This window comes from Hirundo rustica, chromosome 13 (genome assembly GCF_015227805.2).
Source record: "Hirundo rustica isolate bHirRus1 chromosome 13, bHirRus1.pri.v3, whole genome shotgun sequence".
Lineage (NCBI taxonomy): Eukaryota > Metazoa > Chordata > Aves > Passeriformes > Hirundinidae > Hirundo > Hirundo rustica.
The window spans coordinates 7,355,024-7,499,202 of record NC_053462.1 but is presented as its reverse complement, the minus strand read 5'-3'; the positions used below and the strand labels follow the sequence as shown (position 1 = coordinate 7,499,202).

General features: G+C 40.1%; 6 protein-coding genes across 18 annotated transcripts; 1 reads left to right on the top strand and 5 right to left on the bottom strand.

Annotated features, from left to right (window-relative positions):
• Positions 1 to 44,638: 44,638 nt before the first annotated feature.
• RSL24D1 (ribosomal L24 domain containing 1) lies at positions 44,639 to 51,435 on the bottom strand. Its single transcript, XM_040077579.1, has 6 exons — positions 51,317 to 51,435; positions 49,382 to 49,495; positions 47,711 to 47,783; positions 46,934 to 46,997; positions 46,378 to 46,463; positions 44,639 to 45,051 (listed from the first exon to the last, which is right to left on the bottom strand). The coding sequence occupies exons 1-6, from the start codon at positions 51,395 to 51,397 to the stop codon at positions 44,978 to 44,980; spliced, it is 492 nt and encodes a 163-aa protein (XP_039933513.1). The 5' UTR covers positions 51,398 to 51,435; the 3' UTR covers positions 44,639 to 44,977.
• A 3,256-nt stretch (positions 51,436 to 54,691) lies between these two features.
• RAB27A (RAB27A, member RAS oncogene family) lies at positions 54,692 to 85,460 on the bottom strand. 3 transcript variants are annotated; one of them, XM_040077592.2, is made up of 7 exons: positions 85,325 to 85,460; positions 74,857 to 74,974; positions 62,450 to 62,622; positions 60,796 to 60,881; positions 60,060 to 60,163; positions 59,245 to 59,368; positions 54,692 to 57,081 (listed from the first exon to the last, which is right to left on the bottom strand). In XM_040077592.2, the coding sequence occupies exons 3-7, from the start codon at positions 62,600 to 62,602 to the stop codon at positions 56,883 to 56,885; spliced, it is 666 nt and encodes a 221-aa protein (XP_039933526.1). In that variant the 5' UTR covers positions 62,603 to 62,622; positions 74,857 to 74,974; positions 85,325 to 85,460; the 3' UTR covers positions 54,692 to 56,882. The 3 variants fall into 3 exon arrangements, with proteins under 3 accessions (XP_039933526.1, XP_039933528.1, XP_039933530.1); XM_040077594.1 differs by lacking the exon at positions 74,857 to 74,974; XM_040077596.1 differs by lacking the exons at positions 74,857 to 74,974; positions 85,325 to 85,460 and adding an exon at positions 66,610 to 66,707.
• A 2,212-nt stretch (positions 85,461 to 87,672) lies between these two features.
• Positions 87,673 to 96,394, top strand: PIGB (phosphatidylinositol glycan anchor biosynthesis class B). Its single transcript, XM_040077391.1, has 12 exons — positions 87,673 to 87,778; positions 87,859 to 87,991; positions 88,193 to 88,310; positions 88,954 to 89,058; positions 89,204 to 89,334; positions 89,930 to 90,070; positions 90,478 to 90,529; positions 90,916 to 91,127; positions 92,345 to 92,409; positions 94,195 to 94,405; positions 95,152 to 95,332; positions 95,907 to 96,394. Exons 1-12 carry the CDS (start codon positions 87,697 to 87,699, stop codon positions 96,036 to 96,038), a joined length of 1,563 nt encoding a protein of 520 aa, XP_039933325.1. The 5' UTR covers positions 87,673 to 87,696; the 3' UTR covers positions 96,039 to 96,394.
• Positions 93,951 to 117,305, bottom strand: CCPG1 (cell cycle progression 1). Of its 7 annotated transcripts, none has more exons than XM_040077387.2 (12): positions 117,213 to 117,305; positions 112,896 to 112,967; positions 108,914 to 109,028; positions 108,351 to 108,433; positions 107,942 to 108,149; positions 106,838 to 106,933; positions 103,796 to 104,038; positions 103,385 to 103,396; positions 100,663 to 100,784; positions 98,307 to 99,715; positions 97,040 to 97,125; positions 95,658 to 95,775 (listed from the first exon to the last, which is right to left on the bottom strand). In XM_040077387.2, exons 2-12 carry the CDS (start codon positions 112,953 to 112,955, stop codon positions 95,738 to 95,740), a joined length of 2,472 nt encoding a protein of 823 aa, XP_039933321.1. In that variant the 5' UTR covers positions 112,956 to 112,967; positions 117,213 to 117,305; the 3' UTR covers positions 95,658 to 95,737. The 7 variants fall into 7 exon arrangements, with proteins under 7 accessions (XP_039933318.1, XP_058278381.1, XP_039933319.1 ...); XM_040077388.1 differs by lacking the exon at positions 95,658 to 95,775 and adding an exon at positions 96,125 to 96,261; XM_040077384.2 differs by having other exon boundaries at positions 93,951 to 97,125.
• A 1,164-nt stretch (positions 117,306 to 118,469) lies between these two features.
• Positions 118,470 to 128,519, bottom strand: DNAAF4 (dynein axonemal assembly factor 4). 5 transcript variants are annotated; one of them, XM_040077281.2, is made up of 9 exons: positions 128,471 to 128,519; positions 126,068 to 126,215; positions 125,584 to 125,717; positions 124,321 to 124,561; positions 123,436 to 123,578; positions 122,737 to 122,846; positions 121,858 to 122,011; positions 120,733 to 120,838; positions 118,470 to 119,670 (listed from the first exon to the last, which is right to left on the bottom strand). In XM_040077281.2, exons 1-9 carry the CDS (start codon positions 128,486 to 128,488, stop codon positions 119,561 to 119,563), a joined length of 1,164 nt encoding a protein of 387 aa, XP_039933215.1. In that variant the 5' UTR covers positions 128,489 to 128,519; the 3' UTR covers positions 118,470 to 119,560. The 5 variants fall into 5 exon arrangements, with proteins under 5 accessions (XP_039933215.1, XP_039933212.2, XP_039933213.1 ...); XM_040077278.2 differs by lacking the exon at positions 128,471 to 128,519 and adding an exon at positions 127,076 to 127,120; XM_040077279.2 differs by lacking the exon at positions 128,471 to 128,519 and adding an exon at positions 126,783 to 126,917.
• Positions 128,520 to 134,949: 6,430 nt separating this feature from the next.
• PYGO1 (pygopus family PHD finger 1) lies at positions 134,950 to 143,227 on the bottom strand. The gene is made up of 3 exons (XM_040077815.2): positions 143,096 to 143,227; positions 138,557 to 138,642; positions 134,950 to 136,812 (listed from the first exon to the last, which is right to left on the bottom strand). The coding sequence occupies exons 1-3, from the start codon at positions 143,142 to 143,144 to the stop codon at positions 135,691 to 135,693; spliced, it is 1,257 nt and encodes a 418-aa protein (XP_039933749.1). The 5' UTR covers positions 143,145 to 143,227; the 3' UTR covers positions 134,950 to 135,690.
• Between the last annotated feature and the right edge of the window lie 952 nt (positions 143,228 to 144,179).

Below are 144,179 nucleotides of genomic sequence, written 5' to 3'. Positions count from 1 at the left end.
TAGCTCATTCACCTTGAAATGTCACTTTGAATCTATTGCAGTCTGATGCTTTGGCTGATGACCAGATGCTTGTTGCCAGCTCTATCCACTGTTTGCATCTTAGTTTTCACCTTTTAACTTCACTTCTTCCTCTGCAACAATGACCTCAAACAACGTTTTTCTGTGACATCTAGCGCGGAAATAATATTGGGATTTCTTGCAACTTTCTCCCTGGTATAAACGTGTTCCATAGCCCTCTGAATTTGGTGCTTTTAGACAGCAACATCAAGTGAAGAACACTGCAGGCAAAATCATAACATCGCAGACACCTCCTTCTGCTAACTGCAGGCAAAAGGGAAAGAGCTCATAAACAATGCCTGCCTGCTAAGCCAGACTTATTGTGGAAAGCTTTTTATTCCCACTGCAGAAAGATGAGCAATTCTGGCATTCTCTCGAGAATATTAACAACTAAAGAGCAACACCAAGAATGTCAAAACAGCTGACTTAAACAATTTTTGCAAAACAAGTCCCCTCTCTCCACAGTTCCTTGAGCTGGTAGAAAGTGCAAAGAAGTTTTCACATTTTTGACAACTAAAGTTGCTACAAAGTAAAATACATGGAACATTACTCAACATTTCTCTAAAGGCTGCCAGATGGAAAGGCATAGAGCTGTTATCTTCCATGGACTTTCTAGGAGCTTCCATCTTTTTTATGAGATTTGTGGGGGAGGGCATTCCCAGGAAGGAGCACCTGGGAGAACTCATTACCTCAGCTGCTCTGACATGCTGCTCGTGGTACTGTGTGTCCTGCTCTCCCTGCCAGCTCCACAAGCTGAAGACTGTACCATCCACCCCATGCCTCCACAAGCACTTCAGAATTTTTCATATTCCAAGACAGTCTCATTCAAGGACTTTGTTGCCAGAAGATTTCTTCTGAAGTTTTACACAGATGATGAGCTTCCTCCTGAAACTCTCTTATAAGGTACAGTCTGCCTCAATCACAATTTTGTGTTTTGTCTCTGACATTGTATTCTGACATATAAATCAGAGAAGAAAAAAAAAAGAAAAAAGAAAGAAAAAAAAAAGAAAAAAAAAAAAAAAAGGACAGCATTTCTGTGGCATTAACCAGCAGTACTGGAAGAATGATGGGTAACTTAAAGAACATTACTATAGTCTTGTTAATTTGATTTATAAAGGTAATTGCTACTAATCAATTATACAGTGAATTAGATACTTCTACAACCAGGCTCAGTGAAGGCCCCTTTATTATCTTTGGCATTTGCAGCAAATGGCACCAGCACTACGTGTTCCTCCTTCCCTTCAGTATAATGTTAAATTCTCTTGGCTTTCATAAAACAAAAGCTATCATGTCAGCACCTCTGTGAACCTGTGAACAGCAAAGTGACTGAGCTTGCAGTGCCAGGAGTCAAGAGCAAACCTTCACAAAGACAGTGCAGGCACAGCTCACATCAGCCACGCAGCTGTTCACTGGGTGTCTCCCTTGGTTACGGATGGTTTATTTCAGAAAACTGTCAATGGAGATAACCCAGATAACCCTACCTCACGTGTAAAGAGGAAGGGTATCTAAAAAAAACCCCAACATAATACTCTTATCTAAGTATGAAACTGCAGTAATTGTACCCATCTTGGCATTATTCAGAACACAAAAGAATCAAAGGTTCACTAAACTAAAATTGACTCTGATTTCATTCTTTCATACAGAATAGCACTATTGTTAGCTATGTTAAACATCATAATTCAATACATTAATTATTAATTTAATAAATTCAGATTAGCAGTCTCAGAGCAGATAAAGGTCAGTAATTTAGCAACTAAATCTGAGCAAAAATTAAGCAAAGAAATAAAATGCCACTGCCACGGTACAGACAAAAGCTCTGTGTCAGTGAAGTGAGCTGCGCTCCCCGGGCTGTGGCAGGCACTGCACTCTGCAAACGTCATTATGTAACGATGCAGCTCCTCACCTGCCGGGCAGAAATCCACAGAGGGAACCTCGGGGGAAAAGTCCGTCATGATGAATATACGCAATCATTAATTACATCTTTCTTCTGTTGCGTATTTCTAGACCTTTGGAACATGGCCACTGTTTCTGAATAGTCTGCAGTACACCACAGCATATAGAAGTGTCAGAGGTTGAAACTATTGCTCTCAGAAAATAGGGCTGTTTATATTACTTTCATTTTCTTTTCGAATATTTATAACTATGCCACTAGTGCACTGTAGTGTGGATGAATGGTCTGTATTTCATATTGATCTTAGGAAACTCAGCACAGGCTTTCTTTAATCTATAATTAAAAATTAAAACCTTTAAGGGAGCTATTCATCTGACAGTCAGTTTCTTTCTTGCTGCCCTCTGCCAGTAATTAAGTTCTGCTAGCACTTTCAATTTTTTAAGGACTTGGTTTATTACAATTTTCTCCATATTTGTTGCCACAAAACACCAGAGGCTGATGTGACACCAATACTTCCATTTAAAAAGAAACCCCACAGAGTAATATGAAAAATGCATTTGAAATACTTGTATTACCAAGCTGTATTCTGTAAAAAACTGTACTGCATATCCCCCTTCATTACACTGTACCTATTACAAGTAACAGCTACAGTCTGCAGAATTAAGGATGTAGATTTCGCCACTCAGAATTCTATTCTGTTTGTTTAGAACTGCCTAGTTTTACCTTGGAAATTCAATCCACCTGATGGATAATCAGAAAGGACTGATGCTACAAAACACCACCAGATTGTCACTTAGCAGTCAGAGACACGCGCTGATCAAGACTCAATACATTTTGTGCAAGAGCATTCCTTGTGTGCTGCCCCAATGGGATGAGTGCTGATACCTGTACTAAGCACAACACTTGTGCCCAAAGAGCCCCGAGCACTTCTCTAGGGCTGAGCACCATTTCCTCTTCCCACATGGGCCAAGCACTCCCATGACTAGCCTGAGACCCAATTCTAAAGAAACAAACGTTTCTGTAGACTTTCACCAAACCTTTTCACATTAGACCAGCTAACATGTAGAAATGCCATCAGCAAAACACCTCAGTAAAGTCAGTCAAGCAGGGTATTGAACTCCCTTGCTGCCTAAAAGATATTTGACTTTCATCCTGCTTGTCAAATCAGAAATCATTAGTTTACAATAGAGAAATCTGGCACTTGGCACTTTCCTTATTAGAATGGAGGCTTAGGAGGAAAACATGATAAGAAGAGCTCTGCAGCAGCACGCCCCTGTGATTAGGAGAGAGGCATGTGGTGCTTGACACTGTGGATCTTGCTGGAAGGGAAAACTACAAAGCAGCTACCAGCCTTCCCTAAGCAATTGTAACCACAGGACTTTAAAAACTAGTAGTAAAGATAGGATCCGAATAACCTCCTGCTGGGTTACACAGTTACTCCAAAAGGTTCTCAATCACTAGACTGAAAGATGCTATAGGAGAAACAAAAATTATTTTAGTTAAACAGCCAGGATCATAGCTAAAAGCAAGTAAATAACTAAACCACTGCACTGCTGCATTTCAGGGAGCAGTTAGAATTTTAGCCCCTTTTTTTTTTTTTTTTTTTTTTTTTTTTTTTTTTTTTTTTTTTTTTTTGGTCAGTACAGATAAAGAAACATTAAAGAGTTTAGATTTTAACCAGATTCAGAGTGTCAGACCCTGGAGCTAAAATGTTCAATGTCATCAACATTCTTCCCATTTTTATAACAATTATTCTAATGCAAAGCAAAGCTAAAGGCTCTACACTAGAGTAAAATAAAGTAGGTATTTAGAAAAAGTAACTGATATCCTTTTTATGCCATACTAAGAGGTTAAATATATCTGCATGTACAACATAATTAGTCAAAAACAATTCTGATATTAAGGAGATAAGTATATCTTTGGCATTAATCAGAATAGCATAGAAGAGAATGTGTATTATCCAGGCGGAAAGGCTGCAAGTTTAGAACGTTGGTGCATAGAGGTAAAATTGAAATATATGGCGAATCTGATGTCAGCCTAATTCCCAACAGTTACTTGGCTTATCAGTTCCAATTTAAAAACACAGAGCTGTGGAAATAACTATTTTGAAAGACATTTGAATTTCTTATGAAATAGAATGAGAAGAGGAAAACAAAGGAGCCGAGTAATCTAAGCAAAAACCCAAATCCTGTGACATTGACAATGCCCAGAGGATCATAGCTATGGCTCAAAAGAAGTAGCATATTTTCTGCAGAGTGTCTTTCTGTTTCAATTCATATTCTTGCATATTTATGGAGCCTAAGAAGGAAGTGAGGAATCTACTTTGTAGGAGGGGAAACAGGATGCTGGGCCTGCTTGTTTTACCCAGGATAGGAGGATTACGGGAGGATTTCTGTAATCTGACAGTCTGTGCTCACTGACTCTCTCAGCTACAATGGTTAGACATATTTAACCTTCAAAACAGAAAACTACATATGCCAAAGTTCTGTTTCAGTGACTTTTTCTATCTGAGATCTCTTGCATTGTGCTGTTACCTATTTTTCTGAGCTGAAACAATACATTACCCTAGATCCTCGTCCAGCATATGCCAGAAAAACAAAATCAGAATGGTATTAGATATTTTGGCTGTTTGGACATTTCACCAAAGGCAGCTTTTCTTCCGTTTTCTTCCTTTCTTTTTCAAGAGTGAATTTCTAAATTGCTGGACATATTAGGATATGTATTCTTCTCCTCTGACTGCGATATATTACAAGACCTGACTTGGCCGGTATCTCAGGGCAGAACTGCTTCACCACTTCAAAAGCCACCAAAGGTTTCCAATTTCCAAAGCCAGATTTCATTAAAATGAAACATATGGAAAACTAGACTGAGGTAACCTTTTAAGGCATGAAGGTGTAGACCTGCTGGAACGGACAGACCAAAATGAAATGACCTGCTTGCCCGACTGCCCTGCTGGAGCACAGCCTGCTGTCCCCACTGCCCTGCTCACCCTCAGCACGAGGCCACAAGGGAGCTGGCAGGTCGCCTTCCCACCTCCACCCAGCCAAAGCCCTCTCTCCGTGCTGGCACCCAGGAGAAACATGACCGACCCTCTGGAGCTCTCCCAGCGGAGCCCAGGGAATAGGCTGGAGCTGCATGGCCACATGAAAATATGTGACACTGAAAAAGAAAGGATGCAACCCCCATTTCTGTACAGAGCAATCAACACAAGTTGTATAAAAGGCATTGTTGCATGAAGGTGGTACAGTACTCAGCTTCAATTGTAACAAGCATCGTTCTACTATGCCATTTTACATTTTATTTACTTATGAAAAATGCGTGTTTCCATAAGCAAAAATACTTTCATGGCACTGCCCTTAATGCTGCTTTGTTTCACTGAACCTGACCAAACAGTTCTCATGGAAAAAGTACAAAGAAGCAGCCTGTGTAATTCTGAGAATGTCTGTGATGACCTTGTCAGAGGGGGGAAAATAAATCTCTGTGGCTATATTTTTCTTCTGGAGAACTTCTGCATTCTGCTGTTTCAATGCCACTTTGTATGACTCAATGATTCTTGATCCCAAAACAACACAAAATTTCGCAATTTTATTTTCTTTTCCTTCCTTGTTTTCTATTAGCTGTTACTCTGAAGATATTGGATTTTTTTCTTTGATCCATCAGAAGAAAATCAATCTTTCTGCAGAAAAACAAGCAGAGAATTGTCTACTGACAATCACTGTTCATCTGACTTTTCCTATTATTTGAAAGACTGAAAATGCCTCATTCTACTCTAACAGTATTTGTACTAACCCCAAGCAGTCTCCAAGGTTTTCCATTTTACTATTTAATCTAGAAAATTCCCTTTTCTATTAGTTCAGGATCTGTAGCAGTCACACCATATGTTAAAGCAAATACTGCAGATTTCCTGCTCGGTGATTAAGACATGACTAAGTTATAAATCAAACCCTCAGGTGGACCAGAGCAGAAAATTTGTATTAGGGAAAAAGCTTTTAAAAACTATAAATATCAGAGCTGCCTCTGGTGTCCAGACTCATCCATTTGGGTATTCCCAGAGCAGCCCCTGCCCCAGGAGCTGGCTGCGAGCGTGTGGCACAGGGGATCTGTGCACGGGCAGCCGGCGCCGGGTCGCTGGCGCTCACCGTGACTGCTGGCCCCGGTGGATGAGCAGCTCCCGTGGGCGAGGCGAGGGCTGCACAGCCCTGGGCGCTCTCCGCCGCACAAACGGTTGAGAAACGTGCAGAGGAGGCTCTCCTATGGCATCCCAGCCTCCTCCTGCTCTGCTGGAAGTTTTCAAATCTTATTTCCTACCTGTCGGTTTCATGCTATTTGTTAGAAGGCGTTGCCAAATACGTTGGGAAAAAAAAATAGAAATATATTTTTGTCCGGTTAATAACACACATTTTAATTAGAAAAACTTGCATAATGGTCTAAGGTGAAGTACATCATGACACAGAAAATAATTTTCATGGGAAAATTTGCAGAAACCAATATATATTCAATAAGCTTCCCCACATAAACACACAGCGATTTTATTAAATTAAGGAGGGAGAGACAAAATCAACAAAAAGTATATTAAGATTGATTATATTCAACCATCATGGTATATATTGTTCTTTTTTCCCCTAAGGTCAAACATAAAAGCTGATTTTAAATTTCTGTTCATCTGCCTATATTAAAAGTGATCATCAGAAAATCTTGATCTCCCTCAAATACAGTCCCCTTTGGTAGTGTCTATGAAGAGCAGAAGGAAAGACATTATAACTGACGTGTCAACAATACTGTAAATGGCTTTTCATACTTCAGAGAAGACAAGGGTGTAATCAAAATTCCATGCTTAAAAAGCAAAGCAAAGGAAGCAAGACAGCTGCTCTAACTAGATCTGTCAAAAATAAATATACAAATGCAGAAATAAATAGATAAAATTTTTCTGAGAAAAATTTTTCTGAGGGTATAAGTCCCTCCACTTGAGGGGCAAGAGGTGGCTTCATTAATGGGTCAGTGCCACAGGGAGGAACAACAGATACTATTCCTCTCAAGCATCTGCAAAACAAAAACCAAGATGGGTGTTTTTAGGGACTTTTCAATGTACAAACGGCAGAAATCTCACAGGGTACTGCTAGACTGCAGGTTTGGGGGTTTTTGTTTGTTTTTTTTTTTTTAATTCCTTAAAATCTACTCACACAGTTCAGGCATTTTCAGAGCGAATTTAGAAAATACGAGCTCAACTAGTCTGTTTTTAGTCTAGTCTAGCAAAGAACTGAGTGGCACTGTTGTAGGTTTTATAGTCAGGAAATGCTGTGACTGCCTCAATCTTCTGGAGCGGATTGCCAGGGCCTCAGCAGAGGGTACCAGGTGCCCTTTGCTGAGAAGTTCACGTCAGACCCCATGGTGCTGCCCCACTGAAGGAACCTCTCCTTGCCCTGCAGCCCAATCCAGGAAGCAGGGAAAGTGAGGTGACAAATCCAACCTGGCAGGGAAGGTGCTTGCTGTTCAAAAGTGGTGCCATTCCTCAACAGACAGAGACAAAAATTTTCCATCCAAAAATGCCAACCCAGCAAACATTTTCAAGGGCGAGTCAGTTTAGTCAACTAATGACCGAACCTTCCTGGCTCCCAGCCCTCTTGCCTGCCTCCCATCTGTCCCAGCTCTTGGTGGCATTTCCTGGTTTCCTGCAGTGAGACTGGCAGCCAGGATGTGCCACCCTGAGCAGAGATTTCCAGGGCACCATCCCTGCTCAGGGGACAGACATCTCTCATTATTATTGTTGCTGTCACTCTTTCAATAAAAACACACTTTCAGAAGAGTCAATGAAGAGCCTGCTGAGCATCCAGGTGCCTTCAGTAACACTTTTGTTTCCCATCACATTAAATCCCAGAGTTCCAATATAAGCATCAAGGGAAGGGCTCCTCTCAAAAGCACCATTCATTTCCTCACCAGACATGTCAGAAGACATATTTGTGGCCTAATTAGATGCTGTCAGGACTTCATCACTAATGTCTAAAGCTACCAGACAAAATTAGAAGTGCTGATGCTTTGTACAAAGATTTCTAATATTTTTCTCTCATGGAAAAGAGTTCTTTTTCCAGTAAGATGAGAGGAAGAAAGACAAAGGATAGAAGAGGAAGGAAAGGAGAGGTTTTAATTCAGAGAAAGAAATTGCAGATTCCCCCCCGATAAATAAACATGTTTTATTGTTGTCACAAGACTTAATAGATGGTTTACTGCACTTACAATGTGTATGTTAACTTCAGTATACTTGATGTCAGTTTTGACTAGCTATAGGGAATTGAGGGCACACGGTGTCTCCTAAAGAGCAAGGAATGGGGCTGCAAGGCAACCAGAAAAGAACAGACGGGATGGCTGTGGCAGTGTAAAGAACTCCTAAATCACTTTCAGACATGCTGGATGATTGAAGAGTATCTTAAATGTGTAACAGAAAATATTTCTACATGAACTTACTATTAGATCCAGAATTTACCAGTGAATCCAGTAATGCTGGATTGACAGTGAGTCTCTATTTCCCTGTGTTCACTGTTACTCTGTACCTCACAGGAACAGATATTTGCTTTCCTCAGGTCTCCAGGCTCACTAGATGCACTTCTGCACTGATGAGATACCATGACAGCTGATATTTTGGCACCCTACACATCTTGCAAAAACCAAAATTGCAGAAGATTTAAATACCTCCCTACAAAATGGAAGCCTTAATAATTTAATACCTGTTAAATTCCGGCAGGAAAAACCTTTGGAAATCTATGCTTTTTTGTTCTAGAAAAATGTTTCTGGGAAGGAAGCTCTATAGTTCTAGGACAATTTCTTGTTTAGAGCAGGGCTAACAGTAATGCTTTTCTTTTTTTCAGAGATACCAACTTGCATTAAATCAAACTGCCACATATAACAAGGATAAAGTCCTAAAAATGTCAGAAACTTGGTGGGAAATCAAACAAAACCCACTCCAAGATCAGTTATTCCAGCATGAACATCCATATTTTCATGCAAATGAAATTATCCCAGTCTGCATAACTTGCCCTTTGAATACTAAGTTTGTTCCCCCACCCACACAGCTATGGGTAGTTGCTTTCCCAAGAAAGATTTTTGCAGGAAAGGAGGGTCTTATATTAGCAATCCTCCTGAAAAAAAACCTTCCATTTTATTAACTGTTCATTTTCCAGTATGTAGATAATTAGGGAGATTAAAGCATGCTTTCATACCCATCCTAATTGGATAACTAAATTAACTGAGCCACTTACTCATTTCTGAAGATGCTAATGTTTATAGCACTTCAGTGATTGCAGAAAATGGCAATAGTGCAACTATTTATTTGCCTTGCTGCAGGCTTTCCGTGGCTTTGGAATATTGATTTATGCTGAAAGGACTTTTTCCATTGTAAGAACTGCAAACCCCTTGAGAGCTGCCAGGCTGTGTTCTGTGAATGAGGTGCTGACAGCCTCTCCAAGATCCAACCAAGATCTCTAGGAGCAAGAGCAGAGCCCACATGATTTAATCAAGAACAGTACTGTTATAATAATGCAATACAAACATTAATTTTAGTGATTAATAGAGCACCTATGCTGTCATCTTAGCTCTCATGAAAGAGCCATCAATTACCCAATAGCTGTTTCATGAAAATAACCCCTGGCTTAATTGCAAATACAAGTTAAACATTCTCTGAACCCAGCAATTTGAAGTTTTATGCCATAAATTTTCCCTTAGTTTTCATCTAATGTGAAATCAGTTTGCAAGGCTTACATTTTTCCCAATGCTCCTGTAAGTTCAGTTTCCCTATCAACTAGGACACAAATGCTACAAATCCATAAAAGGTATCAGAAGTAATAACTTGAAAGTACTGAGATCTACCAGACATCACGTGAGCAGACACCTGTTGGAGCCCTCTGGAGAAAAGGGCAGACAGGAGCTAGGGAGAAGCACAGTGATGTGGAGGGCAGGAGAAGGAGGCAAAGACCCCAGCAGAAATACAGAAAGGAGCAGGGAAGAAAGAGCTGCTCAGGGCAGAACTTCCCAGGGACTAATGGGAACTGAGCAGAGTTTGCTGGTGCCAAAATTTATGGAGTTAGACAATACAAAGCTTTAGTCTATAGACTCACCTGCAAAGACAGAAGAATTCCATATAAACTCCAACTCAGGCTCCACCTGCACTGGGATTTTCACATTTTTTGTTTTAAGCATTAAATCTTTGAGTTTAATTCTAATAAAACATTTTAGAAGGGTATGGTTTAAAGCATTCTGGGCACCTCACTTGGTAGACTCTCTAGGCATGTCCACTTCACTGCACTGTCTGCCCTGGAGCACCATCACACCTAAAAATAAATCAAGAAGTTATCTTTTTTATCATTTGAATGTGCATCCATTAGTAGAGGTAAGATGGTCAATTTTGTAAATATTTGATTTTTATTTGTTATTTGTTCCTGACGAAGTCCTTTCTTCTTGATCCTCACTTTCCCAAAACATAGCTTGTAGAGTGGCAGTTACAAACAGGTGAGAATAGTTCACAAGACAAAAAAGGAGTTCTATAGGAGCTGACAGTCAGACCAACAGGGTACATGTGAAGGAATCGGCCCTGGTGCAGTCAGCTGGTATTGATGGAAGTCAGAAAGCAAGGAAAATTACTGAAGAAGAACTCAGCGCTGCAGCAGGTCACAGAGAAGCATTTGATTTAACTTCGGCTGACCCAGAGCCACTCTGCTAATTGTTACCTGCTGAGAGCACCCACCTTCCTTCTGTGGCTGTGGTTTGGGGTAGAAAACCAGGGCTGTGTGATCGCAATCACAGCAGCTGCGCTGAGCACACAGAAATGACACCGAAATATTGACCAGGGATCTGTCACAAACACTGACTCTTCCCTAAATGAGGTTTTATATCAACTTACAATTGTCAGCACTGAATCTTTATGTTTAGACAATAATAATGTTAGGTATATAGTATTTTTTAAATTATGGCTTTCCTGAACCTTTCATTCAAAATTACCCCCCTGCCAAATGTGAGTTTCACCTTCCTTATAGCACAAATCACAGCACAGCACAGAGCATTAATACAGCCTGCACTATTTATAACTGTCAGCAGCTATATTTTACCCCTGCTGGTGACAGTCATAAGCTTGAAAAATGCTCCAGAGCATTGTTTCACAATTTAAATTTGAAGTGTTTGGGGTGGGGAAAGCTCTCTCTTGCCTGTCATTCAATTAATCCCAAACTGAAGTATATATCATCTTCTTTGATTACATTTACTTTTTTCTTCAACAGAAAAATTATTTTAAATTCCTAACTTTTTCTGTTCAAGCTTTTAAGCCCCATGAGATTGCTGGAAGTCAGATTATTTGTAACTGCAGTAATTCAGCAAAATTGCAAGGTGCAATTTGGATTGGTACTGATCATTAGAAGCTCCCTGGAGTACAAACTAAGAGTATTTTTTTTATGATGCAACACCTTTTTCAGAGTAGAAATTTCAATTTCATTGACACTCAGAACAGATACAGAACAAAGGACAGCTCACAAAAAAAAATCTGTTTTTTGAGGGAATACATAAAACTCGTAGCCTTTGTAAGTTAAAACTTCCTCTGTTTTACAAAGGGGAGATGGATGAAGAGGTACAGAAAGAGCTCAAGGTTTAAGACTACAGCATTTAACAAAATGGGAGCAAGTGCTTCACACACATCAAAACTACAGAAACGCAAAAGAAAAAGTTTTATAAATTGGTTTGAGTGTCTCTGTCTCCATTAACAGAGAAGAGCACAGCAAATACGAGGTTAATAACTGCCACTATTATAACACTACACTGCTACTAACACAAAATGAGTGCAAACTCCTTCATCACGGAGGATATCGATCCAAGCAGACCGATCCCACTTTCAGGCATGCAATGGCGAGCTGGAGAAAAGCGCCCAAGAAGAATGGAGCACTGTCCACCCTCAGCCCCACGGCCACAGCAGCAGCCCCGCTGGCGTGGCCGCCTGCCTCCCAGGCAGCATAAAGCTCGTCTGTCTGCAGCCAGGCCAGAGCTCGAGGAGATGCTGCAATTACCGCATCGCTGCCCAAATCCTCGTTCTTCGCAGAGCAAATAAATTCCAGCACCGGTCTGGGTTCTCTTCAGCCGTGACTCAGTACTTCAATCCATTACAGTAATGGTGGAATGAAGGCATTATTTAAAGAGGTGACTAAAGGTTTAGGTAGGAGAATGGAATAAAATTGAGAGAAAAAAGGCCATTAAAACTAAAATGCTTAAATAATAATTTTCTGATATTCTTTGTTGACACATGCAAATGACTAACCACTTAAAGCTAGAATATTTTCTTCCTTTAATCCCCATTTATTACGCACTGTTAATGTGTAAGTACCACTCCTAGAGGGGTTTGTTTATATACGTAGGCCAAGATATTTAATGCATTGTTGATCAGACTTTGTTTCAGTTTAGTTCCTAGAAACAACAATCATAAGGTAAATGGCTTAAAATAGTTTTATTATTTAAGATGATTTGCAATCGTCAAACTGAGGCACTTCTCTCAAAAAAATGAAAAGGAGTAATTGAAATGTCAATTATTGCATTTATAACTAAATCCATTCAATTGCCTTCATTTCAAGACACGTGACTAGAACAAAAGTCCTTAATAAAATGCTTGTATTAAAAAGGTAACTAAAACCTAAGGAAAATGAGGTAGGTTCTATTTTCCCATGGAAAATGGAGTTACAGTTCCTCCTAGTTTTGTCTCGATGGTCATATCAGCACCATCCATGCCAACATCAGCCTACACACAGATTTTTATAAAGCACATTTCCAGATCATAGAATCCATGGAGGGCCTGAAAATGAAGCTGTCATCATACCAACTTGAAACTGTCATTATACAAACTTGAAACTCTTCAATAAAATAGATTGTGAATATTTTTGTTGAATTTGCCTTAATCAAACTATATGAAAATACAGTTTGTTTCTATACTGTCCAGGTATGATTATCAAAGTATTTGGAGTAACAGAAAAAGCAAAGACTAAGAAGGAGTCAGAGTTGTGCATTTAAAAATAAAGGTTTCAAATTTGTAATTACAGCCTCAGACAAGAATAAATGAGCCATACCCCAGGGAGATAAAATAGTATTTAAAACAACATTGTAACAAGCTCAATATTTTTCCTATTCCTAGAAGAAAATATGCTCCCTGGTTAGATTCATCTGCTGAAGTGCAACCTGAGGATCCCAACAGAACACAGAAACCTGTCTTAAAGAATTTGGATTGTTCTGCATGTCTTTACATCAGTTAGCAGCAAAGTAGCTGACAGACTACTGCATACACTCCTCATTTGGTGCCACGCTATCAATATTCCCAGCAGGTTTCTGTACAGTCTGCTATTTCGAAGAGTCACTTTAGATTGTCACTAAGTGGAATTTACTATATTAAAAGCCTTTTCAGTGAAATAATAATCACTGTTTGCTGAGACCATCTCCCACATGAATCAGAAGAGACAAATATCTTCTTTAAATTGCCATGTAGTCAGCTGCACAAATAAATACACCCAAACAGACAATAACTGATTTTCACTTAAACATACAGGTAACAGAGGATGCACAGCAGCCCCATTCCTACTTCACAGGAGCACTATTTGCAGTACTACAGTTACAAATCTGTCAGTCCAGTAGACAAACCCATTTACACAGGTTTATAATTGTCTTCAGGACACAACACAACACAAAAAGTTTCAGGGGTGTTTTTAAGGTGCTTAACAAAATAAATGATGGAGAAGCGGAAATAATCTTGCTTCACAATTTCCATCTCAGATGCCGAACAGAGAGAGCACAGGAAAAGCTCGGAGTATTCTGACTTTACTGACTCCAGTATCTCAGACAAAATCAGCAATCCAGATTATCTGTGGTCATTACAGATTCTGTGGCATATTTTATTATGGCTGAGAGGTGTTCATGACAGTGACATGCCCTAGTTCTGATCAAAGAGATTATATCCTGCTCATCCAATCTTTCTGGACAGCTACATTTTGGCAGAGAACTCTTCCTTGCTGTAATCCAATCTATATTGTAGTAAGTATTGTAGACTTTTATTAATAAGCCACTGTGGAGCATTCCAGCGAGAGATGCTCATTAGCAAACTAAATTATTTTTCAATGTGATTATTTTTGGAAAGACCTATGGTAAATGGCTTTGTCCTTTCCTGCTTCTAGAGTCAGATAAAAACAGAACCTGTCTCTACCATACAAGATGACTGACTGGTGTCTGAAAAAGCACCTCAGGGAAGGGGTGGGCAGACAGAGACAGGAGTTCTCAAGTGCTGCTAGATCTGGGCCACTGGTATAGGCTATCCATATCCCTGTTTATGTGGTGTAGGAAGATTTAATTGGAAACTCCGTAAGTTTTAGAAGAAATGCCAGTACTTTCTTTTCAAGTGAGCTCTTAAAAAGTGATGCCCTTAAAACTGCATATGTATCTCACTTCACACACAGAATCTCCAGTTCAAGAGGAAGAACGTTCAAAAACAAGAGCATGCTTGAGTCTTTACTTGAGAGGATCACAATCTGTAGTGTCCAGTTAATTTAATCCTTAATGTCTGTGCTGCCTTTGTCAGCCAGTACAGCAAACCACATCTTCTATCTGATAGATATTTTTTCCCACTCCCCACTCACCCCAATATGAGGGTTGATGTACTCTCCACACTTTGCACAAGGCAAAGCCAAATACACATCACTGCCATTCAGTTCTCACAGAATAATTACTTTCAGTCAGTAGTCAGTAGGGGTTTTCAAGAAAGGGGTATTGAAAGCGCTGGGTCATCTTCTGAGTGATCTGAACAAATCTACCTTCTCCAAGTGCTTTAGTAATGCTTTGCCTTCTACAGGATGTGAATTAAATGTGGGTTTTTTGCAGAGGAAATACAAAGCTCTGCAGGTCTCAGCCACCATTCTGCAGAGCTGCTGACACCTCTCCCTTTCTTGATGACTTGCAGGAACTCAGAGACAAGGCAGGAATCAAGGAGACAGGTTCCACAGCAGGAACAAAGACAGGAATATTTTGCATTTTCTTTGCTGTCATACCTGTTACTTCTAAAGAATCAAAAGGACTTTTGGTACTGTCAGGACTTTAAGCCTTTCCCACTACTTTAGAGCTCATCCTGTTTCAATTTAATTCTACAAATCAAGATAAAGAGATAGTTAACATTTTGCATCATCAGCAAAAATTGATTTCTCTTTTTTGAAAATTTGATTTTTGTGACAATTAGCCCCTGTTCTGAGAGGTCTATCCATGTGGTACTACGGAAACCATGAAGTTCCAGGACAGGTCCCAGTGGGCATGGAATCAGAGAACCAAACTACAGACTCGGTGCTGAGTCTCCTTTTTGTTCAGTAAAAGCTTTCAGATACAGGTGGCTGCCATCTCTCTGCCATACAATGATTAACATGTTTTCTAATACAATTTCCAGGTGTCAGCTTGCAGGTCCAGCCAGAAAGCAAACTCCCCTTCAGCAGGATGTGCCAACCCGATGAACCTTAGAAGACTTGAACAGGAACTATCCTCTGCCAAATAAATTTCCTTGACAGCTGAATAATTCTCCTGGAAGAGAAGGAGAGAGAACAGGAGTCTGTTCACCTGTCTTGAGTCCCCTTGACAGAAATGCATAAAGGGCAATAGCGTTTTTGAAAGGCTGAGTTGCAGGAAGGTCTGATCACATGGCAATTATCAGCTTTTCTCCTGCACACCAGGAGGGCTTGGGGCTAAGAAGCAAAGGATGAAAGTTTGGCCACAAGCCTGAAGAGTGAAGATCCTTTGTAACCCCTTCTAAAGCAAGATCTGATCAATACTTCTTAGCTTTTCCCATTCTGCTATTGTTTTTTTCCCCTTGGGTACCACCTCTGCTCAGTTTTACAGGAAGTAAAAACTGCAACACTGCAGTGGAAGTACGAGGTGACCAGACACAGAGCCTCTGAAATATCTGTGATTATCACACAATATGACCTCAGTTAAAGAACTAGAAGAGAGATTGTTCAAAATACAAGAGAACCAGAGGACCCAAGACAAAAATCAAGGCACATTATTCTCTGTATTTGTTAGCTGAAACTTCCCAACCTGTGGAAATCTTTGTCATTGCTCACTGCTCTCTGTGAAGCATCATTTTGTAACAAGGACAGATCTTGAGGCCTGTTTTGTAAATGTTGCATGAGAAGAGACCACAAATAGATTGAGCATGCAGTAATAACCAAGACATAACTGGACACAAAATCACGAACTTCAGACTCAAATCTACACATTAGTGAAAATAGAACTAGAAAGCAAATTCTCTTATAATCATCTGCAGGGGAAAAAAAAAAAAAAAAAAAAAAAAAAAAAGCAGACTGTAGCAATTCTGGGGCACCAGTAGCTAAGGGAAACCCTTAGTCTAAACAAAGATGTCAAGAAGACTTGAAGAAATACACAGTAACTTCTGGACTGCATTTTAAAATACCTAAAGCTTAATTTAAATCTACAGCCAGCACACAGTGGAACACAACTTTTTCATCACATTTCTGTAACCATGAAAAATGCTTTGTATAAACAGAGTTGAGCAAATTTTAATCTCTGGAAGACCACAAACAGAATTTCCATTTGTGAATCCCTTTCTGCAGAAGAGCTGTATTGTACTCTCCTCCCGATAAGGGAGAGGAGCTCAGACCTGAAATCTGAGCCCCGCTTTAGATGGATGGCAGTAAATTGTGCACATTTTTTTTAGTAGTGCTTTTCAGAATGCCTGTTCTGACATATGACAGGTTTAGGATTTACCCTATTAAGTATTTCAAGAGTTTCCCGACTATGCTCACAGCTGAAATGTTCAGACAAACATGAGCAAAGGAAGGAAGTTGAGGACAACGATTGCATTGAAAACGTAGCATTATAATTCTGGATTATACCTTTTCATCTCAAAGATATAAGAGACAGAGATTGTAAATCATAGGTCCAATCTGTAACTCTGTTTATCGCTATATACATGGGGGGAAAAAAATCTGACTGTAATTTTACGAAAATGCAGAAACCTAAAAAAATCCTACGTCCTCCTCGATTCTGGAGGATGTGTCTCATGTGAGACAATACAGTGCCCTCTGCGGGTTCTCCTCTCATATTACAATCCCGGGAAGTGATGCCTTGGAGTATCGTGAAATTCCCTCTGCCAATCTTTGTAATTACACTGTAAGTGCTGTGAGATGAAAGGAAGACGTAAACTAAATAGAAATAGTCTTTTTTTCAAAGTAATGGGAATGCTGTTAATTTATCTAAAAAACTTGGAATTACAATAGATGCGCAGTTTAAAAAGTCTCCTATGAAGACAGGCTGACAGAGCTGGGGTTGTTCAACCCAGAGAAGTTCCAGGGAGACTTTAGAGCCCCTTCCAGTGCCTAAAGGGGCTCCAGAAATGCTGCAGAGGGACTCTTGATTGGAGTGTACTAATGGGATGAGGGATAACAACTTGAAACTCAAAGAAGGTAGATTCAGATATCAGTAAGAAATTCTTTGCTGTGAGGGTGGTTGGGCACTGGCACAGGTTGCCCGGAGAAGCTGAGGCTGTCCCATCCCTGGAGGTGTTCCAGGCCAGGCTGGATGGGGCTCTGAGCCACCTGGGCTGGTGAGAGGTGTCCCTGCCAATGGCAGCCAGACAGAACAGGATGATGTTTGTAGTCTCTCCCAACCCAAACCATTCTGTGATTCTGTGAAATGATTCACTGCTTAGGTAGGTGATGGAATTATACAAAAGCATAGAAAACACATAACTGCTACCTAAGCAGCTGTTCTCCAGAAGAGTCTGCTAATAGGAATTTCATTTGGTTTAATTATTAAGTCCAGCAGGAACAAGTACCATTACAAACTCGATTAGCATTTAAAAAAACAGAAAGGAGATTAAATCCCATCATACCAATTTATACAAAGCTTTTGCTTCCCTAGCACCTGGACACGTACAAGCTAAACACTTAAAACCATAACTGCTTTGGGCACAACACTTAAACACACAGCCATAAACTCAGAGGCAGGAACAGGTGAAGCATGACAAAACTTGTTCCTTGACCTACTTTTGCATGTAAGAGAGAAGAGAGAGATATAAATTATTTCAAATTAGGTTCATTTTAAAAAATTAAGTATTCATGATAAATTGCCTTAAAAATAAGTATTAAAAGTCTTAAAAATAAGTATTTTTAAGAGCTTTACTAAAGTACATTAAATTCTATTCAGGGCATGGTAACACTTACTGAACTTCAGAACTTGTATGTAATTGAGGTGTGTTGTGTTAGTACATCACAGTAAGTTTTTCCAGCAAACAGATTTATGAGTGACAGGAGTTAGTCTCTTTTTGAATGTGTAAAATCCAGACAGAAAAAAAAAAAAAAAAATCTGAGGGAGCAAGGAAAAAGATTCATGTCATTTTCCTTCCTTTGTATACAATATGGTTCAGTTGCATGAAAACCCCTTTTAAATATATCACTGTGCAAGGGGAAATGTCATAGTAATAAAAGTCAGTTTCAAGACTGCAAAAAGCATTTTTTATTGCGATAGTTTTGCCCTGTATCAGAAGTGTGGCAGATAGATACATGGATTTTATACACATGTGCATGCACGTGTAATAAACAAACATGATGGCCAGTTTGCTTTATTGTAATTCTTTCTAGGGTACTGAAAAGGAAAGTTCTGGATAAATATCCAAACCATTTCAGTAGAATTTCACAGCTCAGGAAGAGCACAGCAAACATCTGCTAGCTCATCAGATAAAACCACAACAAAACAAAGACACTCTGACAAGTCACAGAGCAAAATGGAGTTAATAACCAAAATGGCAGTACTCCAAAAGCCAACCTGGTGAATCTGTTCAGAACCTCCCAGGAAAACCAGCAGACTCTGACTTCGCGGACAAGATTAAAGGAAATACTGTCCTTATTAATATGCAGCCTTTCAACAATTTCATCATTAACAGGAGCAACATTCCATTAATATTTAAGCTGCCTAGATTTATTTTCCTACTATGCAATATCATTTCCTCCCAAGAGAAAATACTTGATTTTGCTGCCTTTACACAAAATCCTTAATGCTTCCAGCAATCCTAGGTTTCTAGCAATCCATTTTTTCTCTGTAATGTCTTTGCTAATGTGATGGGAAACACAAGCCACAAATCTTAAAGGCAGGAGACTGGACACGTGTTGTTATGGCAGCAGGTCTCATCACCAGCTGGGCGCTGCAAACTGCTCTGGGCATGGAAGTCAATGCAGGTGTCAATGACCCAAGATTCCAGGACACACCAGAAGGTTATTACTTACCCCTAGTTGGGAAGCTGCAATCTGACTATTGTATCTTAAGAAGACAATGAACCCTGCAAAACTGGGTTATGAGACCTGTAACACTGTTTTGATAGCTGTCCTCACATAGTGTCAGCTGAAGGACTAAAAAATTAAATCAGAGTGGCAACAGCACTCTGCTGAGCAAAGCCAGGGGGAAGCGGGGAGGGAGGAAGATTTGTTGAGTAAAACAAATATACTGAGGGGGAGGGGGAGGGTGGGAATAGAATCATCCTTGTCCCACTGGATAAAATTATGTCAGGAAGTGAGGAATGGGAAGCAAATCGTTCGCTCATGTGAGAGGATACACTGGTCTCGTGGTGTGTCCCTAGAGAATGGGCTGCAGCACAGAATGGCTCCTTGGCTGCAGCTCTGAGAGGATTCAGCTCCAAGAGCAAAATAAACGCAGGTTACAGTGCCATGGCTGCAGGGCAGCTGCTGAGGGGCAGCTTACACTCTGCCCTATGGTGGAAAAGTCAGAAACGTTTCACACAAAACCACCCAATATAAAATGGCACTTTCTGATCTCAGCTGTTGGTTAAGCAGGGGGTTACCCCTTACAGAAATGAAACACTGGCATACCTCAGCCTTCCCTCTGTGCCGCCACTCCTGCTTCCTGGCCTTGGAGCCTTCTGCAGGTTATTGCAGGGTAGTAGCTGTCTTCTGTGATCACAGTTTACTGCAGGGCTGACATCCTCCAGGGGCTCTTGCCCTGTGACAAGGAGTAAGGATTCAAGAATTAAACAGCTGCTCCAATGGTCAGGTTGATATTTATAGGGAAGGCAGATTTTCCTGTGTTTCTTCAAAGCAGGCTTTCATTATTTTGCTAGCACAGCATGAATTGATCCAGGTGACCTCGGGCCCCTGGCTTTCACTTCATAATTTAATGTTAAAGAAAACCCAGTATCTTACCCTCTAGCTTTCAAAATCTGGATGTAGCAATCCAGCTATACCGGAGGGAATTGTATGATTATGATCCCACAAGTGTGTGTTTATAATTAGGAGCACAGCCTGTAATTTACTGAGTGAACCGCTCAAAGTCAATTTCTCCATAGCAGCCAACAAATATTCCCAGCCAAGTCCCTTGTCACAGGAGGAATTCCAAAATGGGTGATCAGGCAGCAGCCAAAAACTTGCAATTAGTTGGGTTCCAAGTAGATAAGTTCATCAGGAATTAGCCATGTGTTAGACACAAATCCTTATGGAAACTAAATGCATACTTCCACTCTTGATAATGAGTGAAATTTCCAGTATTTTGGTGGAATTGCAAATTTTGGGTTCTTTATTTTGCATCTGTGAGGATCTCTGCATTGTTACTTGAGCACAGAGATGCACAACCCTTGTGCAGCTGCTACAGATACACCAGAGATGTGACATTCCCTGTGCCCACACTCTCCACAGCCCCGGGTGAATCCAGGTGAGCTGCAGAGCACTGGTCTGCTCTCTTTGTCTCAGCACTAACTTTGAGGAACTCCCTCTTTCCCCTTTTTCCTCCTCACAATAGACAGCTCCCAAAAACAAGGAGGACCTGAGAGAGAGGAACACAACAGCCAGTTGTTCACACAGCAGTGTCACATTTAACAGAAACTCTTTCATCACAGCAAGGGCAGTTTGCCTGAGCATCCTGACATGCCTAAAAAATAAACCAAAAAACTCTCACCTCCTTGAGAGCAAGATGAGTGCTTCATTTCCATTTTACCCACAGGTAAAGAGAAGATGACTTCCCACCAGCATCGAGCATCCAGTGCAAGGCAGCATCACCAGAAAGAGATCCCCAGTTTTGCTCTACAGTAGCTAAAAACTTGATGGGCAGAGAGACAAATGGTCCTGTCCCTAATTCAGTCTGTTCACCACTCACACCACCACAGTTCTGTTCAAAGCCTCCCTGTGTTCTATTTCTTTTTCTTGTTCAAGTTTCAAGTTTTGTGCGTTCCATCTACCTCCCCAATCCCCCCATGACTCTTAGCCCAACACACCACATGTAAGCACCCAGATGACATTGTTTTCCTCCAGAATTTAGGATGAAAAAAATGCTCCTTAGAAAAGACATATGGCCTGTTGCTATGATTCTGCAGCACCCTACAGCATTATGTATATAATAAGTCATGCCAAGGATGGGATTGCAAATTTAAGAGCAGCTTTCAGAGAAAATATAATGAGCTGATCTGTTGTTCTTTGTAGATATACCTGATTTAATTTTTTTAAGCAAAACGAAGGAGGCAGGTTAAAAAATGGTTCAGTTACAGCTGTTGTATTCTCATTGAGTTTGTAATTGTAATTGTAAATTGTAAATTGTAATTGTAAACCAATGACACACCAGCCTGTTGCTGGAAGTCTTTTGTCTAGGGCAGCATCCTCTGCCTTTACAGGCACACAGACAGAATTCAGCTGCACACCAAGCAAAACTTGTACCATAAACTAGATAAAGACTTTAATGAATATGTTAAATAGGAATGGAGAAGCCATTAAAGAAGTCATTAAATTTTGATGGTAGTGAGACCTGCATATCTAACTCATAATCAAGTTATTTTTCAGTCCAGTGTTGCTGTATCTCAATAAGCATCTCAGAGATTGAAAAGAAAAACAAATTCCTCACATTTCCACTTGGAAGTTTTGTGCAGTCACAGGTATTTTTATAAACTACAAACAAATTTTCAAGTTTTAAAAAAAAAAAAAAAAAAAAAAAAAAAGTATTGTAAATTATAAACTGGAAAATATACAAAGCACCTGGAAATAAAAGGCAATGCTACATGGATTTTTGTGGCTGATTTTAAACTATCTATTTCTTGATCCATTAACTGTCTTCTGAGCATACACATGAGGTCTTGGTGAAGTCATCAGGACTCCACTAGAGCTCAGATGTTTGTTCAAATGGCTCTGGGAAGAGTGAAGACACCAGGCTTTAAACCTCACCTAATCATAACAGCAAGGCTGCTTCAAAGGATACTCTGGAGCTTTCACAGCTATAAACATATTTTAAGTCAGGAAAAAAACTGATTTCAAACACACACACACACATAGATACACATTGCACAGAGATATTGAAAGTATAACTGACATAATTACAAATCCAAGTATATTTGAGAGATGCTTCTTGCCTAAGCAATGGTCATGTTATGACAATCCCACCTCCTTAAATAGCAGCATGGTTTACACTAAAAAGAGAGGGAAGAAGAGGATTCTTGTAGTAATTCAGCTAATAAGTGAAATCAGCACAATGCTGAAAGGAGCAAATATGACCAGATTGACTGAAGAGAGGGAGGGGCATACATGGAATGAGTAGTTACTACAAGGAAATGAAACCAAGAAGGGAAAGGAAATTATGGCATCAGAGGAGAGGGCAGTATGGACACTCATCTGCAGTTTGTTAGAAATGTGGGTAAGGAGAGGGAGAAGCAATATGCTTGAGCACAGTGAGCTTTGCTGAGCAGCCTCTCCAAGGAATATGACGGGGATGCACAGACTACACCACAGTTAGCAAAAAAGAGCAAACTAATGAGCACAAAGCCATATAGCAGCAAAGGATGTTCATTGCCTCTTACTCACTAGTGAATATGGACATTATGGAACATTAGTTTAGCTCAATATTTACAGGAATAATGACCCTAAAAAGTCTACACTACTCTAAGGCAGAGCTGGAACTCAATTCTACAATCTCCCAAGTGAGGAAAACTCCACATTGAAGTCTGGAACTTTTGAAATTTTGCTGATATGCAGATGTTCTACCTCACATGTACTTGTTGAAAGTGGATGTGGGTAGGGACAGCCATAAGCAGCTGGTCTGAAATTATTCATTTGGTAAGCTGAGTCACAGTTTCTTCTCCATATCAGAGTGCAACAGGCAGTCAGACATGCAAATACCAAAAGCAAATCACAGTAGCTCAGAAAACTGAGATGAAATAAAAGACAGCTTGCTTGTGTCTATGGCTCTAAGGAGACAGAAAACACATAACTCTGCCAGAATCCTGTCCTACCATTCTGGGCTCTCATATGCCACAATTATTCATAACACTTCTGTGCCTCAGTACTTGAAATACAGGAATCCCACAAATCCCAGCACAAAGCAACTGCTGCAGTATCCAGGCAAACCAGTGGAATCCTCCTCAGTCTATGTTTATGCTTTCCTCTGGGTCCTCTAAACACCAGATTTTAAAACCTGACATTTCAGTTGGATGCTAACGGCATCCACTGCCTGGAAAGCAAATCCAAGTGGCCTCTTGAGAAGAACCATTTCTGCAGTTATTGATGAAAATCTGTTTTGCCCTGGCACACGGTAGTATTTTGCATGTACTCTTTGTCAGTAACCATCTCTGAGCCTAAATATGACTATTATTCAGGTACTAATCTGCAGTAACCTCACCTTGATTCTATTGTTCAGTCATGAGAAAACTTCTGTATTCACTACATCATCAAAAAAATCATTACACTAACAAAAAAAAAGAAAAAATGTTGTTTCATGATTACTTGTTGGTTCCTTCTCTCTCTAGTATTTCATTCATCCAGTCTGAGTTCACAAAAACTATGCTGAATAGTTTGCAAATGAAGCGCACGAGACTAAGGCTCTTCCTGACACAGACTCAAACCACTTGCTACCAGGCTCATTTCAGAAAATTTCTTAAAGGAATTGCTCTTGAACTCCTCTCTTGCTTCTGCTAAAAGTATATTGTCCAAAAGTTTAATTCTTCTGACAGTTAGGAACTTGACTTCCAACTCAAATTTATTCATTGCCACTTCATGCCCATTACTTGTGCCAACATCTATCTTGCAAAACCTTCCCTGGAGTTTGTTCTTTAGGCACATTTCTAAGGTAACACATCCATTCCCAGGCTTTGCTTTCCTGAGCTGAAGAAATCTCCCCCAGAATACGTGTTGTCTGTTCCCTGACAAGCCCTGCAACCCCTTCTGCAGCTGTTCAGCCCAGGAGGCTGCACATATCCGCACCGAGGGTTATCCAGAGCCTGCAGCCGTGGCCCCGGGAGCCACCTGCCCTCAGGCAGGGTGAGAGGAGCAGCAGCACAGCGATGCCAGCCTGCAGGCACCGGGCAGCACACAGGCAAGTGTCCCACAGCAGGGACCCCAGAGCTCTGCACCCCCAGGGCTCCCCTCAGCAGGGCCCTGCAGGCACTCAGAGCATCCCACCCACACGAACCAGCCAGCAGCAGCAGCTGGGCACCGAGCCAGCCTGCATCCAGCAGGGCTGACACCAGGCATAAAGCTGAATCACTCACATCTGACTGGTTCCCCTAGCTCAAGCCTGCCAGAACCACAGCTTGTATCTGGTTGTGCAGGGCCAAACCAGATAACCCTGACAGTGTGACCCCCATTTACCTGCAGCTGAGCTTATGCACCCACAAATAAGAGAGGGTCAGCTCCCTGCCCCTCCTGAAACATCTCTGTATACATTCATTTTTCCTATTATTCTAGTGTAACAGTGCTTGTACCAACACTGCAATCCAATTCTGCTAGACTCTAAAAGTCTAATATGGTTATTTCAGTTATGTTATGATACTCTATGCATCACTGTCTGCCATTTGCTCTTTCACAAACACAGATGATGCATTACACAGCCTGCATGCCAGATTCTGAAATCCTTTAGGAGCTGTCCCCATGGACAATAATGCCGTAACTCATCAAGGTCTTGAAACAGTGGTGAGTACCTTTGTGTCTCCTGGCAACACCCACCTTGTGATCTGGTGTGACATTTGCTTTCTGTACCTTTCAGTCCAGGAGAAGTCACCCTCTCAGTCCCATCGTGTCCCATAAAACACAGGAGCTAAATCATTAGAGCCAAAAGGAAGAAGCTGAGAGCAGGTACATGCCACGTGTAGTTCCTGACCTTAAGTGAAGTCACAAATAAAGTCTGCTACACTCCAGGGACAGGTCAGTAAACTATCCTGATATAGGAAGGAGACAGCACTCCAGAGATGCAGGAAAAAACAGGATCAATAGGAGAAGATTGAAGAAAGGAAACAGGAGAAGTGGGACTCATTACAGACAAATAACAATGGGGGAAAATGAGGGGGAGGAAAGGAATAGAAGAGTAGGAAAAAAAAAAAACACCCCACGGGAAGCAAGGATGGTGACCATTCCCATTCTGCCTGCCACTCATCCCTATCCCAGTCTCCCTCTCCTGCTCTTTTGGGACAGCAATCAACAAAAGCCATATTGTGAAACAGGTCTAGAACAGAAACTTGCCCTCAAAACCAAGACTTCTGTAGAAAAAATAGACATGTACTTCTGAATTCACTTCAAAGAAAAAATCATCCAAGAAAAGTTTTAAAAGGGTTACTATGAAAATTGAGAATTTATTTCTTCATGCAGTGAGCAAAATGGCATCGTGACTAAAACATGACTCAGTTCCCAGTTCTGCCAATGAATCTTCTGCAGCCTTGTCACTTGCCTCTGTGCCTCAGTTCATCATCTGAATACCACAAGATTTGCAAGAATCCATCCAAGACTGAGACATTCCCACTCTAATCATGGCAGCCAGAAACAAACACACCGAGCTTTCAAACAAAAGAAGGAAAAACTCTAGGAACAGAAAAATCCAACTGCCAAGCACAAAGAAAAGAGAGATTTTTAATTTTGTTAGGGAGGAAAAACCAAGACTGTGCTGAGGAAAAGGATGAAAGAGAAGACAGAAGGCTGAACAAATCAGAAGTGCTGAGTGTTCAATCATAGTAGGGAACACTCTAAAGAGGAGTGAGAGCTGCATGCCCTGCAAATGTAGTGCACACATTTGGGAACTAGATTTTCCAGATCAGGACCCTTGGCTCTCATTGCATTGCTGGCTGAGAAGAGTTTGCTGGTTTAAGCTGAGATACCAGACGTGCAAGTTGGACTGAGATGTAATAACAAGGTGCAATAACAGAATGGTTGCCAGTGGGGTGGGGAACGTGGGAACATGGGAACCACCAGAAGTTGTTTTCGAAACAGAGGCAGCTGTTTTCACTCGCTTGAAAAACAAGTTCTTTTGAGTCCAAATTACTATCTGTTAACAGCATATATTATGGACCAATTAGCAGAGAGCAGAGACAGTGGGACATTTCCTTTCTAGTGTCAATTCCTACGGTTCCCTTTGTTCCAGTCCAGTTTACATTGGTTAACTCTTGCAAGAGACACCACCAAACATGCTGTGCTAACAGTAACACCAGGCATGTGATCCATCAAAGGGCTGGTGACAGACACACTAATGCATAAGCCACTTGCTCTAATAACTGCTGAGCACCTGAAAAATAGAGAAATATGGGGAGCATGCACCTTGTAGTAGTTTACATGAGACCCCTGCCATGGCATGGGTCTATTAGCACAGACTGCAGATACTGGAATTAAGTCTAGTGCATTTTTTCCCTTCTGTCAGGGTGTCTGTGTAGGACTAGAGTGCAAATCCTCCAGGGAGATCCAGGAATTGATTTGTGAGGTGAGATGTAAATGCTTCACTGGAGGCTTTACCTGCCTCACTTCTGTCACAAATAAGCTGTGTACAGACAAGAGGCTGTCTGTGGGCATAAAGGCCAATCTTTTCATTCTTTCCTACTGCTGGCATTTATCCCCTTGCTCAACAAGATTTGCAAATCAGAAAAGGAATTCTACTATAAAGTATCTTAACTTTAACCAAGGGGCATGCAAAACAAAACCATGTGATGAAGTATTTACTTACCTCAGCTCAGTTGTATCACTGCACAAAAGATGCGAACATTTTTCTGAATATATCACAACACTAAGCTCTGATTGCTCTGCAATCATGTTCACTTTAAAACTGTATTTTAGGTACACATGAGAATAAGACAATATGTGAATACTCCCATAGAACTGCAGTTTCCACCACTTTCAAACTCCTCTCCATGGAAATCCTCATTCTTCTCCCTTTGTATTCTTCTGCTCATGCTTTTAATGTTACTCTTCCCTTCACAAGATTATCAGCATCTTTTTCTAAGGCAAGATAAATGAGCGTGATTGCTCTGTCCTAGACAAGGTCCACCAGCAATCACACTATCTTTTTAATCAAAATCACCAGTCAACCAAAATGTGTTTCCAATGAATTGCACCTTTCTTTGATAAACCACTTTCTATTAGTTTTATCAAGGTTTTTCCTGCTGCTGATTTTGGCTGATATGTTTGTAACTGACAGCTTGACACAAGTCCTTGCCTTTTCTGAATATTAATGACACAGCCTACTCCCTAATCCTTAGAAATTAAATGCTAAAAGCTATTTTTTCCCCTCTCAGAACTCAGAGAAATGGTGTCAAAACTTTTAGACTCGACTTGCAGCTGCAGCAATATTAAAGTTAAGGAGCTTTGCTAAGCCTCACCTTAAGGCGGGCAAATCACACACCAGTATAGTCATGAGAGGATAACACTGGAGAGTTTTGGCCAGCAGGATCAAGCTCCCAAAGATTACTAACTCACATTTTCCATATTTACCATCAGGTTAGATCAATATTCACTTTGAAGATGCAGGAGAAATCACTTTTTTCTCTACTTCCTAGCCCCCTTGGCAGGCAAGATCACTCCTTACATGCGCAGAATTCCTGGGGTCAATGGAAAATTTTACAGTATGTGAAACCAGGCGACACTAGACACAAAATGTCAATATGAGTGGTATTTCTTTGTCACCCATTCCCAGTTCCCATTTATCAGAGGACTGGTTATCTCTCCTCCTGCCCTCACTGCAATACACTTTCGGCTGTGTATTGTAAACAAGCAGCCAGGGCTTTTTTTAGCTGTGTAATTAGAAGCTGTTGTTTCTTTGTTTAATTTCTCTTTCTGTAACATAGCTTCCAGTCATTACCAGACAGCAGTTGTGCTCTTACTACTGACCTTGCTGTCTAGATACCTACTCACACTTATTATCCACTCTCACTTTTCCAAATGAGGACTTTAATGAGGACAAGAATAGTCATTATCCCTACGACTGTGTCCTAAAATACTTTAAATTTAAAATTCAAATTGTAAGCAGTGAGGGAGCATGGGTTCAGAATGTTTCTTTAAAATACTTCCTTTCTGACTCTGTGAAATAATTCATTAGTAATGATATTTTTGCAGTCACTTGAATGCTGGTGTTTTATAACCTCTGACTTACCTATTGCAGAAGGTTTATTTCCTTGGATTATGTCCAAAATGGCTTTTGGCTGTTCAACAAATTTAAAAGTTGTTTAAAAAAAAAAATTAATCTTGGCTTAACACTAGAAATGTGTTCACAACTTTTTTTCAAGGGTTGTTATTCCGCTTGACTAAATATCATTACAATTATATAAAAATCTGCCTTTTTTTCCCCTGGAAAAATTCCTTAATGATAAAGATTTCAAGATCTTCTTTCTGCCACTATCATGGGGTTATAGATGACCCCAAACAAAGTTCCCTCTCCCCTTTCAGTGTTCATGACTTCCATCCCAGTTGTCCCTGCTGTGTCAGCCAGAAGAAATGCATCACTTCTCTCCATCCACCAGCACCATCCATCAATGCCCTCTCCCCACACTTGCTTTGTTTGCCTGTCCTTTAGTAAACCTTGTACTTCAGCATTTTACCTCTACTGAGCCACAGTCTCAGGCACCACGGCAGGAGGGCAGGTGAAACAGCCCCACACTGGGATGTCCTGGGAGGAGACACCAGCCCAGCAGCTACACAACACCCGATGCACAGAGGCTCTGATCTTCCAGGGAAAAACCCCTTCATTTACAATGTTCATAGTCTGGAGGAGCATGCTTAGCCAGCAATATTAATACTGGATAAATCTAGAGACGGGATTACATATTTTTCTTCAGTTTAAAATCAGATATTCCAGGCAAAGAAGCCCTTCCCATATGTTGATCTTTTATACAGAGGGGACTATAATATGTTCAAATAACCCAGTTACATTTGTTTCAGGTTTTAGCAAATACTGACAAGCACCATTTTCTGCTTTGCACACAGCGCTCCAGTACTGGCCTGGGGACCTGAAGAGATAATTGGATTTATTGTCCACCAGAGCCCACACTGAGAAGGTTATCATTCATTATGAAGACACAAATGTCTAAGCCCCAGTATCGTCTTGCACCAGCCACTGCACAAGTGAGTGAAATCTCCTGAAGAGAACTCATTTAAAACTTATTCACATTAGCAATACAGATGGAAGTACAGACAAAACTGCCAATGATACCTGGCATATTATCTGATAAAATTTGCCTCCCCATTTGTAGAACTGCACCATTTATTTTGGCTATAAGTCACAATTCATTGGAATTACCATTTCAAGACACCATTAAATTCTCCTTTCCTGCCTTTATTTCACCTATTTTTTTTTAATTCTCTCCTATTTTTTCTTCAACAGCAAAGGTTTTTGCTAGAATCAAACCAGGACATGGCAAGAATACTTATGAAAAAGTTTATTAGCCTAAACAGGTACATTTATAGATTCATTTGTTTTTGTCAAAACACTTTGTACCATTCATTCCAATTCCTAACCTGGACAGCTCTTTGCTGACTCAGAAACTTGCATTTGCAATGCTTTTGCAACTGATCCCATGCTGAAAATATACCTCTCCTGTATCAAAACCAACCAAACAAAAAGGGCCACAAAACAATCAACTTCCATAATTTTATTGAAACTTCTCCAGTAACAGCTCTTTCTCTGAGAATTAGAAAGTAAATTCCTATCTCTGTAACATTGCAAAAATACCCTCAACTCCATGCTAAACAAGTCAGTAACGAGCCAGGGATTAAAAGCACATTAAGCTTGGCTCTAACAACAAGGCTATAATCAGGCAAGATGAGAGATCTGATGACTCAGCAAATTAAAGTTCCATAAGGATTTGATTTCACTGACTATATTTACATCAACAGATGAGAAAATCTCAGAAGCCATAGCACGGATTAGTGCAGTGTAATGAGGGGAACTCAAGTCAACAACTTACTTTCTATTTCTCTTATTTTAACCAGTTAATACATTAATCAGCAAGTCAACAGCATTCTTGGCAAAAACCTGTGGGTTGAACATTTTGCATTGGGTGCACAGCAAGTCCCACAGTGCAGAAATGCAGGGCTTTGGGGCCCTTCTACACCCACAGCTGCAGCAGCTGGTTCAGTGTGTGAGAAACCAGGCTTCTCCCTCCTCCCAGGGCAGGTAGCACCACCAGCTAGGCAGAGAGCACCTGCAGCCATTCCACAGCCCAGGCAATGAAGAAATTCATTTACAGCTTTGTTTAGTACCAGGGGTGGCAGAACAGCAGAACTGAGATGAAAAGAAAACAAAAACTCAAGCTCTCTTGTCATTTCTTTCCATTATGTCAGGTAAAAGTACAAGTTCTTTAGCAAAAGAAACCCCTGATTAAAAACACTCCAGTAAGGGGAGCCAGTACTGAAATTAAAAACATTATCCAGGAGAGCTTAGGACTTGTAAAAAGCTCCAGCCTATAAATCTAATCTTTTCCTGTAATGTGCCCCAACTGAGTCATAGTCATGCTTCAAAAGGCAGAATCAGAACAACCCCTCTTCCCCAGCCCTCCACGTGTGGTGGTGGGGATGTTTCACATTCCTGCAATACACAGCCCCTGGCCGTGTCCCAGCCCTCGGGTCCTGCAGCGTCAGCAGCCTTCTCACAGGACCCAGACACAGTGTGACAGCTTGCAGGCAGCCTTGTTGCCCAGAGAAGGCATCCCCTCCCTCTTATATCCTGAATAAACTCTATGCCCTATCTGCCCACAGTAGTTCTAAGGGGACAATAAACCCTCATAGTCCATCCCCAGGCCGGCCTTTAAGCAGTCACTATCCCTGCAAGGCTCTGTTCTTCAGGGCTGTTACAGACGTTTCTAAACCCTTTTTCCTTCCAAGTACACTCATCAAGGCATGGAAACAATAAAGCAGAGCAAGTTCCAATTAAAGCTTGGGGGATTTTTAACCCAACCTAACAGCAATCCTGCTTTGAGCTGCTGGGGCTCTTCCCTCTGGGTCTCCTCAAACGAAATGGAGATCCACACGTAGAGACTGGCCAAGGGAGCACCCAGCAACCTGCTGCTGCAAAATGGTCTGAAGACTCTTCACATCTAAGAGGCAGGGGTTGTGTACACCTAATCTCTTCATCGTCAGTTCCTAAGTGGCCTATTCTGAATACAGTCAATGGAAAATACAGGAAGGAGTTACCCATATGGGCCTTCTCAGGTATCACACCAAGAAGCTACTGGTTCAGCCCACGCTGGGACTTCTGACCCACCAGGCATTCATCAGTCACAGCTTCCCCCCAGGGAGCCCACTTCCCTCTGCTCATCCCCCAAGAGCCACTCACTAGGTACCACATCAGCCTCTCCTGGCAGGACCGCAGCGCTGTTAGCAGGCTGCTTGAGAGACACAACCGCTGTCCGAGCAATCACCGCTCACTGCCCAGTCCCCCACCACTCCCATCCTGTCTGCATAATTAAAAATCTGTCACCTTCCCTGACTTGGCCAGCAACAGGCCCTCTCTCAGGATAGTGCTCAGCAGACCCAGGGCTTTACCAGATGGCAAGACAATGACGCAGTTCGGAATCTAAATGTGATGCCACAAGATCAGAGCAGTGCAGATTTGGTAACAAGCTCAATGGCAAACATTAAAACAGTGGAATCAATAAGGCATAGCTGAAAAAATAAATTAAATGTATCCTCATACACTGGGGAGCGGGTATACTTTGTTGAAGGATGATTATAACAGATTTAGTTCTCCACAATGCTGCAGTTCCTGTAGGGCTGCTCCACGTGTTTCCCATTTCCCTGCTAATCGCAAAGCAATATTAATCAGTAAATAGCTCTGCATACGACACACCACTGAGAATTAAAAGGTGCAGTAGATAGATTCATTCAAGTAGTTATGCTTCACATGCCATCAGCTGTTTCTTGTAGAAGTAATGTACCACAGCTAAAAATGAGGACTAAAACTGTCTTAAACATGCTCTGATTTTGCACCTTGCTGCTTTGCTGAAAGTGAAAGCATGCATGAAAGGATTAAGTAATTGGATCATCTATCACTATCAATATCCAGAGAAGACAGGCTGAAACAAAAGACTAGGAAAGTTCTGAGATCAAATCAGGATAACTCGAAAAGCTCTAAAAATAACTTGAAAAATTATATCAAGATTTCTTCTCTTTTTAATGACTTTTTAACTCAAAAATGCTTAAAATACCAATATATTAAAAACACTGTGTGCCTCCTTCATATCAACCTAAAGGAAATTATGCCTTTGGTTCTTGAATTTTTTGGCAACCGACCAGTGTACCACATGATGGACAAGTACCTAAACACAATGTGAGGGATTCCCATAGAAAACACAAAAAACACGTTACATGTTTCAGAATTTAAAGCATTTATCAGGTCTCCTCTCTGCCTGAAATTAGAGGCAGAGAGCACCACAGCGATTATTTCACATCTAGCTCTGGAGTTCGCTCTGCCGTCTGTCACTGTCTGAGAGTGACACAGAATCACCCCAGACCATGTAAAAGCAGTAAGAAAGTTATCACCTAGGATTTATTACCTATGCTCCCATAAAACCTTCTGGGCTATACATGAGGTAACTGAGAAAGATGGAAAATGTGGAGATACAGACAAGTGGATCACTGTGCCCTTGTCCCAAGGGAGAGCCACTTATGTCATTTGAGATCATTTTAGTTTATTCAGGAAGTGAATATGTTTCCTTGGAACAAAAGATTCCGGTCAAGAGCCATGGACTTGGATTTCACTTGAACTGATTTCATGAGGAGCTTTCAAAATGCAGGTAAGTATTGATCCTGTGTTAATCTTTCCCAAGAGGGTTTATCACAGCAGCACCTACGGACTCGGCAAGGATCGGACTCCACCATGCAAGGACACAGAGCGCAGGCTTGGCTGGACCTGCTGGGGAAACTGTGGAGGACAGTGGTGATGGATGGAGCAAAGAGCTGCAAGGCAGCAGAATGCACAAGGGAAACTTCTTATTTATTGAAAGCAGTTGCTCAAGCTCTTACACAACTTGCACAAAAGCTGTTGCAGACAAAGCCTCCCTTGAATGAGGGATGGCCTCAGATCCAGTCTGCTTCTTTCTAACCAAGGCACGACTCATTCAAGACAGACTGGATGTTACCCTTGCAAAATATTTAATCTTAAATATAGACAGAAAAATAACAGCAACAAGGAACGCCCATTACACAGAAACCCTGCAGCTAAAGGTATCAAACAGAATTCCTCTCCACTCCTTCACACAGATCCACTGGCTCCATCCAAGATTACTGCTGGTCTTCTGGGTCTGGAAATTAGTTTCTGAAAACTGATGGTATCCCTAAGGTACCTTAGGGCCATGCACTCTGAAGGATTTGGGTAAGTTACATTGTCCTTTAACTGGTCTCCCTGCCCACCTGCGCTCTGTGCTCCCAGGGCACCTGGACACCCAGACTCCCTCCTTTCCCTCCCTAGGAAAGACAACCTTCCCCAAAAGTTCCTTCTAGAGTACTGTAAACTCAGTTAAACTGCATGAGAGCAAGTAATTGAAACTGATTCCACACAACATTCCAAAATCAACCCTTAAATACAAATTGGGGTAACATCAAAAAGTCAAAAACTGAAGCGGGTGAAATAATCCCACAGAAGACTCAGACAGAACAGATTACAAGAGATTAGAGGGCTAAAAAATTGTTTAGGTCAGTTTTGACAGAACTTTTTCCAGTCCCTCATCACAAAAAAATCTAGAACAGCTGATCCTGTAACTTTCCAAGTTTATCAGGAACTGACTTTTGCTTTCTGGAGCTCTTCATCCCTACATCCACCCACACTACCCACAGAACTAATATTTGTTCTCCAAACTCTAAATCCATAAAACAATTTTATTTTCAGGGCATTATTTCCAACGTATCATAAACTTATTTTGCATTCTCTCCCCAGCAGAAGCCCAAGAATATTATAGGGAAAAAAAAATACAGAAAAAAAAAATGTCCAAGTGAATTTAAAAAAAGCAATATAATTCTTTCTTAAGTCCCAAATTCAACAACATACATATGTGTGTAACTTCAGGAAGGGAGAAGGACTTGAGTAGCTATTTCAAGTCTTCAATGAGTTGAGGTCCTACACACATAGATTTCTTCTCTTTTCCTTTCAGAGATGTGACTTTTCTGAAGTTCCACCAGCATCTTCAAGTATTCAGCAGAAAAGATTCAGATCATAAAACAAGCTGAAATAACACCAGTAAATTAAAACTTTTGATAATGTTTACCTCTGTTTAATTTTCAATGTAGAGGGAATGCCAAATCCTACTTGCTTTTCATATGCAATTAATCCTACCAAAATCCTTTGGGACTACTTCTGAAAGTAAAATGAGCAGGATTTAGCTTTTAATCCAGCATTGACAGGAGGGGAAAATATGATACAGTGTTTTATCCCCAGCAAAGAACCCTGGCACTAAATCCCCCTGAGTGAGTAGTGTGTCAGTGTGTATTCTGCAGCTAATCTGGCAACAGAGTAATTTTCTGTTTGTAATTTCTATTTTTGCCCAAATGACTATACAGAGGCAGATGGTCACACCAAAGGAGGACAGTTCTGGAAAGAAATCTCCCTCCCTGAGGAATACTTCACAAGACCAGTCTGGGGACTGCCAAAGTAAGATCTTTTGCCAGGCAGTGTGCTGAATCACAGCACACTAAACACCTTCAGGTTCTGGCTTCTCTATCACATTCTTACCTCCTAATAAATACAGCACTGAGGGGGGAAGAGCAGGAAGATATTTCTGTGACTGGATAGGGCCTTGAATGCTAATGACTGGATGTTGAGACTCATTTCAAGTTTTTATCATCCAAGGAAAGCTTTTTGACTGCATTTTCTCCATCCGTAGGAGTATGCCTTAGGTTACTGATTATCTGGGATCTCATCATCAAGTTCTCAAGGACGATATTTGTTTCTTTCAAGCTGCAATGGCTCAAGCAAATAAGGTTTCTAAAACACAGGTCATACAAATCTGATTTCAGCCAAGGGTTTTAATCTCCCTCATAATTTTCCAATGTGCTCTGACACTGATTAACAGGGCCTTCTTCCTTTAAAACAAGTGAGAAAATGAGGAGTTTTAAGAATTAATTATGAAAATACGTGAGATAGTATTGTAACCCTTATATTTTTATTTGAATGCTGAATTTTTTCTTTCCCTGAATTTTCAATATGCAAAAAATGTTTTGGATCAGCAATAAATTAATCTCAAAAACCTTCAGGGCTGTCAGAGGGATTTTTCAACAATGAGATGAAATCAAACATACCGTGACCAACAAGGTGAAGAGTTCAGTACCGTGACCAATAAGGTGAAGAGCTGACAGTTCTGATTTTGATTAACTCAAGTTTTAGAATTAAAAATGGGCTTAGAATAGTGAGTGTCTTCTTATCTGCAGACCAAGTAAGATATCACTTCTTTCAGGTGTTTATACTTGGCTGACATACATTCTTCATAAGCTTGAGGGATAAGGAAAATGTTTTCATTTACATTTTAACACACCAGATTACATTTCAGCCTACAAATCACAAAATCTGCAAGTTTGGAATCACAAAGTATCTGTGCTATATCCTCAGTGAATAGCTTGGGAACAATTCAGCTCTTTTGTCTTCTGTCTCTAGTGATGATAAATTTTCCAGTGCTAAATTTGGTGGCTTACTAGACTTACACTGCTCTGCTAGGATTTCCAAATTACATAAGCAGAGAGAGTTTCTGAAACATGGCTTCAGGGAAAAATCACAGCTACAAAGTGTTACTAGATTCAAGAACTAAAGAATTATTGACTATTTAACTTCAGCAGAAGAAGCAGAAATGAGTTAGATGTCCATCACCCTCGGCAACCACCTGGTAAAACAACAGCAAACCTCCTATTTCCATGGGAGCTGCTTTATTCCCAGTCAGGTGTTTGGGGTCCGACCAACTAAGTCAGTCATTACTGAATGGCACCGAGTCAGACTGGTATCGTACTGGCTTCTACTGGGCACACGCATGAACAATTCCCTCTGACTGCCAGAGCTACCAGAAAACTCTCATGACTGAACCTGCCCCTACAGGCCTTAGTCAGTGAGAAAAATCCATCCAAAGTAAGTGAGGGAAAGGATGAATGAAAGGAACTCATTTTGAAAGGAACTCTGTTCATTTCAGTGCTGGGAAAACAATATTAAAATGGCATTTAAAACGTTCCACAGAATTCTGACATAACATTAATTGCTGCAATAAGTCTTAACTTTCCTTTGCATGGAAAAGTTGGAAGAGACAAAGCATACTCCTCGTGATCAGGTAGCTCATTTTAGAGAGGAGTCTGAAAAGCTGAATAACTTGAGTAAAATCACCAAAGGAAAAAAAGCCAGAAATAAAACTCAGATCTGCTGACTTGTAGCTATCTACTCACCACTTAGCTATTGCATGTAATGTGTGGGCAGGGAAATGGCATATTGCATTTAGGATGTCAGAATGCACTCCTACAAAGGTAAATGATTCATAAAACTCCATACCAGCGAACACTTCTCTGCATCTACAATCAACTATGTTTAAACATTTAAGATTGTGGCACCACTCACTTCCAAGTCACAGTTCTCAAGAAGGAAGAACATTCAAGGTGATTTTCTATGCTTGCTAAGAGCAGCTGATGCCCATCTGTTGAGATCTGTTTTGACAGAATTTAATTCCTTTGCAGGTTGGTTTGGATTTTTTTTATGTGTTTATCTTTTTTATAATGCTGTCTATCTCACTTCTCTTAAAAGCACAGTCCTAATCATGATGCATTTAGGTAGTCATGCATTTGTCTGTTCACTAAAGATTTAGAAAGAGAAAACTCAGTGAATGAACCAACAGATTCTAAATCTAAATAAATGTGAACAGTGAAGGTTATTGTCTTTCTACAAAGCATGCAGGAAAAAGCTGGGGATATTGAAAAACACAGTTAGAAAAGAAACAAAGGAGAGAGTGCAGACATAAAGGACACACCCATCCATATACTGAATACTGCAGGATTTGTCATTGTTTCATCCCACAAACCAGACACAAAGAAGAGACATAAGGAGCAACAAAGATGCTCAGAGCCCTCCCTACAGAACAGGGTAAGAGATCAGGACCCTTTGGTTTAGAAAATGGGTAACTGGAGGTTCACAACACTGCAAACACTGCCAAGAGAATTAATAATTCAGCTTCCCACAATACCAGAACTACAGAAAATCCAACAGTGTCAAATCCAAATCACAAAGAAGCTCTTCCTCACAATGATCAGTTAAAGAGAAGTATTCATCACAGGATCATTGAGAAAGTGTAAAGGCGTTCAAATTTAGACTTGATACAGTCATAGAAGACTGGTTCACCAGAAATTTCCAAATAAATCCCTAAATTACCAACTGTTTGAGTTTAGGAAGATAAACCATGGAAAACCAGATGACGCTCTGTGATCCTTCTCTGAAAGGCTCTGCTATACTGGCCATCACAGGTAGTACAAGTTCAAATGGACTTCAGATACAAACCAGAATAAAAGTTCTTCTGTTTTCAGCCTAAAGGATTTGAACATTTCCAGACCTGGAATTAACAGGATTGCCATGAAAAGTGAAAAACTATTAAAGCTACTAACAGATTTTGGACAAGCAGATGAAACTCAGAATATGAAATAGATAATGAAATAGATTTAAATGACTGCCAAAACATCTACAGAGTCTGACAGAAGTAGTTTAAGGAAAGTTGGCATTTCCTTAGAAAACTGGGAGAATACCTGATCCTCATATGACTATGACCAGGTTCATGTAGATCATTACATACGATACAATAAGAAAATGAACTGAACTGTGTGCAGACCATAACAACCACTAGAAAAGCTTGTAATATAGTTAATTCATTTTTCTATTAGCACAGGAAGCAGATAAACTTGTAGCTAAAGAACTACAGGTCTTTAACCTGCTCAACCAGCTTTAGTTAGACCTAATAATGCCTCCTGTGTTCACAGCTGGATGTTTTTATGCAGAACCTGAATTCTGAGTATCTGCTGTAGAAATTCTTCAAGAGCCAGTAAAAACAATTTTCAGAAAGCCACCTCCTTCTTCTTCAAAACAAATGAATCTACAGCAGCTGTGAAAAGTGAAGAATGCTTCCTGTCATCTTTGTATCACAGCTTACTGACAGCATCAGTGACAAAATCTGGCACACAATCTCCTCCCAAGTCAATACCAGACATGGAAGTAGACATCCGTGGAGAAAAAGCACAAGTTCTTTAAGTGCAGTTTCACAGTATTCCCCAGATATCCTGGGGATAATCTATACGAGGCATCCCAAGCAATAGCAAGGCCATGCCCTAAAGAAATCTGGATTAAAGCATGCTTTGTGCATAGAACATTCTAAACGTATTCCTAGCTCAAGGTTAAATACCGTTTCTTTCTAAATATCACCCACAAATTCAGATCACACTATAATATCTGTATCTTCTATTTCAAAAGAAAGATTTTCCCCAGAGATCTGCAGAAGCTGGATACAGCTAATCAAATTAACCTTGAATGACTTTCCATCTGTGCCCAGCACAACTAACCAAACACAGGAGGCAGGAGCAGCCCGAGGGAGCAGCCTGGCTGGTTCTTTCTGACTTCCAAACCCACCAACAGTTTGTTTGGCTTGTTAGAAGTAAAAGCTGTCTGTACAGCCAGGCCTGAAGACTGCTGGGTTTAGGTCTGCCACCTGTATGTATCAAGCTAAACCTGTGTGGCCTGTACCACCCTGTCCCCAAGTTTTGTGTCAGGGAGTACAAAGAAGCTGGGAAACAGGGATTTGAAATGCAATCTGAATTTGCCCAGTGCTGGGAATGGCAGGTAATACCAGAGAAAACGGCTTGGTTATTTTCCCTGCTCACCCCAAGCAGTTCTGCAGAGTCAATTTAAGCAGCGTCAATTTCTGCAGCGAGACCGAATGAAAACACTTCCTTTTGCAGGAGCTTGTGTAAACAGAGATACTGTAACCAACCTCACCTCAACACAGGGGAGAATTTCTGGCAGCTTTTCATTTTATCAAGTAATAAGAAATTTTTCAAATTCTCCACTCAGGAATCACTTCAGTCAAGCTGATTACCAAAGTAATTCTCTTAATTTGCAAGTTTAGTGCAGAGCGGAGCCTACAGAAAACAGCTCAAATACCTGCAAACAAGATTTTTTTCTCAGTTATGCAGAGATGTCTGCCTTGATTCCCAGTGATAATTTGTGGATGCACAATATTGTTCCTTATAATTAACACATCTATTTCCTTTCAGGAGTCTGTTTCCCGCACTGGAACAATGTCACTAATAAATCTCATAGTTTGTAGGGCTAGAGCTGACATCCCTCAGTATTCAGCATATACCTTTATTGCCATACATATGTGTAAGACAAAATATTATCCAGGTACTTTTTAAAGGTGAAGAAACGGCTGTTTCAGAAACAAGTGTGACTTCATCAAGCTAAATATAATATGAAAAATCTAATGACAGAAGGAAGGGGGAGAATAACACACAAACAAACCCAAAACCAGCAAAGAATGTCTTCTAATGCAGCTACCTCCACAGAACCTTATTACTCCCTCTGTTCCTACCCAATCTCAAGTAATGTTGCTTGTTCAACATGAATAAAACAGAATAAATTTCTCTGCATACCGTCTCTTTAAATTGAGATCTAAAAATAGACAGCCAACAAGAAGGCTTAAACAATTCTATCAGTGCTTGATTTATTTCGGCTTTCTGCTCTCTCTGGTTGCGATCCAGTGCAACCCATAAATAAGTTAGGCTGGTAAAGGAGATTGAATTTTTGAGGCCAGAACAGTAATTGAGGAATTGAACAGCCTGGAGGTTGAAATACCTTCTCCTGGGATATAAGCCTTTGGACCTGTTAGCTGCCGTCTATTGCTTTTCCAGCCATGGACACCTATGACCATGTCAACTCATGGAACTGATTTACGTTTCTTTGTGTCACACACAGACAGCTCTCGTACATGTGCTGGGCTCCACTCTGCTGTTACTCTGAAGGGAGAATATCTCAGGAAAACCTCTGACTAGAAAATTCTCAAAACTATGGGAAGGCCCAATTTCCTACAAAGAAAATCTGCACCAGCTCAGCACAATCTGATTATACAGAAAGCTGTTTTTTACACTTTTTCCACACAGTATTAGCACTTGTAAAGGAAAGACTGAAAGTGAAGCCCGGAAGAAGGATTTTGCATTTATTCTTAAAAGCCAAACCAACGAGCAAAACCAAAACCCCACCATCACTTGCCATTCTTTCAGTCATTCCCTCAGGATCAAACTTTGAGCAGAAAACCTCCACAGACAACCAAAGTATGAAGCGTGGACTGCAAACCCAATCCCTGATCAAAGGCAAAAAAAAAAAAAAAATCTCCAGGCCTTACCCTGCATGAAGACATGGAAAAGGCCAGGGTGTTTTGGGGCAGCCGTGCGGGCTTTCACCTCAGCACCGCCAGCCCGGGGCTGGCCGGGAGCCGCCCATCGCGGCTCCCCCGCATCACAGCTCAGAGCAGAGACCGGCACCGCGTTCCCTCCCTCACGATCCCACAGAACTCACGCCAACGCTGGTTCTGAGGATGGCGTCACCCGGAGCGCGCCTCAAGCTCCCCGCACCACGGGCTCTGAGCGGCCAGGTCTGAACAGGTACAGCGACAGTCACACACACAGAGCAGGGTCTGAACAGGTACAGTGACTGTCACACACACAGAGCAGGGTCTGAACAGGTACAGTGACTGTCACACACACAGAGCAGGGTCTGAACAGGTACAGTGACAGTCACACACCCTGAGCGGGGTCTGAACAGGTACAGTGACAGTCACACCCTGAGCGGGATCTGAACAGGTACAGTGACTGTAACACACACAGAGCAGGGTCTGAACAGGTACAGTGACAGTCACACACCCTGAGCGGGGTCTGAACAGGTACAGTGACAGTCACACCCTGAGCGGGATCTGAACAGGTACAGTGACTGTCACACACACAGAGCAGGGTCTGAACGGGTACAGTGACTGTCACACACCCTGAGCAGGGTCTGAACAGGTACAGTGACAGTCACACACACAGAGCAGGGTCTGAACAGGTACAGTGACTGTCACACACCCTGAGCAGGGTCTGAACAGGTACAGTGACTGTCACACACACAGAGCAGCCTGGGTGTGAACAGGTACAGCGACAGTCACACACCCTGAGCAGGGTCTGAACAGGCACAGAGACAGTCACACACCCTGAGCGGGGTCTGAACAGGTACAGTGACAGTCACACACCCTGAGCAGGGTCTGAACAGGTACAGTGACTGTCACACACCCTGAGCAGCCAGGGTCTGAACAGGTCACACACCGACAGCACGGGGACGGAGACTCCAGGAAAGACATGAAGGGCACCCGGGGGGCCCCGGGGCAGGGCTGGAACCCATGCTCAGGGCCTGGGCACAGGGAACTGAGGCTGGGAGTGAGGGAGCAGCCAAAACGTGACAGCATGAGGCTGACCTCCTCCTCAAAGAAAATCCATCATTTAACTCGAAATTACTAGGAGATGGATTAAAAATAGAAAAGAGGAAATATGAGAAAAAGACAGTTACTAAATCACTATTAAAATCCACATTTCCAACTTTTGTAGTCTGAAAAAAGAATGAAAACGATACATCTGGTTTTGTTTTCTAAGAAAAGATGACAGCAACTGAAACTAAAAAGCATTTTTTAAAATTGGTTTTGAGTATCACATTTGTTCTGATCGAGCCTATCAGTTTGTTTTGAAGAAAGGCTCCTGACGGCATAAAGTACAAACACAAAATGGGAATACTTTGTTAGGTCTGGTAAATGCCAAGAAGACAGACTGTGTAATGGAAAATAGCAGTACCAGTTATTCATAAATAATTCCTCTGATTAAATATTCACACACCATCACCGTCATTTGTCTTGTAAGTCTGTTCTCATAGGCACCTTGTGCTCTGCTCCTACTAGATCTGGCACAGACAGGACCGGTGATTTGGATGTATGACACTAAAGCAGGATCTCTGCTGAATAACAATGTGCTGCTCATAAAATGCCCTCTCTCCATCCTGCTTTTGGGGAAAAATGGCAGGTCCTGCCTCCCCAGGGACTGGGCACTGCCCAGCCCCACACACAGGAGGCAGATGAGGGCTCCCCGTTTGCCTATCCCCACATTCCCCTGGCAAACCAGACTGACCTAGAGCTCTTCAAGTGCACAGAGGAATGTGTTTCCTTCCTCATATTTGGCAGTAATTATCCATGACCACCATGATACTGCTCAGTTGGACATTTTCTAAGTCTTGTAAACAAAACATAAAATCTAAAATTTTCATCTTAAGCAAGCAAAGAATAGATCTTCACCAAAATTTCTTGAATAATAACAATTTTTATCAGAAATGTGGTTGGACAGCCAGCCTCCTAAAAGAAAACCACTGTTCCTCTGCAGTTCAGCAGCTCCTCGTGAAGGTCTTTGCATGCAGTGGGTTATGCAGAGATGTTCAGAATGATCACCAGCCCCACAATTTTCAGCTGCAGCTCTTCCCCCCTCACCTTGTGCTCCAGATGACAGACAAGACAACAGGATATCACAGCAATTAAATTAAAAAAAAAAAAAAAAAAAAATCACAAGGGCACTTTCTGACCAGGTGCTGCAAGCATGTTACTCATGACAAATTCTTTAAGCTCAGCTACCTCCTACATACTACAAGGTATCCACAGCCAGCTGCAAGTCTCTGCTTCCCAGAGAAATGGCACATCTGGCAGAGGACAACTCAGGATTAACTTCCACAGCCCTTGCTTGCAATTGGACCAGCACTGAGGCACACAGGCTGAGCAACTCATACGGCTGGCAGTGCTCAGGATTTATGGTTGTAGCATACTCCTCACACGGCTCTGAGCTGCTGCACGATGACTACTTCACTTAAAAACATTCATAGGAAAGGGTTAAAAATCCTACAGATTCTTCTATAGAGCACAAAAACCAGTAATTATTCCAATTCATTTAAAGACAGGTGAACAGAACAACTACAGATATTATGTAATGCAAATCATCTAATGTTAAACTCATATGAAGTAAAATATTTTATATAAATACTAATTAACACTCTATCAGGTTCATCATCTTTGCTTTGCAGAGATTTATTTCCCTATTTTTGGAGAAACTTAAAACTCAGCACGTGCTGAACATCCCATCTTTAAAATTTAGTAAATAAAAAAAAATTGTATGTAATACGATTTTTAGATTAAGTATCCCACCGCATGGATTAAGGACATCAAATACTGCAATAGAAAAAGCCATTAAAAAAATCAGATTTCTTGAGCTGTTAATTAGTACGTTTATGTGAGGCTATACAAATTAACATGCTGTATCTCCCTCCACAAGCCCAAGCATTGTGTACATATAGGACACATACACTGTATTTATACTGTACTATTTTAATGATTTCACCCCATTGACACATTTTCTAGCCAACTCTCCATATACTTTTCAGATGGTATTTACATTACAGTTTGCAGGGGAAATACTAATACTGGACACCTAAAATGCTATCAGCCATCACCTTAACAGCAAATTTTAAATGATGGCAAAATTTTAATTTCATTAAAAAAAGGAATTCTATTTTTATTACTAGAATTCACACTAAAATGTCATTTTCTAAATATCTGAATATAACTCATAAATCAATAGATGATAAACTGAGTGCAACGCCTATCCATGTCACACACCCCCCATGACCCCTGAGTAAGTTTAAATATGATTCCTCTCTGAACTACACAACACACACGTGGATGGTAGCTGAGGTTTTCCAGTGATTGCTGCAGTACATATGCCAAGTTTGGAATAGAACTACAAATTATTATTTTTGAGGGCAACTAGCATAATGTGACAGCAAATGCTATAAATGCCTTTGAAAGCTTTCTTTGATCACGCTGTTGCAGATAAATGGTTTCAAACTGCCAGCAGTTTAGCTCAATGCTGACACACTGAGTAAGTACCACCACCACAATATGCAAAATGTTTGTGATTTAGCAGCATCTTTTCCACAAAATAATCCTGACAGTCAGGTAAAAACAGTCTCAAGTGTGATTTACTGAGCATCTCCATCTGCCTGATTAGACATTAGATTTGAATTTTGGTTAGTGAGGATGCAGGGCCAACTCCAGACTAGGTGATATCACCATCACTATTTTCCAACCAAAGTTCTGCATCAACATAAGCTTTGCCAGGTGTCAACTGCAATGGAATCCTGGGGTGGCTGACTTAAAAAGGAGATAAAACAAACACTGTATTCTTCAAATTGAAAAATTTTCCCCAGGACAAGAAAGAAAATAAGTCTGGACCAGACTGGACTGATGAAAATTAATATAACCTGATGAATAATAATATAACCATTGTAATCATTAAAATAGATTTTTATCTGCTTTCACCTCTATGAAAGAACAACAGAAAAAGTAAGAAAAGCTCAGGGCCAGCATCTTTTATTATTTAAAAATTTGCACGAATGTGGAAAAGTTATCCAGAAAAAGTATAACTTTCCAAGGAGCATGTGGTATCTCAAACAATAATGCCTCATTCTCCATCCTGTTGACGAGGTTTTCTCAAATGGCAGAATTTTAACTACTGCCCAAAGTAGTATCCATCTTATTATTTTACATTAAAAAAAAATAATTCAAATTGTAAATGACCACTATTCACCAAAATGTACTTTTCTTCAACTGTAAGCATATTTCTGAATGATGTCAGGTGAGACAGTAAGGAACTGTTAACTGCTGAAGAGATAAAAATAGCAAATAAAAGCACTTTAAGAGTCTTCTTCCATAGGCACATCCTCTTGTAGCTTCTGCACCATTTTGTCCTCCAGCTGTTTTGGTGTACCTTCAAAAAAAGAAAAAAAAACAAACAAATCAAATTCAACATGTTTCTCTAAACCCAAAAAACTCTTTTTCTTTGAACAATATATGCATCTATTCCAGGTGAAACAGCCTAAATATATTGCCTGAAGAGCTGTTTATGAGCAAATCCATCAAGCTCAAAGGTATTTACTGCTAACCTCCATCACCTCCTAAACTGTTCTGTTTTAGCAGAAAAGCTGATGCTGGTTTCATGCAAAATCTAAAATGCAGTCAAACCTGTGTTTTCATCTGCTATGACAAGCTGATACAGCTGCCAATACCTGGCAGAACCTTGCAAAGGACTACAAAAAGTTCACTACTTATTACAGATCAATGGCCTTCTCACATTAGTTTTTAAATAAAGATTTGAGCCCTCCTGAATGCTGTGTTAGACAGCAAGAATGTTAACTCTCAATAAGAGAACCAAAAAGAAAAACAAAGAAAAAGAAAAATCCAAGATTTAGTTTGATTCTGCTCTCTGCCCAGTCAGAACTGCAGGATACCAAGAAGGGAGCTGATCTACCACACAGTGCTGTGCATCATTGATTTAATACAAGGAAAGCCAAACACAGCAATAAACACTTGAGTTTATTCCTTTCAATTCAGATATTTTTGCCTTAAAAAAAAAAAAAAAAAAAAAAAAAAAAAAAAAAAAAATCCACAAACAAAAAACAGGGGGGGAACAGATTAAACCAAAGTTTAAATGTATCCTGACAAAAATCTAAGAAAAAACATATAACAGTCTTCTAAGAACTACCTAATAATGAAGAAACAAAATTACTGGTAATTTTTTATAAAACAAGAGCTAATGGAAATGTTTTTAACTTGTCCTCATTACTCTATTTTGTTAAGTTTCTTTTTCAAAGTAAATAATTTATTTAAAATGTGACTTTACTGAAAGAACAGTATTTTCATGCAAGTTCTACACAACTGACTGACAAATTCAAGCAGCAAAGTTGAACTGTATTTTGTATCATTCAGTAGTAGAGCTTGTTGAGTTCAACTAACCAGTTCAAATGGAAGACTTAGATAAATGTACTGTATAATAAACATGCAGTTCATGGAGCACCAGGTATTGAGTGCAATTTAAAACACTCAAAACAAGGAAGAGAAAGGATGAAGGCAGGACTAGATAAATAAAAAAGGTATATTTGATTCAGAACAGACACTGCTTACATTTAGTGGCAAGAACTATTCTCCATATTCAATACACAAATTAATTGCAAGACAAATGTACAGGATTACTGATGTGTAGAATAAGTCATTCATCCTAAAACTGTGTAGGCAAACCAGTAGATCAAGTTCTTACCTGCATGGGGAGCACGAAGAAGGTGGATATTCTGTTTGACTTCTTTGATGTCTTCTGCCTTCTGCAACTCTTTGCTCTTCTTTAATCTGAGAAAGGGGAAAATTAGATTTAATTACCTTCAAAGAGGGGATGTATGCTTTCATTTTAATGCATGGTATCTCTCACTAAAGGTATGTACAGGCTGTAAATAACTATGATTAAGAGGAAATAAAGGTAAAAAGTATTTGAAAAGTATTTGAAAACCAAGAAACTACTGGATACAAAACCACCAAAAAAATGCAGCACAGTACCAACTCCTATCAGAATTTTGTTTAAATTTAAGACTGTATACAAACAAGTACTGTATTACATCTTTATCCTTGAGCGTCCAAAAGCTGCATTTCCTTGGACAGCCAGTAACACAAGGTAGAGCTCACCCAGCGTATTTTACCCCATCCCTTGGATGACTGTGTATATACAAAGCAAATCACTCTTTAAAACTGGATCATCCCATTTCTGGAAAGGTTGTCTAACACACACACACGCAAGGGGTTCCCATCACACAAATAATTCTCACCTGTTCATAATAAATCTGGCTTGGCGTTTTTGCTTTATTTGTTCCACCCTCTTCATTGCATCCACTGAAATAAAGCAGAATTGTTTTAAAGGTGCTTAAATCCCTGCAGCAGAAAATCCATGCTATTTTAGTAAAGCAGGTCTTACCAATATTCCCGTAATACCTAAATACCAGAGGTAACTCTTACACTATACAGAGGAAACTGCTCCTTCTCCAAAGAGCAGGAAAAGGGAATGTTCTGTGTAGCAATTCTGATTACTTGTATTTTACAACTTATTTATACTTCCACTTTTGTGCCTACGCATAATTTCTACAGTTAGCCATAACTGCAAAAGACTCTACCTGAAAAACTATGCAAGTTACCACCCTCTCTTTTGTGGCATTCATTCACATGAATATAAGCAGTTCTCCTATTTTATGGCAATTGATTTTATGAAACAAACTGAAGTGGAATGAGTACACAGACAGAAACAACTGCACCAATGTAAAAGGCTTATACTGGGAGCCTCTTAAAAAGCCAGAAAACCACTGAAGGGTTTTGGAGACAACAATTCAAAATAAAGGACTTCTGGTCCTCATTTTCAAATCAGTTTCTGAAAAAAAATATCAAGTGAAACTCCACACCTGTTTACAACTCAAACCTCCTTCACATGCTAACAATTTGGTCATAATTTCAAACACAATCACTACAAGCTGTCAGTACTCTAAGAAGTCTTTTGAAAACACATTCATCATAAGTAAAAATTTATCTTCTGTTTTTTTCCTCTAATGACTCACCCGTCTTGTTCCACAACTCTCTCTGGTATTTCACTGGTTCGTTCCTTCGTTTTTCAAATTCAAATGAATTATCCTGTATTAAAAAAAGTCAATACAGGCTATATGCAGAAGCTTATTTAGAGCAATACATTCTTACTGTAGCAGTCACTCATATAACTGAGTATTTTATGGGATTTTCTCCCCCCTTTCAGAAGCTCAGTTCCTAGACCTGAACAATCATTAGAGAGAAATATGAGAAGAAAATCGAGTTGAGTGCTTGACCTCAAAAGTGTCAGGAGCCACAGTGATTTGTCTGAAGAGAACTATTTACCACAACATCTCCCTCTGCTATTTTCTATTTAGCAAGACAAAAGGAACAGAGAAAACCCATGTGGAATAGGAAATACAGAGTAGATTAGACAGGTGGAGGGCGAAATTGAAAACCTGTAGATTCAAAAGCATTTATTGCAGGACCAGTACGTTCTACCCAACAGCTTGTAATTTTGAAATGGTCCCAAAAAAAAAAAAAAAAAAAAAAAAAAAAAAAAAAACAACCACTATTTCATTTTAAGAATACTGAAACAGTATTTCTAATATGAAATTGTGAAATATTTCAATCGATAACTCTGGCATTTGGGACAAATGCCATCCCCCAACCATGTCCCCTCATCCCCATGTGTTGAAGACAAAAACCCAGTTTCCTGGTCTGGTTTTTTTTTGCCAGGCACACTTAACTTTGTATCAGTTTTATCTGAGGACTTCTCCCTGCCCAAAGATGGTTTTCTGTTGAGGTAAAGCTGAGTTACACAGCACTAAGTTCATATACTGCCTTTATTCTTAAAATACGTTATATATCTCAAAATTGGAACATGCTGTCACATATTTAGACAGGTACAAAGTAATTTTAAGTTCACTTACTTTCAAAAAGGTAATTCAATGCCCAGAAACAACTCAAAAGCAAGAAACACAATTACTAAAGATGCTAATTAATCATGGGTTTTCAGAGTCACATTAAAAACTAAAACTACATTCTCTCCCTTGAAAGAACCAAGGAAGGCAGGAAATCACTGTCTAAAAATGCTTACTAAATTTTTAATATTCTGTAAAAAAATAGATAACTAAGTCACAGTAATTCTTAAATTATTTAAGGACTGTCCCACCAAATGGAAATGTTTAAGACTTCTACCACTGAAGCAACTTTGTTTTGAAATTGCATTTGAGGTCTCATGCTGTTTTTCAAACATTCCTATCTATGCAAAGGTTTTTCCTACACATTGCACACCTTAAAGAGACTTTACAGATAAATATTTTAGGGGTCTACACAGAGAGAATTCCTGAGATACCTGGTAAATCAGATTATTTGTACCAAAATACAACTACCAATTGTGTATGTACAGAGAGTAGAGGATTTATTGGTGGGAAAAAATGCCTTGGACTTGGGAGCCACCACGTGTCACCAGCACAGACACCTGACACACTGGCATCAACCCTGGGGGGGAAGATCCGGGTTTTAATCAAGCTGAATGAACAGCTCACTCTCAAGAAACTCAAACATTCTCTTCCACAATCCCTCTTCTCCCCAGCTCATTTCATTAAATGACAATGCTTTAAGCCACCTAACCCAGCCTGTGTGCCACAGGAAGAGACATTTTAGTGTGCTAATGTAATGTGTGAACCAGTTCAGATTCTTACCACTGTCAGTTCTTTGCCAGCTGCTTTACGGAATGCTTTAGTCCATCTCATCTTTCTGGGATTTCGCTTCTTCTTGAAGTTTCTGTGGCATTTTGATTTGCAGAATCTAAATATCTTAAAGAAGGGGATGATAAAGAAGAAAAATCTTAGTGAAATCGTATTATTCATGCCCCACTGCAAGTGTGATATCAAACACTGAGGATACTCTAACAATACTGCTCATTCAAAATTATATTCAGCTTCCAAATAACAGTATTTTCATAGAAAATACAGCTATTAACAAAAATAATTTCAAGCATTAATACTGTTTTCTCATTATAAAGTCATTTTTACAGCTGCCAGGGTTAAGCATAAGTACTTACAATTAAGCTGATTATAAATAAAATACACCTGAGTTCTGAGAATTACCAGCTGCAAAAATAACCATAAAGCCAAACCTTTAGTATGAACAAACAATTTTCTATAGCTGCCAGCACTTTTTAGATACAGTACCATCTTGAGAACAACAAAAAATCCTCACACTTCATACTGAATGCAACACACACAAAAACATCTCTTTTCTGGGATGCAGCCTTAAATCCCAAAGATAACCCTGCAGGAGTCCTAAGCACGTTAGTTAAATCCTGGACTGAATTTAGTGAAAGCTCTTAAAGCACGTGACAAAACGTTTTAACTAGCCTTTTTCTTGTTTCCCTATTTTTCTAGCTATTCTACAGAATACTAGACTCTTCACTTAAAAACGGCCAGAATTACATCACGTTATTCATGAAGTTTTGAAAACCCTCTTTTTCGACAGCCATATACAGCCATATCCTCCTTACCATCTAATACTCAATTCTAAAAGAATTTAATAGAAAATATGAAACTTTCAATTAAGGCAATCATCTTCGAATCGGTTTTTTTTTTGTTTGGTTTTTTTGTTGTTGGTTTTTTTGGTTTTTTTTTTTTTTTAACATTCTTCTACCGCGTCATTTCTCCTTAACTCAGGCACACCTGCCACTGTATTTTGCCTTTTCACAGACTATCTGTTCACGACTAATCTTTTTAAGAACACGGCCCTGGCGGCCGCAGTGAGCACGCAGCCAGCCCCGAGCTGTGTGACTCCTGCGAGCGCCGCAGCCCGGCCGGGATCCGTTCTGACGTCTGGGCCCGGGAAGGAAGCGATTTGAGCAAGCTTCGCTTCACGCTGGGGGCTCCGACGCCCCGCAGCAACGATAAGGAGCGCGGCAGAGACCGGGAAGCGATACACAGCATTCTGTGTACAAACCTGTCAGGCCGGCGCAGGGCCGGAGCGCGGCGGCCGCGCCGTTGTGACAGCCCCAGCTGGGTGAGTCACACCGCAGCCCGCAGCCCCGCCAGCGACACGCGGGCCCTCAGCGCCCGCAACCCGCCCTGCCCAGGGCCCAACACCCACCTGCTGCCACCTGAAGCCAAAGTCTGAAAATTAAAGGGTGAGGATTCTGTGTTGCCGCAGTGTATTATTTCTTACTAAAAATGGAAAACAAATCAGCCCCAACTCTTGCCGACAGCCACAGCAGCTGCCAGATTACTGCATCGCTCTAGATCTTTACATTTAAATATCAGTAAGACACGAAGTTCGCAGAGTCACAGAATAGTCAGAGTCGGAACGGACCCACGGACAACGAGGATTACTGACTCCAGCTCTTAAGCAAATGGCCCGTACAGGGATCGAACCCACGGTGTTCTAAGCACCGTGCTCTGACCAGCTGCGCTCATCTCGGGCTCCCGCCCGCCCACACACCCGGACGGTGCGTGCGGAGCCCAGCAGCGGCCCCGGCCCGGGACAGAAGCTCCGGCCGCGAGCGCCCCGCCTGAGGCGCGGCCGGTGACACCGAGCCCCTCTGGGGCCCGCCGGCACAGACGCAGGGAGCGGCCGTGAGCACTGCGGGGAGAGCGGTGCCGGTCGGGCGGTACCTTGCAGTCGTTGCGCACGAACATGACGCCGTGTCCCGGGTAGATGGGCCCCGAGCAGAAGTAGCATTTCTCGATGCGCATGGCGGCGGCGGCGGCGGCGGCGCGGGCGGAAGCGCGGCCCAGCTGACCGGAGGCGGCGGCGCGGGGCGGGCCCCGCTCCCGGAGCGCCGCCGCGCCCCCTGCCGGCGCCGCGCGGGCAGCGGGCCCCGCTCCTGCTTATAAAGGAGAAATTGTGTTCCAAGGGCGAGAAATTAACGAATCGGTACTAACATAAGGAGAGACAGAGTATTCCAAGAAAAAGAAAGGGAGTTAGATTTTTAGTTCTACAGTTGATTTACTGTAAATTCAGGCATCGCTTTCTGTGCTGGTTTTATATCTGTAAAATCCAAAATCTAAGCAAAGATTGAAGTCCTGTCTAAAACCAATGGTTCTGCACAGCATATAGGTACCTATTACTCCTGTTCCCTCTCCTAGAGTTACCTGTTTATTGTGAAAGGACCTAAATCCTAGGCCCTGTACCTTCCAAATTGTTTGGAATTAGAGAAGGTCTCTCTATTCTTCAGTTGTAGGATGCTGTCCCAACTCCGAGTCTGGAATCCTCCTTACCACAAGTCTTTTCCCCCACAATTCCTGCTTTTCCATTTAAAAGAAATTAACTACCCGAGTATCTGATGAAAAATCCATGTGTTGAATTGCATGTGCCTCTAAAGCATTTTTTGCTTTCTGGTTTCTAGTACAGCAAAAGAAAGGCAGTCAGCTTGGTGCTGTATTAAGAAATATCAGAGGAAGAAAGAAAAATTGCTTTAGCACAGTGGAGTGACCTTATCAGTACAGAGGCTGTCTCCAATCTTTCTAAAACCAGACCTCAGCCACGTCTACTGCAGGAGAGCCGGGCTGGACAGGATGTTAATGACTCAACTGCAGGCCAGAGCGAGGGCTCTGTGGCTGTGACAGAGGATGGCAGCCCAGGCGATAAGAACAAACTGTAAAGACATGCACACAATCCAATTTTATGAGAGAAGCTACAAAGACAAGCTTACAGCTAGGGGCAAAACCAAATAGTAAACAAGTTTGCTTAGGTCCAGGGCTGTTCTCCTTTTTCAGTTTGATTTCTTTGAGTTTCCTGCCAATGCAATTTTTTTCCCCATGGGCTGTATTTATTTCACTTTTCCTGGCACAGGACAGCTTTTTCCTGTTGTGAAGTCTTTGGTGGCTTCTACAGTTTAAATACTCTGAATTACAGACTGTCACCAATACATCCAGCAGATAGATAAGACGTGAGTGCACAGCGGTAATACAAACATTTACCATTAGATTTTCACCCCCAGCTCTTTTTTTCACATCCAAGCACTAATTTGCTCTACAAGCCATTATGCTGTAGATTTGTAGTGCTTGTTCCTGACTAAAAGGCAATATAGATTGAAGGTTGCTGGTGACAGAATCCAGCTTAATTATTTAAAAAAACAATATATATACTTCTACTCCATTAATAGCTATTCACAGACAGAATTAGGTATCCAGCTGGAAAACAGCCTCACTACTGGAAGAAGAGATTTTGCAGCAAACCAAGTGGCTCATTTGTTTTTAACACATACTACAGCAAGAATTGTTTCACCAAACATCCCAACTCACTACCTTAAACTCAAAGCAAAGCTCTGCTCTGCAAGTATTTACACACTTGTACAAGTTTCCTAATAGAAGTAAAAGAACTGTCATACAGTCATTTGAAAGAATAAACAACCATCAGGCAAATGCACTTAGAGGATCAGGTTCAGAGACATATGATCATGTTAGGTGGAAGACACTTCTGGAGGTCATCTAGAGCAAAGCCTTGCTCAAAACAGAACATATTAATACCAGGCTCAAGGCCACATCCAGTTTAGTTTTTAGGGTCTTCAAGGATGGAGATTCCATAACCTTCCTGAGCCCCTGTTCCAATTTCTGACCACTTGTATGGTGACAATCATTTCCTGCTATTTATTTTTCTAGAGAATGTTTCACTCTTGCCTCTTTCCTATCCCTGTGCCCTCTGAGATGGGTCTGGCTGCACCCATTAGAGTTCAAGGTAACAGAAAGTTCTCCCTTAGATTAACGCTGAGCAAACTCTGTTCTGTCTCTTCCTACCCCTTGTGCTCCAGCCCTCTGACCTTGGTGGCATCCGCTGGATCCACTCCAGTGCGTCCATGTCTTTCTTCAGCTGAGGCATCCAGAACAGTGTGTGGAATTTCAGTCAGTCTCATAATCACTGAAGATAAGGAAAGATTGACTTTCCCAGCCTGCTGCCTTCATTTTACCAGTGCAGCCCTGGATGCAGCTGGGCTTCTCTGCCGCAGCAGCACACATCAGCATTCTGGTCAGCCTGCTTTGGAAGAGGATGCTCACCTCCCTTATCTGAAAAATGTTTTTTCAGCTAGCATTACTTCATAGGGTTATTGCAACCCAGGTGGAATACCCAGTGACACTTGACACTTGCCCTTTTTAAACTTAATGAGATTTAGTTCAGCTCATTCTCTTGCCTGTCAAGGAACCTCTGAATAGCAGCAATGTCCTCCAGCACATTATAACCTACCAGATAACAGACACTGCTCTTGATGGAAGCAGTTACTCTGAAAAAATCAGGCTCCTTACCTCTGTGGAAGCAATAAATTTGACAAAATGTTTGATTCCCTTTGCTCTGAACACGTGACACACTCAGAGGAGCGGCATTCTGAATGTCTCAGGAACACAGAACTGATGTCTCCATTTTCTTCTCTGGGTTTGGGCTCCTCCTGGCATCACCCAGCATCCACCAGGCCCTGTCTGACTGGTTTGGTCAGTGCAAGAGAGGGTCACCAAGAAGTACCTCAACCACAGCACAGACCTTGGACACATCTGAACAAAGAATCCTCACAACACACGGGGCCAGTGCCGGATACAGACTGACATTAAACCGAGACAACAGGAAAGGTTACAATTCAGTTCAACAGTGCTGGCAAAGTTCATATCAGGAATGTTTAACTATTTTATATTATAGTAAGAAATCCTGGGACAATCCATCTTAATGGAAACGCTTTCCAAAACTTTGTTTAATTACAGATCAACGTCTCCATCTGACACTGAATGGAAACAACTTTTCTTGAAATAAGGGTTCTGTATCACTAAGAATCCTTGCGGATTTTTTTTCTTAAAACCAGTACTAGTCTAGCAAGAGCAGTGTAATTTACTGTCAAGAAACATTTACCATGATTTCTCATGAGAGTTTAAAAGGGAACAAAAGTTTTGTCACACAACAATTCAAACAGATAAATCTATGGCACATTTCAAAGGCTGACATCAAAGCAATTTTATGTAGACCCTCTTTGTAAATAGTTACAAATAATAGGTATGACACAAATATGACAGTTTCAGTATTTAATATTTAATATCCAATTTAAACATAAGTATTCAAAAGGAAATATTTTTACACTATTTCAGTAGTCACTTAGCTCAATATCTGGTTGCAATAATCCTTACAGTTTTCAGGAACTGGATGGAGCTATAAGCACGAAAACTCCCATTTTAAGTTAATGCATGACAAAGTTCCACTGCAACCCTCTGAAAAGCAGAGTTACATTAAAAGAAATTCAGACACTGAAGTACATTGAAATGTATTGTGTCTTACAGTAGAGTTTCTTACTCTACTGGTCAGAAACATGATGGTAACTTCAAAAGGCACTCTGAATTAAACTACAGTAACTCCGGTCTACAAGCATTTTAGAAGTGGAGTAGAAAAAACCAAAATCATATACTCCTATAAATTTCTTTTATCTCTGTCCTAGCCCCAGAGCAGTCAAATTATATTGCACATTTAAAATATTCTGTGTAGGCTGTGATAAAAATCTAATATTTACACATTGTGTTTGTTAAAGAACAATGCATTCTTGTGTAAAATATTTTAAGAACCAAGTTTTAACACTTATTCTTGTATTAATTATTATAACCAGAAGCTATATCAAATATTTTTTTTTCCTTAGATACTATTCTAGAAACATTTTTGGTCCTTCCTTCAAAAATTTTGTTATGCTGCAATTCACATTCATAACTGGTATCAATACTTGCCTGAAATTGCAGTAGTTAGAATATTTAAATAAATAAATACATAATTTTTAAAGAAGCAATAGCTTTGGAGTTCTGTAAACAAGCTGCTGTGGAAAGTCTGTGACAAGACTCAATTTGGCATGTTATGACTTTAATTGGCAATACCTTACAATTATACGACCTCTGCCAGGGTAGAAAACAGTTTGGTAGGCACATCTTATAAATCAGTCTGGGCAAATGTCCAGAAAATACTGATTGTTTCCTAGGTCATATGAATAAATAAAAATGGTTAGAGTAACATGATCCACTGAAACCAAAAATTACATTTATGTGATCGATGAGGGGTGGGGGGGAGAGAAAAGTAACTCTATTCTTTTTAAAATACAATCTAAAGGAAATGAACATAAGTGGAATGAACATAAAGGAAAAGCCGTAAGTGATGTGATATGATAACCAAGATGTTCAGAAAACAAAGGCTGGCAGAATAAAATAAGTGTTATAAATTCATAGAAATACTGATCTACAGGACTAGTATCTTAGCTGCATCTCACCAGAAGACATTAATCATTCATTTCTCAATCCAAATTTGAAGAAACATTCTCAATCTGTGTTTGGTAAAACAAATTCAGTGCAAAGCACCAACTCTGATGAAATTTTCCTGACATCTAGGTTGCCTTACATTCCTGTTAAAACATGAGCGGCAATATGAAATAAACATAACAGATGCACAGTTCTGCCACTTACATATAAATTTACGTACGTGCATGTTCTAGAAATTCAAATGGTGTCAGGAGGCCTCATAGGCTGCGTTGGATATATTTCATAAAGTACAGTTGTAGTTTACATGTTCAATTACATGACATGCCCCAAGTGCTCTGTGTGCACACCCCTGTGCTTCCCTGGAGCCTTTTATTCTGTACTGAAGAGCTTCCCCCTTTGGTTTTCACACTGAAAACTGATGGATTAGGAGAGCAAGGAAAAACTATTCTCAGGCTTTTGCAAAAAACACAGGATGTGCTCTTTAGGATTGTTATTAATTGGTGAAATGATTAAATGTTTCTGTTTAAAACCAAGAAGCAAGTTGGTTATCTTGCTGTTAGGAGACACCAAGAGCTGTCACACTATCTAACCTAAATGCCTACTCTGTGTAGTTAATGAAGACTGCCAAGGGCAACTGCAAACCCTTCAATTCTGAAGCCTACCCCTTCTGACTGCCCACAGAGATATGTTTCTGAATTCGGTAATGAAAATTCCTTTCCTCCCCTTTCCCCCCTAAGTAGAGAATTAGAGGAACATCCAGTGCTAAACCAAATTAAACCTCTGTCTCACAACTAATAAACTGCATACCTTACAAATGAAGATCAACGTTGTTTGAGAGAAAGCAAATAAAAACTCATATCAAGAATTAATATAGCTCATTAAATAACTACACAAAGCGCTTTGTCCCAAAGTTAAACAGGTAAGCTGCAACTGTACTGTATCATACACATTCAAGTTAATTGTAACTGGGCTAACAGCCACATCTGCCTTTCTCTTGCTCGTCGTTCAGTTGTTCTGTAGAGCTGTGCCCATTGGAGCGCACCACCCCTTCAGGGATCCAGGATTTATCCACACATCGTTCCATGCGCTTCATAATGAGGTCAAGCAGAGTTTCAATGGCTTTGCTTACATTATTCCCATTTGCTGCACTGGTTTCAAAATACGGTATTCTGCAGGAGACAAAAAATATAGCCTTACATCACACAGCTGTCACTCACAGGAGGAAAAAAAAAATACAGTATTACTGCCACGTACTTAGAACTCACACTAAGACTGTCACTGCTACTCCATAGCAGAGAGACACTAAGTGCTCAGCGGTCTGAAATGCAAAAGAAATTAATGAAATGGCTGACTGGCAGAAGGGCAAACGTTAATGGAGTCCACAATTTACAGAGGGACTTGTCAGCATGATTTCCCAAAGTTGTGCTCCTGAGGTCTGTTTTATTAAACTCCATTCCTTGCAAGAGATGCAGTTACTCCAGAGCTAACATGCATAGAAATCAGTAAGGAGAACACTTGTGCACACAAGGACATATAAAGTAATTGCAGGAGAAGGAATGCTGCTATGGCCATTCCTTTGCAGGCAAGGCACTAAAGAATCACAGTGTGGTGGTACTCATCACAACAGAAGGTGACTTTCTTCTTTTGACACCACAACTCTAAACTTTCTTACATAAAATAAGAAATCTCAGTGCTCAGAACACCTATCTCTGTCAAGAAAAGCTTCTGGGACCTTAGTTTCTAAAGTACACTGCTTGTTTTCTTTATTGTTGGTGATCAGGACGTTCCACTGTGGGTGTGTAGGCCATAGCCTTCTGTACATAGTGCTCTCCACAGCGTGGTGCTACAGTGGCTGCATTTGCATTACTGCCCAGGAAACTGATACCATCACTTCAGAATTTTAAGTATTTCTTAACTTGCAAGACCCAATGAGTGGCCAAAAGCATCTGTGTCCGTGCATGTCTCTCACAATCTGTTTCAAGTACATCACATATCCATACGAGGCCCTTCCACAGAAGGGGATATTCACTATCTCACACTTCAGTTACTAAAAGACTGTTCACAGCAGCAGGATTTATTTTGCCTCCCCTCCAGAGAAGGTGACTCCTAGCAGCCATCCTGTCTCACCTCTACAGAGCAGAGAACTTTGTAACTACCGACAGATTGGATGACCCACAGCCTTGACTTTCAGCTCACTATTCCTAAATTAAGTTGCATTTTCAGCCACAATAAAGATAAATACTTCATAAATTATTTTCAGAAGTCACATGGAAAGGGATTTAAGATACGGTCACATGCCACCTGCTGCTGTTTAAAACTTCTTGCTCCTTCACAAGCAGCTGGTTAAAGTACCACATGCACTTGCTGTTGTCTGTGTGACATGGACTTCAAGCAAGCATTTTGACAGGAGAAGGAAAAAGTAAGAAGGTATTACTTCAACAGACAGATTGCTTCTGATTTGCCTCCAATGATTCTTCGAGGCCAAGGCAAGGTAATTTGTGCCTAGTGAACGTCATGACACAGCAGAAGACCTGCAGAAGAAGGCAGGTTGCACTGAGGAGCCAGTGTTCACACTGTGCCTGTCTTGTGGGCTTTACTTTGGAGCAGTTCCACTCTATCCCTCCAGACAAAGGTGGATTAGTGGTTGGAGCACATCATGTAACTTAGTTTTCATTTGAGAAGGAATCCAGTTCATGTGCTAGACAATTGCTCCACTATAATAATTAAAACAGAACAAATGCATCACATTATTTCCTTCAGAAGCGTATTCCTGATTCTCAGTGAAACACAAATGTAATCCAAAGATGAGCCCCATGAAAGAGTTAAGGGAGTATAAAAGTACAAATTAATATCTGATAGGAACAAAGATTTCACATACTTCCTACAGAGGCACATGACCTGTGCCTGCCAGGAAGGAGAAGGGCAAGGCTTCTGCGTTTTCCTGCTGGTCTGACTCAGTTTGCAGACTCCCTGGGAGCCTGTAAGAGTGCAGATGCCTCAGCACAAGTAAGAGAAAAGAAGTGACCCCATTATTTACCTGCCTCTCTAGCTAAATTCTCTCTCTTTTCCAGAATGTTAGTGAAAATTTACACTGTTTACTGCCAAGCAAAAATTAGCCAATCTCCAGTGACAGATTATTGCAATACTAAGTACTTATTTTTAAGCAATGCAGAAAATATTAATCTCAGACAGAAAAAAATATATCATACCAGCCAGTTAGGCATTCCAAAATGCTTATTCTCACAATAACCTTTCAGTATACAGAAAAAAGCATTACAGAAAATATCTCATTCTGCTCCAAACACAGCAATAACTGGAAGAAAGTTACTTACCCGTATTTTTCTGCAAGTTCCTTAGCCTCTTCTTCCTTCACCATCCTTTGGTCCTCCAGGTCACTCTTGTTCCCACATAACACAATGTCTGGGTTTTCACAATATGCGTGCATTTGTAGCTGACCTGGCAGCACCAACATGAAGAGGGGTCACAAGTCAGTGCCACACACAGCTCCCTAGGAACACTACCACAAACCAAGCTTGTTCTCTCCGGGCTCACAGCACTTCTCCACTTGCACTGAGGAGCCAGAGAACAGGTGAGCTTCCACTGGCACGGACCCAGTGCAAAACCACGGGGAACAGAAGCCTGACAAAGTTAGCACAGAAATTTGTGTATTTGCAGCTTAAGGAGCTACACTCACTAAACATCTACAGTGAGCTGCCAGGAAAGGAGTTACACTCCCCTCTCCAGATGGATGATGCAGTTTGGGAACTCCTCTGCCTAGATATACCCGCAAGTAACATTTGCCTTCCGTGACAAAGCTTCAGGTGAGTCAAAATATTTTTGCACAGGCTTCCCACACACTTAAATTACTAAACAGCACCAGAGCCAGGGATAAGATATTGTCTCAGCTTTCTTTTATGTAGGTTAAGATCCAAGTTCAGTAGGCAAAGCTGAATTTCATGTGTGCCCTAGAAGCCATCACTAGCAGCTCTTACAATTATGAATACAACATTTGCATTCTTTTACTGAGAAAGCCATAAAATCCAGTATCTTAAGTTCTAATTCTCAGTGAAACTCCATATTTACAAACATAACCCCCACTCCCCATTCCACCCATGCAAAGAAAGAAAGGAAAAAAAAAAAGCCATACTTATCCAGTTTCTGACATTCAGAAAGCTTTGCTCATTTGTCAGATCAAAGAGTAGAAGAAACCCCATGGCATCTCTGAAGAAAGCTGTAGTCAAGCTACGAAACCTAGAGCAGCAAAGTGAAATTAATTTGCTCATCTGACAAGTTACTTTGAAAACATAATTGCTTATAGTCATAGAAGAACTGAGGTAACCTAAGACTGAATGAACCAGAATGAAATATTCGTAGTTGTTCTGCTGAGGCAGGGACTTGTGTAAGAGAAATTGCTAACATTCTGTGGCTTAATCAAGGCCTAAGGCATCAAGGAGACTTGAGTGTGAGAGCTTTAAACAGTCTCCTACTATAAAGCATGCCTTGATCAAGATTCAAAAATTAAAACAATAATGAAATTTTAACTTTGAACCAAAATTTAGCCCCTATATACATCAGTCCTTGAATTTAAAACTAACAACCACAAGAATGCTAGTCCTTTGATAGGCCAATAGAAAAGAATCCTTGGAGATGCTTTTGCCTGTCCGATTTTCCCACGACCTCAACATATTTACAAAAACTTAAGAGAACTTTAAATTCGAAAGTATCTATATATGCTAGGTATGAAGAAAAAAAAAAATACTAAAAAGCAAGAATTACAGGTTTTGCGTTCTAAAGTTGTAAATTACAGTTAGAATTTAATGGGTACTCATATGAAGCTTTCCATTGCTATTAAAGTCAGCTCCTGTTGCCATTTTGAGCCATACCTTTCCTGCCCTGCAGTGTCCCAGAGCTGAAGGTGGATCCTCTGTCCTCTGCCACCAACACCATCCGGCCCATTGGGTCTGTACACCTGGAAAACATAAATTTGCAAGACTTGCAATTTACCAGTCCAGCTGCTACAGAACACAAAAGAGCTGACATTTAAAGTCGTTAAATGCAGCAAAAGTAGCAGTGCTGATGCACAGATCCCAACTACAACTAAGTCTCCTGCTTTATAAGACAAAAGTAGTATGAGATGCATTTTAATATTGCATCCACTTAAATGTTTAAAAATAAAGGTAAAAGTGAAACTGCAAAACCAGTACCCAATAGACTATGGACTTCAGACAGATATTTAGAGCCACGAGACAAGACTAATTTTAGTACTTTGATTTTCTGGGTTTTTTGCTACCTTACATCATGTTCAAAATAAAATATACAAGAAAGGAACAATGCAATCTGGTGATGAATTTGTAGTAGTTGCGGAACCTCATTAGCAAACAGAATATACTCAGAGATAATGACATCTCTACTTAGCTGCCAAAATGCTGCTGAAAAATTGCTGAGGGCAGATCTTATCAGATCACAGCTTATAAAGCAGAAATTGGATGATAAAAATAAAAGCTGAAGAGTTTGCTCAGCATGAAGAAATAAATAAGGGTATCTATTAGTCTTGGAAGAATCAGATAAAAATAGATTCATTTCTTGTTTAGAATGCTTCGAGTTAGGTCGTCATCTTTACCTTCAAATGTCATTGTAGCTAAGATTACAAGAGCTACAAACGTATCTTTAGAGATCCACAAATTCAGCAAGTTTATGTATTATAAGATTCAGGCTCTGAAGACTAAACCTTATCCTGGGTTATCAAATATGCTGATCAAGTAAACCACTGTGTTTACAGTCCCACAAAAGAGACAATGACTTATTCAAGAGACCAGTTTGGCATTTAACTAAGGTATCTGAGTCCTTGGACTACCATTTTGCATATCATGCATCAAAAACCATCTGCACAATGCCCATTACCCCATCCAGATTTGTGGACACAGGAAATCATCAGGCTACAATGAAAGACATTTAGTACCTGTACATAACAATAAAAAGCTTGTGCCAACTCCATTTCTCAGAGCAGTAAGGAGCAGCATCCAATTGGTTATGATACTCTAGTGCTCAGCTTCATATCAGAAAGACATTTGCCTAGTTTAATAACAACTCGGGGGTTAAAAAAAGCAACATTATATTTCATAATTCTTCTTTGCTAGTGGTGACTGCTTAGGAAGCCACATCAGCTGCATGTACCATTTCATCCACATGTTTAAAAAAATGTATCTTTGTTTAGTAGCCATTTCAGTGCCTACCCAGCAAAAACATTTTATTACAGTTTAATCCTTCCTTGTGAAAGGAATTCAGCAGTAAAAGTGCTACTACAGGTACTGCGTGCACAAGTCACTGAGTAGACACACTCAAACAACACCTGCTGAGTAGAAAGAAGTGGTTTCTTGGAATCAGATCTTTAACTTCTGGGGAAATGGGTCTGTACACAGCGATGACAAGAATAGCCAGGACAGATGAGGCCATCACAAAATGGAGCACACAATAACACTGACTGCAGAACACAGACAGACACCATTTTCAAGTAGCACATTCTTCATACAAACTCACCACTCTCTTTTCCCGAAAGTCAATGCCCACCGTTGTGATGAATTTGGAATTAAATTTGCCATCTGTGTATTGGTAAAGAAGGCTGGTCTTTCCTACTCCAGAATCACCGAGTGCTAGGAATTTTATGAGGTAATCATAGTCCCCATCAGACATAGTGAGAATTCAGGCGGCACCTTGAAAAGCAAAGCAAAAAGGAATCGTTAGTCCAAAGCCCTGCCAGGACTTCTTCTGACAAATGCTTAAAATACAAATCACTCCCTGAACTACAAAGCAGCCGAGTGGTGGGGCCAGTTCTGTGCTCCTTTACAGCAACTCCACTTTAAACTCTGAATTACACAAATTACCAATATCAGATTCAGCTGTGACTGGAAAAGTACATCTTTAGTTTTATTATATTGCTCTTACTGCAAAGGTAAGGCAACACCATTTTAACTTCTTCAGGCAAGACTGAAAATCAAGGTCAAACTACTCAAGGTATCTGGAACAAACTGCACAATGTTTCTAATCCTCATGGAAGCTGGCAAAAGCTACTTAATTGTACCAGCAATGCAATCCCGGTCTCAAACTCACTATGGCATTAGTAGATTTTTTTTTCCTGTACTGTCCAGTATATTTAAACAAAATTTACAGTAATTTTCTATTAATAGCTATTTTTCAGTCTTGAATAAGCTTTTTCTTGTTGTTGAGTTTTTTGTTTCAAGGAAGAATCTTCAGTTTTTAAAGTTCTTATTACAATGCTAGTTAGCCATTCAAACTAAATCTTGATCCTGAATTGTCATTAAACAAACACACCCATTTTTTCCATAGCTCATACACATTTAAGAAATTTCTCTCTTTTTTGTGCCTTTTTAAAAATAACCATACTCTCTATAGACTGATCTAAGTACAGGAACAACTAAAATGTGTAACAAAAATCACTGGCAAATTTCACGTGTACTAGAAAAGCTGATGTAAGTGCACTGGCACTTTCCTGTTGAGTAGCTACTGAGCCTCTCCTCCCCCAAAACAAACATAGAGAGCTGCCTTGTGCTGTGTTCAAAGACATGAACATGAAAAGATAAGCCTGAAATAACCACACTAAAAGCAACAGAAAACTGGCATAAAATTGCCTCTTATGAAGGACAAAGATGCCAAAAATATAAAAAAATAGATGATGAAATAAATTTTTAAAATAGTAAAATCTACTGTTTCAACTGTAAGTATATTTGGAACTTGTAGCTTGAACTAGATAATGTTATTAATTTCAAGTCAAACACTGCAGTAGTTTGCATCAATGGCAAAACAGCAATTCATTTCTTGAATATCAACTCACAGCTTGAGGTCTGGAACCAACTGCGTCTCCAGCATGTGGGCGTCAATCACTACCATTCAGCTAAAATTGTAACTATATCTTTAAAGCTTCACCTTTATAATTGTCCTGCTCTTGATCACAAGTCAGAACTGTGAATAGTGGATGTGGCCAGAAGTCACTTACTAAAAAGCAGACACTGGTCGGATTTACCCCAGATATTCTCCAGCTGAAGAGTCAGTGGAAAGCAGCTGACACTTTTTTTCCTTTTTGAAAAGCATTCAAGTCTCCCTTTCCCAGCCGATGTATATTTCACGTTATGCCATCAATGCCAGTAAAAGCTTGCAGGAAAGGGGTTTAGGTGACAGAGTTCATTCACACTCACAACTACACCCCAGCCAGCTAATCCACTTCCTACTGTTGTGTTTTAACCCAAGTTTGGCAATAGAGTAGAAGGCTGAAAGGGAGAGCCCTGCAGCAAGAGGAATCAGTGAGCTTTTCACATAAATGCACCACAACTGCAGGACTGCATCCACCATGCAGGTCTGAAGGAGCAGCATATTCAAGTAAGCAAGTTAAACAGGCAGCCCAAACACTGACATAAGAACATTTTCAGAAGAAATTAAGAACCCTGAGTCATTAGACACACTCACATGTATCAGCAAAAATAACGGGGGGGGGGGGGGGGGGGGCAGGAATTTAATTTTTTTAATTCTCTCCCCTGTTGGCGAAGGGGAAAAAAAGTAAAACCGGATCACTTGTAGCTCTTCCAAAGTTTTTTCACTGAAATGTACCAGAAGAAAAGGAAAAATATTTTAAAAAAACAGAGATGGATTTTTCTAAAGACTGTATTTGATTCAGACTTCCATCTCACACATAGTGTTTCCTCTGCCTCAGATGTTCTCAAAGTGCTGAGCTGTGTAAGCTCATCCTCTACTCAAGCACATATTCTTTCAGTCCCAATAGCCCTAAATTAATTGTTGCTTTAAAAGACTTAGATGTAAATATTAGGGCCAGTATATTACACAGAGATAAGCTTGCTTCATGCCTTTTCCTGTGCTATTCCACCTGCACAGAGGTATTTGCCTGGTCTTGTTGTTTTTCTGTCAGGTTGCTCTAGGTGTACAGAAATCCTTTTAATGACAGTGCACCTGATCACTGCTGATTTACCATGCACCTGTGCAGGACTGCATAGAGGAAGGGAGGGCACTGCAGCTCTGCCATGGAGCTGTGGGGAACTGTTACAGTTCAGCTGCACCTTCCACTGGACAGGGCTGCAAGAAAGCTCTGGCCAAAACAAAAAGGTTGAGACTAGGTCTTGGGGAGGTAAAATCTAGAGGTATTCCTAGTGTCATATCTGATTTGTAGAGTGTCTGTCAGGACAAACACGCCTCATCATTTGGCACACTGAAACCTCAATTCTCCCTGTGGTTGGTACAAAATACAATTTCCAAAGGACTGACAGAGGGTGAGGAATCCTTCACAGGAAGGGTTCTAAAAATGCCTTCTAAAATATTTGCTTGAGAAGGAAACTTTCTCCTTTGGTTTTGAAATGCACACACCTCTCACTGCACCCCATAATGTCAATCTATAATTCAAATATCTCCAGGGAGTGGTTCTTGTGAAACCCTGCACAGTTAACCTATGCTTGGAGACATGTAAAGAGCTATTTTCATAGCAGTTTCAAGCCTTGTCCTCCTCCCTGTACAAATATTTAAAAAGTGATCTCCACCCTCCACTTCCGAGACCAGCAGTCCTAGTGTCCAGACACATTCAGTTTCATATAACAGAAATAAGAATATATCCATTGCAAAGTATATTCACAGCAAAAACTGCTGTGAAGTTTTTAAAAATCATGGCCCTATTGCTAAAATGCATCCCACTTTTTCCTTCCCATTCTGCCTTTTTTTTTTTTTTTTTTAATTAGGCTTTATAGCTTCTCACTTTTCAGTCTTTCCTTCCACTTTTCCATACCTCATATATCAGGAGAGTAGGAGGTAGAAAAGGAAGATTCTGAAAAATCTAATGATACAATTAGAATTCACCAGGTCACAAAAAGAAAATTGTTTCCAAATCTTGCTTCTAGGAGTAAGAACTCCTAAATTAAAAAACAAAAAACACTAATGAATGCCATTTTAAGCTACACATCAAACCCTCCACAGTTTTGCTTGCTGTAAATCCCTCCTGAAATCCCATTCAGCTCTGCCTTTGCACTTTGCCTGGTACACAGATGGACAAGAGCTATGAACAAGTGCTGGAAAAGCTCCACTGGCCTTTTCCATGGCTGACAGGAGCCCCACAGCCAGCATCTGAGCTGTGCCTGTACAGCTGCTACCCTGGAGCCTCCACACACACACACACACACACACACACACAGATCATGCCTTATCAAGAAGGGATTCTCTTCAAATCAAGGGCTCCTCTTGTTTCCTGCATTTCCTAGTCCGAAGTACTTTCACATTAGACATCAATGTTAACAGGTTCATCTTTTTGCCTCTGGGACACAGATAACACAGAACTGTTGTTGTGATAAAACATTCCAGAATATGGTAGATTTGCTCCTGTATAAATTAAGGTAATTGGCTTGGCATGCAGGATTTCCCCGTGCAGTATGGGAAGAGGGAATACGCTTCCTGAAGTGGCCTTACACAAAGCATGCAACTCCTGTGCTGCTGCTGAGCTGATGGAGAGAAGGAAAAAGGAAGAAGACAAAAGAGATGAATGCACAGAAACACAAGGCAAAAAACCCAAAAGCATTGATCTGCAAATAAAAACATGTATACATACACAGTGTAAAATTTGGGAAAACTGAACATGCCCCTAATCAGACAGTCCTCAAGCACATCAGTTTAAAGTAAGATATACCACTTACCCCAACCTCTGCAAAAGGAGTAGTTAGGGCACACTGGAGATAGTACCTCCAGCACGAGTACTTTTCCAGCACCACCTCTTCAGCACACAGCCAAGAGGATTACGTGTCAGCTGTTTGCATCCACGTTGATGGGCACTCAGAGATAAAGGGGTGTGCCTATGTCTGTGTCTAGGAGGGTGCTGCCTCACTGCATGGCTGGCAAGCAATTACACAGCTCACATGTCCCTTTTATTCCTAGAGGCAAACAGCCTTTCAAAAGAGATTTGTGCAAGAGCTACCTTGGACCAGATCTAAAGTTGCTGCAAAATCGCCCACACACCTTAAAATAATTACATTGTTCCCAGCAGGGGTTTTCATTCAAAAATGCATGATGAAGTATATGGATCACACCTGTTCAGTTCCATTCACAGCTTTACATTCTTTACCTCAGGTTTGAGAATACAGCAGTCCTTAATGTAAACTGTTTCCTTCCTGTTGAGCCCCCGTGCTTGTGCTTAGCGTTGACATGGGCGTTGGGGAAAAATGAGTCCAAAATCCCCCACAGACAGAAAAAGAAGACACTGCATGTCTCTCGGTGGGCAATAATGCATTTGTACAGGTTTGATTATTCTGCAAGTGCACATCAATTCATACTAAATTTTTTTTTCACCAAGGCACTACACAAACTTAAACTTCAAGAGTGTTTTATGTGTCACTCCATCTGTTCCAGCAGAAAAACTGAGAAAGTGATTCACACTACAGCAGTAATCCTATCACACCAGCACTGCCACCACACTCCAGCAAGGCAATACCCACATTCCTGCTCGGCGTGGGCGAAGCGCTGAACGGCCTCACCCTGCTCTAAGGCTCCAGCAGCACCTGAGTGCTTGAAGAACTGGTCAGACACCAGCCAGCTCTGTCCAAACAAGGGACAGAGGCTTAAATGATGTTCCTGCTTAGTCAGCACTTTGTTAGAAGTGCTTTGTTAAAAGCTGCCAGATCCGTACAAGTGTAACGTAAATATATCATGACTACCATCGTTCATAAACTCAAGTATCTGCTGTGCTGGGGGAAGAGAACTAATGAATAAGCACATCACCAAAATGTTCTGAACCGCACTATTGTTTTTCTTAGGAAAATGTATGACCTGGCTTGCTTTAGCTTTGGTCAAAATTACACTCTCTGTGACTTCTGGGGCATTTCTGTAACATTAACAATATGAAAAAAATGCCTCTTGGTTACTTTCAATTGCTTTACCTGACATTTTACTGTTATGATGTTTTTAGTTTCAACTGTAGAGGAATTCTAAGGAATTGCAGGATCAGTGTCAAAGGAGTGCCTCTTTCTTGGAAAGATCTTATTTTAAGGGTGCTCAAACTCATAAGAATCTGCAAAACTAGGTACAAAAACACAGGCTGGGAGATTTTAGCCTCCAAACATTGATGTCATTTTTACTTGGCTGAAGATTCTCTACAACCATTTTTCAGCATTGCTACAACTGCAGCATTCTGAGAGCACGAACTGACAGGCACACAAAGCACTGTGGGAACGAGTTACTACAGGAGATGCCAGGGACAAAATGATAATCCCACCCAGAAAAGGGGCACAAAAGGGAAGCAGCAGGTCTGATGTGGTTAGAGAACCTTGCACTACAGGCCAGGCAAGAAAACAGAAGATCCTGGACTTTGTTTCCAGAAAACCAGGACACACTAGGAATGGAGAAGCCCGGAAATGAAACAACAGTTAATTTTGCAACTGCATTTGCATTTCAGCATCACCAAACCAACAATCAGGCAGTTGGATTTCAAAGGTTATCTCAGTTACACAAATTAATGAAAAGCAGCATGGAACTGGAAAAAAATTAAGAATAAAAGCAGGAATGTTGCAGATGGTTATTCAACACTCCTCATACAGGAAGACCTTTGTGCAGCTTCAGCTTCTGTGCAAAAAGCACAGCATCATCTCTATTCCCTCATCAGTTCCTAACATTTTCATGCTCCATAGTAAGGAAATGCTGCAGGTAAATAAAGATTTGCAATGCTATGTGATGAAAACAGTTGAACTCTCTCAGAGGACCTGTCCCCCTCCTGGGAACAAGAGCTTTTGCCTAACAAGTTACCTCTTTGCACTCTCATCAGAAGCTGCTTTCAAGTTAGAGCACTGAAGCAAACATCTGTATAAAGTGAATAAACTCCAGAGTAAACTGGGGAAAGTAAAGCAAACATTTTTAATTTCTTTTAAGCAGTTCCACACTACTTACTCCATCCTTATTCCTCTCTTCCTCTAATAAATACATGAAGCCACACTGGCTTCCAAATGTGCTTCCATGCTTTTTCACTAACTTATAAACAGGAAATTCAGAGCAGTGCTCAGCATCCTCCCTAACATGACAATTCTGACCATTTTGGGACCCACTTCCTTCCTCACAGCCTAACCTTAACATCTGGAACTCATCACTGCCCCGTACCTACTCTTCACAGGATTAAAGATTTATGAATTATAGTCTTACACAGATACATTTTCCAACTTTTTCTGACAAAACAGGAGTCACAAGGGTTTCACCTACAAAGCTGGTCATGTTCACAGGTGGGAAATATCCGGGAGTTTGACCATCCACTGATTCAGCAACACTTTCAAATGCAGAAGGGCAAGAAAAAAGAGCACACTTCTATTTTTGCCCACAGAAATAGCCACCAAAGGGTAAAGGAGAAGATAGTAAGAGTCACACAGGATAACAAGAATTGTGTATTTCTTTAAGGAACGGTTTGGTTTTCCAGCAGATAAAAATCTCCAGCAGATAAGCAAACACATGAAAATGCAGAATAAGAGGAATAATAATAATAATCATCTTTAAAAGCTAAAATTCTAGAAACTGAAAAAGGAAGCGGTTTCTTATGTGCTGGTAGATTATTAATGAAATGGCATCTCAAAGAACACATGTGCAGATACTCATGCTGAAGAAACTGTTATGTTCTGCCTATATGGATGATTCGATAGGCTGCAATACATGTTAGTCAGGCCAGGTTCTTTGTTTCATTCTTAATGTTTAATTTAAAAGCACACACTGTAAATGGCCAGAGGAGAATATTTGCAATTTCTCAAAAAAAAAAAAAAAAAAATTAGATCTATAGATACGTTTCTCTTTTGGTCAGGAAAGTTCTCAGCTACCTTCTACCTTGTTTCATAGGCCAGATATCTAGAATACAGAAAATAATTCTCCAAGAGGTTACACTGCCAATCTTATTAAGGATACCAGACACATCCTGCATTAGAGAGAAATAATCTGGCAAAATAAATTACCCTGATTAGGACAATTAGAAGTCAATGGAGAAGGTCAGCTACCAGACACCTGAAGATACCTCCTAATCATTGTTAGATAAAAGTGAAGACCACACAAATATGACTATAAAACTACATCATCCATCTAACATGATGCATACAAAGGGTCAAGGCAGGAAAGAACAGCACTGCAGAATTTAATCCATCTTTTCATCCTTTAGATTGGGAAATCCATGTTTTTTTCATGGGAAGTAAACACTTCCTTGCTAATCTGCTTGTTAATTGGAAGATACAACAAACTCTTTTTCAGCAGCCACTGCCATTCTTTAGCATTACTGCTTTTCTGTAATACTGAGATCTAAACTAACAGGGGTCACAGTATAGAGGATTTCTAACACTTTGTTCTTCTAGTTATTTTTTAGCAAGTTAAATGCTTTCTCATTACTTAGGTGCCATTGAAACATCCAAAAACTTTCAAGTCCATTCAGAAGTTATTCTGAACACAGCTAATCACAAGGCATCGTGGCCTTTTGGAGCAGGACTAATGTAATCATTCTTCCAGCAACCAGTGAAAACATCCTGTTCCCCAGAAAATGTACTGGTTATCAAAGTTACTGACTGAACAACTAAGCCACAGACATTTCTAGTGAGCTGGGAAACTCTTATCTATGGATATCAGGCACAACATTAGGAATAATAAAAAGTTACTGGTGAAAATATTTAATCAAAGGGATTTCTTAAATGAAAAAAGCACAAAATAAGTTCATAGTTATCTGTGGGAAAGCAGGGGAAACTGTCATTTAAAACCCCATCCAGCAACTAGAAAAGGTTATTCCTCTACTCCTCAAATCCAGCATCACAGGACTGTCAGAGATGCTAAGCAAGGAAGGGCACATAGTGGACAGAGCTGGAAGGATGGATCTAGATTGATAAAACTGAGGCTCACAGCCAACATTCACTTCTCCCAATCTTTTAAAAATCAGAAGATCTTGACAGAAGCATCCTTGCAGGTGCAGAGCTCACTGGACCTACCCAAGATTGTGCTGCCATGGGGAGCCAGTCAGAGGACTGCAGGCTGGCAGCAGGACACTTCAAAGAGTTTGAAAGGTGGGTGGCAGCTGTAAAAAATCTGCTCCTAAAAGGTCTCAAAAAGAAACTGAGCCTTTATTTTCAGTCTGTAATAGCTACAGTCTGAGAAAGATTTGCAGCCAGTATTGAGCAGGACTTGTTCAGTAAACACATTTGGAGATACTGAGTGTAAGTGATGCTTCCATGTTTCATAAATGCTATGAAAAGGTTAGAAATAACTTGCTGAGAGTACTCTGGCCATAACTTAAGATGTCCATTTCATAATAAAAAATCACTTCTGCCTGAAATAGGCTGTATTCAATAGGCCACAACTTGTTCTCTTCAGGAAGTTACTAACGTGCAACAGCAAAGCAGAAATCTTTGTGTGACAGCAAGACACAGCTACTTTGGAGCATGCTTGTGGCTCAAAAGTATCACTCAAACTAAAGCAAAACTAAAAGTGTGGTGGTTTGAGTGGGCTTTTCTTTCAAGAATTGAAAGGCAAGCCCCTACTTCCACCCTTAGTCTCCACATGAACAGCTCTGGAACTGCAGCAGAAATTAACACTGCCAAGCCTTCTGCAGTCTGCCAAAGTACCCAGACAGTACTTTGGCAAAATGTTGGCTTCAATTCGTATCCTAGCACAGCTTTCTAGAGCCTCAGGGAAGGCATAATTCAAAAGAAGCACTGATTAAGCAGGCTGAACTGCTCAACACAAAGCTTCCATTCAAAAAGCCTGCTGTTTTTCAACCTGAGTCGCCAACAATATTTATCTCACTGCTCAGATCAGAATCCCATAATACAGCATGAATTATAGTTAAATCCTGATACACAGCAAAGACTCCTGAGATAAACAGCACAGCAAACCAGAATTTCTTACTAATTGGTGTTATATAGGAATATGTGATCAAGGAAAGCAAAAAGCAGCACAAGTCTACAGTTTGCCCACACCTTTCCTTTTAGCTATTCCCAGGTGGAGAGAGGGCCCCAAGATGGCTGTAGAATAAAACCCCATGTGAAACCTGGCAGCTGTTGCCAGCTTTACATGCTATAGGTGCCTTCCTATGGAATTCTTTCATAACATTTCATGCACACAAAGCATCTTCAAGTTTCACTTGAACTGACATTCAGTAACAGGCAATTCCCCACCTCTATCCTTAGAAGTCGTCAATTAAAATTCAGAATGGTTCTGTTTATAGTTAATAAATGGCTTAGCAGCAGTGAGCTTACAGAACAAGCACTCTATAACCCAGAAAAAGTATACAAAGCTTTTCTATGAAAATAAATTGCCAGTCAGAATGCTCTAATTGATCCAAGCAGTGCAAGTTTCCTATCAAAAACTGTCAGGGAAATGTGTATGCAGTTATCACACCACAGTGCATACAGACTGTGCTGTCCTGGTGAGACACCAAAGAGAAACATTGCCTGCTTGTGAAGAAGTCAAAAATCTCACCAAGTTCATAGAACAATTCTACACTTTAACTGAGAAAGGCATCAAACCTCTGAAATGAAGAATGAAATATAAAGGGTAAGTAATAGTGAAGAATCTATTCAGCTATGCCCTTCGGAGCACAAGTCACAAGAAAATGGGAGTATGTATTTGTCCCACAGAGTTTCTATATGGAAAGTCTCATTAAAGTAGGTGCTAGTGTTTCATCACCAGCTAAAATACTGGCTTTGGCTTGCAGCATTTGGGTTGACTTTAAATCAATGCATGTGATTTACCACAGAAGAAACTAAGAATCCAGTAAAAACAAATTAAGTCTATGATAAAAGAAAATCCCAGCTAGCACTAATCAGTACTGCTGCAGTGCCCATAGTGGAGCTGTGTTAACTAACCCACTCACTCCCAGAGAATTTCCTCACCAAGATCCCAGTTCTTCTGTTTATACCAGCAGTTGCATCACAATGTATTAATCCATTTTTTAAAAGAGATTTTATCCCTATGACACGGTGTTTAAACAAAATTCAAAAGCAGGAACTACGCTGTTTCTTAGTTATGAAGTAAAGCATTTTAGACGAAATAAAAGTTACTCGTTTTTCTCCTTCCCATTGTCTAGAGCTTATTTCTGTCCTCCTACTAGGATACCCTCCAGATCTTTTTCCATTAACTGGTTTTAAGATTTGAGGTCATTCTAAGTTTTCTATAATTTCCAAATTTTTGTTGGTCTTCTTTTTTTCTACTTTTTTCTTAAGAAAAAAATTACCATTTCTCTTTAGTGCCATTGTTAGTGACATGCTTAAAGAGGCTGAGCTGAATTAGACTCCCAGTTTGCCTTTACCAGGCTTAATTACTAAGGGTATTTTGTTTAAGATAGTGTTATAAATGAAAGACATGTTGGAAACATGCAAATGTTTCTAAAGGGATTTGGCAGCACCGAATGCTAACATAGTGTTTTGCAGTGTACCAAAGAATCCCAACATTATCAAAATTTAATCCTCAATAACATAGGCTATTAGAAATCACTACACTAAAATGGGCTAGAAATAGTTTCAGTAACACATTCAAATTTCACATTTAATGCAATAAATTAAAGTATTATATAACAGTAGATTACAGCGAAGCAGCTACAACAAACAATCCATCCACACAGTGCAGGAAAAACAAAAACAGTAAGCCAAGCATCAATGTTTACAAAATCCTTTTTCCCAGTTATTTTATATAAACACTGGAGATGTCTACAAGGAAACAGCAAGGAAAGGTATTTCTTGAACTACATTTATGAATTTCTCTCATAAACACAAGTCAGCTGGTGATGATCTGGAGAAGAACAATCATCTTAAAACATTCCATGCTAGACATCAAATAAAACCCTGGGAAAGCCTTGTGACCTTGGCAGAAGTGGAGGAGAATAGTGTTTTCTGTTCTCTGAACAATCCTCCTTGGTTATTTACAAAAACTGGAGTTTGGTCCATGATTAGAAAAATGGTGGTAAACACATGGCTAGAAAGGATGCCTGATTACAAGATCACACTTGGGATGGCATGGCATGACTTCATCAAACAGGCACATATATTCTGAGTTTTTTCTGAAGGAGATACAGAACACAGTAATAACAGCCCACTTCCTATTGCTTTTATGATAATTGATTTTAAGATTCAATCCAATTACTGTATGATTGAGCAAGTAATGTGAACTAGATGAGGTCTCATGGTTCCTTGCTATACTTTTTTTTTTTAATTAAAAATAGCTTGTGCAACACCATTTTCATGCCTTTTATCATCCCTTTAGCAAACATGCTAACAAACACGTTGGTGTACAATGCAGTTAAAAACCCTGCCATTCTAAATGACTGTTTTATTCAGTATAGTTTATCTTTAAATGCTAATGGGAACACAGGAAGAAATAAAGAGGAAAAAAGTTTAAGCACTGCAACATTTAAAAATACTGAGTTACTTTGTTCAGTACTTTAAATGTTATTTGCACAGCACACTTTACTATCAGGGGTCCAATTCTACCTTCCAACTGCAAAAGAAGTTTTGACAAATTTGCCACAGAAGAAAATGTAGGCTGATGACTTGGGACCAGAACAGGCATCTTATGGCTACTGGAGCCAGACACTGCTCGCTGCAGTCATTTTACTTCTTTTGTTAATAAACTTACCCTGGTTTGTAATCTGACTGATTTTATTTACAAAAAGCAATGACTAAATAAATACCCAAAAAGCTGCAATTTTGTCATTTAACCCCAAAGCCTGTGTTACATAAGCCAAGTGTACTCCCCAGTTTTACTCTTCCCTCTAGAACATGAGGATGCAGCACAGCTGAACTCTCAAAATTAGAGTATTCCAGGCAGCTTGTTAAAGTGCAGCAACAGTGTTTCAAAACTCTTAACAGAAGAACAGCTGGTATGGTCAGCTCAAGGAAAACAATGTAATAAATCTTCTGAAAATAAACAGAAAAGAGAAAGTGTTTACATACCTATGTTTAACAGCTGTGAATGGATCTGCAGTTTTCCAAATGTACTTCAGTGACAAGTTCCCTGACACAGTTCAGATCTCTTGAATACCATAGTCATGCAAAAAGAGCCATTTCCCATCTACAGGAAGCATCAGCAGAGAAAGAAATAAAACCAAAACAGTGTTGCTCAGACTAATAGCTGTAACATTCCCAGGGCATAGGAAGCTGCCAGCCCCGCAAACCACCCTCCCCACCTAATTACATTCAGCTGCTTGTCATGTGGTCTTGCTGACCGCTCAAGTGATTTCTTTTCCCCTTTTAAAAAGTAAGCAAAGTAGCTAACTAGATCTCCCTAAACCAGGTAACACATCTCGAACCTTTGTATAAACTACTGACCCTCCTGCTGGTCTTACAGAGAGGAAATTGCAGTGCATGAGCACAACTTTTTCTAAGTATACAAAAGTAATAAAATACAGCAAACAGAGTAGTCTACTATATTGAAACACAGCAAACGCCAAAGCTCCCCAAACTGGTTTTATTTCCAACCTCTATAGACAGCAGAAAAAGTTACTGCTTACAAAACTGGCACAGACACCAGAAAGAGACCATGTGAGCGGGAGCTGGAACGATTTGAGAGGACAGTGGCAGCTGTACCACAGGGCTTTGTAGGCATCTGTGTCCAGTCCTTTCTGCTGCACCACTTCTGATGGCAACAAGCCATCACTCTTGGAGCACTCACAAGCTCCAAGAAGAGATCAGAGTGAGGATGTTGCCAGAAATTTTCTGAAACACAGACGCTAAACCTATGAGCTCCTGTCCCTGCAGTCCTGCGATACACACACAGACATTTTAAACATTTAAATAACTTCAAGGAAATCAAGCTACTGATTTAACATGTAAACCAACTCTTCAATGAGTCAGTTCACAAGGGCCTGTTAACACAGGCCCCCAAGAGGCAGAATTCACAGGTCTGCCCCAATTTCAACACCAGTATCTGCACCAAGGCACTTGCTGGATGGAGGGCCCTGCACGGGGTCCAAGGGATGAGACAGGACCTCCACAGCCCCCTGCAGTCCCACAAGGCCTCGTCCCCTCTCACACACCCCGACATTACAGGAGAGCACCGAAAGGTGTGGACAAAGCAAGTTTTGCACTCACCATGTAAGGTTTAGCTGATGTGAGCTTTTGCAGACACGTCTCCTTGCACAATCCTTTCTTGTCTCAGTTTCTTTCCTCAAGCTGCTTCAAGAGCAGCAAAGAAAGGAAATGAAGGTGGTGTCTCAGGCTAGTCTCCAGTCTTATAATTTAAGAAGTGCTGCAGACAGGCTGCTACAAATATTTAACATATGGATTCACCTACCAGTAACAAAGACAACTCCACAAGCTTCTTAACTCTCACTTGTTTCAGTGCTCAACTATCTCGCCTCTTTTCATGTGAATCAAGGCAATTTTTATTTTTCTTGCCCTGTTGAACATCAAAGTTCTGTTACACAGAACTGGAAGACTTTTTCATGCCCTGGCTTAGCATTTTTCCAGAATTAACTAAAATCCATTTCTTTGACATTTAGTTGCAGGTTGTAATTTTTAAAACTCTCCCCATTCTTGGTTCAATCCAATCTTCTATAAATTTCACCTGTTTTAGAGAAATATAAAAGGCCCTTTTTTGCTCCCTCATGCAATTAAAAAACAGAATTGTGCTCGATTTTCAGCAACATGCACATTTTTATTCTCTAACTGCTGGTTTCCCTGATCAATACCAGCACACTCGCTTAACTGTGAAGAAATATTCAGATGACAAGAACCCCTGAATGTCTGGTAACTGCTCCAGAGTGCAAAAGGAGGAACAGGGTAAGAAATGTTGACAGACAAAGCAGCAGCTCTTCTGCCATGTTGCAAACAGCCCTGGGGGTGACTACACACACTGAGCACAAACTGGAGGTCTCAACCAGCAACATAAATGGAATTCAAACTCTTCCACCCAGTCAGATGTTTGCCATCTTTAATGGAAAAACATTTCATAAGCAATCCCCAGAATTCGGTGTTTTATTTCAGGATGAAATGAGGCTGCTCAACTTGTCTCTTACCAACTTGGTGTGAGGAACACCAACTAATTTTTCCTTCCTCCCTACCCGTCAAGGGTTTTATCTGAAACAGTAAGACTTTGCCAGAAAGGTACAGCTGAAATAATGGTGTTTTTTTGGGGATGAAATTACGTTGATTTCAAACTGGAGAGCAGAAACTGGGAGGATATCCATGTTTGGTTATTTATAGTCTCTCTTTTTAAACAAACACGTTTGCAGCCTCTCAGCAAATGCTGCACAGGCAGCTGAAGCAGCCCTGCTGTGGTGGCAGGAAGCAAACACAAACCAAGCAGCAACAGCTGGAACAGGAACCACTGCAGGCAGCCCAGGGTGAGCCTTCCTCCCACTGCTACCCCAGCCCTAGAGGGTTGTAAGAGCTTGGACAATTTCTTACTTTATGTTGGGGATCAAAATTACTGAAACTGTGAAATGTAGTTTTGAAGCTCCAGCTCTACAAAGGAATACCTATCTACTTAGTTATTCAATATTCCCAACGTTTTTACAAGTTCTACGAACAGGTTGTATGAACAAGATCTCAATGCATGGAAATTATGGTTTACTTTTAAAACTTTTCTATGCTTTACAGGCCTAGGAATTTAAAAGGAAATCTGAGGAGTTAAACAGGGAACAGTGTGGAGCATTCTTCATTATAGGCATCAGAATATTTGCCTTCATACACTTGAGAAAAGTGGCAGGTGTCTAAACTGTCCTGCAGCAGATGTTTCTTCTATAAGAAAAATGCTGGATTGTTACCTGGCTGCAGAAATACACTTGCCACTGGAGAGAGGAATAGGAGAAGAACTGGATCTAGTAAGAGCCCATTTCAGATAATGCTACAGAACACATCCCTGTTTCCAGAGCCAAGAGCTGTGCCTAACATCAATGTCATCTTCATCTACCCCTGCTCTGCAGTAACACACCAGTACCTCAGGACAGAACTAAAAGGACCTAAAAGGACTTAAAAGGAAGAGATAAATTCCACATAAAGGACTTTTTTCTTTTGCTTTCCTCTCACCAATATCCTCCCAGAAAAAAGCACTCACAAAATCAGCTTTCACACCAGAACTGTTATAGCTGACCTTTGCCATTTCAAATCGTCAAGATCCCTTTAGTGATTAAAATAAAAGTAGGTCAGGCAAGCTTCCTGCTACCCAAAGGCACAACTGCTAAATATTTAGCAATATTATAAAGTAAAATAAAACTTTCATTATGTTCTTTCAACTGTAAGCCAATCTAAGCAATTCCTAGTAATGATGACAGAGCTTTCTTTTAGCATTGCATGTGATAAAGGATTGGTATAGTTAAGATCTGTAGCATTTTACATAGAAAGGAGGTTCTTAAAAATAATCCCCTCCAAGAGAGGCTCCAGATAACCAATTTCCAAGAATTACCAGGGTCTCTTCAACAATAAAAAGTTAATAGTAAAATAATCAACAAAAGAAAAGCATCGATTTTGCTTTCATAGAACATCTTACTGCCTTAAAGTCAGGAATCCTTTGCAGCAGCTCGGCACTCAATATCAGCACTTTGAAAAACTTGAGACCAAACTCTGTCATAAGAGAAAACATCAAAAGATTGCTTTCCAAATAAGATTTATATATGGTTATGTTTGACCTCAGAAAAGATTAGTAATTTTATCCCAAGTGTGACTCTAATTGATCTGTCAATTCTGTCAAAACTGCAAGTTTCTGCCTCCACACCATGTTCTGTTAATGTATATAGTCTGTCCCAAGGCAAAGCCAAGTGGAGATGCCTATTCCAGATCTGAATCAAAAGGGGAAGGAAAAAACCCTTTAATACCTGAACCGGGTTCTCTCTCTCTCATTACAGTTCTGAAATATCAGAAAGAAAGTAGTATTAAAATATACTGTTTTACATGTCCTTTTATAAGATGTTACAACAGCAAGAAATAGTCAAAACAGGTTTATTTAAACTGGCAATAAAATGTGTATGAATAAACATGATTATTTGTTCTGACTGAAATGAACAAATGTGATCATTTTGCAGGCAGAAAAGGGTATTTTGGCAATATTCACACTACTCAAATGACAATCTGTACTCAAAAGAACATTTAACCTAAAGATGGATAAATTATTTGACATGCTACAGCTCTTCTGTGAGACTACGTTGGTTCACATTTTGTACGATCCATGAAGTGCGTGTCTGACTGCATGAAGAGAGCACCTAGAGCAGCACCACATGAGACACCAGTGGCCCTGCACCGGGTGAGAAGCAGAAAAAGCACACCAATAATCTGATATTTCTATCTTCAGCCTGAAGAGCTACAAATCTCATTTCAGATCAATGATCTTTATCTACTTTTAAGGGTTGATGACTAAGTGAACTTGTTTAATTTTAAAAAAAATAGTATCTTTGCAGAAAGCTGCTGTACCAATTTAAAGGAACTAGAGTGAAGCGTGTGTGCACTACAGCTACCTAAGAAAAGATTTTCAATGTTTTACAATCCTGTATTAATACAGCTTTGAAGGTTTCTGTCATATTTCTATCCACACTTCAACTTAATTGATATGTGTTTATTCTTGGCACTACTTGATCCAACACGTTATTTGAAAACCAATCTCAGCAGAGTTGGGTTTACTTTCCAGCACAAGAAGACCTTGTTCACATCTTTTCTGAATCTACTTAATAGGGCAAGTGGTTCATCATTCTTCTCACAAGCTGACAACAGTGCCTTTTGCACTTTAACTCTGCTCTCAGGAGGAAAAATGGAAAGGTTAATTATGTGAACTGTGTGACAGACAGAAGTCTGCTGCTTCTGAGCTACAGCACAGTACTGCTTCTGCAGTGTATTGTTTGATCTTCCATGCAATGAAGCACATGAAACCAAATTAAACATCTGTGGTGCCTATTTTCTTCTACCATTTCTTAAAGCATGAACACATTAACATTAGAGCTCCTTCATATTCCCATTTATTCAGTGACTCCCCAGGTTTACTAACCTGACAGGTTGATCTGCCTTCCTTCAGGGTGTGCAGGAGGACTGGGTGGGCTTCGAAAGGTGGGGATTCTGCAGTACATTACGAAAGTAGGTCTTTCAGTTCCATTGGCCCCATTCCACTCCCTGTGTGATTCCCAATTACTAAAAACGCTACTGCTCCCATTTTTCATGCTCCCACAGGATGCTAGGCTGAAGAAAAACTCCCTAAGGCTCAACACACCACACTGGAGATTATGAATGCAATAAGGACTCCTGGAACAAAGTTCCAAATTTGCAATGCAAAAAACAAAGCTTAAATGAGGACATGCCTCTTAGCCTGGTTTCCTAAGGAAACAAAGCTCATCAGAGGGGCAGACACTGAATTTCTACTATTTCTGCCTTCTCCCCCAACATTTGAACCTGCTGATCAGCTTTAACATGACTTTACACAGGGGAAGAAACCACAAAGATCTGAAACTTCCTGAACACTTGGTGAAAAAAATGGCAGCCTGGATAAAGGAAAGAGTGGGATGTGTGCCTCCCCCGAAAGCTGGCAGTTACAGTTTCCAGTTCTGCAAGGGAAACCCACCAGCTGCCCAGGTTGTGCCTGCTGCAGCAGGTCATTCAATTTTACATTTACTTTCAAGTTGAATTTAAAAGACGCTATCTATTCTAAAAGCAAATTAAATTTAAGCGCATCTATTATTAAAAAGTGAATGGAATAAAACCGGTGGAGTTTCGCCATATGAGCAGCTCAGATTTGGGGGAGGAGGAGTTGTCTTCTGTTTCAAAAGCTGCTAAAAAGCATGATTCCACTTTTGCAGCATGTTCTTTTCCCAGGCCTTCCAAAGTCTGCTCTGCGGCTCCTACTGACACATAGCAGGATCTCTGGGCCTGTGGGCTATATCCAAACTGACAATTCTAGAAAATGATCAAATAAAGATTTATGTTCACCTCTTCCATTTCATAGATAAAGAACATTTTAAAAACTACTACTTTAACAACTCCAACCTCAGCCTATATTTATTCAAACTAAAATGATGGAAATTTTGCTGTGAATTTCAGAAGAAATACAATCAAATCAGATAATATACCTTCAAACTTGGTTAACACCATCTCTGTACAGAGATGTCTATCCTGACACCATTCCAAGAAAAAAATACGGAAAAATTAAATATTAGTCAGACAGCTCATGCCCCAACAGAAAAGTCCTGTCAAGCTGAATCAATGTTAGAAGAGAAAGTCAGTGGAGCATGTGCAGTTACGTGCAAAGGATCTGAAAGTGCTGCATGAGAAACTGTTGGAAATGGATAATACCAGCAGGGCTAGAACTACCCTGATACCTGTATCTTGGGTCATATTCAGTCACGCAAAAAGTTTGGTTTAGAACAAAACAAGTGGGGGTGGGGGAGAAGGAATTATGATTAGCCTTTGCAATTAACAACAACAACAAAAAAAAAGCCACCATAAAAAGACGCCAATTATGCAGCTTTTTGCTATAATCTGCATTCTGAATGTTATCTAGGCTTCCAAGCAGATGTGGAAAGCACCAGCCACTGGCAATAACTGTGGCAGCAAGTAATCTCATGCAAACTTTGCATAAACCCATTTCACAGCACAAGCAGTCCCACAACTGTGAGCCTTGAGAGACATCCTGAAATTCTCCAAGTGCACACACTCCATGACAGTCACACAGTTATCAGCAGGGATATTCCAGGAGGAAGGTAATTTCCCTCAGCAATTACCACTATAAAATACTATACTAGCAAGTCTGGTGGAGACATGAGAAAAAAAGAAAACTTGCATTTTTTATTCATAAAAATGAATTAAGATTTCTTTCCCCCCCTACCCACCATAAAAGCTTTATTAGTCCCTATCACCACCAGCAGCCTTCAGCCCAGTTCAAATACTCCCTGTCCTCAATGACGTAACTGGAATGATTTTTTTTCTTCCTTTCAGTTCACAGAACAACCATTTTCCTTACAGTCTTTGGGTGATAAGGGAACCAAATGAAATATCCCACAGTTATTAAAATAAGGAGCCAGGCTTTAGGAGCGAGACTGGCCTGACTTTGGACAACAGCATTTCTCCAGAGAACCTTCATCACCTTCTAATGATATATGCTTAGTAAAAGTATTATAAAAATTGTGCATCCGTTGTTTTCAATATTGCTTTGCATTCTGCTGTTTCTAATTCAAACCTGAAAGGGGCTTACATACCTGAAAGCCTATCCTTTCAACTAAATAAACTGCTCTAATGAAAGGCATTGCTTCTACCCATGGAGCTCTCCTTAGCTAAAAGTATTACGGAAGAGTCAGTTTTGATCTACTTTGCTATTTATCCCTTTATCCTGTTACCATCTTTTAAACCAATAGCAGTACACAGCTGCAAAACTGCAGTCACAACCCCCAAACTTAATCAGCTACCTGATTTGTGTTGCAGTGTCCTTATACCCATCCAGTGTTTTATTTGCACGTAAAATATTCAGCAAGGTGTACTCCTTACAGTCCTTTCATTCACGTATCACATTTACACAAAGAATTACTGCAGAAGTGTAGTTATTTTCAAAACACTTTTTGCAAGTGCCCACAAATTTGACTTTTAATTTAAAAACACAGATTCCATATTAACCAGCTTCTTTTGTCCATTGCAAATCACAGATTTCTAGAAAAGTTGTACTCCTAAGTTTGTATCTTCACTGCTGCTTCCTGTCCCTTTGCTACCTTACTACCAGGCTTCACATTGTCTTCCAGAAGTGCTTTTTTCTGGCACACTTGATTGTTACCATTTCTCATCAGTAAAAGTATCAGACATAGAAAAAGAAAACAGTTATGGGAAATGGGTTTGCAAACTCACTTTGATACTATCCTCAGAGCCATAGAAGCAAGGACATTTGCCTGGGTTTTTTCTCCTCCCATAGTCTAAAAAAAACTGAAGAACTTGTTAGGTCAGCTCCAGAGTGCTGAAATGTGCCAGTATGTGAAAAGAATTCCACCACCCAGGATATGCAAAACTGTCACACACACCCCAAAGCATCCTCAGCCCTTTGAAGCCTCACCAGCACAGGAAAAAAGTAAGCTGGTTATATGTCATATTTTAATCTATATGCCATAAGGCTTATTAGATTAGAAAATAAATCACAGGCACTGAGACTACTTATTATTATAAATCAAAAGTAAATTCTGCTGTTTTATGTAAGAAAACACAACAATGCAGGGGTGTTCCAGGAAAGAAAGTCAGAGCTAGGACTTGTTCAAAAAGCTCCACTGGAGATAAAAGGATCATTAAATCTTTAAGTGATCTCAGCTGATTTAATGTGATTCAAGTTAGTTCTGCCTCCTGACAGGGATGCAGTTCTGACTAAGAATTGAAAAAAAAGAAATGAGGAAAAGAAACCTCATAACCAGATGCTATATCCAAGGAAAGACTGATTTGTATTCGTACAAATAGTAAAAAAGATGTGTTTCTGCTAAAAAAAGTCTCCTTTAGGTAAGAATTTATCAAACCATGATGTATCTAAACAACCTTTTAGGCACATTTGAAGCCAGTGCTGTAAACTCAGAGATTGCATCTGCAGCACTGAGTGGTATCAACAAGACAAGAGAAGCAAAAGCACATTCCAGAGCACCACCTATGCCCATCCCAGGAAAAGTTTAGCTCTAAGTATCTACGTACCCCTCTGCAGGACCAATCACATGTGCAGAGTGCAATAATGCACCTTTAATACAGAAGGGAATATTTTATGATTCATTATTTAAATCATGACTTTAACACATTTTAAATGCAACTTAATTATATGCTGAGACATCAGCAGGGCAAAAGAAGCTTTCATTCTTTATGTTCCACCTCTAGTCCAATTTTTAACTTTTCTTCATATTAAATTAAGTTCTAACTACCTCTGTTGACTGTGGCAGATTGATCTTAGTAATGGTGCTGATCTGCAAGTCCAGGGTTATGCTGGAAACTGACAGAGCTATCACTGGTCATTTACCAGCACGGCAGATAGCCGGCAGGAACAGCACAACCAGGAATTCAAAGGCACACAGGGCTTACTGCACATAATACTTGTTTCTGTAAATGTCAAATGCTACTTAAGAATTCTTTTATCTCACCTTATCTTCTCTTTGAAAGAAAAGGAAATGTGCAATCAAGTGATAAAATAATGTGTTCCCATGTTTAACAATAGTGATAAAACAAACTTACAGTCTGGTTTTAGACATCTGCTTGCTCATGAGAAATTTTGTTAATTGTGAAAATAAAACAGTGTAAGTTGTAGCACACCCTCTTTCCCAAACTCCTTTGTGCAAGAGATTAAGTAGATGTAAAATCAGAACCCTGAACAAGAAACACAGGAACAGGCTGTTCTTTTTTTCATCTTTTTAACCATGCTTTTCAGACATTCATTTAGCATTACAAGTACCACTCCTACGTTTACCTATCAACATCTGAAATGCATATTCCAGTATATGCTTTCCCCTGGCTGGAAAATACTTGGAACACTCACAAAATTAGTAAAAGTCGGTGACAAAAAGAAGGGCTGACAGAAGATGCCTGTGTAAGATTAAGTTTCCAAGAAAGGGCAGAATAGATTTTGTAGTTTCAAAGAAAAACCTGCAAGCATCACAACACATCATGTTGCAGAACTAATTCCAAACACATATGTGCTATCCTGATGAAAATCAGGATCCACGAGGGAAGTGTTAGAGGATTCATACTATCAGAAAGCTCAAAATATTCCTGATACACCTTTAAGAAATAAAAATTGAGTAGTTTTGAGAGTTCTAAGCACGTCCTTTACACTTTGCTAGCATCATTAAAAATACCATTTATATATTAATACACTCTAGTTACTTACAGAGCTATGAAAATCAATAGGTGTTCCTGATAGATTCAGCTTTCTTTAGATCCAAGATCATCAAAGCGTGAATTCAGCCCAAGCATTGCAAATCAGGCTGAAGGGCCTTCTCAGCACAAAACCTCCCTTAGACAAACGTGCTGTGTTCAGAAAGGAGCAACAGGTTCTGTTGATAACCGCATATAAGACCTGAGTCCTGGCTAGGCAGAGGTAACATTATTACAGCGCTTTCTCAACGATTTACCATTTTTAAAGTATTTTAAAAAATTAAACTGGACACGCAATCCGCTTCTCCCGTGTAGAGACGCAGGTCTACAGCGGTGGGAAGCGCTCGGGCGCTGCAGCAGCTGCGCGGGAAGGCCCGAGCGCGGCCAGCAGCCGTGAGGGGAGCACCTGCGGGCAGCCCGAAGGCCCAGGCTGCGGACGTCTCGCCCCGATGTCCCGAGCGAGGCCCCTTTGTTAAAGCCCGGGTCGCTGTTCCGGAGCCGAGGGGCGCCGGCACCCAGAGCTCCGTGCCCGAAACACCGTCCCGGGGCTCTGGCAGCCCTGGAAGCCCAGGCAGCCCGGCCGAGCCGCCCCTGCCCGCTGCCCTGCTCGCCTCCCCTGCCGCCCTACCTGCTCGCCTCCCGGCCGCCAGAGCTCCCGCAGCCGCGTCACGCCGCACCTGCCCTTTTTTGGGCTCCGACCGTGTCTTTTCCGTCAAGGCAACATCACTTCCCGTACAGCCCGAGGTGGGGGCGGGCCGGGCGGCACCGCCCCGGCGTGTCCCGGCCCCGCCGCAGCCACCTGGGCAGGCTGAGCGCGGCCCGAGGGCAGCACCGCGCGGTGCTCAGCGGCATTAGCCGGGCCGGCTCGTCAGCCCTTCCCTCCTCACCTCTCGGAAAGATCTCGCTCCGTTTAATAAGAATTCATGAGCGGCAAAACAGGTTTTGCAGCGAAAATCCCCGGTGCCTGGTTAATGCGCACCACTGTGGGTTTAATGAGTTCTGCCTGCCGCCTGCTGGCTGCCTGCCTGCCTTCCCCCGCAAGGGAAGAGTGCTCTTCACTCTCAGCAGCTTCCCAGTAAACGCTCTAAATCCAGCAGTCTCGAGAACTCAGCAAGCACAGTCTTAAGCTCAGTTGCAACAACAGCCCTTTCCACCTGCATCAGTTCAGACATCCTCTTTCTTGAGGCTTTTCAAACTCAACTGCCATCTTTATGCACAATTCCAGTCATTATATTTACAAAGGAAGTGCCATCTAGACCTAAGATAGACCTATTCAAAATAACCTTTTCAATATACAGTGGTACGGTAAAGGAAGCTGCTGGAGTCACTGCAGTTGTTTCCACTGAACTTTTGTGGCGATTTGTGGCATTTCCTTATAGAATCAGGGAATGGTTTGGGTTGGAAGGGACCTTAAAGATCGTCCAGTTCCAACCCCCTGTCATTGGCAGGAACACCTTCTACTGGACCAGGCTGCTCAAAGCCTGTCCTTGGACACTCCCAGGGCTGGGGCAGCCACAGCTTCTCTGGGCAACCTGTGGCAGTGACTTACCAGTCACTGTAAAAAATTTCTTCCTAATATCTAATCTAAAGCTGCTCTCTTTCAGTTTAAAGCCACTGCCCATGTAATGTCATGTCCAAACTGCATTTGCTGCACTCAACTGCCCCTCCCAGCCCACCTACTGCTATTTTCCCATCTCAGCTTTCATACCACTGCCTCCAGCTCTAACATTGTTCTTGGCTTGATATAAAGACACCCAGACAACTGGTTTCTTCCTTCATTCTGTCCAAACAAGATTCTTTGTTAAAACCAAAACCTGGCATAAGTTTGTCCCAAGATCCCCTGGGTTTGGCTTATTTTTAGGTTTACCGAAGTCTTGACATATCTACTGATTTGGTTTCCCCAAGTCTTAGATTCTGTTCTGTCAGACTAATCCACACCTATTCCAAGAGCCATGCTGTCTTCCTGAGCTACACATTGAGGCTCTTCTCCAAGTACAACCCATTTTTCAGTCAGATTTATCTGTTTTACATCCATTGTAGCCTCACTCTGCCAGGAATGAAATAAGCACATGTGGTGGTTATGGGTATGTGTGTGCATGTACATATGGCCAGGTCTGATTATAAACTAGGGATACCAAAATTGGGTGCAGTTCCCTTCTCAGCCATTTGCACAACTGCTTTCCCAACCGAGCTGACGTATTAAGAATTGAAACCATGAGAAGCGGAGAAAAATGGTATTTATGACTTTGAGGATCAGATCAGAGATAATCCAACAAAACCCATGAGGCGCACCCCACACAGCAACAGCTTTCTTTTTCGAGTTTTCGGATGTTATTTAAATTTGGATGCGAAAAGGACCTTCAGACATTCAGAATGTCGTACACGATTCAACATTCACGTCCCAAAGTCTGGTGCCCAACAGAGAGGCAGGCAGCTGCAGCTCCAGCAGGCGGGCGGCTCCGGCGCGGGGCCGGGCTGCAGAGGCGGCTCGGGACGGCCCCGGCAGGTGACGGTGGCGCCGGCTCCGAGCGGTTCCATTGCCCCCGCCGTGCGAGGGCCGGGCCGCGAGGCGGTGCCCGGGAACGGCGCCGCACGACTCCCTCAGGGCCTCTTCTCGGGCGCGGCGTCCGGCGGCGGCGCGGCGGGGCTGGCGGGGCCGTGTGGGGCGGCGGGCGGCCGGAAGAGCGGCCCGTAGATGTAGAGCCCGCTGGCCACGCCGAGCGCCACGGCCACGGCCACGTGCTGCAGCGGCAGCCGCCCCCTCATGGCGGCAGGCGGCGCTGCCGCGCTCACGGACACGCGTGGGGCGAGCGCGCACTGCGGCGCGGCCCCGGCTCGGCTGCGGCCCGCGGTCCCGGTGCCCTCACCTGAACGCGGGACGCGGCGGAGCCCCGGCTCCCGTTCGCCGCAGGCACCGGACGGAAGTGCCGGCGCCGTCCCGCCCCCCGCGGTCGCGCATGCCCCGGGCGTGGAGAGGCGGCCGGGGCGCAGCGGGCGCGGATGCCGGAGGCGGTGCGGCTCCGCAAGCGGCGGTCGGTGCTGTACAGCTCGGCCGGCGGGACCGCCGCGCAGCGAGGCGCCGGTAAGCGGGGTCGGGCCGGGCGGGGAGAGGCGGGGGGCGGCCCCCCAGGGGCCCGTGACGGACCAGCTTCGTCCCCGCAGGTGCGGCCGCGCCCGCGCCGCTGCTGGCGCTCGCCCTGGCGCTGCGAGTGCTCAATTGCTTCCTCGTCCAGACCAGCTTCGTCCCGGACGAGTACTGGCAGTCGCTGGAGGTAGCGCATCGCATGGTCTTCAAATATCCTTCGCCGGCCGCGGTCCCCGCCGTGCCGTGGGCGGGGGGAGTGCCCGGGTGCGGCTCTCCCCGGCAACAAGATACCGGCTTGATGAGCGACAAACACCCCCCCCGTTTGGCCCAAAGGGACAGAAGGTCTCCACCCGGATGTCTCGTGTGAAGCTTTTCCTTTCGATTGGTCATATCTGTCCTTAACATTCATAATTATGGTTACCTGACTTGGGAATGGACAAGTAACTTAAGGGGTTACTCGTACCCGCTGATCTTTGCAAGCATGTACAAAGCATTACAACTGCTGGCTAAGGATAATGTTCAGCTGCTGGTGAGTATAATCAAATAATGTGCATCTGCCACTAAAATTAATTTTTAAAGCATTGTATTTAAACACAGTGTATTTTTATCTTTGTCCAAGTAAAATGCAAAGCCTTGAGTCTGGCAATTAGATGCAAGAGCACAGAGACCCCACTGACTTTCCATGGGGGTAGAACTCATTTGTAGATTTCCAGTCACAGCACTGATGTGATAGAATAATAATAATAATAATAATTATCCACTGCAGAGGATTATTCTTGACCTCCATCAATCTCTTGGACTTTCGTACTGATTGTGTTTGCCACTACATCATAATTGCACAGTAGTTCAGTTTTCCAAAGTGTTTTGCAATGTATATTTGTACTCAACCCACAAAACCTAACAGCCCCTTTTGATTTCTATTGGAGATGTAAAGCAGATAATTCTACTTTCCATCTCTGAATGCTTTCAGTTGAACTTTAGACATTCTCTGTTTTGGCAGAAATACTATCCTTACCCAAGGACCTTACTGTTTCATTTTTAAAACCATAAAAAGAGAATATTCACTAATTCACTATTTTCATACCTGAACAGTCATTTACTAATTCAGTCCTCTCTTAAAACTTGGAATTTAACTTACTGTTGCAAGTACAGTTTTCTCTCTGCTTTCACAGATCTGGGTCCCTAGGCTAGCACAGGCAGTGCTGGCTGCTTTTGCTGATGTGAAGCTTTACTCATTGGTGCAACACCTTGAAAATTCAGAAACAGCAAAGTTCGTGGTGAGTCACAGCCTTTAAATAATTATGCATGTTAATAAACACTGATTTTTTGCCTTGTAAATAAGAGCAAAATGATACATCACACCTAAGAGTTACCATCTTCATTTAGGTGAACTTGTTTTAATGTGTTCATAATTATTTTCAGTTCTTCTGCCAACTCTGTTCCTGGTTTACATGGTATTCCTGTACCAGAACTCTAACAAACACTATGGAGACTATTCTTACCATTTTTGCTCTTTCCTACTACCCAATAAAAGGCTCCAAGATGGGGAACAGGTGAGAAACTTTCTAACAGTACTGATAATTTTTGGTTTAGGGTGATACCAATCTACTGATACTGTTTAAAATGCTAACTTTTTTTGTAACATCTAAGGCAACCAAAGCCCCTCATTCATGTGGCAAGAGTTCTGTCTCATGGAAGGAACACTAGTATTTCCTCTAAATATTTTTTTTATGATTATGTTATAGCTGGTATGTAAAATTAGCTATTCCCCTGTTTCCTTTTGTAAAGTGTGACTCTATGGGAAGCTTTATTTTAAACTTTAAAAAACTGGAATATATAGTAACTTGGGAAAAGATAACAAAAGCCTTTTGGGGTCAGATATAGGTGAAGTTGTGGTCACAATTTTCTTTACCACTCACTATTTTAAAGTAGGTACCTCTAGTTAGCAACTCCATTGTAACAATGCAATTCTAGAGTTGCAGCCTTCCAAGCAAAACAGAGTTATCTGCACTCAGAGAGCCAAAGTTAACCTGCAGTATGGAAAAACTTTTGGCCAGAGACATGACAGTTGTTGAGATGTCACTGTCTGTAAAAGGATTGACCAGACCTTTTAATAAGCTGATGGTTTTATATGTTTCTTCCTTGTAGTTGTAAGTATTTAGCTTTGGTAGCACTTGCAATTGTTATTCGTCCTACTGCTGTTATCCCGTGGATGCCTTTGGTCTTCAGTCATTTTTTGCAAGAACAGAGGAAAGCAGACCTTATCCTACTCAACTGCATTCCAGTTGGGTAAGTTCTTTCTCAGTTTAAACTGGGACTGTGCACAGCTACATCTTAAGATTCGTTTTACCGCTGCAAAGGCAGACAAGCCAAAAAAATGGATATCATGTAAATAAAAAAGAGAACAAATAGAGTCCTTTTCCAAAAGTTTAAGGAAGGTATATGTTTCCTTTAAACTGTTGCATATGCTGCAAAAAAGCACCAGGAAAGATTTTATCATAGTGAGACCGAGCAGCATTCCATCTTAATGTGGGATTGTGTCAAGGATAGCAGGTGATGGCAAGTGGCCACTGTAAAAATTGCCATGAGTATGGATAATCTCAAAAATACTAGAAATCAGAGTTTTGACAGCTATCTGGAGAAGATTCAAAAGCAATTCAGGCAATATCAGTGCAACAAACTTTCCATTTTTGCAGATTGGTCACAGTAGGAACCTCTTTAATAATTGACCGTGTGTTTTTTGGTGAGGTAAGCTGTTTTAAACTTGACTTATAAGAAGAAGGTTGGGGTTTAATACTTTAGCATTGATGGATATTTCAGACTTCTCTGACTTCTCTTGTTTCTGTGACAGTGTCTGGCCTATGATCTTGAACACTGACTTCTCAGGTATTTCAAATGATGGACTGCTACATAAAATCATTATGCTCACTCCTCAATAGTTATCAGCAAACTACAAACTTACACACTTCTGTGATTAATTGGTAAATATAGGAAGGTCATGCTGAGTCAGTTAAAAAAAACCAACCTGAAATAGGAGTGCAAATGTATTATATAAGGCCAGTGATGACTGTGTAATTCAATGTAGCTGTTGGGTTTGACTTTGGATCTGTGTTTAACTCCCTCCCATCTCCCAGTGGGTACTGGTTCAGCTGAACTTCTTGAAATTCAACGTGCTGCAGAATTTGGGAACATTTTACGGCTCTCATCCTTGGCACTGGTACTTCACTCAGGGACTCCCAGTCATCTTGGGTCCCCATCTGCCTTTCTTTATTCACGGTTGTGCTCTGGCACCAAGGAGGTACCGCATCTTTCTCCTGGCAGTGATCTGGACAGTGCTGGTGTACAGGTAATCTCTCCTGAGTGGAACTGCTGCCTTGCACTGGCTGTGTTCTTTGCAAAGCTCATGTACTCTCCAGAACAAAGCAGCATGGTATTCAGGTTAAGTGACAGAAAACTTGAAACGATTCAAATACTCCAAGAAATGCAGTCAGTTATGAAACTGGTTCTAGAATTTTGTGTAATACTGCTTCTTGTATTCTCACCAACATGTATCTTTATAATTGAGTAGACCTTTAAAGAATAAAATAATTGATCATGAAATGCAATGGAAAAAGAAATTTTAAAAATCCCAAAACCAACACGCAGTCACACAGCAAGTATTTAAGCAAAAATAGAACTAGTTAGAAAACTGAGTTCACTAGATGCCTGTTAATGAAAACACCATTTCATTTGGTTCTTTAATACATCCCCAGTAAGATGAGATGTTCTTAGACCTCTAAAGCTTACTCCATTCACAAGTTTATACACAGCTGTTAACTATCATAAGGCTGTATTTCTCATTTTAAGCTCAGAAGTATAAGAAAAGGTAAGTTTTTTCTCAAGCATCAGAATTAACTGTAGATTAAACAGGAGAGACACTTTCAGACAAGAAGAAATACTGCAAGTAAATAAATACTAAGCAACATATACTTTTATACTATCGTAGTAATAGACTACAGGAAACCAGTAGCAAGACCAGAAATGCCATTTCTTGTTTCCAACTCAAAATTCAAAGTAGCTCCATTGGAATTAGGACATTTTTACCTCCCTTAGTCTTGTAAGAACCTCTTTGATTCCCAAGACATGAGTGTTGCAGTAATCCTCAAAAAAGCCCAAAAAGCTGGCATGGGAAATTGTGTATTGTTGTATTAGCAGGGGTGACTGTTAATTTGCTAGATAGAAATGGGCACTTGAATCTGAGCTTTTCATCCACACTATTTATTGTGTCATTACAGAAAATAGATTGATTGTAATTGGCTAAATTACATCTAGTTGTCAAAGAATCAGACCACTTAATTGTAGTAGCCAGGAGTTTTTACCAGTGTTTGGTTGAATCTGACCAAATAATCTTAATTCAAATGTACTTATTATGTTCTTCAAAAGTGACAGTTTGGATTTTTACTCTTAACTGCTTCAACACCAAAAGTTTCTTAATACTTGTGCATGCTCTTCCAGTCTTCTGTGGTCTAAAACACATTTTGTCAACAGAACTTTCTTGATGTACTATTATATGTTTTATTACAGCACACTGAGCCATAAGGAATTCAGGTTCATCTATCCAGTACTGCCATTCTGCATGATTTTTTGTGGTAAGCATTGGTTTCAAATGTCTTGCAACCTTACCTAGATATAATTTTTACCCAGAGAGAGACTGTTAATGGTCAATATAGGTATTTGATAAAGGATTTTTAGAATTAGCCTAGCCTTTTCTTACAGCTAGTTAAAAAGAGAAAGAAAAAAGGTGGGAAGAGCAAGTGACTGTAGCACAGAGAAAGAGTCCTTAGCATGGATAAAAGTATTCCTGCAAAAACATGACAATTGTATAAGTGACTCCTAACTTTTCAGCACTGCCACCTTTAAAATGGATCTTGTTCCTTGGCTCCTTTATAGTATTCTTCCACACAGTACTTTCAAATATGCCTGACAAATGCCTTTCATTATGCAAGAAATAAATTTAACTACCCTTTTCTAGTTTCAGATGTTACAAAGGAAGATTAAAACTTCTGAAACATGTAACTGTATAGCTTCAGTTTAAATACAGGTTCAAAACTGATGAATCACTGAACACTGTAATTTTCTTTAACCTATTTTGCTAGTCTAAACAAAAGTAAATCTTATTTCAATAATTTTGCTCTCTGCTAAAATCAAATATGTAATAAGTCTTGGCTTAGTTCAGTAGCAGCAAGATGAACCCATTCTACCTTACATGCAGAAGAATTCCAGTCAAATAACAAAAAATACTGAGTATCCCTCAGCTTTCATGTCTGTAAGGGAATGAGGTCATCTATACAATTTATCAATTCAATATCGTCCATTTGGATACTTAAAAACTACAGAAGGTACTTCTGCTAAGTCCGTGGTTACAAAGGGATCTTAATTTCTCAAAACATTATAAAATAAAAGCAGAAAAAGCCCACATGAATTTTAAAGTAATTTCCAAGCACACAAATATAAGCCAAGAGTGTTTCACAAAAGCCATTTAAAAAATGCCCATAATAGAATGTTACCAACTTTGTTTAAACCACAATTGAATTTGTGGACTCCATCTTCATCCAAGATACAATTTGGCAGAACTGACCCACTGAAGACTAATTTAATTTGCTTGTTACTGATTTCTGGAACATGCCTTATATCTTGATTTTTGTGATTCAATACAAGTGTCACAAAGCTACATAAAATATTTTTCTTATGATACTGATAAGCACATGACTTGAAAAGGGTTTTCAGACTGGCTGCAACATGAAGTTGATGTCTGTGCCATCTTCATCTTAGCTGTGGCTGTGAGAAAGGAGCTTCTGAACCATCTCCCACCAGGAGAAATACCTTTTCCCATTCTTAGCTCCTTCAAGAAAAGTGGGGGAAAACGGCAGCAATTGGAGATGGGAGAAAAATGAAGGAGTATGCTCTTCCAAGGCCAGCAGCTCAAAACTTAATAATAAAGAAATGCTGTCGTTTTCAGCATTTTGGAGAAAAAGAATACCACAGCCATGCACATGTAGTTACCATTTATTCTGGCTCTACGTGGACTTGCATGAATCAGAACACATCAGTAAGTTGCCATATATCATTCATCCAAACTATCGAATGGACTGTTTTTCACTACAAGAAATAGAATTAAAAGAGACAAAGCACTGGTTTGGGAACTGTATTTTTGCATTTCAGGAGACAGGTGTGGGCTTAAGATTTACTCTGTTAAATCCAAGAATTAAAAGAGCCAAGTCTAACCTTTGAATTTCCATTCAAAGAACACTGCAGTAAAGTATCTCAGAGAAGAATATTATTATTGACTGAGTAATGGTTTGCCACTGTATTAGGGTACTTTACAGAAATGTGTGAATTGTTTATCTCCCAAACTTACTCAAATGTTTCTACAGGATATTCTTTGAAACACTTGAAAGCATGGAAGAAAACTGCAGCAAGTTTCCTGCTCTTGTCCAATTTAGTCCCAGCCCTGTACACGGGCTTGGTTCACCAGCGAGGCACTCTGGATGTTATGAGTCACATCCAGCAGCTCTGCAGTAACTCTCAGCAGTCACAAGCTTTTGTCTTCATCCTGATGCCGTGCCACTCTACTCCATTTTACAGGTATTAAAAGCATTAACAATGCACTACATTGAAATTCAAACTCTTAATTCTTTTTTTCAAGGCTTATTATATTGAGATAGATAAATGTATACAGGAAGAGTTTTGATTTTTCATACAGGTAATAGAGTGATTAGGAGACATAAGCCAAGTGCTTGTATCACAGAATAAAAATAAAGCATCTGAGCCTTATTCACTTCTGTGAAATAGCTTTGTATGAGGATATGCAGTAAGTCTAATGACTTCACCAAGTATGTCACACTTCTTCGATATGGTAACATTGTAGCAAAACTAAACACTAATTGTTACAAGAAAATATGTTAATTTTACTTTAATTCTGCTGCGAGGCAGTAAAGAAATGTCATTACAACAGAGTGACTGAGGTCACTGCAAAAGGTTTGCAGTAGATCCTGGCAAATAAACAAAATGTTAAAGCAGATATAAATAGTGAAGCTGATATAGAAAAGTACTTTTTTAAGGAACTAATATTGTCCGAATGGTATTTTTAGTAAGATAAGTGTATTTTCTGTTAACTGCTAACAACACAGTCCCAGCAGTTTGGAGCTGAGACTGCTTGTTCTACTTTGCTTTCATATGAATATTGAAGGGAAGAAAATACTACTCTAAGGAAAAAAAAAAAAAAAAAAAAAGAAGTTTTGACTAAGGTATCTTTTAAAGTGATGAGTAATTTCAAATCTCTGATTCTGGTCAGTTTATCATGAAATGTGTGCTTTTGTTTTTCTTCCTAGTCATGTTCACTGTCCCCTAAAAATGAGATTCCTTCAGTGTCCCCCAAACCTAACTGGCAACGAGAGCTACGTTGATGAAGCAGATGTGTTTTACTCTAACCCACTTGGCTGGCTGAATAAGGAGTTTTACAATGACACACTATTACCCAGTCACTTGATCCTCTTCAATGTGCTAGAACAGGTATGGTAACTTACTCCTGAGGATGTTACAAAATAAATTAGGGAAGAGTTATAGTTAATTTTTTTTAAAATTGTTGTCCACAACTTTTTAAAACACAGCTTATATTAAAATTGACCCCTCTAGTCCATAATAAGAGTACTGATATCATTCCAATACATTGATATTTAATGTTCACGTATACCCTGTCCTCTGTGCAAATTCTACAGGCCACAGAGTAATGTTTTATGGATTTCTCAATCCATATTAAAACAAATGTGCCATCTGTTCCCAGAGGCTGCACTTCTGAGTAAGGAACGATGAAAAGCAAAAACACCTGCAGTCACAGTACCTTTTAACCCCTCAAATCTTTAATGAAGTCCATGCACTCAGACACCGGTGGCTGGTGAATATCCACTCCGGACAGGATCAAACAGGATAGGTACTTCTTTTTCTAGCAGGCTTTCCTAAAATAAAGGATAAAGCTTCCCAGGGACAGCTGAATTTGAACTTGTTGTTCTGAGAGACTTTGGAACACTATTCTTATGCTCCCAGCTGTGTTTTCTTACTGTGGAAATTAATGTATGTTCATTTACAGGAAATATCATCATTTCTAGCTTTAAGGGGCTATGAGAAAACAGCCACTGTCTTTCATACTCATGTACCTCAAGGACGAGTTGGAAGCCACATCTCCATCTACAGGAGAAAAGCTGAAGTGAATTATCCCTGAAGATCAGTGTCTAGACCTCGCACCCAGTGAGATCAGTTTTGCAGAGCAGTAGCTATGCTTAGACCTCGTAGTGCAGAAAGGAGAGAGCAGTGAGTCTCCAAGTGGGGAAGTCAAACGGGAAGTCCCCGTGAGGCAGTGGCTGCCTGCAAACACATAAACCTCCTCCCGAGGGCAGCGTCAGTAGCAGTAGGGCAGGGTGGGGTTGCTGACCTACCTTACAACACTAGAAAACATTGGGAAGACCAAAGTTACCATATGATTACTTAAGCAATAAAATACAGACAAGACTGGACCGTTTTTATAGAACTGTACAGCTATGCTAAGTTTCTTTTATAAATAAAGACTTTTACCCACAACGTCTCTTTTATTTTTTTTTTCTACAATATGCAGATATGCAAGACATTTCAAGTGTTTAAATCAGCACGCTGATTAGAATGCAGCACAGCAAATTCTTCACGATTCAACAGGCTCTTGAACCCCCCCAAAGACAGGAAGCAAATATAAGGTTACAAAACACTAACAAATACATTACCACAATGTTGACCTATTTTTTGAAGGATGAGATGAAGTTAGTATATCAAACACTGGAGTTAGTAGTTGGTACATTATGCATGGCTCAAGCTTTAACTACACTAATGGAATGCAATTAAGCATTTTTTCATACACAGGTCATGGCATGCTTAGTTTCTGCAACAATACTGCTGGCACCCAAACTGTCTTCAGTTCTGAAGAACAGTTAAAGCAACGGTACAGAATATGCAAATTAGAAAGCCTGACTTCTGCCTGTTAACAAAAATGTGTAAAAATCAAATTATTCAGAAAAAAGACTTGCATCTTGCTGCTTTGTTGAAAAACAATTAGTTTCCAGAGAGTATGTGAATTTTAATCTTAATTTTTACAATAAATTACTCAATATTTTGGATCAAAGGGTAGTTGCCCCAATTCTATTTCAAGATTTGCCATGTGTCTTCCATTAGTGCGACCATGTTTATGCCATTTACCTTCTCTTTTATTACGGTGTTGGTACTTCTGAGCTTGTTTTTCATGTCTGGAATTTTCAGTTTGTGTAAAAGGTCTTTTAGGTCGACTGCAAGGAGTAAACAAAAGCTTATTACTACTAAAAGCATTTTGAAACAATTACATTTTCAAGTACACCTTTTAACATGCCGAGATTCATTGAAAACAAAATTAGTAGTAGTAGTCCTTTAGCTTATAAGAAAAATGGGGGAGGCATTTGTTTGTTTAAATCATCAATAGGATGGTACATATAAAAGAAATGCTTTCTAAAAATAAAAATACAGCTAATATCACAAACTTCTGTATAACAGTAAAAGAATTGGGAATTGTTTTTCTGCAAGCTGAAATTCTCATAAATTAGGTATTTAATTTAAAAATAAAGTTCATGTCATAATAAATTAGGAAGATGGACTATAAGTAAAATCATAAACCTTATGTGTTTGCCAATACCACATTAACTGGGTAGCTGATAATAGGACTATCACCCTCACGATTCAGCTTTCAATAGGAGAAAGTGCTACCTCATATAATACTTAGTAACCCCAAAGTAGTTAATAATTCAGACTCCCAGATTTTACTGCAGTAAAGTACATGAAATGATAAATAATACAAGTGTAAATCTGTAAAGCCCTGAGAAAATCTTTAGATCCAGGAAAGGAATGTAGGAAACAATTTACACCAGGGCCCATTGTGAACAAGTCTGAACAAAATTTAGTCAGGGTCAGAACGTGAACTAAAGCCTGCTGTGTGATGAGCTCTGCTCTTGGCATACAGACTGACCCAGCATTACACTAACCTGCAAGAGAGTAGTGAGATGTATCTGCCAGAACAGGACTTTGAGACACCTTAAATATATTCAAAAACCTCACTCAGCAAAGGACAAGGAAGCCCTAGTTAATGCTCCAAGAGAGTTATTCACCCCATCAGATGGGCAATCAAGAGCTGTTGGGCCTAAAGAAATCCTACTGGCAGTTACAGTTTTCTAAAGAACCCAGCAGAAATATCAGATTGTGCTACATACACACACAAAATTTATATAAAAGGTACTACAGATCCACTTTATAAAACATAATCTAATATTTCCACTAAGTCCTTCAGAAAGTCTTCTAGCATATGTGTGTGTATACGTATACACACACATACCTACACACACATACCTGCTCAAAGACCATCCGTTACAACAAGGACATTGGCTGTCTTTACAAAAACCACTTCTTTGTGTTATCAAGTTCAGGAAACATGGTAACAAACCTGGGTCCATACTGGGGTGAATTATCATAATGGAAGTAGTATCTGTAGACGTATTTGTCCAAATCCTCAAAAACCTTTTCATTATTACTTTGGTATTCCTTCATATCTTCCAGGTAATCCTTGACATCATTAACAAAATCAGTGAACAGCATCTGGTCGTGTATAAACAATCCATTATGAAAAAACTTATTGATGAAATTTTCTAGTTCTCTCCAGTGATGAAAGTTATGTACAACTTGTTGCAAATACTTTCTCATTAGCCGATTAAATTCATCCACCCTGATGGGATCCGACACTCTGTTAAAGAGACTAATGAATTCTTGATGAGCACATTCAAAAATACCAGAGCAGCCCTTTAGGCCAAACTGATGTTTTCTATTACAAAAGTGATCATTGAGACATTTCTGGGAATCTGAATCTTTTTCAAATGTTGTAAAATGATGTTTTCTTGCATTTCTGGATTCTTTTGGCATGTGAGGTCCCCTGTAATGCATATGCTTCAGATTCTCGTAGGAGTTGTGGTCTCGGTAAAAAGTTCGAGCTTTCTTGTTTGCCTCATATCTTTTATCGCTTGATGACTTCTCTTTTTCATCAAAGATGTTTTTTGTGGTGTCTTTGAAGTGTCTGAATGTAGACTTTACAGAATCAGAGAATTTTTTCAAGTTTTCTTTCACTGCTTCTTTAGCTTGCTTAATCTTTTCCTTATGATGTCTTACAAACTCTTTTGTGGAATTTTTCATAGCATCGAAAGTGTCTTTAACTGAACCAAAAAAGGTCTCCTTTGATTTCTTTCTACTCTTATTTTGCCCTTTAGCGCCTTTCCTTTGTCCATTTTCATTAATTTCTTGTTTTTCAGATTGGTCTTTTGCTTCAACATACAGTTTCTCCCATAAGTCAGAGCGTTGTTGCTCAAAGTTTAGCTTTTTTTCTAGTTCTACCAGTCTTCCTCGCAGGGTTTCTATTTCTTGATTTTCTCTTAATGTCTCATCATCGTCATTAGCACTGTCAGGTGTTTGACGAGAACTTAACTGTTCCAGTTCTTTTTTCAGAGCTTCTGTAACATGACGTTCTTTGTCCAGTTCTCGCCTTAACATCTGTGCCTCTGCAAACAGCGTTTCCTTTTGCCTCAGAAAATTGCTGTTCCTTTGCTTTTCCTCTTCCAAATGCTCCCTTAGTTTCTGATTTTCTATTACAATAGATTCAGTGCTACTACCTTTATCTTCTAAGTTTCTAATTTGTTGTCTTAGCTTCCTTAATTCTTCCTGAAGTGAGGCCAAAGCTTTTTCTTCTTTCTCTAGAGATTCTCTTAAGTGCTGATTTTCTGCAGCAAGACTTTTCTTTTGAGAATCAAAGGATTTCTTCTCCACTTCAGTAAAGGTCAAACATGTGGCAGGATCTCCCTTGAGTGACTAAAAGAAACAAAAAGAAAACAAGCAGAAATCCCACACCTGAGTATTGTTACAATTTTAGCTCGAAAGATGAAAAACCAAGGTAGCCCAAACAGAGCTTACTTGTCATTTTGGATGCAGTAAAACATGCACAGCAAGATGCAAAAATAGAGCTGGTTTGTTTATCTCAGTTGGGTTTGTTTATCACACGCTTTCTTGGCAACAAAGACCATGTGAGAAACTCCCCCAGCCAGCCAGAGGTCATCACCCCTCACTTGTCTTGGTTTAATCAGCTAAAGTCAGTTAGTCAGTACATCAACTCGAACATCTTAAAAGAAAATCAAAATGTGCATGTTTGCTGTTGATTTATATTCAGCAAACTGGATTTACAGATTACAAAAATAAATTAGCAGAAGCAAAGGCATTTAGCTGTTGGGGCAGAAACTCACAAACTGATTTTGAACCAAATCTGTTGCTGAAAATACCTGTTCGTGTAACTATGTACTAACACAAAAGGAGCTCCCCAGTCTGTTGGCATCATTGACAAGCTCAGAACATACTGAACTAACAGACAATAAAAGAAAACCTGAAAAAAACCCACACTCTCTAATCTTCTCTTTGGATGATGCAACAGTAAGAAAACAGAAGTATGGCTTATGTATTTTAAAAATTAATAACCATTGATAATTTAGAAAGCAAATTCACAAAACCTGTAGGTCCAACATGTTTTTACAAGAATTTTCTACTTCAGCTGTCCTCATTAACGACAACCTGGCATTGTATCACAGGGAAACAGAGTCTGTGTCCAGATAACTCCTAGACTACAGACATAAAACCCAGTATTGTTTAAACATATTCTGAGAGCAAATTCAATCAACATAAATCTTTGTCAAGAATTCTGGGGTGTGTATATTGCACACACATAATGACAGAATTATGCAATGACATCCAGCTAAGCTCACACCTACCCCCACTTTGTGGTGCACTTGATCTCCTTGCTCTTGTTGGCACTGGTAAAGGTCATCTTTCATATCTTTTAATTCACGTGTCTTTGTCACCAGCTGCTGCTGTTTCTGGATCTGCACTGTACCTACAAAGATAAAAAGAGTTTCTTTTGATATACTAACTTAGAGTAAGCAGTTAGAGGAACAGAGGAACCTAAACATCATCTTCATTCTCTGCAAATTCAAAAGCATTCTTATCGTACCATTTCAGCCCTGAACTTACCAGTAACTGTTTAGCTGTAGCAAAATCGTTTCTTTCAATGATAAACAATTTCTCAGACCCAAAAATTTGCTTCTACACTATTTTTTTTCATTAATACCAAATAAAGGAATTTTGGAACACTATATAGAAATAAGTTAGATCCAAACCAACAAAAGTTATGCAGGAAAGAATATCATGACTTCTCTGTAATTATTTTAGTAACATGCAAGTCAACCAGGTTAAAAGGGAGACTATTGTTCCATGCATTATCCACTTCAGAACAACAACCTTGACTGTTAATTGAATTACTTGAATAAGAGGGTATTAGCACAGTATTTAAATTTTCATGCAGAAATACAATTACTAAACACTGCTCACAAAGCAGCAGGTATTTCAGGCCCTGTCTTGTCCTTCTTAGCCATAAGCAAAGGCTACAGAGTAAGCAATTGTCCTGTTTTTCAACTGTCAGACAAAGGCTGAGACACCCTGATTTTCAGAAAAATTATCTTTGCTGTACTAACCAGCAATTTCTTTTTGTCAAGACCAACTTCTTGACTGGTACTTCCTCACCTACCATATGTTCTCTAAATCCTAACACTGATGTAGTTTTTATATATTTGCTTTCAATATTCCCTGGAATTGACTCTAGAGAGAAAGGCAACAGCAATATTTAGGTATTTCTTTCAATACCAACACAGCATATTCAGAGCTCTATTTCTGTATTTAAAGACAGGGGGAGACATATTATTAAACAGAAGAAATACTGCAAGTACGCTTACACAGATGAATGTTTTGTGCTCTCTTAATTTTTATCTATTGTCAAGTGTGACCTTAAAAAAAAGACTGTTATATTAAACCAAGCTGAACTATAATAGTTCAATTCAGCTAAGCAAAGGCAACATTTTTACAGCTATGATTTTAAGTCTGCAGAATCCTAGTAAGCACTTCTTGGGAGCATAGTTCCTTTCATAAATTAATTTAAGTATACTGACAAAAATTTGGTTTTAATATTTATCTTTTATAGATGCCTTTGAGGAAGTCCATAGATCCTAACAAACTAAAACCTGCATCTGGAAAATCATTAGTTAGTGTAAAGGGTTCATGTTAGATAGAACCTGAATTACAGAAAAACACTTAAAGCTCTCTTTCTCTCCTTATCAAAAATCTTAATTTAGGTACAATAAGCAAAAATGACATTTAGCAATGCAGAAAATGAACATATTGAGGTGCCATTCCTCAGTAATTGGTTTGTGTTTCCAGCTGGTACTCTAAGTCACAGTATCCTTCAGATTCTTTAAGTAACCAAATCTTACTAACTATAGCATTATAGCTAAGTCCCACTTGCAGTTTCTGGTTAAAGAAAAAAATTAAATATCTGAATGTCAGTAAGGAGACATATTTCTGGCAAGAACTTTCTACCTAATTTAAGCTTCACCCGTTACCTACAAAGTTTGCCCTCTTTCAGTTCTCCTTCCTAGAGCATCATAAAGCCAGTTAACTCAGTTTAATACTGATGGGATACAGTTATTGATTAAAATCTAACCCTAGTTGCTTTCTACATCTTTAAAAGTCTTAAGGGCATTCTGGAGCTCTAGCTATAAGGAAAACACTATCCTGATATGGACCCAAAAAAAGAAAAGTAATTTTATAAAAAGTTACCCTTTCCAATCCTCTTACACGACAATTAGCCTAACATTGGAAGAGTGCTGTGGGAAACATTCATTCCAAGTGGAACCACAAAAATACAAAGTAGTCCTCTAGGGAGATGGACGCTCTGCAAGTTTGTGTTTAAAAAAACCCAGAAAAACAAACCTAAAAACAGGAAGATAGAACCAGGACTTCATTTCCTTTCTAGTGCTAGAAAGATCAGTTATCACATAACCATGAAGAACTTTCATCTGAAGAAGCAAAAATTGAAGCCACACAGAGTTGCCTTCTTTCTGCTGAAAATGCTGCCATCACTGTCATCACCGATGACAATTTTTACTTAGAAGTACAGATTCAGTGAATGAATGAGTGAATTCCTTAAAAAATGTATTACCCTGAGTCCATGTTCAAAGTGTATTTTTCATCCACAGATCTCCAAGGTGTTTAAAAGGATAGTATTTATCATTGACACCAAACTAAACACAGTGATTACCAACAAATCTCAAGTTCCCACCACAAGCCCTATCACAGACTGGTCTGGTCATTGTGCTCCTCCATGCCTCTAGCAGGCCAATATTCACCAATTAGTTTTCACACCAGTTACTGCTACCTGCTGTACCTGCTACATAAAATGTATTTGTATGATTGGATTAGTTGTTCCTATAATCCCATACACATGGGATTATAGCAATTCCTGAGACTTGATTTTTTGTTCTATTTTCATAATCTAAGTATGCATTCATAGATGGACGTGTGTGTACACATAGACACACAGGGTTTAAAAAGTAAATCTGAATGCAAGCACAGCATCCACAGTACATCACTCAAGGCTCTTACCTTCAGGTTTACCTAAGAATAAAAAAAATCAAGATCAAGTGAAAATTAATACAAATCACAAAAGAAGGGCCAAAATTTAAATCCCTAACAATTAGTCAACACCAAATCCAAAGAATTACATCCCCCATCTCCAGCTGAATCACGTCTTTTTAGAAAGGCACGTTTTCATATAAAACTAGAGCTACTCAGGAAAAATTTCTGTTTACCACATTACCATGTGAAGTCATGTGTATTACATGCAGTTGCACTGCTGAAGGACCTCCCTGTATTACCAATACAACAGCAGTTGCTTTCTCTCATTTTTAGGTTCAGGTTGTTGGCAGAGAACAAGAAAAAACATCGGAGCGACAATAAACCAGCATTTGCTACGCAAGATGCAGACCCCACGGGCTCTGCGCTCCCTGAACTCACCATAGAAGTGCCCGAAGCCCATGCTGATGGCGATCACCAGCGCCAGGACGATGCATCTGTTCAGGCCGCTGCTGAACTGGCGCTGGTGCTGCTCCTCCCGGGCCGGCTCCGGCTCTGGCTCCGGCTCCGGCTCGGAGCTCGACACCCCGCGCTTCCTCGGGCGCCGCTTGCGCACCGCCGGGCTGCCCTGGCCGCCGCTTTCATCGCTGCTGGACTCGGCGGGGCTGGCCTGGGATGGAAAAACTGGAAAGCGACACACAGCCGTGGTTAAAATGCATTCAGTATCGCGCTCAAGAGCAAACTGAGTATCCGGATCCGTAATGTTTGTGCAAAATAGATTTGGCGTTTATCTTTGAGAACGTTAATAAAACAAAAATGCCTCTGCAAATTCTGGTGAGGTAGAAAGATTAAGAATTTGGCTTTCCTTCTCTTGCAGCTATTAAAACTGAAATACTTAATAATGAAAGAGCAATATAAAGGCTTGCTAAAAGAAGGCCTCCTAGAAGACAGACGTGGTTTTGTTACATGCTCTCAAAAAACTTCATTCTGTGATCTGCATGCAAATGCAGACAAAATTGCATTAAAGTTCCATTAATGTAGCTATTAGAAATATTCAAAATCAAGATACAAATTTATTTAGATGTGCAATTTTGTTTAGTTTTAATATCTACCATATACTATCTGTTAATATCTTTACCCACCTTTCAAAAATGCCATTTTCAACCACTACTGCACAGGAAAAAAACCACTCAGGTACTTTTGTGATTGTTCTTTCCCAACACTCTGCTATTACCTGACTGAAGTTTTGGTGAATTGGACAAGAGATTTTGAGATATCTCATCTTTGAGATAAGAACAAATTCTAACCTTAAAAAAAATACCTTTTATAGAATATTTGCAAATTTATAGTTATTACACCACTTATATGTTCATGTTCCAATGGCCCAAAAGCCTCATATTCTAACCAGGAGAATAACAACAGAGCTGTAATTGCTTGTTCCCATTTTTACAAATGTTTGTTACTGTAAATAGATTTATATAATCCAGTATGTAAGTAATTATTGTTTCATCTCCCTCCTTTAAAAGCACATCCTTCGAGTGCAAGGTAGGTATCAAGGGGAAACAGTAGTAGGGTGGACAAGTAGCTTTCAAGTCTCTACATTCTGTGTTTAATTCACACGTCTGGAATAAATTTAATGGGATCAGTGAAGTCTCCAGACATGACAAAGTGCTCCTGCTTGGACACTGATTTGGACACAATCACACAATGCTAATGCCCCTGCTAGAAATATGGTTGTTCATTCTCATATCAATCGTCATTACTCAGAATGTAAAAATACAAATACAGAGAGACTCTCCTTGAACAGTTCACAACTGTAAAATCATTTGTTTGAGCAAAGCCATGCACACATGACTGAACAGACAAGAATGCCAAGCAGTGCTAGCTATTATCTATAAAATGCATTACCACTTAAGATTCTTCACTTAAAATAAATTACAACTTGATAGAAGTGATTGCACCAATCCCAGAAAAGATTATCAATTAGTATCTGGAACGCTTCTGATTTCTAAGTCCATGGACAAGCAACATGACACATTATGAAAGACAACTTCCTCCCTTAATAAAAAACTCAATTTTAGTAAATCAGTCAAACCAGACCAACCAAGCAGACTTTGCAATAAAGACAGATCACTTAAACAGTGACTCAGACATGCAGACACTTAAATAAATTTATATAGCTCAGTAGAGAAGGACACTATTTTATAATCAGTCATTTGAGCAGATGCATTCCTCCCAATCCTGGAAAACAAAGGCAAACAAACATTCAGAACACATCCCTAGAATGAAGAGGTCAGACATTGTAGAGAAATATACAAGACAAACTTAGTAAGAAGTGTTATTCTTGCTCATCTGTGGGGGGTTTTAGGGCTTTTCAACAACCGAGGAAGCTTACACATATGGAATACAAAAGTATTGTTGAGGAACAAGCTGCTTCTAGCCAAATGGGAAAATTCTTTGATACACATTGGGCAGCAAAGAATAGGAAAGGAGAAAAAAATAAGACAATCAGAAAGAAAAACGCTGTAAGACACTTAAAGCCATTCATAAGCACTTACTGGCAAAGTTGTCATCAGCAATTACACTTTCAGGCAAGAAAGACACTGCCTTAACAGCTGCTGGAAGAGTTTGGTACAAAGCTATGCTCTAACAGTACCAAGATGGAAAGGACTACAGTTGAAACAAAGTGTGACCACACTAGCAGTCCAAAATCCTAGTTTCTATTGTGATTCTGAAGTGTCAGATCTACACCAGAAATCAGATAAAGTCAGTTGACATTTCTGCACAGACACAGCTCAGACAGAGTTTGCTGGAGCATATGGGTGCTTCTGCTGGCTGAACATCACTCATGAAGCAACATTAAAACATTCCTGCTTGCATGATGAAGACAGGAATTGGTATGCAAAAAGAAGTGGCAGAAAATCCTTGTAGAACACTTTAGTATCTACATGAGGAAGAATCTGAGGCTCATCCTCTTCCAACACAAAAGAACACTCAACAGGAAGTGGATGGCAAAGATTTCTGTTGCCACTTTTTGTCACTGCTAAAACTTCATCATTTAAAATAATTGCAAAAATACTCCTGACATTTTCTGCAATACTTGATCAGTTGAATGCACAGCACTAAAGGCCATGCTGAAATCAGCTTCAAGTTAGAAGGAATAAATTCTTTTTGCCAGTCACACATAGGCTTGGAATCCAACAAGAACTATCCATTTAAACAATCAAGCACACACATTAAAATGTATTACAAACCTTACTGATGTCTGCTCCAAACCTACATGCGAGGTTAACATCTTTTTAAAGAAGCACATAAGACACTGACAGCGTAGCCAAGTTCTTCAGTGAGGATTGGCTTTCAGCATCTGTCTAGAATATGACTACTACAAGATCAAGTCAGATTGCTATCAAAAATGGTAAGAACACTCCATGCAAGCCATAAGCAATCAGCTTTGCACAAGCTGATCAAATTTAATCACACCACCTTGGAAAGGAAGACTGCGAGATACATGCTCTTTCACCTCATTTCCCCATCCCCTTACACAATCAGGAATCTTCCACAGCTTCTCCAGCCAAGTGACTTTTGTGTACAAAAACATAGGGGGAAAAGAAAGGCACTTTTAGAACTCATCCCTAAAAGAAAAAAACAAAGTCAACTAAATCTTAACTTAAAAATTAGGTTAGATTCCCCAGAAGACTTAAAGAAGGTGACAGCTTTGTTACAAATCTCCACTGGTTGTGGTTAGATGCCAAGCTGTCACTTTCTGTTTCCAGTGGATACTACACAGATACACAAACATTGAATGATACCGTACCCTACTCAAAGATAAAATAGTATTTTAGGTAAAATCTTGGTTGTATAATAAACTTAATTTGAAAGATAAAAATCAACAATACAAAGGTGTCATAGAGAACAAAGAGAGCAGAAGAGATTACAAACAAGCAGCAAAAAAGAATTATAGAGGAAGACCTGTTGCTCTTCTCTAGTTCTCTAAACAGGAAGTTTTTTGTTTGGATTTGTTATGGGGTTTTTTTGTTGCTCTTCATTGGGCTAATATTCATCTCCTTCCTCCTGATTATAATGCACTGCTTATTTCAGCCAAACACTGGGAGTATCTTAAATACATAAATATACACTACATAGCTATGAGGGTGGTACAAAGTTTTTGTAGTCATACTGCTTAGTCCTCATGGCATCAAAAAATCATCTCCCACTCGCTAGTCATTTCTGCCAGCTCTATATAAAGCCCAAAATACTGCCAAGAGAAAACCTACAATTATTCTATGAACTAAAAGTAATTTTAATTCTCCAAGATATGTTACAAATTAACGTTCTATTTAAAATAGTGAACACTTAATGAGACAGATTGCTTTCAAATAAAAATATTGCAGACATACATTTAGACAAATTGTAAAGGGCAGCTTGACTTTTTCTAGAGACTGAAAATACTTGGATATGTACTCAACAACATCATTATTTTTTTTTCCTCTCTCCACAAAAAGAGGGTTCCCTAACCAAAGATTGGTTTGGGTTTTTTTTCCTGGTGACATTTTTGCACACAGCTGCTCAGGATTGTATTGCTCTTACCAGTTTCTACATGGGAAAATGCATATTGACTGCTAGAGGAGGAACCCATGTTAAAATCCTCTGAACTTGGAGCTTCTTCACCATCAGCTGGAGCTTCCTCCTGACTCTGAGTTTCTTCTGGTTTTGGAGCTTCAAGTGTAACAATGTCAGAATCATCACTAATAGTTCCAATGCAGGACCCATCATCAGGAACTTTTTCTTTATTTCCCTAGGGAAAGGGACAATGGGAGAAGTATTGAAACACAGAAAACATAAAGTAATTAAAACAAACAAACAAGAAACCAAGAACTGTTGGAACTTTAGGAAAGGAAAAATTTGTCTTTATTTTAATGCCTTCAAAATACTTCTTGCCAATGACAGATGGGGCTTACAGAAGCTTCTGAATAATGTAATCTGTAATGTAATTTACCTCTGGAACTTCTGTCTGAGTTTCTTCAAAACCAGATAGAGCGTTATCTACTGCTGGGATCTCTTCATCATTGCTGCACTGAGCTATATGAATAAAAAGAGTAAATAAACAAGCAAACAAACATAGGATTAAAAGCAGCAACCACAAATTATGCCCACACGCACATAACATTAAAATACAGTGTCACAATGTCATTTTCTAGGAGTACAAGTATTGATAGTTTCTTCCAAATTATTCTTATTTGATCTATGACATTACTAGGGAATACTTTTTTTAATCAATAACACTTCTATAAACTACCTTCCAGCAACACCAGTGCACACCATGCTATAACACCTCTAAAGTATGCACAAAATAAAAGACATTCTACTAATTTCACATATTTCAGGAAAAAATACTTTTATAAAGTTGATGATTGAATATTTTACATAATACTGGTGAAGCAAATACCCTGACAGAGGTCCACAAAGTACATAAAAATGTATTGAAAATATTAATTTTGTGCCAATGTTACAATAAATATTGACCTATTTCATGAAACTGCTCCCCTTTTAAAATCTTACCTTGTAAATCAATTGCCTGCTCTTCTTCTTGCAAAGAAACATATTCTTCTGAAACAAACTCATGGTTATCATTTGTGCTTCCATTTTCTGAGGTCACTGTCTCTATGTCAGAACCCTGAAAGTGAAGAGTTTAAATGGACATTACAATTACTGTAATGGGTTTCCAAAGGGTTACAAAGAAAATAGAATATTAGTAATAAAAACAGAAACAGAAAAACTGAGCCTTTAAAACTGGAGACAACTTCGAGCAAAGAAAAGCAAGTGAAATACCAAATAATTAACTAGAGTGAAACAAGTGTTAGTGTGTAATACTCAGGACCTAGGTTAAAAAAAGTTAGATGAGTAGAATTCTAAGGAGCAAAAATGACAGCAATTTAGGCATTAATTAACAACTACACCAAGTATTTTAAATAATTATTTTTATTGTCTTTATTAGATCTGTTTATTAAATGGAATTTAGATGAGGTTTTAAATATGGGATTTAATTCTTGCTCCCAGGTCTATCTATTGTATGAAAATACAGACACTCTCCCAAAAATAGAACTTTCAAGCACATCAATATGAGTTTTAATAAATACTACTACCAGGAAAAACTATGTGTAACTTTAATAACTCTCAATTCCTGTCAGAAATTTTGAAAGGCTGCTTATATAGTACATCTCTGATACCTCAAAACCAAATATTTATACAAACTCTATATTGGATTTCTGTCTTTAATCCAGAAAGGAGCCTTCGTTATTAGTCAGCTGCCAGTCAGCAACACCAGAGCACAACAGGAATTGCAAATAAACAACACCAGGAGACTGCAGAGTACTAAAGGCAAGCAATATGCTTGACAATTCCAAATATTTAATCTTGATATTGTAGTTTTTGTTGAAAATTACTGATGAGACACTAGTAAGGGTATTAGCAAACTACAAACATGCAAAACATAATTGAAAAATACTAAGTGACTCTGATCCATAAATAAGTTGAGCTGTTTTTGTAAACAGAGATAGTTATTTTTGCAACAGCAGGTGTGAAATTACAGTAGCAGCAATACTTCCAGATCAGTTTCCCTGGCTGTCTCATTTCAGGACTCGAGCAAACATGTATGTTTTTGTTTTTATAGAGACTGTACTTCAGGAGGATTCGCTACCTCAAAAAGAATTGTATAAGATACGTTCTATAATCATGTTACAAAGTTATGTTTCTTTTTAAAAGGCTTCAAAAATTAACCCCTTTGGTAAACTGTTAAATACTTTGTATCTTCCTTCCCCCTCCACCTTTTTTAACACTTTGCATATTTTTTCCTTTTAACTACACAAGTATCACAACTTCCGGATGTGTTTTACAGAAATTCAGCTCTCATTTACAAGTAATTTACTATTATCTGAGTGAAATCTCAGGAAAGAAAATACAAAGTTATTTGGGGTTTTTGGGTTGGTCGAGTTTTACAGATAGGAATACAGGTTTATTATGTGACAATTGTCCTCTGGTGTGACAGAACCACTACGATGATTTCTTAAACTGTGAATAAGAAGAATAACATTTGATTTTGCCCAGGCTCCACAAGAAGGAAAACACCAGGAGTATTGCTTAAGACAGATTACAATTTTAGCTAAAAACTGAAGAAAACAGGCGAGCTGAGTACAGGGTAAGCCATCCTTTTCTTAAAAACACACAGTCAGGTGTGAATGCATGAACTCTCTGACACACTTCATCTGATGCTGGACCTTCATCACTCTCCCATTTCAGCAATAGCAAAGAGGTCAAGAAAAGATATTGTCACCTCTCTACCCTCCTACACAAAATTAGCAAGTCGTTTCTTAGGAGCAGTCCAACAATGCACAGCACCACTGCTTCTCTGTCCAAAGCCCACACTCAGTCCAGCACACACAGCTGCAGTCCCTGCAGCCACAGCCTGGACAACAGCCACTTCTTGCCCCTCAACACACTGAAAAACATATCCAGAGACAGATTCCACTGCGTCATCATCAATACAGGTCGCAGCATATGTGAGAAAATAATACTACAGTACTCCAAATCTGTCTAACCCATAGTTCTACCCCTGTTCTAAACATCTAAACCAATTCACTGCAGTTTACAGAAGTCTATGTCCCCCTCCCTGGGTAATAGCTGTGTGAAGGGTACCTGGCTATCCCATCCATTCCACTTTCTTCACGCTAAGATTCAAAGCTGTCCTACCAGAAAAATGCTAAAAATGGCAGCTTTCAAACACCAGTGTTTTCCTATTTTTATTTCACTGAATCAGGGATGAGTAACTGGGAACACAAAATCTCCATGCCACAGAAATCTGTTTTGCTTTGGCTAGACAAATCCCAGCCATCCTACAATCTTGTGCTATGTTAACTTATTTAGACTGCATAATTCACTTGCAGTTACAGTGTAAAATAACCATCCCAAGAATGAAAATAAAGTCTGCACAGCTGAATAACTCAACTGCTGAACTCAACTTCTAAATCCTTTCACTTTTATCTGAACTCTGAGTCCAGCAGTGTGTACGCTCTTGTAGCCCGCTTGGCCTTGAGGAATGGAGTGCATGAGTTTTCTGTTTCCTTTGGTGACAAGATTCCCAACCTGTCATCCAGCCCAAAACAAGGAAGAGAAGTTTTAACCATCTCTTAAATACCACTTTGCTGCCAACAGAAATGAAAGCATGGCCCAATATTTATAAACTTCAAACTGTATCACTTGTGACAAGGAACTGCCAAAACATGAGTGCAATCACAAGTTTGTAACAGCTTAGTTCCAAGTTACCCATTTTCATTATAATCTGCAAAACAGGGCAGTGTGCAGTGAAGGACAGCTGATCACCATGCATGATCTTCAGCCATTTTTTCCTACTTTCCTCCTCTGAATAAAACATCTCAAGTACTGGTCCTCAAATTTTTTTGCCCTGAAATTAGGACAGGCAACAAGTAGATGCAGGCAATACCTAAGTGTCACTCCAGGAAAACTGTCAATCCATCTGTCCTGAGGATTCTGGCTCAATGGCCTCCTCAGTTTACAAGACAATGTTAAATACTTAAGAACCAAACAAAACAAGCAAACCAGCCCACCCACCCTACACTCACGCATCAGCCAAGATCTGAAGAGACACAGAAATCCTCAGGACTGAAGGAGGAAAGGACACTGGAAGGAAGAGCTACTCAGAGGTTCTGAGCAACTCAGGCCTGCCTTGTCCACTGTGGGAAGGGAAGATAAAACACTCTTATCTACATTCATGTGTCTACAGCTGAGCAGGTGTGGAAGGCACCGTTTCAATCACTACAGTCAGTGCAGTCATTTGATCAAACCTAAGTGCTGACCTTGACATGAGGCTCCTGCTCTCCAGACTCCACTGACAGCATTGATTTCATCCACACAATGCAAACTTTGAAACCAACATCAGATCCAGACACTTGTCCCATTATGGTCATGGAATACATACTTGTCCCTGTCCTAATTTTCTTCCTTCTATAAGGAAGACTACGTAAGGACAGAGGGCTGTTCCTAAACAAGCACTGCTGAAATTAGGATCAGATACTTTAGTGGTAGAAAAAAATTGGGGAAATCATGGAATCATTCCCTTCTGCACAAGATATTTTTCCTGCCCAGTATTCCCAACTTTGTTTTGGTGAGGCTACAGGTTTGTCAGGAGAAGAAGAAATGTATTAGCAACAACAGACAAGTTACAGAATGCTAATGTTCTCAGGCAGGATGGAACAGAAGAATGTATGCCACTAAAATTCTACCAGCTCTTCAAAGTAAAACCTTTGCAGAAAAACAAATTATTTTAAATATCAAAATTTATATCAACAATAGTAAAACTATACATTTTTTAAATAGTAGTTTTATGATTTACTAATAAATTTCTCTTCTATATTCTCTGTCAGTATGCAAAATCTACACAAAACAAGAATTACTAAGCTGAAATAATATTTTACTGCCTATAGATAGCCTTAAAGTGACAGAACTTCAGCAATGTGAAATTGGGTACCTCGTGATTGATGACAGTCCAGCCACAAGATGAATCACTGTCGCTGGAATTTTCAGACATTTTCAAAGCACGCTGTAAGTAAAAGTAGACTTTTAATATGCAAGTCACACAATTTCACGGCTCCTTTGGAAAAAAAAAGTAAACAAGAATGGAAATCATGATGTTACAGAACAATATACTAACACAAAAATCGTTATTTTGGAATTGAGGGGGAAAAAACCCAGAATAAGAGTTGAGAAAGGAAATATATTCTTTTGTATGTATTTCCTATTATCTTCTTTATATTTGGAGCAAATATAGCTTTGCTAGGTACATACCTATTTCAGCCAGCCAAAAAGCTCTTAGACTAGATAGACACACACACATGAGGCTAGTCAATAAATTAATAATCAAAGTTAAACAGTGATGCTATAGACAAATTTTTAAGACGTGATTCAGTATGTGAAATAATTTCTGTTTTGTTACATGCACAGAAACTACAGTTTATTCAAGAAAAACACTGAGGTTTTTTGAGAAGAAACAGATTAGGATCTTTTGGTACTAATTTCCTTTAACTACTGGGGAGAAACAATGTTTCCTACATCTTTCACTCCTTCCAAGTACTCTCAAATACACTGATTCTGAAGAAAATTGAGAGTGTACCTGGCAACTACAAAAACAGCATAAAAATAACCCAAAGTATAATTATTATTTTTTTAACAATATTACCAGATGACTGGTAGTCACTTTCAGAAGAGAACTGCCCAACTGCAGCTGCCTGTTTATCTTTTCTCCTTTTTAACAGAGTATTCATTATTGTTGCATATTCCAATCAATTTTTCAAGTCCTTAACTAGCAAAAAGACTGTGTAAAGAAGTTTAACACATTTCTTGTTCCTTGAAATAAAAATATATCAAGTTGTTATATAAAATTTACTATGGATTCATCTTAGTGCAAAAAAATCTTCCCAAAATTGAATGTTGTCCAACTGATCGCCTGTTATATTATGCATAAACATAAAAAAACAGCCAAAGAAATCATGGTTCAATAAAGCTTTTATCACAGAATTTAAGACACCTGCTTTATTTCCCACTCTGAGTTAATTCCAGTAAGAACACTGAGGAAAGCATCTATGTGTTTAAATTTCTTTGCTCCTTATTATCAATCCTGTCGCCACTCCCAGTTTCTCAACACAGAAATTATACACAAAACTTAGAATAAGAACACCTAAGTACCTCAGTGTGGCTAGAAATTGGCACAACAAAATATAAAGCTTCCAATTCCATTTAGCTTGCTCACAAAACACAGTAAATGTGTCTCATATCTCTGCATTATGGTAGTTATTGCATGTTTTTCTAAGATAAAACTATTTTCTCATCAACTTCAACTAATATATTTACAGGCCTCTGTAAAAAAAAAAAGGCAATGGTGACAATCACAATGACAGTGTAAACACAAATATTCACTAACAATCAACTTAGCTATGGAAGTTAGAGAGAAACTGAAATTCTATTTTTTTTTTTTTAATAAAGCCCTACTTTGAATATGGTTGTAATTTTCCTGTAGATATTTTTCTTTCTTCATTAGTGCCTTTTCTGGAATCTCAACCCAGGAATGTCAGGTTGGGAGGAGGTGGGAAGAAATCTATTTTGGTTTGAGTTGTTTGGGTTTTTAAATTGCACTGCATTACAAGAATTTTTTTTTTTTTCAATCATAATTAATTTTTAAATCATACTTCTTCAATCATCAAAATAACCAATGCCCAAATGGCAAGGACTAAGTTCTAGAGTTTACATGTGACAACAACATCTGCTTGCTGTCATTAATTACCCTAAGTCTGACCAGGCATCCAGCAGCAGCAGCATTCCTTTCACAGGAAGGTAACTCCCAGCACCAGGACTTGTCACCTGTCAGAAACATCACTGGCTGCCTTGCAGAATCTGAAGTGAATTCTTAAAAGACAATTTCAGGGCACCAGTACAGTTTGATACAACTGCATCTACAGATTGTGAAAGCTCAAATTGTAATGACAGACTCTGTGCTGGACGTTGCAACATCTCTTCCCCCAGCTAACTCAGCATTTCACCCTGGGCCCCGGCTAACATGACAGAAACAGCATCCTGCTCTCCCTCTCCAGCTACAAAACACACTGACAGGTAACTCAGCACTGCAGAAGCCCAAATGTATCCTCTGTTCTGAACATAAAACCATGGCTTTGTGTTCCACATAAACACCTTCCCATCCCAAACAAAAGTTTCAGGACCTACGTGGGTACCAACATCATCAAAATATATTAAAGAAACTATATTTTGAGAAACAAGCAGCCAAACAATCATCATTTTCTATTGCTTGCTTGTCTTGATAAATGGCCTTGGTTAAAAGTTATTTATTTGTATTCAACCAGAATATTACACTAACAGTGCATATTTAGCTGCACACAGGTGACAAACCACCAAAGTAGAAAAGCTTTTAATATTAAGAAAAATAATGGAATTTAAAAATAACAATAATAAGAAGAAGAACACTAAGAATTATGGTTAGAACTGCTAAATTTAGCCAAATTACAATAGATAGATAGTTTGGCATCTGAAGGGCAGCTTTAGGGTAAGTGTATTCCTACAGGTACATTTAGGAAACAGATAGATGTAAAACAGTTACCAAAATTAAAGCACTTATTAATAACTTAGTTAGATCTAAAGGATCAAAAAGACCTAAAAGCTTTAATAAAAAAATTACCTAGGTACAGTGTTCCTAAACTTCCAGCTAAACAGCTTATTTCTGTAACAGATCAATAAAACTCATATAGTCATAACTAAATCCGAGATCAAATTCAATCCCCTAAGAAAAACAGAGGGCTAATTTGAACCTGATGGCTAAACTGACCCACTCACAAAATCTCCTCCAGTTTGATTCTCCACCAAATGACAAAGACCCACTAAGAATCAGTATGCTTCTCCAACCAGCCTAACGGGGCTGGAAACACTGCCACTGTCTTCCTGAATGCAACTTTTTTTTAAAAAAAAGATAGCTTTGAGCAGGAATTAAAAGACATAAAGCCTTCAAACTTCCTAACGAATCAAGATGACAGTAATGGGTTCTAGTCCAATAACAGCAGGGATAACTGGAGGATACACTAGAGTCTTACACATCTCCTGGATGTCAGGCCAAGCCAGAAGGAAAGACTAGGGGAAAAAAAAAACAACATCCCATGGTGCACTGGTTTTGTATGCTCACTACGTATCTTCATTGCCACTTCTGACATCACCTTCTTAATTTCTCTCCGAACAAATTAAATATCCATTACATTCAGAGTTCAATTTGTATGTATTTGGGGAAGGGGGGCAGGAATTCAAAACTGTGAACTATTTTCCTATCCTTAGTGAAACATAAACCAGAAGCACAAGGTGTAAAAGCCTACAGCTGTATGTATTGTTGATAACACAATACCAAGTTATCCCAGATACGTATATAAAAATAAATCTGAGATACCACATCCTATTTACCCACAGTGAAGCAGAATAAATACCAGTCTTAGAAAGAACCGCTCCAGCCTAAATAAACCCTCAAGCTCTATCATCTAAAAAGAGGATTTCATAGACTAAAAAACAAATAACCTTTGATAAGCACTGACAAAGATGAGTAATGGGCACCAAGAGGAATATTAACGTGTTCTACGGAGTTTGCTGTGCTGTCATTCCAAGTAAAAACTCTCAGTTCTCTTCTACAGTCGATTCTTTGTTGCACAACAGAAATAAAACCAGGTTCAGTGTTATTACACTTCAGTGTTCTCGCGGAAGTTTATTCTTTCTACTAAGTGTTAATTTCTTCCCCTACGAATACGTATAGCAACCCATATTGAATACAGAACGCTTCCTTGTTACGAAGGAAAGACAAACGCGGCTTCTACGAGCCAGACCCTCGCCAGGCTGGGCATTCCCTGCTCAGTCCCGACCCCTTGTCCCACGCAGGTGCTCCTGGAGCGCACCTGAACCAGAGCGCGGCTCGGCGCCAGCGCAGTTAAAGCGCCAGGACGCTGTTTATGAAACAGAGCACCTTGCATCAGCCGGAGAGGCAGCGGCAGATGACAGAGAAGGAAGTTGGCAAACGCCAGCGCCCGGGGCCGGGGCCGGCACGGCGGTGACCCCCGCGCGGAGCCCGCTCGCCCCCCGAGCGGCGCCGCCGCCCCGCGCGGCCCCGCTCCCCGCACGGGAACGGCCGCCCCGGCCCCGGCGCCCCGGGCTCTGCCCCGCTGCGGGCGGCCGCCGCGCCCCCCCGGAGCTCCCCGCGGCCGGGCCGGGGCAGGGCGGCCGCCCCCCGCGGGCCGGTCCCGCCGCCTACCTGAGCGCGGCCCTAGCGGGGCCCGGCACGGACGAGGGGCCGCGGCCGCAGCCGCCGGTGACGCCGTCACAAACAACCCGGCCCGCCCGGGCCGGCGCCTGCGCGCGGGGCGGCGCCCGCAGCACCCTGGCGAGCGCAGCCCGCGCCCCGCCGCGGCCCGGCGGCCACAGCGCCCGGAGGGGCCCGGCCGCCGCGGCGCCCGCGGCAGCGCAGCGCCCGGCCCGCCCCGCGGCCCGCCCCGGGCACCGCCACGGCAACGCCGCGCAGCCCGGCTCGGGCCCGGCCGCCCCGGCGCCGTTCGGCGGAGGCCGCTCGGAGGCCCCCGCGGCGCGGGGAGCGTTGTGCCGGTGTAACCACGGGAGAGCCGGGCGCGGGAACAGCCAGCTCTGAGGAGACGCGCTTCCTTACGTGTCAGTAATGCTTGTGCGAAGGGAAAGGAAAAAACAAACAACCACCACCCACACTCTCACCCCCCAAAAAACGAACCAAAGAACACCCCAGAACATCACCAACCCGACCCCCCTCAAAAAAAAAAAAAAAAAGAAAAAAAAAAAAAACCAAAAAAAAAAACACCAAACCACAAACCACCACCCACCCAACTACCAAAGGTGCTGTATATTATAGACAACCAATCTCTGATTCCTCTAGCTTCAGGTGGAAAAACTGATGACTGGGAACTAATTTGGAAAGTCTCCTCAAAGCATATAGGCCCGGCTGCTTCAGGAGAAACTGTCCCAAGAGCCTCTTGGACTGGGGATAAGGCAGCTCTTAGCTCCCATCCACGCTCTTAGACCACATCTCATCAACAACTGATCCAAAATCCCAGAGGTTTAGACCTCTACAGTGCTCTGATACTGGAACAAAAAATTAATGGGAGTTGATGACAACAGGCCTCATTAATAAAGTCAATGTCTTACTGCAGTTTTACTGAAGATAGCAAGTTAAGTGTTGGCTTCATGTTTTACATAACTGAGAAACAAAGAAAAAGCCTTCACTGCACCTCTGAAGAGCAGCAGGTGGCTGGCTTGCTCAGCAGCACTAAGGGAGGTACCTTACTCAGAGGAGTTTTACAGCAGGCTCATCAATACAGCACTAGTTCACTTTCCATTAACAGTCTAAGAAGTATTTGTCATACGATAACTCATTCCCTACAGAGGAAAATAAAAATAAATAAAAATAAAAGTACATGAACATGAGTAAGTAAGCACAGTCACTTGTACATTTCTCTAGGGCTCTATTTCTCATATTCCTGGATCTTAGGAAAAAAGGTCACAACTCAATCAAATCACCCAGTCTCACTCTATTCTTACTCTCATGCATATTTTTATTACCCATACTATTTTTGCCACACATATTAAGACATTTTCTATGCTCAAGATTATCACTAATGCAGAAATTGACATAAATCTCAAATTTTACTATCTTCCATAGTCATTATGAATCAAATTACCACTGTCCACAGTTTACTAAATAAGGTCAAAGTTAAGTTCCTCACTCTCCACCATGCATGTTTCAATACACATCTTGAGCAATATTTGCTCTGATCATAAACACTTAACAAATTGGAAATGCTTTGCCCTGTTAGTTGAAAGGCTGACTAACATGGGTTGAATAAGATGTATCTTTCTCCCATTGCCAGAGTCTCTCCTCCTTAGCCCTCATTTCCCCTCAGTAATTATAAAAAGAAAACAGCAATATCTGTAAGTATAGCATTACACTCAGCTGAGGCACTCATACTGCTGCACTGCCCTCCTTCCAGCTGTTATAAAAACAGTATTTTCAGCCCCTTCTAGTGCAATGCAGCAGTTTTCTGTAGGAAAGCAGGGGCAGCAGCTACCCCAGACATTTCTGACTCACCTCAGCACTCTTCTCAAGGCTCCAAGTAAAACAGCCAGAAACAAAGCCTGCCACCTTCTCCCTAATAAAACACTGTAAAATTTGCACACAATAACATATATCTGCATGATAAATACTTTATTATAAAGAAAGAAATCAGTCATAAATGGTATTCAGGGAAGAGACTGACGCAGAAAATTCAGAAGTCTGCTAAAACTGAAAGAAGTGTAGTTGAAATGGTCCTGGTTTGGAAAGAACACTTAACAAAAAGGAACCGCTTCAAGTCCAGGGTTTCAGATTGATAGAATAATACAGAATGCTAACAAAAAGCAAAAATATGACAACTTTGTATCAAAATTATATAAAATGTATCTAACCATGTTTATAATACTCTACTTTCCAATAATATATCCAATCTTTTACCAATTTTGTAACTGTTCCAAATGAATCACAAAAATGTCCTCAAAGGCATCAAAGAGTTTCTTTTATATATATATATATATATATTTTAATTAAGAGCTTTGCATTGTTCCTTGAATTAGATGTCGAATCTTCTCAGCATCTTTTTCTATATTTTTATTTTTAGGATCAATCTTGAGAGCTGCTTCATAATCCTGAAGACCTAATATAGACACATCAATAAGAATACCAATCAATAATGCAAGAGCATCCTCTTTAGCAACTAACTGGAAATAACTACTCCCCAGTCATATGCATAAAGTATTGATCTTGAGATTTGGCCTTAAGTAAGACGGCAGCAGAATGACATTAGTTAAGCTTCCACCAGTAAACAAGCTTATATTTTGTTCATCTTATTTTACAAAACATTTTAACGGAAACACTCTACCACATAAACATTTTCAAGTTTTGAAACATGGAAATAGAGCCTCTTCAGTCACATACATATACACCTATATATGTGTGTGTGCATTCTAAAGTGTTCTGCAGAAGAGAGGAAATGATCCTGGGTGAAAATAAGAACAAAAAGAGACATGAACTGTGAAAACTAGAGCTCATGGGGAAAAAACCAAATCATGAGTTCTTGAAGTAAAATTCTGCCTACGTTAATCTTTTTTATAAGGTTTCAAAGTGCAAATGAAGCTGTAAGGGAATAACGAAGTGATGCCTAAGTAGATTAAGGCAAACAAGGGCCAAAGCTTAGTACTTCAACACTTTGAATTTTGACATTTTTAGTATTCTTCAATTTCTATTATCAGCTTTCACTTGTAAATATGCTTTATAAAACTGATCTGATACTCTTGAGGAACTGAATAGGGAAACTGTAAATTCAGGTATTTTCACACAAATCAATTGTACTTGATGAGTCATTTTACTCATCAATATGGGTTTCCTACCTCGTTTTACAAAGTATTACTAAGCATTTCATAAGTATTTTAGAAATATTTAATGTTATTAAAATATCTTCAATGGAAAAACCCCTTAAATTAGGAATGGAATCCATTTTCTCAAACTTGTAAAGGTTTTCCAAGTATCTGGTAAATTAAAGAAAAAATAAAAAAGAATGTGGTATAAAGGTTTTTAACAAGTAGACATAGATTGTATAGACCTCCTTCAAAGTCGTTCCTGAAAACATAAAGGTGTGAGCAGCCTCACTGAGCTAAACAGAGTTACTTGCATATCACTCTAAATTCCTGTGCATGTTTTCATAAAAGCAAGGCCTCACCTTCAGTGTATAATTCCAGCTGACAAAATGCTGTTCCACGTCTCACATGGGCTTTCACTCGAGCATTCTCATTATCAGGAACAGGTGGTGTCAACAGTTCCAATGCCTTTACAAATGAGAATACCCAAAGTATTTATAAGTAGATTTTCCATAATTTGTGGGGTTTTTTCTAATTTACAAACACTTCTCTCACCTAATTACTATTATTATACAGTGACATAATAACTATTCAAACAGGAATAGAAAATAGCTATTCAAATTTAACTATAAATGGCTTGTGAATCTAGTCATTAAGATTTGTATCCATCACCCCTATTTGTTAACTACACTTACACTGCCATGATTAAAAACTGGCAAATACCATGTTAAATGTTTATTGCAGTCAAATAATGTGTTCTGTTCTCATAAATCATATAACCTATCATGCTATCAAAAGGAAAAAAAAAAAAGGTAGCACTAAAAAAGCACATGTGTTTTAGTAGTAGTTACTAGAAAAAAAAACAAAAACAAGACCAAAACCCCACAAGTTTCAAGACTCAAGTACTTATTAATGAAAAAAAAAAATCCTTGGAAAACTTTTTCCACTTATTCAGGTGTCATTTGAGACCATTCCTCTTGTTGCACAAATAACAGCTGCTAAAACATCAGGACAATATAGCCCTTCTTTAAAAATGTTTGGTTTGTTGGAAAGTTTTAAGGTATTCTGCTCATCACCACCACTTTTCTTTTTCCTTCCAACTAAATGAAGCACACCACAACATAATAGGAAACGTACGAGAATACTTTGGTTTTGTTTTTCTCTGCTTCAAGTTGTGGGATTTTTTCAAATGTATATAATGCTACAATATTTTTATCTGGAAAGAAACAAGCTGGCCAATATATGGCCATTTGTCACAAATGTGTCAAAGCCTAGTTTAGGGTTTACTTTATTGTTGTTTCATTTTAAATTTCTGAAAGCTCATTAATCACTATCAAATTTCAATAGTTCACCATGGCTTCACTATATCAATTTTGAATTTTAAAACTTTGAATTGCACTAATATGTATTTACAAATCTGCTTAAAACACGACCATCCCAGTAACAAATCACATTCATGCATGAGATGACAGCCTGGATTTTTATACCTTAGAGGAATCTTCGATAGCTTTGTGTAAATTTCTCAGTTTAAGGTGGCAAGCAGCACGGTTCAGGTACAGCAGGGGAAGTTTATTGTTCAACCTCACCGCAAGGTTATACGCATTTACTGCCCCAAGGTAGTCTCCCATCGCAAACATTTTGCTAAGTATCAAACAAAAAGTGAAACGTGCTTTAAAGAAAGGGATAAATACAAAATAAACACCTACTTATTGTTAAGTCGTTTTCAAAAATTTGAGGGTTTAGCATCTTTTCCTTTGAAATGCTCCTTTATAGCGTTTTCTATGAACAGCACAGCTGAAGTTCAGTGCACCCTGAGGCTGACAATATAGCTTAGAGGTACATGACAAAAACAGTCACTGCTTACAGGCAATGAAGAATTGTAAGAGTGGACACATTTATGTAAACACAAGACTAATTTTGAAAGCTTTGTCTGATTATGATTGCCTAATCAAAGCTTTCTGTATAACATAGCTATATAAATAAACCAATATTTGTATCAAGTTCCTAAAGTTTATTTTATGCAGATGTTTAACCTCTCACTAAAACCGTACAGATGAAATTAAATCCACATAGGTATAATACTGCACTGCCTCAACTTTCTTCAAAGAAGAATATGTACAACGTGTTTACAGTGATTTTGTTCATCATGAGCTTCAACAATTGCATCTCATGATTTATCAGATTCTAACCCTATAAGCTGTCAATAAAATCTCTAATACAACTACCATGACTACTCTAGACATTCACCAACTCTGTCTGGAATAAACAGAACATACCAAAACTGAACACCATAAAATGAAAAAGTAGACAAACACCATAAAAAAAAATTATTTTTTTAATACATCTTCAAGTGGAATGTAACTTACTTTCCTTTGTCCTTTAACCAATCTGGATTCTTCTCCTCTTCTTTTAAATCTTGCAGCTCAGATAAATCAGAATTTATTATTCTTCGAGCTTCTGCTTGTTTATGTAGCCACTGTAAATACAAAATGTGCTAGTATTATTTCTGAAGCAAAAATTCAAATACAAAAAAGGATTTTATTTTCATCTCTTCACTCATACTTCTCAAAAGAATTCCATTAACTATATATTTCAGACAGAGGAAAATATTTGATAGTATCCAATATGAAAAATTTATCATTTCCCCAAGTATTTTGTTACCAGGAGAAGTCAGGTTACCACATCTCTAATACATTTTTGTTTACTTGTCTGTTTCAATCTTTCAAAATTACTTTGTGTTCATTGAATCAATCTCAAAAGAGCTGCGAGTTTCTTTTAAGACAGAACTGAAAAAATCTTAAATACGAAGAGTTAGGACATTCCAAATTTTGTACTTCAAGGAATTCAATTAATATTGCTGCTTTTCCTCCCCCTCCTCAAAAAGGAACATGTTATTTATTAATCTGCAAAACCACATGGTGAAAAGAATTTTTATATAAAATTGTTTCTTAATTTAAATAAGACTGCCTTCCTTGGAAGATAAGGATATTGCATAGGAAACATTCATTGGCACAGACACTATTTTCATATTGACTGAATACACAATAAATAATCCCCCACTTTACCTCCTCCTCTTCAGCAACACGAGATTCTCGCAGAGCTGTGGGAAAAACTCGTGGTGTAAAGTTGACTTTAATTGTAGCAGCAGCTCGGGGAGCTGGTAATAGTTCTTCCTTTAAATTGTGTGAAAATATACAGGAACTGTGACCTAAGAAAAGAGTTAGAGCACTGGAAATGAAAAATGAAGCAACAGATTTTTGTGGTTTTCTACCTAAGTCCAAAGCACACCTGATTTAGAAATGCAACACATTAGAACTAAACCTCTAATTGCTTGAGAAAAGTTTAGACTTGTTCTTTTGAAGGGAAGATTCAAACAATTTTTCTTCCTAATGTAGCAAGTAAATAAATGAAATTATACAGCATCTCTCACAAATGAATTTAAACTCCTCTTACACCTCTCTCTTTGTTTTTATGATGCTGTGACACAGCAACAATAAGAGCTAAAACTAACCTATCAAATCAAACAAAAATTAAATGTCTTCTGCTGGTTTAGTTCCCTGAATTGGCTCTCCATGGAGCCAAGACACAGGACAAAGAGCACAAAAGGAGATTGAATATTTCTGTGAAATCCAGCAGCTAGGTAACTTTGGGTAACAGAAACCCCACCGCCAGGAAGTCTGCATTACACTGCCAGAAAGGCTTTCTGATTTACTTTTCTAAAGCTTAGAACAAAAACTGCCCTTGTATTTCCAAAGACTTCAACAAGAGCTAAGAACTCATGTGCTTTAGCTCAATAAATTGCCTGAAAATAACAATTTTAAAAACAACTGCAAGCTAAAAGAACTGGTTCGATATGGTGGAGATAAAGATAAGTGATGAATTAGAAACATTTAGGAATAAAGTTATACCCACACTTTAAAGAATTATAGAGTACAGTCCAATTATACAACCTTTTGTGGATTTGAGTTTGGTCTTAGGAGTTCCTTCATTAGAAAGCTGAGTTTTGTTCATTTTTTCACTTTTTCTCTCTTTTAATGGCTCGATTTCTTGATGTAATTCACCCTTTTTTTGTATGCTCTTGTATTTATCACCATCTTTTTGTTGTTTTTTCCATAATTCCAACTCTTTAGTGACCTTCTGCCGCTCCTTTTCTTTCAGATCTTCAATTCTTTTTCTTTCAGCTTCCTCTAGCTATTTGAACAGAAAAACTCCTATGAGATGCATAACATCTGACAATACTGACTTGACCAAGTTAAAGTTACCATTATTTTCCCAGTTTCATATCCCAAGCACAGTGTAACCAATAATGTGACCATAAAAGCAGAGTTAGTTAAGATGCTTAAAAATTACTGTGAGAGTAAAGATTTCTGACTAGCTTTTACAGATCTCATCTTTGAACTATTTTACTAGCAACCCTAAAGTACAATCCAGAAACATTCAGAATTAAGTTTTACTTTTAAACAGTAAAAATCCTGGCCATGTTCCAATGCAGATCTCTGGAGAATACAGAAATGTAAAATATATGTGATAATCTGAATACACCATTCCTTATTTCTCCTCTTCTCTTTGAGATAATTAAATATTTAGAAGAGGTACAATGCTGTTACTAAGAAAGTCACTAATTGTAGTTCTTTTTGGTCCATATTGCACATGCAAGCTTGACATTTCATTGCATGCTCCAAAAAAACTCCTTTAAACACAAGTGAAGTGACAAGACTTTTTATATACATATAAATTTTAAGAACATATCTTAAAATATACATAAAAAACAGAATAACAAAGACGCAGACATGCAAAAGAAAAGAAAAGGGGAAAAAAAAAAAAAAAGTCTGATATAAAATACCACAAAGAATAAGTGAGAATTTTAAAATCAGTAGTTTTCACAGTGCTAAAGGACTAAACACCTGAAAAGGCCACAAAAGACTACAGTTTTGCCACATGACTGTACTCTTCTTTCAACGAAAATCTGAGGTTGTCACCAAGAACTTTCACTGGTATTACTCACAGAAAATGGCAACTGCTAAGCACTTTTTCTGTAATATTTTCATATTTGGTAATAAATATGTTTTAAATGTAAAGAAATAATAAGCTACACCACCACTATAATAAAAATTGGTACTTTTCATATTTTTAAGGTACATTTAGCAAATCATCTGCCAGATTAGTTGGTACTGGTTTACATGTATGTCTTGTAGAGCTCCTTTCAAACCTACCTTCATTGTGGCCTCCAAAGCATATTTTTTGTGTTCTTGCTTTGTAATTTTTTTTGCTTCTGTCTCCTCTTTTGCCTTTTCATGGGCTTTTAGAACAGCTTTCTCCCTCAGATACTGTAGTTTCTCCTTGTCATCTTAAAAAAATAAACCACTTTATTCATTTAGGCCTAGAGTTCTACTGGCATGTACCATATTAATGAAAATGCGATTTCTTCTGCTACTTTGGCAAATACAACGTGGTTACAATTCAACAAATCAGCATCTACCAAGCCCATGTCTATAAGAGAAAAATTAACATTTGGTTACACACAAAAGGTTTTACAAGAAACTTTGTTTTTTCATACACGCTAGATCCAGTAGATTCACTCATACTTTCTGTTTTTAATAGTGAACAAGAAGGTTGAACTGAGCAGATATCTACCAGCAGCAGTTTCACAGTATGGGTTCCTTACATGTTATCTAATTTTAAGCGTAGAGAACTTACCATTTGCTAGAGTTAGGGAATCCCACATGGCCGGTTCTTTTTTATACAAAGTGAAGAAAATGTTTCCATTTCCAATCTTTGCTGTGCTATTTGTGTCATCAATAGGAGCATATAAAATGGCTTCAAATAAAAAGGGAGGTATGCTTACCTACAAAAATATAATTTGTACTAATATTTACTATTTTAAATTAAATTTCACATATTCAAAACACAGCACAAGCATACAGTAAGTCTCAAGAAACAGATACTATTGACAGAAACAATTTGCTTTGTATCCACTGTGGAGGTTTGTAGAAGCCCAGAGGTGCTTCCTTCCCCTCAAGGGTGGGTTGTCACAAGGTTATATACCGTATTTATGAGATTGAAAAAGTCGGTTCTTCAGCGTTGCAACAGAAGCCGTGAATTTCAAATATAGGATTATTATTCACAGTATAAGTAAATGTATAATTTCAGTCCATTTATGAGAGTAAAGGCAGCTGGCACCTGTTGAGTGGCAAGAGCATTAGTAGGTAATGAGCAACGGTAAGCCATTATCTGCCGCAGGACGGACGTTTAAGAGCCTGCGGCACACAGAGGAAGATTATAAAAGATAAAGGGTTATGAACTTGACGTGTTGCCATGGCGCACGGCGCGCGTGCTTTTGAGCAGGGTGACGGAGTAACCCCAGGCCCTGGCGGCAGGAGGCCCGTGAGGCGAGCGGGGCGCGGCCGCCCACCTTCAGGTACTGCTCGCTGCAGAAGATGTTGGCGGGGGTGGCCCGGGCGCCGCGCAAGGGCAGCGAGAGGTACACGGCGGTGAGGGTCTGGCGCCAGCTGTGCTCCCGCAGCCACACCGGCATCGCCGCGGCCGGACGAGCTCCCGGGGCGCCGCCCGGCCTCGGCACCCGCCCGGCCTCGGCACCCGCCCGGCCTCGGCACCCGCCCCGCCCCGCGGCGCGGCGCACGCCGGGAGCTGTAGTCCCGAGGGGCCTGAGGGCCGCGGGCACGGCTGCCGGCGCCCACACCTCACCTCAGCACAGCAGGAAAGAATGCAGCTCATATCATCCACATACGTTTCTAGAAAGAGACGAACTGCCGGTAGTGTAGAATTTCTGACAAAAAAAATTATCCAAAGCTGATGATGGATTTGATTGATACACAGAACCACAGAATGGGTCCATATGGTCCAGCCTCCCTGTTCAAGTAGGGTCATCCCGGAGCACATAGTATAGGATTGTGTCCAGATGGTTCTGGAATATCTCCAGTGAGAAAGACTCCACAGCCTCTCTGGGCAGACTGCACCCACACAAAAGTTCTTCCTCAGTTCAGGTGGAACTTCCCGAGCATCAGTTTCTGCCTGTTACCTCTTGCTCTATTGCTCAGAACCCCTGAGAATAGCCTGGCTCCATCCTCTGGCACCTCCCTTCAGACATTTATACACGTTGCTGAGGTCCCCTCCCAGTCACCTCTACTTGACGCTAAACAGGCCCAACTCCCTCAGCCTGTCCTTGTAAGAGGGATTCTCCAGACCCTTGAATCAACTTGGCAGCTCAGAGCTGGACGTGCTGCAGGAGCTCCATGTCTCCTGTACTGAGGAGCCCAGAACTGCACACACAACTCACCAAGTGTGACCTCACCATGGCTCAGCAGAAGGCAGGATCACCTTCCTTGACCTACTCTGGCAATGCTGGCACTGAAATTTCCACATGTCCCCTAAAAATAACTGGGTCATACAGGCAGCCCCATGCTATTGCTGAGCAATATTGTCTGCTGTACTGCCTCTGCCAAAAACTCAGGAGGTAATTTGCACATTAGCACTCCATGTTTCTCAAACAAACTGTAACGCTGTATCTGCCAAAATAAAGTCTAGTATATTGAAAGCAACTGCTTCTGGAGAATACGGCCCGAAAGATGAGCCAAACACAGCTGGATAAAAATTCAGGTATGTTTAAGTTCCTCAAAAGTATACAATTACCTAGAACTATTAGGAAAAATCCAGAAACAAAAAGTCTAGTTTTCCCTCTTTCTTTTAAAATGAGACCAAGAATAGTGGAGTTTAACATGGCTCACATTACCTAGTATTTCTAATGTGTATCTCTGAAGATTTAATTTTTATGTTAAGATTAATTTTTATGTTCTATTACCTATAATACAGAGCAATATTCAAAGAGTAGAAGTTACTTTTAAGTACTGTGTATATATAAAAGTAGGTATTGCAAAGATTTAAAACATTTTCAGAGCAAGAAATTCATATGATTTCTGGGTTATTCTCCACCCTCACTCACCCACATCAGTATCATCTGGAAGAATCCTTGCATAGACTGGAATCTGAGAATTGAATTAAATTCCTCTTTCCAAGAACATTCAAAGTACATAGCAGCAGCAGCTAGAATGATTATAATGTAGTAACTCAAAAATCTCCTACCCCTCCAGGTGTAGTCATCCAGAAAGCGTCCTTCAGTTACGGAGAGCTCATTCACAGACAGTAAGTCACAGGTTTTCAGTGCAAGTCTTCTGCCTTGGTCACCCAAGTGTCATTTTTAGTTTAATCACAGAGAACATACTGAAATTAAACAGCTTATTATTTATTCCTGCTAGAAGAACTATATTATGCATACATGCTTTACAAGACAAGACACAGTTATGGTTACCAGTATTTGATCTTCTCAAATTACACAAAAGGTCTCCAATGTATCAACCAAAATGTCTGTTTACTTAAAACCTAGATCTGCAATGCAAAGCTTGTAGGGGGACACAGTAAATAGCACTAACATGTTTTTATGTCAAAGTAGCAGATTTAGCTGCTAAAGGACACAAAAGGGATTCAAGCAAAGTCTTGGATCCACCTTAAACTTTTGAATTGATGTGTATGTGCAGAACCACCCACTCCAGCCTTACCTGAGCATGCTGCTGTGCTCACTGTGACACACTTGCAAAATAAACAAGAGACACCCATGCAGTGTGGTCCTTCTGCTGGCATTAACTTTAACAGTCAAAAGTCTGCAGTGAAAAGTTTGCAGTGAAAGAATATAATTTTTTCCACTGAAAATCTGATTCCTAAATTCCCATCTCTTGTGCTATGAAGGATGCACTTTTATATTCCAGACAAACCTTAATAACATTATTAATATTCTAGACCTTCCAGCTGCCTATATATCTTTTCTGGGGTTATTTCACTTCTAATATCTTCAGAAGTTTAAATATGTGGGAGGAAAAAAAAAATCCTTTAGATAGTTTACATTTTCTTATCTTTAATTATTAACCTTTTTTTCTCCCAACCTTTCTAAATTCTCTCTCAGCCCTCCACATCTTTAACAAAAACCAGAAACATTTTATGAGATTGTTTTTATTCCAATAAACTGTTTTGTATGTGTCACTTAGGACCTATATCAGTTACTTTTAAAAATTATTCGTAAAGCAGTGATTTGGTATGTGTCAGTACTGGCATTTTAACTAACAGGAAGAGCTTGGTAATAATTTTATAAACTGGAATAAAAAACTCTTCATGTAACCACTTTCCAAGTGGTTACTTTTCCAGTAACTTTTCCAAGAAAGTTATTTTAAAAAATCTATTTGGACAAATGGTGCTTGATCCTTCCCTCCCAACCTGTGAGGAAAGAAATGGGGCTGAAGGCACAAGACCTTTTCCCATCTGCTTTGAAGCCACTACAGATTAACACCTTTACAGAACAGTGGAGTTCCCCAGGAGAGGCAGGAACTGTATTTTCTGATCCATATGACCTCATGCTGCTTCTTGCAGGATTACACCTAATCCAAATGCCTTCTCACAGGCAGAACATTAGAAGAGTCCATCTAGGCATTACATCATCTTCAGAAAGTCAACAGGCAATTTCCCCACAAAAATTATCTTTATTTTAAAGGAAATTGAAACCAGACAACAGAAAGCAACAAAGTAACGTACAGTGCTGGACAAAGTCTACCATATACATTTTCCAAGAACATTTGAATCAGATCCTGATATATGTTCTTCTAAAAGGTAAAAATATCAAATCATTATTAACAAAAAAAATTTTAACGTCAGCAATCTTAATCAGCTTATATTTTGCATTGTTTGGATGGCAGTAGATTGGTAACTTGCCTTTTTCTACTCACTTTTAACTCTAAAAGGAGAATGTGGACAAAAAATTCCAAGTCAGAAGGCCCTAAAGACCACAGTGCCTGCTCTAAAGGCCACAAACACAAGCTTGGAGGAAAGACCATGTCTTAAAAAAAATCCCTAACAACTTTGTATTATTTCACATTTAAAACAAACAAACAAACAAACAAAAAAAACCAATCAAACAAAAAAAACCACACACACACACAAAAAAACCACCCACCCCCACAACTATCAAGAAAGAAAAACAAACAAAAAAAATAATACATTAAGAACTTGCCCTCCTTAAGTTATATGGAAGTTCAGATTCAGACCATTCTGTAGAGGAAAAGATGAGTGTCTAGGAACAGACAACTCTCATAACTCCCATCCCAAAATGTCTCCTGAACAACAATTCCTGAAATACAGTGCGCAAATCTCCAAGTAAAAAGGGGAGGTTGGATCAAAAAATTATTTTGAGACAGTTTCTTTGAAGATGAAAAGGAAAATTATGTATGGTAAACAATGCAGAAACAGTTTTTCCCTATGGTGCTGGGATAAGCCATTTCTAAACCAGGAGACAAAGAGTGACACGGAAAACTTCTGGCTAGAGGCAGCACCTCTGAGGGCCTGAACACCACCCAGAACTAATTACCCCAAAACTGATGACACACAGCACTAGGCTACTAAAGGGACCTTTCTCTTCTTGTATATAAAGCAGAAGTTATCACTTCCACATAAAGAAGTGAATGTGCATAACTCAAGATGTAGTGTAGGATAGTTATATTGCCTTAAAGAGTTCTGCTAAGTACACTTAGTTTAGCTTCCAGTCTTAGGGAAGAGTCTATTCTAATATAGAAAGCTTTTGCCAAAACCTAGCAACTGCAGAATAACTTTAAAATACATCCAGTTCTACATCCTCCTGCATATATCTAATCACATCCAATAGACAAAAAAGTTATATGCCGTCTAAACAAACAAACAAACAATCAATGTTTTGTAGAACAAGTTAAGTGTTAGAATTGAATTTTCACACCCAAGAGCTGATTACCAAATGTTCACCCATTTATCAGTGGATAATATTAAGAAAGTCATATTAAATAATGGCAACGAGATGATAATGCATATCTGTGCTGTGTGTTCTGAAAGGTACTCAGTTTTAATTATCATTAATTGCTACCATCTATCATACCTCATTCTATGCAAGATACCTCACCAGCTACCAATCCATAAACAATAATGTTTCACATACTTCATAGAGTAGCTTAAAACACATCATGGTATGAAATAATTTGTATTACATAGTAATTTAATCCCTGGCCACAGGGTTAATGTTGGACAAAGTCTGGAAAATGTTCCAATTTGAATTACATACATTAACTTTGTCACACACCACAGCACTAATGCATGTATTACATCAGACATGCTCTAATTTAAAATCAAAACAAAAAAGTTGTTGCAAAAATACATGTCACCAATGTGGAACACATTCAAGATTGTATAAAAAGTACTGAACTGATATCCCAAAACAGGTATATTTAAGCAGTACATAAGGAAAGATTAGTTTTAATATGAAACAGTCATTTAAGTCACATACAACATGATAAGAAGCATGACTTCCTTTTTGAAAAATGTTACACCAATACTTTTACTGACAGGCAATGTTTATTTATAAAATGAAAGGGATATATTTAATGCAGATATGTTACTGTATTAAATTGGAATAAAGACAAATGTTAAAAAGGTGCTACATTTTAACACCATTGATTTTGTAAAAATCTCAAACCATAGAAGCATTTCACTTGCAAATATCACAGGCCCCAAACTGCAAACACTTTAAAAACATTCTTGACTGTTTGCATGCAGTTTCACTGACTTCATTAATTCTCACATGCTTGAAATTAAGCCTGAAAATCTGATTACAAAACTGCTTCTTAGAAACTTCAGGGTCACAAAGTATAATCTTTGAGCAGCCCCCAAAATTATATTTTTGTTTTAAGTAGAGCAAACTTTATTACTTTTCTCTAGCTTCTTTCATCTGAAGTTCTCAAATAATAACTAGTCCTCTAAACAACCTTTGGAAGTAAGCATCAGTCCCATCTTCTTTCAGAAAAGACAGGCACCGTTAACCTGCTAGTTTCAAGTTGTAGAAGGAATGAGTAAAACAGGAAGAAACAGGATTTTTGCTACCTACCCTTTAGTCTGTATCCAGCACTGTCACTTAGATGTTTTCTCATTTAAAACTGGTCACTAGCAAAAAAGTATTAAGGACAGCACAATCCAATTTATACCTGTTTATTTCAGCCTGGGGGGAAAAAAAATTTGGGAGAAATATAAGGCTGCATTTCTGATCATGACCAGAAACTACTTAAAAAGAACACAGGCATTTTCCATAAAAATGTTAAGGTTTGCAAGATTTACAAAATCTTTGCAGTATTTTTGGTGTGCAGCACCAGTACAGTCTAAAATGAAAGAAGCGCATGAGAGTTCAATACAGATTGTTTCATGTATTACAAATCCCCTCACCTATTCTAGGCACGCCCCCCCACCCTCCCACCCACCATTCTAGAACTAACTTCTAGTGCTAATCAGCTGACATTTTCCTAGTACCTTACTAATTAAACACGATTGCTGTTTTTCCTGTGCATACTTGAACTACTACTTAGTCAACACATGCAGAGAAAACCAAAATATAACTGCTTTCTAGATAAAGAGTTCAAGTATGCCAAGAGCAGATCAGTAGAGCAAGCATATTGGCTGGATGACTTCTGGAGATCCTTGCCAGTCCTATCTCTAGGATCAGTGTGCTAACAACTGTGGGGCTGGTTGTTCATTTGTTTTTATTTGATATCATTGACATTTGCTAGTGCCATGAACTTACAGGTTAATAAATGCAGAAAATTTACTGCGTTACAAACCCAATATAATACCAGCTTGGAAAAATCTAAAATAAATTGTTAGAATAAGTTTCACAAATACATAATTTAAGGCCTTATGAAATGATATTCCAGTTGATTTTAAGTATTTAAGAACACTATATTTAAATACTAATGTCCTGACAGCTAATCTAGAAAATAGTTGCCTAACTTCATGTTGGGTTGAGGGAAAAGATTAAGTAATACATGGCTATTTTAACTATAATGTCCACTCCAAAATGTTAAAACACGAATTGGACTTCTGAGAACAAATGCCCCAAAATCTTCTCACAAGAGGCATGGAGAGCAGGAGTGGGAAAAAGTAACGATATCATCATTGGAGCTTTGGTTGAATTTTTACTGAGCAAAATGTTTATTTCGTCTACATTACTCTAGGTGTGAACCAGCTCCATTATGTTCACAGTGCTAATTGTTGCAGAGATTTAACTGATTCCCAGAGGAACAAATCTATCTAAACAAGGTTTGGTTTAATTGCTACTTCAGGTATCAAAAGCAAATTCAAACAGTCTGTCAGTCATTAGGAAAACTACTGAAGAATAAGTCTCTCTAACACAGGTTGTTGCTTGTTTGGTTTTTTGTTGGTGGTTTTAAAATCACACCTCTAAAAAAACAAGATTAAATCTAGTTAATGTAGTAAATTAAAGCAACTAGTGAAAACAGAAGCTCTGGATCTATTGATCTATCTTACACTTTACATCTCCATACAGGAAAATTCTCAAGATATGAAACATGTCACTTACACTTTAGACACTATTTTTTTTCCCTGATAAGAGGCAAAAAAAAAAAAAAAAAAAAAAAAAAAAAAAAAAAAAAAAAAGAAGAGTCAGGTAATTCTGCATTTATACAGCAAAACTTTCACTTTTAAAATAAAACAAGTTGTGTAGATTTGCACAGTATCTTCCATCTTCCATGAATGTGCACAGTAGAGGCCATTTATTGAATAGGCCTTACTTTCACTCATTAGCATGGCTTACCATAAACTCTTATATCACTCATCATCACAGACCTGAAAAATTTATCACATGAAGGAACATGACTAGAACCTGTAAGCTTGACATATGATTTAATTGCCGTTTAAAGACTTTTTCCAGCACGGTCGTACATATTCCAAGCAGAATCTGTTATCACAGTGCCTCCTTTTATAAATTCAAAATAACACTTTCTCAAAAGAAACTTTTTTAATTGCACATGCAACTTCATCACACTGCTAAGGCTGAATTGATCAAGGCTAGATGCTTCCCAACATTCAAAAAAGGGGAGTTATTTTTGAGATCACGAATAAGATCAAATTACCCTTATTAAAATAGAATTTCTTAGCATCGCACATGAAGCTCTAGTGCCATTCATAGTTGTCAGTAGGATATCAGGTTTAGGAAAGGAGTTAAACTTCTGACTACTTAGTTCTAAACTCACCTGATATGACAGGTGTATTTTCTTTCTTCATAGATTTCCCACCCCCTCACTGCAAGACTGGCTGAGGCAGCGGTGGGAATTTAGTTTTAAGACTTTGCTAGCCAAATTAATATGCAATTCAAAGCCTGTGCAGAGCACACTCCATTGCCTTGCCCCCTCCTTCAGTCCTGCCAAGTGGACTGTGTAAGCTCAGGGTGACTGAGCAGGCTGGAGCTGACAGCCCTAGAAGCTGGGCAGGATTTTCCATGCACTACTTCATCCACAATTCTCAGGCAGCACTGAGGCAGGAGACTGGAACCATCAGTGAGAAAGAATGAGAGAGGTGCATGACTGCACTACCATGACAGATGCAAAGACTATATCCCAAGGTATGTCCTCAAGATAAATGAATTAAGGTTACGTGTGCAACCCTAGTTTTGGCATTTTCTAGATTTAAAGCAGTGGACTTCACAAACTCCATGTGTTCTTTTTCCAATTTAATCCTATTTTACAACAATTTCCAGCTAATGCAAGACCTAGCAAGAGCCTTCAGCAAGTAATTGCTGAGAAGTCAAGAGATTATTGCCTTTTCAAGGAAACAGACGTGTAATAGTTAGTGGGTTTCATTGTGTTACTAAGCATGAATTCATGATTTTTGAACAGCACATTAATGCTTTACTTCAAAAACAGGGAAAAGCACATACAAAATTCTCTGCATTTACGCTAAAATAACAACTATTAGTACTGCACATTCCTCCATGTCATCTCTACTATATTCAAAGAAAGGCTATTAAGAACATCAATAACAGACATTCAGGCCAAAAGAAAAAAACCAAGTAATGAGTACTTGCAAATATAGTACCATTAAAACCAAGCACTAAATGCTAGTGTTACTTAATACATTAATACACACCAGCAAATTAGGGCTATTCATACAGGCACATTTTTTCCTTCAATAATATTGTCAACGTTCATCCTACTCCCAATCAATTGTCAGTTACAGCTCAATCAGAAACAAAAAATATTCCATCCTGTAAAACATTTGCACACATAAAACTAACAGTACAAAAGCTGAGATGGAAATTCATGAATGAAAACAGATTAGAGAAAAAAAAAATTATAGCAATCAAATACAATTGATTGTCTGCAGAAAGTGAAGTACCCAATTTGTAACCGAATTTTCATTGCAAGTATTTGCTCCACTAGGACTCGGTCAGGCCGTCAGCCTTCTGTGTTCAGTGCAGGTGGTCCTGCGGTCTCTCTCGTGCGCATTAACTGCACATCCTTGTCAGCCATGCAAGTGTCACAGCCCCACACTGCCGATGCCTCTGCCGTGAGAAGGCCATAGGCCGACTCTGTCATGCCTGTACAGATCCGATGGAACCATTTCTGACAAGAGGCTTCACACAGGATGGCATCCTGGTCATCATTGACTTCATGTGTACAAATTCCACATGGGTAGACGGGTTCAGAGGACGAGTGGCCACGACGACTGGGATGGAGGGGTGTTTTGCTGCTCTTTTCAGAGTTGCATCCTTCAGCAGTACCTCGAGGCTGGCGGGACTTGCTCTGAGTCCCATTTGAGTGGCCTGAATTGGTGTTATCAGCACTATTAGAATGGCTGTTATCCTGATTTACCACATTGTTTCGAGCGACATTTTTCAGGTCACTGTTACCTTGACTCACAACATCCTCTGTCCTGTGATGATGCTGATGAGCAGCAGTGCTCTGGCTGGATGCTTTGCTTGCACCTTGACTAAAGTCCTGCTTTTGTGCTGATGATTTTGTCTGGTTGTACGTGTTTGGCGGAGGAACAAAAGAATGGTTTGACTCTAGCTGAGAACTTGGAAAATTTGGATTGTTTCCAGGACCAAAGTTAGTTGGCACATCAGGGTGAGGTATCTGACCAGAATGGCCAAAGTTCTCCCCAGGATTTGGCCTGAAATGCTGAGCAGGCATATTGACATTTTGATTTATCTGAGCACTGCTATAAGGTGGCTGATTCCCAAAACCTGGGTTATCATGAGGACCAAAGCTGAAAGAGTGGGGTCGACTAAAACCCATGCCAACAGGGTTTTGAGGAAGAGGATGTGGTTGGTTTCTGAGGGAGTAAGAACCACCGTATGGTGAGGACACTCTGGGCAGCATGTGAGGTGGCATTCTGAAAGTGTTATAGCCTCCAAAGCCAGGATAACCAGGATTACTAAAATATGGATTTCCTGAAGGAAGTGGTTTATAAGACACAGTATTATAGTTGTCATCAAATGGATTTGCAGCTACAAGGTGGTCAGAGCTTGGGTTCGGTGGTGGAGCATATTCAGATGGAGGAGGAAATGACGACCCCTACAAATATTTTAAATACAATACTTTAATTAGTTTTAGTATTTCCCTGCAAGACAGACCAACCACAAAGGTTCTGGATTAGCAATACCACTGCTGAAAGATTTGTTCAGCTGTTGTATAAAATTCACCCACTGTACCTTGCCAGACTGTCTGAAATTTCAGTACAGAGGCAGGAGAGGAGCTCTAGATAATGTGGTGATTTATAAGTAGTCTCAGAGTTTTAAAAAGTTTGCAGTTGAAAACACAACTTGATATGTGACTTCTATTTCATAATCTTTTACAAAAGACAAGCAAAAATACAGAAATCCAACTGTCACAAACACATGCACAAAGTATTTCCAAATGCTGAAGAGCAGATTTGAAGCATTTCCTTAATTTCATTTTGGGTTCATGTTACTGAATATACATCTCTTAAGACACCCCACTTCTACGAGGATATACAAACCTAATGGTACTGTAACCCGAAAAAATGCATTTAGAATATAGGAGTCAGCAAACTGGTATTTTCTATAGTCTGTGGAATATTCTATGCCGTACATTTCTATACCAAACAGAGCATTCAGTGATTGTGGACAGTCTGCAAAGCATAGCCAGTAGGTACAAAGCATGAGGATTATGCTCTGGTTACAGAGCAGAAGCAGGTGTTTAATGGAGCCCAGAGTCTGTTTAAATGTCACCAGTGCAGTTATACAATTGAAATTCATCCTAGACTAGCCTGCAGGAAACAACTGCTGGGTTCACACTCACACTAACTGTGCTCACAGAAAGCACTTCCTCCTATGTACTAATAAACTACAACTGAAAATTTATATTAAAAAAAAAATGATTGCTGCAGTGGAAATTTTAACCTGGTCAGAAGGAACACAAGCTAATCTGCATGTCCTCTACAGTTATTACCATTTCAGAACCAAAGGAAACTCCATTAAGAAAGAGGTGTGAAACCTCGTAAAATAACTGAAAATTTCTGAGCAGGTTTCAGCATGACTACTTTGAAACAGCACAAAAATGAAGAAAACAGATCCACATCTCAATGGACTCTGCATAGGCCTAACAGAAAGTGATTGTTTTCCCTACATAAATAAAATTACCACTGGGAATACCAAATTAACAGATACTCTCACTCAAAGCTGAATGAACACACAAAGGAAAACTCAGCATTATAGAGATCCAATTGCTTAAGGTATTTTGTATTGAGGCTTTCTTTTCTGGGAAGAAAAACTGCCTAGAAACGTCACATTGCAAGGATTCGCTGGAAAGGAGATGTACCTGCCTTAGCTTTTACTTGAAAATCACAGGGGGAGTATGCCAAAAGTTTCGTCAAAACATTAACAAATAGTATTGATTTATTAGCCAACAAATTTATACACACAGGAATGACAGTAAGGAGAGAAGTAGTCTCATGGCAACTACTCATGCTGTACAGATTTTTACCAATGGCTACAAAGTCATTAAAGAAAAGCCGGTCCTAGAATCAAATCCCTATGGTACAAATATAAGTAGTTGCAATCTCACTGTGCTCCTCTCTTTATATGTCTTTGGCAACTTACAGGGACTAAAAAAACTTCAGCACAAATAGCTAGTATTTAGGAAGATTTCAGCTTCAAAGTAAAACTGAAATATTTGGTATGTAGCTGCTATTTGTGGCAACAAACTGATATTCTGAACAATGAGAGATAGTCATAGCAGCAAAAAACATTTGAGTGCACCATTTATTAAGAATTCAAAAGAAGCAAAGGGAATTTACCTGTGTATTTGCTTTGCGCTTTTTCTTATCAGGGCTTCCAAGCTGAACTCCTGGTCCTCCTAACCCATCCAATCCACTGTCACCACCTACAAGATGTCAATCAGTGCAATAGTGCATTAATTTTCTTGCAGACTGTATTGTACGTTTGCCTGTAACTACCATAGCCTCAGATATCTGTTAGTGAACATGCACTGGACATGCATTGAAATACTGAACTTGCATTGACTCTGGTGCCTTAAGGTACAAGTGCTAAAGGAGCACACATCTGAAGGTAAGCTAACATCCCACCTATAGCTCTGCCCACTGCCACTTTCATGTCCCATTCATGCTCATTCTTTTTGAAATAAACATTTCCATTTATTTTACTTATCCATCCATTGGTTCTTAACATCTCCATGTCACCAGTTAGAAGTATTTCTTGTTGCATAAATCATAAAACCTTTTAAAGAACTATAAAAAGCCATGCCCAAGATTCACCTCTTATTTAACTCACATAGACACAGCATTTATCAAACTCAGTGTAGCAATATACAACAGTGTTACAATCCACCATGAAGGAAAACAAACAGTAGTTGATCTAAGAACAAGAACCACTGAAAACTTGCCATGTTGTTTAGACAAATCTCCAGTGTATCAAATCTAAATTTCACTAAATGCAAGACTTGATCAAACAAAAAGACACCTGCCAATAATAAGTGAACCAGCCCACCTCTGCAGAAACCTCACAGAATAACTGGGTAAGGAAGTCCTGGCCAAAAAGAAGTAAGGAATGCTCATTTCACTGGTTGCTCAATCAGACTTGACCTTGAGCAATACAAAGAGATATCTGTACTTCACCTGGGATTCTTCACCTTCCACAAGAGCAGGACAAGCTCCCAAATTTGTATAAATTGTGGCTTTTGTTTTTTAAACCCTAGTTAGACCATGGATGAAAAATAAATCCAGCACACTCATTATTATCCCAGTCAGTCTTCATGAGGCTCAAGTGAAATTGCCACAATATGGGAACGCAAAGAAAACCCTTAGCTGAAGTGTGAGAAGCATTTTCAGGTGATACAAGAGCAACACATGTTAAAGTACTAACATCATTAAGAAACTATATTAATTCTTTTTTTTCCCAGGCCCATTAAGATAATAGCTTATTTGCTCTTAAATATAAATATAGTAACAGCATAGAACAATAAGCAGGCAATCCAACCTAAAACTTTACTGTTGTTTGTTTAAAATTGATATTCAGAATACGAGTCAAACTTCATCAAGATGCAAGCATCCAGCTGAACACACAGGTCTTCATTACCAAAGACAACCTGGAGATAACTGTGAATTACCACCAATGTTATGCAAAGCAGCACCATGTATGACATTACACTGCTCTGTCAGACAAGTGCTCCCAGCAGACAGGTAAACAAGCCTTAGGACTATTCAGCAACGTAACACAAAATCTCTTCTCACAGGGAAGCAGCAGTCCTACTGTACACAAACCAAAATATCCAAGTTATCTGAAATACTACTGATCCAAGGAGGCCTGACAAATTAATTTTCACTCCTAGCACTTCCTTCCTCCCTGCCTCCTTTTTTTTTTTTTGGTTTCAGAGAATTTACTAGTCCTACTTCAAGTAAGAATCCAGCTCTGCCTCTGCTTTATTAAGCTCCTTTTGTTTCTAGCTGTCACTGTTGAAATTTGATTTTATTTTTCATTACACATAAGGAAGATACATGAATATCCCAGATCAACACCTATCAAATTTTAAGTCAGAATTTCAAAGACAAGGGCATGGTGTCACGATCAAATTCTCAAAATAAACTCATGCTTGCACATAGCATATTGCAGTCTAAGATACCAACAGAGAAACTAGGGATTACTCTTTAAAAGGAGACCTTTTTTGCCTTCATTTAGAATTTAAAATCCTGCACATACTTAGTGTGCTATGAAGCATTGCCACTGCATCACCTGTAGTTACTAAATGATGACATCATAAAGTTTTACGTAAAGAATGATGGCGAATTCCCCCTAAATTTCAACTCTATAAATCATCCTCTTTATAATCTATTTTCTCAAAAATGTTCCTGCACTTTCTATCAACTTCTTCTCCAGTGTTCCTATAAGTTTATACTAAATTTGGTGTAAGACTGCATTGTGAACACTAATCCTCACAACTGCATAAATCACACTCCTGTTCATGTCCCTGTACTCTTAAAGCAATAATGACGTTAACCATTGATAGCAAAATATTCCAAATATCCAAATTTCTTTTAATAAATTCAACAACTAGCAGCACAGACATCAGTAAATTCGTGATCAAGTATTATACTGAGGGTCATACGCAAGTGCTGGTTTACAGTAGCTGAAGTTAAAACTTTATAAAACTACATATAAAGTCCCTCTCTGGGATATCATTCTTCAAAAGCATAAACATATGAACATTAGAACTCCAGTGACAAGGTCCATCAGTTTCTATCTGAATTACTTTCATCGGCAAAACCATTCACATGCCTCGGTTTACAGAAGAGAGTCCTGTGTCTGGAAAGGCACAAAGCTTTTGTATTTTCAGTTCTCACTGTGTGAGGTCAATGATTTAATTCAGCCCTAAGAATTTTTATTTTCCCTGTGGGTTCTATAATGATTTAATTTATACATGAAAGGAAACAGAATGTTAGTCCTAGCATACCTCCAAAAAAGAGTGAATAAGGTTCATTTTCATGAAGCCAAAATAAACTTTCCACAAAGTCACTTCTGGTACCTACCACACAGACTTTCATTAAAGGTATACCAAGCATTTTGGAACTCTGCACTAATGCAAAAATATTAGTTGTCCAAGACTAATTTTTCAAGCAAAAATACAATCCTTTTGACTGGGACATCATCTATCTCATGGATCTAAACATACAAATACCAGATATAATAAATATCTGATAACTATTCCCCTATTAAACTACAGATAAAATTCATTTCAGCCATTCACACTTGGGCAAAGGAGAATAGATAAGCCTCACCTTCTCTTTTCCTTCATGCATACCTAAGACAGGCATTTTCAGTTTTAGTTAGGAGAATTGCAAGTTGTAGTTTTGTTTACACATTAAGGGATTTTTGACTTTGCATGTAATTTATGCCATACTTAACATACTGCAAATACAGTATGGAATATTTTCATATTCACTGACAAATCTCTGTCTAGGTTTTTAGAGGATGGATGCCAGAGTCTTTTTAAACAGTGCTTCATCTCAGTAAGAACATTTTCCCAAGAAACATAAACGGCTGAATAAACTTTTCATTATAGACAGAAAAGTAAAAATAGTCTAATGTCAACCAGATTTGGTGAGCCTATTCTGTGGCCCTGGGACTGTAAACATTTTTGATATTAAACTGAAATCGGGTGGAACTTGGGGGTAACTCCAGCATGTGAGACCATATATGCTTAAATATTTGCAGAATCAGGGCTTGAGAGTGGACTGTAATGAATCCCTGCCTCCTTTGTAACACTACTGTGTGTTTTCATTCTCTCATTTTCAAGCTTGCAATCCAGCTGTTACTATAACAGTTTTTAAAAAGCAAACTGTAGATCAATGACAATATGCACTGTGGAATCTGCACCTTTCCCCACTTACCCAACCAGAAAAAAAGCTTAAAATATCAAGAACAATAGAATTCCAGGGGCAAAACAGAAGAAGAAGAAGAAAAAAAAAAAAAAAAAAAGGCAGCACTAAATTACGAATTTTATAGTTTTGCCATGATTTTCACCTAACTCAGTCACCCATCCCGCTATCTTTGATTATTTCATCCAGAAACACATTTCTGTGTCTAAGGACCATAAGGACACAACTATCACTACGCAGGCTGATGTGCCACTGCAATTAAAGTCAGCGGTACTGCCGAAGTCAGAGGAGACCCTGTATTTCTGCCCTTCTCCCTACACCTTTGAAAGAAACGCATACTTCAAACCTTACCAGAGCCATATACCAGTGCCATTAGTAAAGCATAGCATTTCGATTTCCCCCCTCACCCCGCGAAAAGGGAAAGCCAAAACCCCAACTAGACTCAAGCAGAGTAGCCAGGACTGAGGGCTGAAGAGCGAACACTCAAGTGTAATTTATGGGCTCTGCATCAGCACGAACTCGGACATGTGGCACTGCCGCCGTATTCCCTAGCACCAGCACTATGCTCGCTGCATACTAATGCGCCGCACATCCCCAGACACACAAGAGACAGGACCGCACGCCACCCACCCCCCCACCCCGGGGCACACCTGCGCGCACAGCGAGCCCCGGGGCTGCTTTTCAAGGCCCGCAGGCTGCGGGAGCCCGCGGGGCCCGGCCGGGCCCCACCGACCAAACTTCGAGCGGCCCCCGCACCGCCGGCCCCGCCGCAGCCGCAGGGAGGGACCGCGTCGGGGGCGGCCCGGCCCGCGCCGCGCGGCGAGGGGAGCCCGGCGGGCAGCGGCGGCGCGGGCGGTGCGCGCATCCCGCGGCTCGGCCGGCGCTCCGCACGGGAGCCAGGCCCCAGCGGCGGCCGCCCCCGGCCCGGCCCAGCCCCCGCCGTACCTCGGGATCTCTTCAGCGCGATGGGGTCCTTCTCCTGTTCCGCTGACATTACAGACAGCAGCGCATGGCTCCCAGGGCGGCAAGAATCGGGGCTCTTTGATGCTGCTGCCGCCGCCGCCGCCGGCCCGCACCCCGCCCCCTCCGCCCCCGCCTCCTCCGCCGCCGCCCCCGCCCGCCGCTGCCGTAGCCGCCGCCGCCCCGGCGGCGGAGCTACGAGACTTTGCAAAGTTTGGGAACGGGAGGGCTCCGCCGCGGCCCGCGGCGGGGGCGAGGCCAGGCGGGGTCCGGCGAGCGGAGCGCCGCTGCCCGGAGGCCGCCCGGGGGTCCGCGGAGCGCCGAGCCGGGCCGGGCAGGGCCCCCGCAGGCTGCGGGCGCCCGCCTCGCCCGGCCCCCGCCGCCGGGGCTGCCGGGCCCCGCGCAGCGCCCCCGCCGGACACGGCGCCGCTCAGCGCGCCGAGCCCCCGCTGCCCGCCGGCTCCCGAGCGGGCAGGGGCGGCAGCGCCCGCGGGGCGCTCCGCGGGGCTCCCCCTGCTCCCGCCACGAGCGCGGCGGGACTGCGGGCCCCGGCCGCGCCGCCGCTCGGAACAAAGGCGCCGCGCCGGGGCGGCTCCTTCGGCGCCACCCACCCTCCCCTCAGCCGCCGCTGGCGCTCGGTCCGGCCGCGGGGCAGCCGCGGGGCGGGCCGGGGCCGGCAGTGCCCGAGAGCGCGGGGGCCGCGGCAGGAGCGGGGCAGGGGCCGCCTCTGCCGCCGTGACGGGGGAGTCGCTGGCCGGGACCGGGTCTGGGCCGCGCTTCGGGGCCGTCAGCGGTTCCACGGCGCGGCTCCGGTGCGGCACGTGCCTCACGCCCGCTTCCCGCCTCAGGCTGCGGCTCCCGCTCTCCCAGCCCCCGCGGGCGGGCGTCTGAAGCGCTGGAGCCCCGCGCTCCGGCCGCCCCGGGCAGGCGGGGGCACCTTCCGCAGGGAGGGCCGCCCCACACGCAGGTGTCACTCGGCCGGGTCTCTGGCCTGCGGCTACCGCACGAACTACCGGGCGCCGCCCGGGCTCTCAGAGCGTCGGTAAGCCCTGCGGCACCCTTGAAAACA

Bases quoted from the DNA above. Each gene is read 5' to 3' on its own strand.
- RSL24D1 (XM_040077579.1), bottom strand. From the start codon at position 51,397: ATGCGCATCGAGAAATGCTACTTCTGCTCGGGGCCCATCTACCCGGGA. The intron at 47,784-49,381 runs GTAAGAATCTGA...TTTTTAATACAG, and splicing joins CTGGCAAAGAACTGACAGTG to GATAATTCATTTGAATTTGA. The intron at 46,464-46,933 runs GTGAGAATTATT...CCCCTTTCTCAG, and splicing joins GCCAGATTTATTATGAACAG to ATTAAAGAAGAGCAAAGAGT.
- RAB27A (XM_040077592.2), bottom strand. From the start codon at position 62,602: ATGTCTGATGGGGACTATGATTACCTCATAAAATTCCTAGCACTCGGT. The intron at 59,369-60,059 runs GTATGGCTTTTT...TGGTGCTGCCAG, and splicing joins GAATGTCAGAAACTGGATAA to GTCAGCTACAAATGCACGCA. The intron at 57,082-59,244 runs GTAAGTAACTTT...TGTCTCCTGCAG, and splicing joins GAACTTGCAGAAAAATACGG to AATACCGTATTTTGAAACCA.
- PIGB (XM_040077391.1), top strand. From the start codon at position 87,697: ATGCCGGAGGCGGTGCGGCTCCGCAAGCGGCGGTCGGTGCTGTACAGC. The intron at 89,335-89,929 runs GTGAGAAACTTT...TCTTCCTTGTAG, and splicing joins GGCTCCAAGATGGGGAACAG to TTGTAAGTATTTAGCTTTGG. The intron at 91,128-92,344 runs GTAATCTCTCCT...GTTTTATTACAG, and splicing joins TGGACAGTGCTGGTGTACAG to CACACTGAGCCATAAGGAAT.
- CCPG1 (XM_040077384.2), bottom strand. From the start codon at position 112,955: ATGTCTGAAAATTCCAGCGACAGTGATTCATCTTGTGGCTGGACTGTC. The intron at 108,150-108,350 runs GTAAATTACATT...CCCTTTCCCTAG, and splicing joins CTCAGACAGAAGTTCCAGAG to GGAAATAAAGAAAAAGTTCC. The intron at 106,934-107,941 runs GTAAGAGCAATA...TGTACACAAAAG, and splicing joins ATTTTCCCATGTAGAAACTG to TCACTTGGCTGGAGAAGCTG.
- DNAAF4 (XM_040077279.2), bottom strand. From the start codon at position 126,905: ATGCCGGTGTGGCTGCGGGAGCACAGCTGGCGCCAGACCCTCACCGCC. The intron at 126,216-126,782 runs GTGGGCGGCCGC...ATATTTTTGTAG, and splicing joins GCAGCGAGCAGTACCTGAAG to GTAAGCATACCTCCCTTTTT. The intron at 125,718-126,067 runs GTAAGTTCTCTA...TATTTTTTTAAG, and splicing joins TTCCCTAACTCTAGCAAATG to ATGACAAGGAGAAACTACAG.
- PYGO1 (XM_040077815.2), bottom strand. From the start codon at position 143,144: ATGTCAGCGGAACAGGAGAAGGACCCCATCGCGCTGAAGAGATCCCGA. The intron at 138,643-143,095 runs GTACGGCGGGGG...GACATCTTGTAG, and splicing joins CGCGCTGAAGAGATCCCGAG to GTGGTGACAGTGGATTGGAT. The intron at 136,813-138,556 runs GTAAATTCCCTT...AAATATTTGTAG, and splicing joins AGCGCAAAGCAAATACACAG to GGGTCGTCATTTCCTCCTCC.